This window comes from Palaemon carinicauda, chromosome 3 (genome assembly GCF_036898095.1).
Source record: "Palaemon carinicauda isolate YSFRI2023 chromosome 3, ASM3689809v2, whole genome shotgun sequence".
NCBI classification, from domain to species: domain Eukaryota; kingdom Metazoa; phylum Arthropoda; class Malacostraca; order Decapoda; family Palaemonidae; genus Palaemon; species Palaemon carinicauda.
In genome coordinates, this window is record NC_090727.1 from 76,576,792 (window position 1) to 76,715,259 (window position 138,468).

The 138,468-nt window shown below is 44.0% G+C and overlaps 1 protein-coding gene and 1 long non-coding RNA gene across 3 annotated transcripts; both read right to left on the reverse strand.

The window, feature by feature from the left end:
* Positions 1–40,306: 40,306 nt before the first annotated feature.
* LOC137638347 (uncharacterized) lies at positions 40,307–121,157 on the reverse strand. 2 transcript variants are annotated; one of them, XR_011044086.1, is made up of 5 exons: positions 121,091–121,157; positions 117,851–117,992; positions 87,628–87,887; positions 59,173–59,297; positions 51,990–52,108 (listed from the first exon to the last, which is right to left on the reverse strand). It is a non-coding gene; the product is annotated as an uncharacterized lncRNA (long non-coding RNA). The 2 variants fall into 2 exon arrangements; XR_011044087.1 differs by lacking the exons at positions 51,990–52,108; positions 59,173–59,297 and adding an exon at positions 40,307–41,102.
* On the reverse strand, positions 74,050–75,969 carry LOC137637767 (uncharacterized). The gene is made up of 2 exons (XM_068369893.1): positions 74,367–75,969; positions 74,050–74,230 (listed from the first exon to the last, which is right to left on the reverse strand). Exon 1 carries the CDS (start codon positions 75,945–75,947, stop codon positions 74,757–74,759), a length of 1,191 nt encoding a protein of 396 aa, XP_068225994.1. The 5' UTR covers positions 75,948–75,969; the 3' UTR covers positions 74,050–74,230; positions 74,367–74,756.
* Positions 121,158–138,468: the final 17,311 nt, after the last annotated feature.

Here is a 138,468-nt window from a genome sequence, read left to right on the forward strand (position 1 = left end):
TTGTTGAACGTCCTGAACGTCAACAATCACCTCCGAGCGTCGCTTAACGTCAACGTGCGGCTGGCAACCCACACTGGGTCGCATCGGTGGAGGAACCACCTCAACTGGCAGACGCGAGTAGGTTACCTCAGCGTCAACAGGGCGCACAACCGACCGGTTGGAAGGTTGTTGGCCAGAAGGTTCTTCTCCGCATTTAAGTCCTTTATCAAGGACGCAAGCTTGGACTGCATGTCTTGCAGCAAAGCCCATTTAGGGTCTACGGGAGCAGGTGTGGCAACAGACGGGGTTAGCGACTGAGGCGGAACCGTTTACCATCCCAGAAAGCCTTGTTATGCGTGACATAATAGTACAGCAAAACTTCCAAGGCTCGACAACAGCTGAGAAGTTGACCTGTAAACAACTTGGAGCGTCTCCTGGCTAGGCGCCAGGGAGAGCCTACCAGAATTGAGAAGTCTATCTGGGCAGAGGCATGAACTCCCAAGCCGAGAACTTCTCTCGTGTCATATCAGACTCTCGCTCTATAAACCAGTTTAAAAGAAGGGAAAGCAAAGGCTGTATCCCCCAAACTCCTCCTGGTGAAAAAACCAGTCGCCTAGCCAACGTAACGCTCTCTAGGAGAGCGAGAGAGCACTAGCTTAAAAACAACGGCTTCGAAGTAGCTAGGCCTAGTGTAAGTTCTGACGTTTAGGCGAACGAGGAGCAGCAGTTACAAGATCCGGACGAAGATCCTTAAAAAAATCATCATGATTTAATTAAAGTCCATAGGAGGCTAAGCAGCTTAAGGCTCCTCTCCATCTGACAGAGTCCTCAAGGGAATATCAGTAGGAGGGAGAACAGCAACTTCCTCATCTACAGGAACCTTGTCCGATAAAAGCTGAGTCTCTCACTGGTGCATTAGTAGCGGACCAGAACGCAACGTCATGTAACTGCTTGACAGTCTGTGAACTGTCAACAACTGAACTGTCAACCACAACAGGTGCGTGAGGACGTACAGCGTCCACTCGAGACTGCTTTGACTGCCTAGACTGAGCAGTCAAAACAACTCTAGAATGCGGAGGTTGACGCACCGCGTCAAAACAAAACAACTTAGACTGTTGTTGTACCTCGCGAACGTCAACGGAAGGTTCCGTGCGTCGCTGAACGTCAACATGCGGCTGGCAGGGTACACTGGAACGCATGGGTGGCGGGACTCTCTCAGCTGGAGTGCGGCAGAAGGTCGCCTCAGCGTCCACAGGACGCACAACCGTGGTTGGTTGTAGGCTAGAGGTTGGTGCAGCGTCAACCTTCTCCGCACGAAAGTCCTGCATCAATGACGTTAACTGAGACTGCATGGTCTGCAGCAAAGACCACTAGGGTCTACAGGAGCAGGTGCGGCAACAGACGGTGTGACTGCCTGATGCGGTACCGCTTTGCCTCTCTTAGGAGGTGAGCAGTCGTCGGAAGACTGCTGAGAGTCCGAACTGACCCAGTGGCTACAACTGGGCCGTTGGACTTGCGCGGAAGGGACCGACTTGCGCTTAAGAGGCCGCGAGACCTTGGTCCATGGTTTCTTACGAGAAACCTCTTCCGCAGACGAGGAATAAATGGGCTCTCTCGTCTTTGTGTGGGTGGGGCGATCTTGGGTAGATACGCCCGAAACCACGGAGGGAACGTCTGTTCGCTGATTAAAGCCTCTCGAACCCTTTGGTCGTACGACATTGCTTCTCCCCTGGGCTTGGGAGCTTGCAAGAGGTCCCGGACTGGGAGGACGACAGGCACGAACAGACGAACCCTCGGACGCAACACTGTAACACTCAACACTGTAACACTTTGCGTATATCACTTTATCACTTTATCACTTCGATTTTCTGTTTTGCACTTATTTCTACCTGAAACACGCAATTCTACCCTTCATTAAAAGGTAGTAATTGCGAAATTAGTCGTATAATGCAAGCTCATAATACCAGCAAAAAACAGAAAACATATTTTAAGATAAAAAGAAAAATCAGTGGCTGGGAAAGAGACTAAACACTAGTTCATATAACTACGTTTTCAATCTCTCACCGCACATAGCCTGGGGACGAGAATAAAAACCTAAAAACGTTTTATCCTTCCTCCCCGTACAGAGACTAGGGACGAGAGTAACACGAGAACAACGTTACCCGCTTGAACGGAACGTTTACTCTCCTCTCTCTCCCTCCGTCTCTATCTCTCTCTCTCTTTCTCTCTTGAATTCGCACCGAAGAGAAGAGCCCAATTATATATCGTCAAAAAAACATGTTATTTGACTAAAGGAAAAAACTGAAAGGTTTTTCAAATAAAAAGTTCCTTTAAATTAGAATTTAAAACATTTAAGCTAAGAAAGAATGAACAAAACGTCAGAATCGATTTACTCTTACTGCAAAGTGAAACCGTGATACACTCTCTCTTTATCGTAACGATAGAGCGCATGTTGAACGTCCTGAACGTCAACAACTGCGTAGCATAAAAAACTAAACGTTAGTTCATCTTTGAAAACAGTACGAAGACTATCAAAGAAAATCTTTCATAAAATATTACATTTAAAAAGTTTTAAATCCTTAGCTCTTTAAAAGCTAATTACGATATAAAGGGCTCAACGTTGATTAACTTCGGTTTCCAAGTTAGGACCGCCTACTCTCAGGAAAGTTCTATATAAACAAAACATTAAAATTATTTTTATATGTTTATAATAAATGGAAAGTTAATCGAAGAGGCCTAATAAAGGCGGAGAGATATAAAATATATAGAGGAAAATCTATAACGTGATATAATTACTAAAAGCCTAAACATACTTCCGTCTAAGGGAAGGGTCGGCCATTTAAAAGTGAAAGAAAGTCCATACTATCTTTGTCACCATAATTAAATCTATCCAAAACGAGTTCAAGTTTTGAGATGAAGATAAAACACCTGCATAGCGAAAGCTCAAAACTAGAATAGTGTACTTCACCAATAGTTGTGAAAACAAATCCAGTTAGCACAGCGAATTAGTAGGTCTTGCCGGTAGCCCGACAGAGAGAAAATTGAGTTCTGTGTTTACATTGAGTACTGAGTACCTGCACGACAGATGGCGCTGTTGAAGTACACCCCCTACCTGCATAGCGATCGCTGGCGGATTTTTAACGTAGAGTTTTCTGTCGAGCAACAGAGTTGCAGCTTATATAATCACCGGCTAAGTTTAATATTGAAAAATTAAATGTACTTCAGAAATGCATCCAAAGAAAGAGACAAATATTCAATGGTCACTTTCCCAAACCAAAATCAGTTTCAGAGATCAATTTTCTTGAGATTTTAAAACAATTTCTATCGGGAATGATAAAGAAAGCTTTTTATTCTATGATAATGAAAGTCATTCCACTGAAGTACTAATAAAAGCAACTAAAACCTAAGCTAGACATAGTTGCAACTAATACACATTGGATGTGCGAAGGTACATTAAAAATGGCTCGACAATTATTTCATCAACTATACACGAACCCACGCCATTAAAAGTGGATGCTTGCTTGCATGTGTTTACATCTTGCTGAGAAATAAAACAGAAGGAAACCTATATCAAAAAGCCCTTAGTATTTTGAAGCAAAAGTGCTCAGACTTAAAGCCAAGTAAATTTACCAAAGACTTTGAGAATGTAGTCAAGAATGCTTTCAAACTTGTCTTTGAAAATGTAGAGATTTAAAAATGTTTCTTTCATCTTTCAAAAACCATTTGGAGGAAAATTTAAAGTGCCAGTCAAACAAATAGTTATGTAATTAATACTAACTCTCACCTTTATCGTCCATTCCTACCACCAAAACAAATAACCGGAGCATTTGAAGAAGTGTTGGAAACATTATAAGATGATGACGAAGTGGGAATCTGGAATCTGGAATCCAATAAGAAGCTGCTGCACCACTACTGCTGTAGTTCCAACTGGGAATACATGGCGATGGGCTTGGTTTCCTGTGGGGTTGCCCTTCCGAAGAAAAAGTCAATCAACGAATACTGGCACTACAAACGACATCTCCCTAAATAATAAGGAAAAATAAGTTCATCATGTGAATATTAAAACATGAAATACCAGTAAAAGTAATTTATAATAATACTCAGAGAATTGAATACAAAAGCATAACCCAGGTTTTAGCATTTCTCCCAGTAACTTTGATCAAGTGCTGTACTGTGCAGTATTGTACTCCGCAAGTAATCACGATACAGTGTACTGTACTTTAATTTCACACCAATTACATGAACCACATATATTTCCAACTGGTTATCTTGTGTTTGCTATGCATTTCTCAGCCTTATTCTTTCTTCAAATCACTGATTTTTGGTGTTTCCCTATCCAAAACCCTGTTTCCCACTGGGATCCCCCATAACTGTTATTATATGGATGGTACAAAAACTCATGAACATGAAAAATTTGGAAATAATGTATTTTTCATAATCATACGAAGCTGAAGCTATTTACTGTGGAGATACATTTTAGCGACAGCTGAAACTAGCCATAAAACTTTAAGCGAGGTGGTACTGCAAACGGTAGCCAGTTGGGGCTAGTGGTGGCAGGAGGCGAGGCCTCCCCTCGCTCACACACGCAGTAGCCAACACACTCCAGTTTGCAATTGCGGTAGGACTTCTTTGGGGTAGGTGATGGCGGACCAGTATGTGTAAAGAGCTTCAGGTTTGTATGGTCAAGAAAAATGAAAATGATTTCCAAATCTTCCATTTGTTCCGGCACCAAATACAGACCCTTCATCTATTTACTATGGAGACTCACGTTTAGGTGGGTAGAAGTCCAAGATCAACTGGCTGACCCCTGACCTGAAGTGTGACCCTTATGCTGAGTAAGAGCTTGAGAAAAAAGCCCACCCTATCACCTTGCTAACTCTGCATACAAGTTAACGGCCTGAGCAATTGCACAAAGCTGTGAAAAACATATAATGTGACTCGTCAAGGTATAGACTTCCTTTTAAAGGGGAAAAGGCAAATAAAAAACAAAGGTTTTCCGAAATTGGGAAAAAACGATTCAGAACTACCATAACGTATACTTTTCCCCGAAATGGACTCAATACAAAAAGGCTGGCAAGAAAGCTACCCACCGAGCCACTTACAGATCGACTAAGTAGGATATCCAACACAGCGCTAACAAACCTGAAGGGGATATTTGGTAGAATGATGAAAATGAATAAAAAGATCATGCCAAAATAAGAAATAGATGTCCAAATCATATATCAGGGTTACAAATAGTATAAGGAAAAGTAAATGCAAACCCGATAAACAAAGAGATCACTAGTAAGCGACACAATGGCCATAGCGAACCCCCGAAAGGGAATATACATAAACAAAAGGCCAAACACGATTAAGAATAAAAAGGTGTCGCTACCCAGAAATCCCAAACAGACAAATATAATACTCAACTTGGAAGCAGGGATCTCTAAAACGTCGGACATCTTCCGAAAAAAACACACGAGCAAAACAAAACACTTCTGACCAACGCAAGAGCTGAAGAGGAATGAGGATGGGGGGTGGGGAGATGCAGGGGTAGAGAGAGGGTAGGTTGATGAAGGAGATGTCTAATTGGTGAGGGACTTATGGTCGTGGTTCAATCATGCCCCAGTTTTTTATACCGACACTCAATGAGTGAGCGAGCTAGGTTTATTCCTGGCATTCCATGCATCTCTTTTTTTCTCTGGTATTTTCAGCAATAATTATGCCTTAGATATGGTGCTAGAGGAGCATTTCACGGAGCGACACAGGGCGAGCCCAGAATTTGATTTTTCCTTCGTCAAAATCCCTTTTTACTTGCCTGGACATTACCCGAGTCTCCCTTAGCTTAAAGATTGAGGATGCAACAATATACATGTATACATATCAGGACACACAAGAAACGATGATACTCATCTACAGCCAGTAGAAGCCAGCTAGCAGAGTTCTTTGGCTCGCTCAGGCTCCAAGAGAGGGGAGAATGAAAGATAAAAAGGGACAGTCACACGCACATTCATACTAGATTTACAACTGAGTAACATCTGCCCTCAACTGACTGTTACCTGTCCTAAGAGGGACCTGAGGTGTTACTGATCATGTTTTGTGCCGCCACTACAGAACGTATGGAGATTGTGTCAAGGCCCCTGTGGGTTACGTCGTGCTGGTAATGAGCGGTGATGGTAAGCTGAGGTTTCCACACGCCCACCTGTAGAACCTGCGTCACAATAAAGTTCTTTTGGAATGCCAGGGACGTGCTTACACCCCTAACATCATGAGCTCTAGGCCTACTGTCAAGTGGAGGCAGGTCTGCTTGGAAGGCTCATTCGATGGCTTTCCTGGTTCAGGAAGATATTGAGTTCTTTGTTACCTTCCTCTTGATCCTGCCTGTGTTGACGAACAGTCAATTGATCCGTGGTCGCGCTCCCATAGTTTGTTTAAGGTACTTCCTCCCCGCCCTTACAGGGCATAATAACAGCTGATCAGGATCATCTGTTACAGTATGGAGACTCTCAACCCAGAAGGGCCCAAATCTAGGTTCTGCTACAGCCAATACTTGAGTCTTGCAATAATCTCAGGGACGAAGCTGAGTGTCACTTGCCCCCATCTCCTTGAATGGGTGATGTCGTAGGCAGACCATGTACCTCGCAGACTCTCTTTGCAGAGGCCAAGGCTAGGAGGAACACTGTCTTTAGTGTCAGGAAGTGCTCTTGAGGCTTGACTAAGAGGTTCATAAGGAACTCCTTTCAAGGGTTGTAGTACTTGTACTGCATTCCACGGGGGTGGTCTGACTTCCGACTGAGGGCAAGACAACTCGGCTCTACCTTATGTAGGAGGAGGGATAATTTCATCGAGGGGAATAATTCCATCAAGGAGGAAATGTCAACTTCATTCAGTTGAAAGGTAAGGCTCAAAGCTGAGCGATAGCCTTTCACCGGTGACACTGATTTTTCTATCCCTGAGGTACAACAAGAGTGGAGGGATGCCCCTTTTATGACACCAACCCCAGAAGATATTCCACTTCGCTTGATAGACTGCGATAGATGACTCTCGGAGGTATCCAGACCTCCTGCTTGCGAAAAACCTTGTGAAGTGAGAAGTTGCTGGATAACCTCCAAGCGTGAAGACATAGCGATGCTACTCCCATGGAATATCTTTGTATGTGGTTGTTTAAGTAGCTTGGGAAGTGGAGAGGGTTCCTTCGGTGCCTCTGTGAGCAGGTGTAAAAGGTCCATGAACCATCCTGCATTTTGCCACATTGGAGTTATTAAGGTCATTGATAGGTTGTGTGATACGTCGGACTTTGTTCAGGAGCCTCCTTACCAGGTAGAAGGGGGGGAGGGGGAACACATAGATGTCTAGATTGTCCTTACCAGAATGCTTGGGGATCTGATACTGGAGAACTGCACACCGGAAGTTTCCGGTTGAGGGACATTGGGAATAGGCCTATTTTTGGCGAACCCCATAAAGTCAAGACTTTGTTGGCTATCTTTTGATACAAAGACCACTCGGTGCCAACTATCCAAGTCTTCCGGCTCAGTTTGTCTGCCAAGAAGTTTCTCTTGCCCAGGATGAAACGGGCTGAGAGGGTCACTGAGTTTTCTTCCATCCATCTGATTATCTCTACAGCCAGATGACAGAGGAGCAGTGAAAAAGTACCTCCTTACTTGTTTATGTAAGCCGTAGTGGTCTTGTCACTCATCAACACCACAGTGTCTTGAAAGGAGCTGTTGGAAGTGTTTGAGTGGCAGTGTTGCTCGGCTTTGGACCATAATCCGGAGGTGGTGTGCTGTAATAGATGTGCCCCAACCCTCCTTTTGATGCATCCGTGAAGAGCATCAAATCCAGGGGAGGCGAGAGAAGGTCTATTCCTGTCAGTAGGTTGGTATCTGATATCCACCACTGCAGGTCTCTCTTCTCTGCTCCAAACCTACTGGTACTAGAAGATCTGGAGGGTCTTTGGGCTGAGACCAGAATATTTCATCTGCCACTGGATAATTTGAGTGCAGAGACAACTGCTGGGGATTACAGTAGAGGGAGGCAAAATGTCCCAGGAGTATTTGAATGTTTAAAGACCACTCATGAATGGCAGAGGCAAGGGACAGTGACATTGACCTACAGACTAGATCAGCCAGTTGTCCAAGTAGCGAAGAAGGTGTACGCCGTTCTTGTGCGCCCAAGTCGAACCTAGGGCAAACACTCAAGCGTAAACTTGTGGTGCTGTGGACAGGCCAAAGTACAGCCCTTTAAACTGGTATACTTTGTTGTTGAGGGAGAACATCAGGTACTTTATTGAGGCTGGATGAATGGGATCTGGAAGTACTCATCTTTGAGATCCAGAGTGATTAAGAAGTCTTTTGGTCTGACAGCTTGTCTGACAGTTTAGGTTGTCTCCATCTTCAACAGAGTTTACTGGACAAATGCATCCAAAGCTAAGAGGTCTATGACTAGTTTCCAGCCTCCAGATGTCTTTCCTACAAAAAAAGGTTGACTGTAGAAGCCTGGAGACCCATCCTGGACCTCTTGGAAAGCGTTCTTTTCCAACAAGGTCTGGACTTTGGCCTGAAGAACTGTTGCTTTGCGGAGGAACTTGTGTTTACTGGATGGGAGGTCAGAGGAGGAGAGAAAGTGTGAATGGGACGTGATATCCTGACCTGGGAACGTCCTGACTCGCTGGAGAGCGTTGAAGCACTGGAAAGCGTTGGCATGCTGGACAGCGCTAACGAGATGTTGGTGAGCGCTGGCGCCCAGCCGAGGTCTGGAACGCTGAGAAGGAAGGAGCGTTCTCGAGGGTGAGGGATGTTTTACAACATTACGTGACAGGAACGGTGAAGGCAAGTCAGGAACAGGAATGTGCCTTTTGGAAGGGCGAACATCCACCGTGGGGGATCTAAAGCAATCCACAAAAGAGTCCAAGACCGAAGTCAGAAGATTAGCGGCAGGGTCGTCAGAAGAAGGTCCAGGAACGGGCAAAGGTCGAGGACCAGAAGACGACAGAAGAGGAGGTTCCTCTGTGTGAGAAGGCAGCAAAGATGAGGCTGAATAGCCGAAGAGGTGCATTTTCACCGTGCCGAAGGGAGACCTCTAGGGCGAAGTGGAGAGCAAGCTCTGCGAGATCGCTGATGCCCGCTGGGGAATGGAGGATCAGCAAGCTGACCTTTAGAAGAAGCAGTCCTCCGCAGAGGAGTCTCTATGAGTGAACTCCTCCAAGGAGGAAAAACACTCGCAGGAGAGACAGACGAAAGACTTAGCTTTCCCCTCGAAGGATGATCAGGAACGAGGGGAAGCGCAGTCGGCAGAAACAGCTGAAGTCTGAAGAGGAAGGGCAACGGCAACAGCAGCAGAAGATGCCTCAGACACCACTTCGTCGACGTACGACAGAGGATCCAACTCCAAAGTCTGCACACTAGCACCATGGATGATGAGCTGGAGCAAGGAATACTTGGAGGGCGGACCCGGAAGCCCCAAGGATGACAACACCTGAACAAAAGGAGAAAGACACATGGCCTCACCCGGGGGGAGAGGTGGGGCTGCTTGGCTAGGGGAAGCAACACCATCTCTCGAGGACCGGGATTGACCAACAATTAAAGAGCCTACGCTAGTACTCGACGGTCTCTCGGAAGAGGCCAATCGAGTAGGAGCTTCAGAGGAAGGTCGGGAAACGGAAGAAGCCGCCTAGGATTTTTCCCTTTCGAAAAAATCTTCGAAGGAGAAATATCCCGCATTGACATTTTTCCAGCCGTCACCCAAACCTTCCCCACTGGGAGGCAGACCACTCCCGACACTCACTACACTTGTTATCTCGATCACACCTCTGCAGGCAGGACAAAGAGTGTGACGATCAGTGTGCACGGCCAACATGAAGGCACCACAGGGCCGGCCCTCAAGTGCAAGGCAGGTTCGCATGGTCGGCAGAAGTCAAAACACACACACTAATAAAGAGAAAGCACGAACAAAAAGCAATTACAGTAATGGCAACAAAATAGGCGAAGATGAAGATCGGCAACGACCGTTCACCATCCGAGCCAAAAGCAAAGTGAGCTAACTCACAGGTGTGTAAGCGGGAGCGGTAGCAAGCTAACACCCCCTAACCCCGCTAACTAGCGGAATGGGTAGTTAACCCTCACTAAAATCTTAATGGCTCGATCTCTCACCTTCGCCGAAAGTAATAACCCCTAATAAGTAGCGAAGGTTTGTATTCCAGTTATGGAACAAACAAAGCTTTTATCGAGGGAAAGTAATCCTTCGCCTCATTCCAGTTCACAAATCACTCGCTCAGCAAACCCTGGGTTTATAAAGATAGCATAAGTAAATCTATATTGCGGACTTCTTCATATAGCAAATAGGTTTTATATTTTTCAAAATCAAATTATGTTTTGTTAAAATAGTCACTTAAAGATCCAAGAAAATAAACTGAGGTGGTATGGTCATGTCATGAGAAGAGATGAACAGTATATTGGGAGGAGAGTGACGGAAATGGAGGTACACGGAAGGAGGAGAGAAGGAGAGGGAGACCAAAGCGAAGGTGGATGGACTGTATTAAGGGTGACCTTCGATCAAAGGGATTAACCGGTGATGAAGTGTGGGATGAGAACGCTGGCCAGAAACATCGACCCCACATAAAGATGCAGACAAAGAAAGAAAGAAAGAAAGCTTATGAAATCTTTGTAATGTAACACCTACAATAATGACAGCTATGATGCACAGTCTAAGAGCCCAGCTGGAGAAAGGCTCCTGGCACTCTACTAGGGCAAAAAATGCAACGAAATACAGTACTGTAATGTATTACTAAACAAAATCAAAGTCAAGATAAAGTTTCTCTCATTATTCAAAAGTTTTTAAGCAGATAAAAGTTCTCGTAAATTCACACCATTAAAAAAATTTTTTAAATTCTTAAGCCCTCTGAGAGTGCAGACCTCCGCCACGGCAGCTTATTTTTCGAAACCAGCTTGCCTTTCCCAGAATCAATTAAGACTACAGGCATATTACAAGTCTTTTGTGTGACAACAACCCTGTACGAACTTGCGGTCAAGGTTAGGGTTAATTAAGGCGACCTTTTGCTCGACCTTGACCTTTGACCTATAGGACTTTCAAAATTGAATCCCTTCCATGTCTCAACATAACAATTAATCCTTGAACGTTTCACTACTCTATGAGTAAAATTGTGGCCAGGAAGTTGTTCACAAACGGACAAACAGGGATGAAAACATAACCTCCTCCAAACTTTGCTGGCAGAAGTAATAAACCATCGGTTCCCGTCCCAACAAACAACTTCCACTCAATACCTTATTTAGATTAACTGCGTTACACAAATTAGCAGCGATCACCTTGGCAATCGAAGCAAAATATTGGAACATGTATTTTAGGCTACAAGGAACAGTGTTGGGGTTGAGGAGACCACTCCGCAAACCACAATTGGTTGAACAGTACGGGCAGGAAGGAGAGTAAAGGGAGATAAAGCCGAAGGCTAACAAGGTAGAACATCTAAGCACTGAAAGGACAATAAAGAGTTACAGGATGACTCCCTACCCTTACCAAGTCCCCTCCCTTTTAGCGCGCAGTTGACCAATCACAGCAGATCTCGGAAGAGAATGAACTTCGACGGACTGACTTTGGACACAGAACGTATCTTTGGACGTCATTCTTATCAAATATACACTTTTATAGAAGATTTTCCTTAGCTGATCTATTAAGAGTTAACTTGTATGTTACTGAAGACATAATGTAATAATTTAATTTGAACGGCACCTTCTGTTTGCTTATTTCTAATGACTAAAAACTCATAATTTGTTTTAATTAAAAACAATTCTCGAGTTGTACTTTCCACACATTTACTCTTTAAAGCTTCAACAAATCTCCCTTTACCATTTCTCGGATCTTTTATAGAGCGGAAGGAACCCTTATAGTTGGTTGAGACGGATCACGTGTAGAATTCCAAAAGGGAACCTTTATACAGCCGCATACAATTCCTCCTGCGTGCATGGAAAATGGCAATTTTCTGCCAATTTTCTAGTCGTTCGTAAGACGTGGCCACTGTACGACAAATACTGCGTCAGTTGTTCTGCTAAACCTCCCCACCTGACCTAAACTACAAGATGTGATCTTACCTATTGGGGAGCCTTTGTCTATCAGCGGCCAGTTCCTCCTGTGTCGATTAAAAATGAACATCAACTAACCTAAACTTTCCCCTGTAACCTAACCTACAAGTCATGTCCTTACCGCCTTATCTGGGGGGAGGGGGCGGCTAACATCTCCCCCGTGACCCCCTTTACACTGCTGTATTCTAAGATAGCCGTAATCAAACATACAGGTGGCCGCTATCATACATACATCCCCCTTAAACCTCCTGACCCCTCCCAACAAACTACATGCAACACAAGTGACGAGTTGGTAAGGGTAGCGAGTCGTTCCGTCGCCCACAAATGACTAAGCAATGCTTACAGTGCACCTTTAGAAGAGCACTCACTACTGTCTTTGACCAAGAACAGGGTTATTATCACCCTACGAGAGAGAGGGCACAGGATTTGCAGCACAAGTTTCTTGAATCAACAATGTTAGTTTTTAAACTGTTTATAAAACACTCAATGTTTATTACTAAAAATATAAGGAAATAATTCTAAATACGTTACAAGCATAAATACGCCTTACTTCGTAGTATTTGGGGCCAAATAAGGCATATTTTAATTGAAAATAAGGAGGCAATTTTCGTAGAGACGATGAAGGTAAACAAATCTTGTCTTAATCACTGGACGTCGGACTCGGTCAGGGAGGAGGATCACATCAGCTCCGTCAGAAACGCCCAATAAGAAAACAAGTTTCAGTATTGTATCTCTTTTATTATTATTATTATTATTATTACTAACTGCTAAGCTACAAAACCTAGTTGGAAAAGCAGGATGCTAAAAGCCCAGGGGCTCAAATAAGGAAAATAGCCCAGTGAGGAAAGGAAACAAGGGAAAATAAAATATTTTAAGAAGAGCAACAACATTAAAATAAATATTTCCTAAATAAGCCCCAAAAACATTAACACAAGAAGAAGAGAAATAAAATAAGCTTTAACTCTAGCAGTAGTATCTCAACGTGCGGCTGGTGATGAGAGAGAGAGAGAGAGAGAGAGAGAGAGAGAGAGAGAGAGAGAGAGATTATTTAATAAATTTATTACACCGAAAGACGTCAAACAAAGTTACATACAGTACATCAGAAATCAACGGAAAAGAGAAAAATTACAGCATTGAATCATCAGTATATCAGTTAAAAAAATAACATATAAGAGTTCGTATTCCATTATCATAACAACTGCAACAGACAGTTTAGCAGCCACCGCAGTGTGGATGACGAGTCAAGATTACGTCTAGGTGGTCATCTTTGAGTAAATTTTGTCCTTGGGGAGAGAGAGAGAGAGAGAGAGAGAGAGAGAGAGAGAGAGAGAGAGAGAGAGAGAGAGAGAATATGGGGTGTGCAGGGTTTGGTGATATCTGTGAAGACTGAAAACATTTGCAAAGTAGATATTTTAGAGTAAGTTTGAGCCAAAATGAAGTAATTAGAGGAAATGGACTCCAGGTAGATAGAGTAATTAATGCTAAAATAGATGGAGGAGGGATAGAATCGATTGATTTATGTAAGTATCTTGGTATAAGTACAATGGATGACAGTAAGATGAAAGAGGAGGATAAGTCAAGGAATAGTTGATGTGAGGAAGTGAGCAGGAAGAGTTCAAACAGTTTTGGTAGGATAATCAAGGTTGCACATGGAAGCCAAGGTGGTATTCACGAAGGGAGAGTTGAACCAACTTTCCTTTAGGGAAGTCAAGTGTGGATGTTGAATAGGGGAAAATAAGGTTGAATCCGTCGAGATAGAGTTTGAGTAATAGATGCAATGTAAGAAGAATTGATTGGATGAGAAGTGAGGAAAATAGTTTGAGAATTGTATGAGAAGTTTTAAGGATTTTCTGTGAAGGTGATGGAGCAGAGTTGGTTGTGGGAGAAGGGAATGGATGGTGAATATGGAGAGGGGCCAGGGTTGGATGGTGGCAAAGGAAAGTGATGCTTGGGGGGATGGTGAAAAGGATTGCTCAGAGCATTTTGAAATGGTTGGGTCATGTGGGAAGAATGGATGACAACAAGTTTATTATTATTACCGAGACATTGTTGGAGGCAGAAAGATTTAAGAGTTAACACTGTAGGACTTGAAGGAAAGAATTGAAGGACCCACAGCAGATGTGCAGGAAGTCCTAAAAGATCCCTTGCAAGATGGAGGTGCATAATGGGGCAGTGTCTGTCTCTGTAAGGATTTGATGTGCTATTGGTGAGATTTCGGTGTAGGTGTAGGAAGTGAATAATGGGGAAGGTCTGCTGCACAGGAGTCTCATCCCTGATTTAGAACATGAATGAGGCAGTGACAGTTGTCTTTTCTTGTCCTGAGACAGCCACCACTTGGAAGAAATGACTACTGTACATTCATGTGTGTGATCATAAAACTATGTTCGTACATCTGCTTACCTTTCATTGCCTCTTATTTCTTCATTTCCTTAACTGACATAAAATGTTACTTTCACAATATTTGTCTTATTTTGTCAATTTTATGTTAATTCTTGACATCCTCTCTATCACATATCTGTTCTCTCTTTTATAAAACCTCGAATAACGACAACAAAACACAGAATAATTAAAATACTTCTCAAGTAACTTTCCCAGGGTCTTAAACTCGCTACTAAATTGACGTATATTTTCTATAAAAGAGAAAAATCTCGCCTCCCGTTAAGGCGTTGGCAACGCTGCCACGGAAGGCGCCGGTTTGATGACGTCATAGAAACCAAAGCGTTTATTGACTGAGGTCACGTGATAGAGAAACTCCCATTGCAAGATGACTTCAAGTTTCTTTCAATGTAAACAAACCACCTAAACTCGTCTCCTTCTTCTTCTTGCTAAATTCGGTGTGATTAAAATTAGATTCGTTTCAATGTTTCTGAAATATTTGAATTGTTATTATGAAATTATGTATATTTACTCATGTTTATCCAGAATTATACTAAACTGGAATCTAGCTGTGAAGGCCACTACTTTACTTTAAGTCCTTAGTTAGTTTTCCTTTACGTTCACTTAATATATTTTGGATAAGTAGACAGAGTCTATAAGCCCCTTCTAGGCCCTTTATGTCATTTAATACATTAATCACCAACTGGTCTAATTATCAAGCAATCTTGCTTAACCTTGACTAACTTCTCTAGGTGCCATGTTGCCATCAACCTTAGAGCCATTGTTTAGTTTAAATCGTCTACCTTCACCATTGCTCAAAGTTATTACTGAAATAGTAAATACAATTGAACACAATTCACACTTACCCTTCATTACTGTGTCCTTGGTTTTAGCCTCAGAATCAAGTAGTTTATATCACTAGTATAGGCCATAGAATAAGGTAAGCTTTACCAATAAGAAAGCTTTTAAACTCAAAGGATTTTTCAGGTTTTGGTATTATAGAAAGCCAAATAAAGGAGCCATTTTCCTATAAGTCAGATGTGGGGAACTTAGTCTTTAAGTCATTTGGAGAGAGAGAGAGAGAGAGAGAGAGAGAGAGAGAGAGAGAGAGAGAGAGAGAGAGAGAGAGAGAGAGAGAGAGAGTGTGTGTGTAATGACTATTCCTTCCTTTTTACTCCTTTTCAGGGAGTGGCACTTTCTGGCCCGAGCAACAAAGTTAATTGATGATTTTTTGTTAATAACATGATTAAGAATATATCTGAGCATTATATTGTTATCACCTTACATTTCTTGAAGCATATCACGAATAGGGTTGTCACGCGTCCCGGATTTTATCCTTCGTTCTCTGTCGCGTATTGACCCTTCTCGGATATCATTATTGTCCTGATTTTAGTTCAACATAATGATAATGTTGAGTGTGTATTCTCACTCACTAATGTCCTGTGGACTGACGAGCGGAATAGGTTGAATGTGCCTTCTGTATAAGCTACCTCGAAATGTCCTTGGAACTTTAACTTTCAGCGTAAAGAATCTTGTTGACCGGTGCTAGAGAGGACCTACTGAAAAAAAGTTAAACTTAACTTACTTTGATGGCTGCTTTTCCGGTCCCATACAGCGGGGGAACCCCACTCTCTACAGGACCTCCACTGTCGTTTTACCTTGTTCGTTCAGAGTATTTAACGTTTCTTGTCTCATATTCTTCATTTACTGTTAAATCATCACTGTCAACACCCATGAAATAAGAAAGTCTTCAGGGAAATATAATTAAAGAATAGAGATTTGAGTTAGATTTTTGCTTATGTAAATTCAATTTGTGATAAAATACTCTACATAAAAAGAAAGTTTAGTTAATGTAATGTTTATGTTAATTACTAATTTTCCAAACTATTCATTTTTTATTGTCTGCATTGGATAGGAATTTTTCTAAATTACTTTCCTTTTGTTTTCTTTATTCCCCATTAAATTTCTAGCTCTGTGTTTTTCAATTACAAGTGCCTGATAATTATATCTATGCTCAATAATATATTTGCCTGGCTGTGTATGTCAGTATAAATTCATATATAGGGTGAGGAATTTCAAGTGTCCCGGATTTTTAATCTTGTCGTCTGTCAACCTAAGCAGGAGTAACATTTAAATCATGATGCCTTCTATGTAAGTTCTCGTTGTTGCAAACTGTAAAACTATTTGCAACTTTAATCATTTGCAAACACAAGAGGAAGGAAATGGACATTCACTACGAGAGAATCTTGCCCCTTTTCAATTGTCAAACTTTCCTTCTGCACCAAACGAGAGATTACGCAAAAGGCAACGCCAATTCAGATTAGATATACCAACAAAAACACAATAATTCCTTTTCAGTTAAGGGTTTAAAGGCTGCTCATGAATAACAGAGGCAAGGGACAGTGACATATACATATGATCAGTGTCCAAGCCCTCTCCACCAAAGGTAGGACCAAGGAGAGACAGGCAATGGCTGCTAATGGCTCAGTAGATAGACCTATAGGCTGCCCCAAACGCCTCATCCTTATTTTAAGAGGATGGTGAGGTTACAGTAACCAATGAAACTAACGAGTCAGGGGCATTACCACATCAGCCCCCACAACTGTACTTTTAATCAATTAAACTCTCACGAGGTTGATGCAGGATTTCTATGATATTTACAAAGCTCCAATCTGTGTCCAGACAAACTGGGCTGTCTGTTCAAGAGAAGGTTCAAATGGCTGGGCCATAAAAGCCAACGTTAGGACCGGGGAGACTCTTCAACGACATAGGTGCAAATGGGGAAACCCTCTACAATTAACCTGTTTAGTCAAAAGTAAATAAAAGATGGACAAGGGAATGGAGTAAAGACCTTATGGCAATGTCTACAGTGCAGTGCTTGAGGGGCACAGTCAGCAACCTTTTCTGACTATATCTATAGAATTTGGACCATATGGCTTTGTAGTGGGACCATGGAAGTCATTCAGTTTCCCTAGAGGGAAAATTATGTCAAAGAAAAAACAAGACAACAAGATGGATGAAATGAAGCCAGAATCAAAGTATAAAAAATGCATTAGAAGTAACAGAGACAAGGGTGACCAAGACCCCTTCTATCCAAAAACCCAATCTTGTGACAAAGTCCTTCCTGATGAAACGTGATTCACGAAGCTCCAGCAATTAGAAATGATCTGGGAGAAGGAAGGAAGTAATGTCGCAAAACCTCTTGAGAAGGACAAAAGAGTAAACTGTTCACAAACATAACATTGAGGTCTGATGAAAAGACAAAAGAGTAAACTGTTCACAAACATAACATTGAGGTCTGATGAAGTCATCACCCTCATTGTTTTGTCTAAGAAAGTTTACAGATCTTCAGAGTAACAACAAGAATCCAGGACAGCTGATCTAGGACTTTGAGATTTAAGATTCTAAAAGATTACAATCAATTGTTAAAGGAGACACAGGCGGAAATTATTGGATAATTAATAACAAGGAGACCTCAGAAGGCAATACTGTAGAGGTCCCTTGCAAAGTGAAAATTGTGCTCATTAGATTTTGGCCAAGTGCTCCCTGGGGGGAAATCTCAACTGGTATAACGCACTGAAGTAAAACTTGAAAGATATTGGCCAGTAAGATGAAAATAGGAAATGGGAATGGACGTGAAGTAGAAGGGTATAAAGTGGGTGCAATTCAGGGACAAAGGAATGAAGTAAAGACACTCAAGTGATGCCTACAGTGCACAGCAGGAGGTGCACCAGCCCATAAGGGAACCCCCCAAAAAATGGATGAGAAACCAGGATTAATCCGGACTGCTCTGCGATCATACCTGCTTAATGACAATGTAATCCAGCAGATTTTTGGTCCAGTGCTGTGGATGAGGAGGCCGTGCGACACACAGGTTCAATTTGGGAACCACACAATTGCACAACAGATGTTGGTCTGAAGAATGGAAGGAGGCAGGGACAGATACAAATAGAAAAATAAAAAGCGGATGAAGCCAACAGCAAAAGGGATACTGAGAAGCCCTTTGAGTAGTGGATATATTAGTAAAAACAGATATACGCAACTAAGACCCTATACTTGGGAAAAATAGGATTATGATTGGATATATGAATTTGGGCTATATAACCCAGAACTGGGACCACCAAGCGCATAGTTACAAGTAGGAGGAAAATTCAAGAGGTTGAACAGCAAAATGGTAGAATGGATAAACCAAGTGACACTTGAACATTATTAGGTCATCAACCCTACGGTTACAAAATGATTACGGACAGATAAAGAAATGGCTGACTGTATTTGTAATAATAGTATGCTCACCCTCCGTCAATTGAGCATCAAATGAACTTTACAAAAGAAGACTTCATATAAAAAATACAGAGATTTTGTTTGGTCAATTAGTACAGAGAGGACGATGAAACTCCACTCGGTTGAAACAGACAGACAACACAGGCGAGGAAGTCTGAGCAACGACTTGAACACGACACAAAGAAATAACGAGATCAAATCAGAAGTGGGATTTTAAACACCTTTGCTAAACAATCAATAAAACTGCAAATTATTGTTCCAAGATGTATTGAGCAATCTCTCTCGGGACAATCTACCTTCAAATATTATCTAGTTCAACAAACCTCCCTTCCCTGAAGCAGGACCCAAAAGAGGTGACAAAACAGATTGAAATAAAACCTCATCTTATGTCAAGTGATCATGTTCCTTCTGCAACTCTTCAACACAAAAAGATAATTAAATGAAAGACACAAATAAAGATTGATAGTAAGAAACCACCACAAATAATTTCAGACAAACTTAGAATAACTCAAAATTTGCACCAAATTCTTAACAATCAACATAAGTCTGATTTGCCTCAAAATATTTTAATGTCAAAACTAAAGATTGGAAAATTCCGATTAATATAAACTATCAATGAACCTTTTACAAAACATTTTCCTAAACTTAATTTCCCTATTCATAGATACAGAACTATCTTGATTATTTTTCCTTGAAGCTCAAAAGGCAACTGAAGGAAAACCTCTCGGTCAAACTGTGAAGTCAAAATTGAGAGTTTTCACATCATGACTGAAGTTGAAGAAAATTTTCAAAATATAGAAAAACAAAAGTTATTAGTAAATATGCCCCCTGTGGCCGCGGGGGCATATAAAAATTAGAATAGCGCCAACGTTATCCCTGCGTGTCGTAAGAGGCGACTAAAAGGGACGGGACGAGGGGGCTGGGAACCCCCTCTCTGGTAAAAAATTCCTGCGAGACATCGACAAGGAGATGGAGCTGGGGGGAGAGTGACTGCTCCCCGCACTCTAGTTTTGGGGTGTTTAAATGTGCGTGGATGTAGTACGATAGAGAGTAAAAGATGTGAGATTGGAAGTATGTTTAGAAGTAGAAGGATGGATGTATTGGCCTTGTGTGAGACAAAGATGAAAGGAAAGGGTGAAGTGATGTTTGGTGAAATGTCTGGTAGAGTGTCTGGGATTGAAAGGGGAAGAGCGAGAGAGGGTGTGGCGTTATTGCTGAGTGAATGGATGACAGGTAAAGTAGTGGAATGGAAGGAGATATCATCTAGGTTAATGTGGGTAAGGGTTAGGTTGGGTAGGGAATGTTGGGCGTTTGTCAGTGCGTATGGGCCAGGTAGTGAGAAAAGTGAAGAAGATCGGAATGAGTTCTGGAATGATTTAACTAGGTGTGTAGAAGGACTGGGTAGAAGGAATTATGTAGTTGTTATGGGTGACTTAAATGCTAGAGTGGGCGCTGGAGAGGTAGAAGGTGTCATTGGTAAGTATGGCGTACCAGGTGAAAATGAGAGTGGTGAGAGACTGGTAGACATGTGTGTTGAACAAGAGATGGTAATAGGTGCTAGCTTCTTTAAAAAGAAAGATAAGAATAAGTATACGTGGGTAAGAGTGGCAAATGGAAGAGTAGTAGAAAGGGCATTAATGGATTATGTGTTGGTAACTAAAAGAATGTTTGGAAGATTGAAAGACGTGCACGTGTTTAGGGGTATGGCTAACGGTATGTCTGATCATTTTTTTGGTGGAAGGAAAATTAGTTGTAGCAAAAGAGTGGGGGAATAGAGTAGGTGGATGTAAAAGGGAGGTAGTGAGGATTGAAGAGCTAATAAAACCGGGGGTAAAAAGTAAATATCAGGAAAGGTTGAAAATGGCATATGATGAGGTGAGAGTAAGAGAAACTGGTAATTTAGAGGAGGAATGGAAGTTAGTAAAAGAAAATTTTGTTGGGATTGCAAGTGATGTATGTGGCAAGAAGGTTGTTGGAGGCAGCATGAGGAAGGGCAGTGAATGGTGGAATGAAGGAGTGAAGGTGAAAGTGGAAGAGAAAAAGAGGGCTTTTGAAGAATGGCTGCAGAGTAATAGTATAGAGAAGTATGAAAAATATAGAGAGAAAAAGGTGGAAGTAAAGCGCAAGGTACGTGAGGCAAAGAGGGCAGCTGACCTGAGGTGGGGTCAGGGATTGGGTCAGTCATATGAAGAGAATAAGAAGAAGTTTTGGAAAAAAGTGAAGAGAGTAAGGAAGGCTGGCGCAAGAATTGAAGAGACAGTGAAAGATGGAAATGGAAGGTTGTTAAAAGGAGAGGAGGCAAGGAAAAGGTGGGCGGAATATTTTGAAAGTTTGCTGAATGTTGAGGATAATAGGGAGGCAGATATAATTGCTGTTCCAGGTGTTGAGGTGCCAGTGATGGGAGGTGAGAATGAGAGAGAGATAACAATAGAGGAAGTGAGGAGAGCACTAGATGAAACGAGAGTAGGAAAAGCATCTGGTATGGACGGTGTGAAAGCTGAGATGTTGAAGGAAGGGGGTGTGACTGTACTTGAATGGTTGGTGAGATTGTTTAATATGTGTTTTGTGTTGTCAATGGTACCAGTAGATTGGGTTTGTGCATGTATTGTACCACTATATAAGGGTAAGGGAGATGTGCATGAGTGTTGTAATTCAAGAGGTATTAGTTTGTTGAGTGTAGTTGGAAAAGTGTATGGTAGAGTACTGATTAATAGGATTAAGGATAAAACAGAGAATGCAATCTTGGAAGTACAGGGTGGTTTTAGAAGAGGTAGGGGTTGTATGAATCAGATTTTTACAGTTAGGCAGATATGCGAGAAATATTTAGCAAAAGGTAAGAAGGTGTATGTTGCGTTTATGGATCTGGAGAAAGCATATGATAGAGTTGATAGGGAAGCAATGTGGGATGTGATGAGGTTATATGGAGTTGGTGGAAGGTTGTTGCAAGCAGTGAAAAGTTTATACAAAGGTAGTAAAGCATGTGTTAGAATAGGAAATGAAGTGAGTGATTGGTTTCCGGTGAGAGTGGGGCTGAGACAGGGATGTGTGATGTCGCCGTGGTTGTTTAACTTGTATGTTGATGGAGTGGTGAGAGAGGTGAATGCTCGAGTGCTTGGACGAGGATTAAAACTGGTAGGCGAGAATGACCATGAATGGGAGGTAAATCAGTTGTTGTTTGCGAATGATACTGTACTGGTAGCAGACACAGAAGAGAAGCTTGACCGACTAGTGACAGAATTTGGAAGGGTGTGTGAGAGAAGGAAGTTGAGAGTTAATGTGGGTAAGAGTAAGGTTATGAGATGTACGAGAAGGGAAGGTGGTGCAAGGTTGAATGTCATGTTGAATGGAGAGTTACTTGAGGAGGTGGATCAGTTATTATTATTATTATTATTACTTACTAAGCTAAAACCCTAGTTGGAAAAGCAGTATGCTATAAGCCCAGGGGCTCCAACAGGGAAAATAGCTCAGTGCGGAAAGGAAAAAAGGAAAATAAAATATTCTAAGAAGAGTAACAACAATAAATATCTCCTATATAAACTATAAAAACTTTAACAAAACAAGAGGAAGAGAAATAAGATAGGAGAGTGTGCTCGAGTGTACCCTCAAGCAAGAGAACTCTAACCCAAGACAGTGAAAGGCCATGGTACAGAGGCTATGGCACTACCCAAGACTAGAGAACAGTGGTTTGATTTTGGAGTGTCCTTCTCCTAGAAGAGCTGCTTACCATAGCTAAAGAGTCTCTTCTACCCTTACCAAGAGGAAAGTGGCACTGAACAAGTACAGTGCAGTAACCCCTTGGGTGATGAAGAATTGTTTGGTAATCTGTGTTGTCAGGTGTATGAGGATAGAGGAGAATATGTAAAGAATATGCCAGACTATTCAGTGTGTATGTAGGCAAAGGGAAAATGAACCGTAACCAGAGAGGAGGATCCAATGTAGTACTGTCTGGCCAGTCAAAAGACCCCATAACTCTCTAGCGGTAGTATCTCAACGGGTGGCTGGTGCCCTGGCCAACCTACTTGGGTTCTATTGTTGCAGCAAATAGTGGAGTGGAAGCAGATGTACGTCAGAGAGTGAATGAAGGTTGCAAAGTGTTGGGGGCAGTTAAGGGAGTAGTAAAAAATAGAGGGTTGGGCATGAATGTAAAGAGAGTTCTATATGAGAAAGTGATTGTACCAACTGTGATGTATGGATCGGAGTCGTGGGGAATGAAAGTGATGGAGAGACAGAAATTGAATGTGTTTGAGATGAAGTGTCTGAGGAGTATGGCTGGTGTATCTCGAGTAGATAGGGTTAGGAACGAAGTGGTGAGGGAGAGAATGGGTGTAAGAAATGAGTTAGCGGCTAGAGTGGATATGAATGTGTTGAGGTGGTTTGGCCATGTTGAGAGAATGGAAAATGGTTGTCTGCTAAAGAAGGTGATGAATGCAAGAGTTGATGGGAGAAGTACAAGAGGAAGGCCAAGGTTTGGGTGGATGGATGGTGTGAAGAAAGCTCTGGGTGATAGGAGGATAGATGTGAGAGAGGCAAGAGAGCGTGCTAGAAATAGGAATGAATGGCGAGCGATTGTGACGCAGTTCCAGTAGGCCCTGCTGCTTCCTCCGGGGCCTTAGATGACCGCGGAGGTAGCAGCAGTAGGGGAGTCAGCATTATGAAGCTTCATCTGTGGTGGAAATGTGGGAGGTTGGGCTGTGGCACCCTAGCAGTACCAGCTGAACTCGGTTGGGTCCCTGATTAGGCTGAAGGAACATAGAGAGTAGAGGTCCCCTTTTTGTTTTGTTTCATTGTTGGTGTCGGCTACCCCCCAAAATTGGGGGAAGTGCCTTGGTATATAGATTAGTAAATACTTTGACTAGACCTCTTGGTTAACATTGATCAATGGTAACAAGTATCTCAGAGAAAAAAAAACCTGCAAAAAGTTGTTTTTGAAAAAGCAGTTACATAAATAACTAGAAAAGCACTCAGTAGAGTGCAGACCTCCATCACAGCAGCTTATTTCTCGAAATCAGTTTAACTGCCCTTACCAGAATCAATTTAGACCGTAGGTATATTTGAAGTCTGTGTGACAACCAAGTGTGAACTAGGGGTCAATGTTACGGTTAATTCGGTCGACCTTTTGCTCAGCCTTGACCTTTGACCTAGGACTTCCACGTCTCTACATAACAATTGATTCCTGAAAGATTTCCTGTTACACTTTAAAAAAAAAATGTATTATTCACTGACTCTGTTGATTGTATATATTATGTAATAGTGTTTTAGTGTTGCATTTGAAAAAAAAAATTTTTTAATTCATAACGAATAAAATCTGAGGTACATATAATTTTCAAGATGTGTTAAAATTAAGATATATATTTTTCTAATACAGAGTTGATTCGGGTAATGGAGTGAAGAGGGAGATATTAATGTTATTAGAAACAGATAATGCAATTAATGTTATTGTAGATGAGAAAAGAGATGAATATTAGATTCCTTCAAGGATTTCGATCGAAATGTATTGGAAAATGGTGGGATGAGATGACAGCGAAGTAACAGAAGAAGTGAAGCTGGGAAAGCTTCACTACTCAATGAATAAAACTGTGGAAGTTGTTCACAAACAAACAAACATAAAATGACCTACCAACTTTGTTGGTGGAGGTATTCATGGCTAGGTCATAGTTTGAAGACAATACGAACACACTAACAGACATATCTTCAAGACCAATATGGTTTATACACAAATCAGTGAGGAGTTATTTTAGACATAACAAATATCATGATTTAGTCGAACAACCAGAAGTTATCGAGAGAAATCCTTTCGTGTCTAACCCACATCCAAACACTAATGATAATGTTGAATCATCACAACAGATCAAGCAATGTGGCTACTAACACATTCATTACATCAAATATAATATGTTACTCAACATGTAACAAAAGGACACACTTCTTTGATTCAGTGGAACATCAGACAAAATAGTTCTTTGCAATGTTCTGAATCTTCTTCATCTAATGTAGGCTAAAGAAATTAAAACCAATCTTGAATAACTTTCTATCAACCATTTTCTTATTTGGATTTTTCCTAATTATTCAGCGCAGCTGGGGAGTAGGAGGCCCTGGTGGGTCTGCCCACTCACTGTGACCTTGACCTAAGTCCAGTAGGTGGTTGAGGTGGGCAGTGGAACTTGAAGAAATTGGGTTTTTATTCTCTTTATTAAAAGACTTTTCTTTTGGAGGGAAAAGTCCCTATAACTATCTGGGAAATGTTGAAGTACTCTTGTCCATTATAGGACCAAGAGTCCTGACTTCTGTCAACCTCCTGAGAATGAAGATGTCACAGGAGTTTGGTAGCCTTTAATGGAAGAATCTACATCCCTAAGGATATAGTGTATGAGTGTATGGTCGTCTATGAGGAATGGCTTTACATGGATTTCATCTCCTTCCTTTGGGAGATCCTTCAATACAATACAAACATAGCTGGGAGGGAAAACTACTTGGTTGAGTGGCTCACTTGCATCAAGCGTTCAGTTCAGAGCATTATGGCATGGCGTCTGTACCTCAGGAGAGGGGAATAAAGAAGAAAACAAGCGGCCGGACATTCTCACGTCTCATTCTACTCTTAGACAAGATGCTTTTCATCTCATGAGGTACATAGGCTCATTACACAACCACAAATCCTAAAGATAGTCTGGCTTTTCCTGACTCCAGAACTTGCACTACGGAGTCTTCCTGAAGGAAGGAGAGGAACCGATAGCCATGACTCTGTGAGCTTCTTGCACCTTGGGAGGTCCACCAGATGTATCTCTAGGTGACAAGTACGTGTGCCAGATGGTATTATGAGGACAGAGCAAAACCTTGTTCTTGGATATCCTCTTCTTCACTCTATCGGCGCTGAGATACAGTCTCTGGTACTCTGGTCTGTAAGGCTTTCTTCAGGGAGTGCCATAGCAGCCTCACTATTCTGGACTTGGAGGGAAAAGATGGAGATGGAAGACTTTAACCTGGAATTATGGATGTCTTGGTTCTGTGTCTCGGCGCAAGGAAAGGAAACCTTCCTTCACTCTAAACGACTCATGAGATACCAGATACCAAAATTTCAAAAGCATAAAGAACAAATATATAATAAATCTTATAAAATCCTAAGCCAACATCTCAGCTAGAAGCTCGAATATAATAAGTGCTATGAAAAGTCTTTTGGAAAGAGGTGGCCCTTTGAAGCCTCCGGCACTCAACAGAGGAGATAGATAAGTTACAAGTATTAGAAAACAAAACTTATGAATTAATAATAAGAGCTACAAAGTATACATCAATCATTGTATCAAGTGCAGAAGTTGGGTCCTCCTGTTACTACACCAGAAATATGTACAAAACTCAACCATGTCAAACATATCATGAAAGACAATGAAAAATGTTATTTTCATTAGTAAAATAAATTTTTGAATATACTTACCCGATGATCATGTAGCTGTCAACTCTGTTGCCCGACAGAAATCTACGGTCGGGATACGCCAGCGATCGCTATACAGGTGGGGGTGTACACAACAGCGCCATCTGTGAGTAGGTACTCAAGTACTTCTTGTCAACAAGAACTCAATTGACAGCTACATGATCATCGGGTAAGATTAATATTGAAAATGCATTGGTGCAATATATGTTTCTTGACATGTTTTGAAGAACAACTTATGAGAAATAATATCCTGGGTCTCCTCCTCAACGTAAAGCATATACACACAGTAATGAAAGTGTTGGATTAAAAAATATGGGAGGAATATATAAAAAAGAAAGTCATGCTACAACATAACTACATGGTAACCACACATAGAAGAAAAAAAAATCACTAATGGAAAAGGACAAGATCCACCACTACATTTTAAGGCAAGCACCAACACACTAGATCTGCAATGGAGGAAGAAATGAAAAGAGGCAGATCAAAGAACTCTCATGACGCTCCATTCCCGAGGCCTGAGTTCTCTGGGGGACAAGATTGCTCCAACTCCTCATGAGCACAGACAATTCCTAGGAAGAGGAAAGGTAAGCATTTCCCCGCTGAGACTGATATCAGAAATCAATTGCTGAAATGCTTCGATCGCAGAAATATCCAATCTACAACACCAATGGAAGAAGATGAACCAGTCTCTCCCTGGTATTCAGCTGCAGAGGATATTCACAAATATTCAGACATCCCCTGTGCAGCGCCTCACGAACAGCCTTTTGCTGGCGGATGTTTTGAATAATTGCCACCAGGGAAGAAACAGGAATGCCACAGAGTGCAATACCTCTGCAGGTGGGACTGATAAAGGAGGTTGGGCCATTTGCCTAGTTCTTTCGGCACCTTGACAAGGAAAATCGGCAGATCTGGAAACCATTTGGTTTGTGGCTATTTGGAATGAATGACTTTGAGTTTTCTTGCCTCGTGACAACGTAATTGATGTTGAAAGGGATTTTGACGTAGGAAAAATCTATTTCTGGGCGAAGGACCTGTGCCGCCCAGTGAATAAGCTCCATTTAGCACTTATTCTTAGGTAATTTACTGCTAAATATACCAGAGAAAAAATGTAAAGGAGTGCTAGGTTAACTAGCTCGCTCACCTATTGGTGTCGGTATAAAATTGGGCGTATATTCCAGAGGTCCCGCACTATTTAGATTAATCCACGACAGAAAACCCCAATAGAGGAGAGCCGTTCAACCTCACTCGGTACTACTAACAATGCATCCGCTCAGAACCCAACTCCTTAGCACCCAAAGTTTGGGGACTCCAAGGGAGAGGAGCTGGGAGGGTTCACTGGGCGGCACAGGTCCTTCGCCCAGAAATAGATTTTTCCTACGTCAAAATCCCTTTTCTGGGCTCGAACCTGTGCCGCCCAGTGAATCTATACAAGAGAAAATGTCACCAAACTTGCAAAATAAAGGAAAAAACATAAGCGTAAGGGAAATACAGGATGCTTTAATCAGAGATGAGTACCAAAAAACAATTATAGGTAAAATAATGCCGTGAGTGATAATATATACAGATACTCAGGAGTATATAAAAATTTACAAATATAATAACAGTATTCAGGTGCGAAACCAACGAATACAATAGGGTATAAATGAGGCAGGTAAGAGGGAGAGATAAAGAGACAAGGTCTTAACCTGTGATTTACCTGGGAGTAACTACGCTCCCTGCGGCTACTGTAGAAAATTTTAGGGCTTCCAAATGTTTAAGGTAGTGTTTCTTGAACACTGACGGTGATTTCCACCCTGTAAACCTGGAGAGGTCTGTAAAATTCATGTGGTGAAAGAAGTTCACCGAGGTAGCAACCGCCCTGATATCATGTGCAAGAGGAAAAGAGTCAGGGTTAGCTTGTTTAATAAAATACAAAATTTGTTGCCTGATCCCTTTAATAGTAATGGTACCGCCTTGTTCTCTAACGAATAGAGGCCCCGAGGAGTTAGAGGAGGTCCGGGATAAATAAGACCTAAGAGTAGTGACAGGGCACAGAGACGGATCTTGCGTGAGGGGAACAATTTTCCAGGAGGTCCATCTGTTTTGAGGGTCTTCATTCTTAGCCAAAAAGAATTTGTTAGGAGAAAGAAGGACCTCTCCCGAAGGCAGAAAGTCAATATGACCCGGGTCTCTCGACAAGGCTGCCAATTCAGAAATTCTTGCCCCGGAAGCCAAGCTCACCAGGAAAAGTGTTTTCCTGAGAAGGGGCATGTAATCACAAGAACTGTTAATGGTATCAGAAGCCAATTTGAGTACGTCATTAAGGAACCAGGTCACCGGGGTAGGACGAGTAACCGGTTTCAGTCTGGCACAAGCTTTCGGAATTGAAGCTAACAAAGAGTCGGTTAAGTCTATGTTAAAACCCACTAGGAAGATCTTTTTCAGAGCCGATTTAATAGTGGTGATAGTATTGGCTGCCAGACCTGATTCTAATAAAGATCTAAAGAAAGTGACTGTAAGGTTCAAGTTCATACAGTTCACGTCTGAGTCTATTAAAAATTTTGCCAACTTTTTAACTGCAGAATCATACTGGCGGATGGTGGAATCCCGTTTATCCGATTCTAGGAACAAGGTGTTTTGAGGATCAATATTGGCACCATGCATAGCCGCAAACTTCATAAAGTCCATAAAGTTAGGGCGCTCTGAATGTTTGAGAAAGCGTACACAACGCGTGTTTGTACTATCTGAGACAGAACCGGATTGGGTATCGGGTGAGGGTATAGTCTCAACTCCCGCAGGAGAGGATACCAGTTGCTCTTGGGCCAGTTGGGTGCGACCAAGGCTACTTGTCCCTTGAAGGATCTCAGTTTGTCTAGAACTTTCAGCAAAAGATTCACCGGGGGAAAGAGATAAATCTTTTCCCAGTTGTCCCAATTCTGTGACATGGAGTCTGTGGCGTAAGCCTGAGGGTCTAGATTGGGAGCCACATATACTCTCAATTTGTGGTTGGATTCCGTGGCGAAGAGGTCCACTTGGAGACCGGGAACCTGAGAGAGAATCCACCGAAATGACTTTAGATCGAGTGACCATTCCGATTCTAGAGGGGAGGTCCGGGACAGGGCGTCTGCCACTACATTCCGGACTCCCGCCAGGTGGACAGCTGAAAGATGCCAACGGTTCGAGGCTGCTAGGGAGAATATGGCTACTAGAACATGGTTCAGAGGCCCTGACTTTGACCCGCCTCTGTTGAGGCAGCGGACCACCACTTCGCTGTCGAGGACCAGACGAAGGTGTTGTTTCTTGGGAAGAGCGAGACGTTTCAGGGTTAGAAGAACTGCCATGGCCTCTAGCACATTGATGTGAAAATGGCGGAACAAGGGAGTCCAAAGACCTTGAACTTTCTTGAGCTGAGAATAGCCGCCCCAACCTGATAAGGATGCGTCTGTGTGAATGATTAATTCCGGAGGCGGAAATCGAAGGGGAACTGACTTTGACAGACTGTTTGCTCTTGTCCAAGGAAGAAGTCTTTCCCGTAGAATGGGAGGAAGGCGGACTTTCCTGTCCCGGAGCTTCCGGTTCGCCCTCGAACGCCAGACACGATTGATATCTTTCAATTTTGCCTTCAGAAGAAGATCCGTCACTGAGGCAAACTGAAGGGACCCCAGAATCCTCTCTTGGAGTCGTCTGGAACTTACTTTGTCTTTGAGAAAGCGTTTGGTGTTCCTTGCAATCTCTAACCTCTTGGGTCTGGGAAGACACAGAGTATGAGATATAAGATCCCATTGCAGGCCGAGCCATTGGAACTTCGATTTTGGAAGAAGACGGGACTTCTTGAAGTTGATCTGGAAGCCTAGAGATTGAAGATAATGGATGACTTTGTGAGTGGCTTTTAGGCAATTTTGGGAGGTGTCTGACCAAATGAGCCAGTCGTCCAGATAGGCTACTACTTGAATCCCTTGATTCCTGAGTTCCTGAACAGCGACTTCTGCTAACTTTGTGAAGATCCTTGGGGCGATGTTGAGCCCGAAAGGCATCACCTTGAAGGAGTAACTTTTGTCCCCTAAGCGAAAGCCTAGGTACGGACGGAAGTGTCTCGCTATCGGGACGTGATAGTAGGCGTCTGTAAGATCGATAGAGGTGGTGACGGCCCCACGGGGAAGTAAGGTCCGCACCTGCGAGACGGTAAGCATTCGAAACTTGTCGCATTGAATGGACAAGTTGAGAAGGGATAGATCTAGAATCACTCTTCTCTTGTCTGAATCCTTCTTCGGGACACTGAACAGCCGACCTTGAAACTTCAGATGTTTCGTTTCTTGTATGGCGTTCTTTTGTAAAAGATCCTGGACAAATTCGACCAGGTCCGGAGTGGAATGTTGACGAAATTTGTTCGGAGGAGGAGGTCCTTGAATCCAACTCCACCCCAGTCCCTTGGAGATGATACTGAACGCCCAGGGACTGAACCTCCATTTGTTGCGGAAGGCATAGAGCCTCCCCCCTACCTGCTGCACCTCAGTATTGGTTTGAGGAGTTGCCTCCACGTCCGCCTCGGAAGTTCTTTCCTCTGCGAAAGGCTCTTCCCCTGCCTTTGTTCTGGTTAGAACCATGGTGGTAGCCTCTGCCTCTACCATACCTCTGGGAAGAGCTATGAGCCTCGTAAGACTGGTTAAAGGCAGGAGAAGTGGCGGAGGCACCAGAAAGCTGGCTCTTAGGGAGCAGAACGGTGACATAGTCGTCCGAAGGAGCCTGAGAGGTGGAAGGCTGTGCGGGGACAACAGAAGATGGAGGAAGAGGCAGCCGGAAGTTGGATGAAGCACTCTGCTGTTGCCTGAACTGGGTGGAGGTATATGGTCTAAGCTTCTTCCTACCCCGGGCTTGATAATTTGCGGGGTCATATTTGCGTTTAGGGGTCAAACCCCAACGGGCTTTAAGGCTCTGATTAACCCTAGTGGCCTCCGCCAAGACTTCCTCTACGAGATCCTCGGGGAAGAGATTTGAACCCCAACAGGAGGACCGGATGAGCTTATTAGGTTCATGCCTAATCGTCGCCTCAGCTAGGACATGCTTGCGACATCTGCGTTTAGCAGTAGCGAAGTCATACAAGTCATAATATAAAGACTGTAACGTAGCCTTGTTGAGAGACTTAAAAATACTCTCCGTATCGTAAGTCAAGGCTATCGACTCCGTGGATGTGGCCAAGTTTAGAGTACGGCCCACACGTAGGCGGGAATCATATTCCTGTTTAATGAGGGATTCCGGGAGACGGGGAAGCTTCTCACTAAACAAAACTGAGGCACAGTCTGCTGCAAGCTTGCCGGAGGTAAAGGTGGTATGGACGTTGTCCCAACACTCAATGCCTGAGGGAAGAAGGAGGGAGATTGGATCCACCTCTCGGATGGGAGGCAAGGGCTTCTCCTCCAGAGCATATTGGAAGGCAAGCTCTGCCACCTTATTGACGCATGGAGTCAAGGTGTTCTTGTCCATTAAGAACATCGTAAAGGAGCTTTTATAAGGCGTCAGCATGGTGTTAGTGCAGCCGATGTCGTTCAAAAATCTGGCCCAAACAGATTGGGCTTGCTCCTTCGGGAAGATGACCGTCTCTTTGGGGACCTTGTCTAATCGAACTAAAGCTTCCTCGGTAAGCCTGGCATAACCATGAAATGGAAATGCCAGACCAGGAGGAAAGAATTCAAAGTCCTCTAGAGGACGAGTGCCAAGGCCCTCCAGAGTCAACATTCCGTCTGAGAACAGGGAATGAAGAGCCATACGCCAGGGGTTGTTCTTGGCAAACGGCGGGAGCTTAGAGGCATCCGGGATGAGAGAGCTTTGGACTCTCTCCGGAGCTCCTTGCTCTAAAGCCCCAATTCTCTGACCGAAGTTAGAGAACATCGTGTCCATCCTCGACTGCATCTCCGAAACCAACTTTGCCTGCATCTCCGACACGATGCGAAGCATGGCTGATTCGGAAAGGCCCGGGCTAGCAGCAGGAGGGGCGGAATGAACTCCCGGGTCGTGAGACTTAGAGGAGGAACCAGAGGTCTTTGAAGACGGGTTCGTACAATGTTTAGAGCCATGAGAAGTCTTGTGAGGCTTGCGAGCTTTGGGTAAGGTTCTTGAAGTAGACTTATCCTTAGGGGGAACCGGGTATGATCGTTGAGACGAATCACGGTCCCCAGAAAATCCATGAAAAGAAGAGCGATCAGAAGAAGAAGAAAGAGCGGGGCTGAGGATAGGAATCTCAGCGCCGGACACACCTGCCTCACTTACCACCCTACCTGTATCCGGCTCGTCTAGTAACATTGGTTCGACGTCCAGGTTCATGGAGGCAACATTGTCCTCCAGACCTCCGGGGGCGTCCGATGGATCTTGCTCTGGGTCGATGAGACCCGTTATAGTGGCATCAATGTGGGCAATGATGGGAGCTGCCACATGCCTAGCCACAGCAGCTGAAGACTTGGCGTTGGGGTAAACCATGGTGCAGTAGTCCTCAGATAGGACGTACGGCCGCTTAGACTTCACATTCCGGGCAAACCCACCAACCCACACCTTCAGTGTGGCCCGAGCCGCAGACTTTTGCTCCGGGGATGCCTGAAATAATAGTGGGAATTATAAAAGGGAAGACTCCCAATGGTCCTTCAAGACCATAGATATCTTACTAATGGTAAAATAAATAAGAAGGTAATATAGCCAACGGGACTCACCGAGTCAGATCCAAGGGTAGTGATGAGGTCGAAGCAAATCACACAGTTATCCGGGTGCCATACCACAACGTCTTCCAGTTGAACCCCACAAGGGGCGTGAGATCGGCAGACGGAGTGGCCACAAGGCTGGTGCAGAACAGCTGCACAGGCCGGCGTCAGACAATGCACCATCTATAAAAAGAATAGTATATGAGAAACTGTAATTCTCTTAAGTAGGGGCGGGTCCGGAGGACCCGGGCCTAACATAGGTCTAACACAAGATTAGAGCTTAACTGTACTATTCTTTAAGTAGGGGCGGGTCCGGAGGACCCGGGCCTAACATAGGTCTAACACAAGAATAGAGCTTAACTGTAATATTCTTAGGTAGGGGCGGGTCCGGAGGACCCGGGCCTAACATAGGTCTAACGCAAGGTTAGAGCTTAACTGTAATATTCTTACATAGGGGCGGGACCGGAGGACCCGGGCCTAAACATAAGTCTAACTTGAAACTAAAGTATAGCAATCCATTCCGGTCAAGCCGGGAGCATAAAAAAGGATGCAATAACAAGGAATTAAGACACATGGTGTCTGATTTCCCGGGGCGGGGTAGACCCGGGCCGGGAAATAAAAGTATATCCAATACCAATTCATTTAGGGACTCCGGGGTAGTGATCTGTCATATATAATCATCATAGGAAATGTTATAAAATAATAGGGGGGGCGGAACTGTAGCTAAGAACCGCCAACCGAACCCGGAGGGTTCGTATAACATAAGCCAGAATGAAAAGTGAATATAAAATAGGGTGCACCGGGATCCAACTCTGTTGACCGGTGGCCAACCAGACTAGACAGAGACGAACCCGCCGGGCCACCCGGAGGACAAAGTCCATAAACACTGAACTACCCCCTCTAAAAGGAGGGAAGGCAACGGTCCCTTAGTGGAGGGGGGAGAAGCCTAGTCGCCCACCTAGCTAGAGGGGGAGCGTGGGGGAGGATCACGTGATACGAGGCAGCAGGGCTACCAACTGACGATCCCCAACCAGACAGATCAAACGGAGTAATGGCACAAATATTCATTATAATAATAATAGCGTTAAAAATTATATGAATAAACACATAGAAAATTTTTGGGCAAGGTATGCAACATAATAATTAAATCACAAAAGACACACCTGATGGCTAAAAATAACATTGCCGCCTAGCACGAAGGTCGGCAGCCATAACGATACGTAAATGATATCGGCCCTAAAATTGAACCACGAGGATTCTAAACGCTAAATAATGAATATTCACAATAACAAATAATATTTGATAATAAAAATAATACACATAGTAACACCGCAAGTGAAACTTAAAAGCTCTCAAAAACAGGAGTACCAACTGTAGTGAAATCAAGCAAGATCGAAATGAACGAAGAGAATAAACTCCTATAATATAAATATTAAACGATCTAGGTTGCTCAAAACACAGTAAAACCCAGCTTGGTACTTAACTTAGACGGTGTCTCCTGGGAAACCGACGAAGAAGCCATAATTCAATGGAAAATAAACCAAAATCGAGAGCACAACAAAAATGCGGGTTACTATACTCGTCGTGCTAAAAGGAGTTGGGTTCTGAGCGGATGCATTGTTAGTAGTACCGAGTGAGGTTGAACGGCTCTCCTCTATTGGGGTTTTCTGTCGTGGATTAATCTAAATAGTGCGGGACCTCTGGAATATACGCCCAATTTTATACCGACACCAATAGGTGAGCGAGCTAGTTAACCTAGCACTCCTTTACATTTTTTCTCTGGTATATTTAGCAGTAAATTACCTAAGAATAAGTGCTAAATGGAGCTTATTCACTGGGCGGCACAGGTTCGAGCCCAGAAAATAATTTTTTATGAATAAACTATGAAAGGCTTTTCAATTCAAAACCACAAAAACAAACAGATCAGTATGAAAATGAAATAGCTTTCCAAAAAACTGCTTCTGAAATAAATATGAAAATGCTGCTTATATGATTAAACAGGATCAAATATCGTCAAGATATCTCAGAAGATGAGTCCAGTTCGAATGGATGCAAGATGAGAAGAATGTGAACACATGGAGAACAGTAGGCAATAAGAAGCACAAATCTTTGAGCTGATACACAACTCCAACGAGAACTAAGCAGAGGTGCTTTCTGTCTTCATCCTACAGTCAACTTCTCTACATGAAACAGCTAACTCTAGAATCCTCGAGAACAGGAACATGACTGCAAAAGAGACAAAGATGAAGATCCATTTCTGGTTTTCTATTGTACTGGCCACAATTCAGATCAGGTTTACCAGAGCACAGGACCATGTACGCCCATAGAGTCTCCATCAATAGCCACCAAGAACAATCACTCTGAAAAGAGAAAGAAAAACAAACTGTTTAGGTCAATGGCAGCATAGTAATCCGAATGTACTGATCTGTGGATAAGTCAAAGCGAGAGTTGCTCTACCTGCCAAGTGGGTGGAGCCTAGCCACTATACGATAGGCATTGAATTTAAGCAAAAATGGCTGACACAACCTCTGAAAAACTTGTTAAATTCCGAATCATTTGGCTAAATGTTTTCACAAAATGAATAATCTACGAAGAGTGGTTCTTCAATTTAAAGACTTAAGTTAACAGATTCTTGATGACACAAAGATTAAACCATTCAAAGTTTAAGCAAAAACTCTCAAGTAAAAGGAAAAGCTTTCACTTTTGGCACCATGATCAAGGCTTGCTAGAGTTGTAATACCGTCATGAGGAGGTGAGAGATTGCTTGCATAAAGCAAACTCTCAGGTGAAAGGCTACCTTTCACCTTGAACACCATTGGCCATTGGGACAGCTGCCAGGTTCTCCCAGTGACTCTGAAGAGCCAAAGCGCTCTTGTGTTGGAACGTAAGAATGCTTCTGAGCTACCTGGATACATGAACTACCAGGAAAGGACAGCAGGTTGCGCTAGCGACTGCATCTGCTGAAATCCCCGAAGGGTTAGCACTCAGCAGGCTTAGAGGGAGAAAGAGACAAGTATATATCTCAAGTGAAAGACTAATTTCCACTTTAGTGGCAGAGGGCAAAGCTTAGCGATTCGATCACTGACCAAGTCTGACGATTGGTCGCAAGGCAACTGCTTCCAATAAGTGAGGCTGAAATGTTGAATCAACAACACTCGCTAAGACGCAAGTTGCTCGTGTGCATCCGTCGACACATCAGCAGACATGGAACAGATGGAACAGACTTCCTTTCTAAAGGATTTTTTATCCTAAGACCTCAAAGAAGTCTTACACCATGGCAGTAAAGGTAAGTCCCTGGCAACAGTTATTCACCTTCAACCAATGGAGTCCTGAGTATAATCAACTCAAGGAATAAAATCCTTGAGACGCAATCATCAACGGGAAAGAATCCCAAGAGTTAAGTTTCATTTATCATAACCAATGAAGTAGAAGGAAAATGAATGACAGACTGCTGGAAAAAAAAGCCAAGGGATGTATAGAGTAACAAGATGGAGGAGACCTTTGAGTTTGGATGAGACATATGATACAGAAAGGATGATACAAAAGCAGAAGGTATTTATACAAGAATTTCAGAGAGGAAATGAAGAAATCAAAGTAGATTGAGATGAGGACCAAAGTGTAGGCAGTGAAGTTAAAAGAAGAGCGGGAAGAGATGAGACAGAACATCCCAGGAAAAGACTGAGTAGCAGCACTTGTTTTTAGGGTAATTCAGCCCACAAAATTATATAGATGAAATATCCTTGAGTAAGGAAAATAGGAAGAAAGTATCACTCAACAGGAGGGATGGGTCAAACATATCATTAAAAGAAGAAATGCAAAGATGATGGAACATTTTAGTAACATCATGAATAAGATGCAAGAGGGTAATCTGATAAATATATTCATTAAGATTTCTTTTGCCCTGTGGTAGGAGAGTAAGAATACTACTACTGTATATTGTACGTGTAGAAGAAAGGAATAAAAGGACATCTGCTGTCTTGTAGTCTTGCTTTTTAGCAAAAGATGAGGCCCACTGCCTATAACTGTGGTTAAGGACTGCAAGATCATGCGATCGTAACAACCCTCTGCCAAGTGGAACAGACAATGATGCAGGTGAGCACACTAGGATTATGTTAGTTAAGGCAAACTCAAAACTTATATTAATCCTAAAGAGGAACATCGTTCACTCTTCTCAGTAGTCTGAGCATCAAGATCTCAGGTTGCATCCCGAGATGTACCAGGTCTTGTGCTGGTTGCAGAGAGGACTTCTCATGATTTACTACAGCCTCCAGATCATGGCAAAACTCAAGGAATTTGTCTCAATGAAGGGAAAGGATCTCCATCAAGTCTGCGAGAATCAGCTAATCGTCTAGGTAACGAAGTAGACGACTGCTGTGAGACTACGTTGCCACTAGGGAGAAGACCCTCGTGAATGCCTGGGGGGTTGAGGACAGGCCAAAGCACAACACCTTGAATTGGTACATCTGGTTGTTCAGGATGAATCTTAGGTACTTCCTTAATAGTCCATGAGCCAGACAAGATATCGGTACCACCTCTGGTGGCAAAACGTTTTTAGTACCAATTTGTTGATTGGGTCCCTATAAGTATATTTAAATATGATAACCTCTTCAACGGAGTATCTTTAATATATTTTTAGGCCACTCAAAGTTTTCGCTATTATTTTTCATTTTATTTTATTTATTTTATTTTTACAACCTTTGTAATTTGTTGTGAATGTGGGGGTTTTCCATCAATAAATGGTGTGTGAACCCATGATAATGTTAAAAGATAAGACTACTGTATTAAAAATAAGATTTACCTCAGATCTGCAGCAGTTGAAGGACACCCTCCTTCAAGAATATAGTCCTGGCTAGATGGTCCTAGCAGGACTTGAGACCTAGGAGGTAAGCCACAGTCCTCTGGTCTTATAGAGGCCAATCTGGGATCAGTAATGCCTTTCTTAGAATCTGGGATCTCAGATGTCGAGTGCTAGTTCTTCAGTATGGTCAAGTGTCCTATCTCTCTCCCGAGGAGCAAAGACGACTCCTTCCTCCTAGCCTCCTTAGGTTATACGACCTTCAGTGGTATGGGAGGAGAAACTATTACTTCTGCAGTTAGAGTGAGAGGTTTGGGTTCATCCAAGTCCATCTCTAGCCCCTGCTAGTTCTAGGGTGATGAGAGTTGTCTGTGGTGGATTTGAATGTCATTGTCCTTTTTTTTTCTTCTGAGACGTAAACAGGATAATTCCCCATTCTCTCCCACTCAGGGTAATGGCAGGTGTTGGAGGCCTTCGAGTCCAGGTACCGTTGATACCTGCATGACCAATGAGGGGAAGGAAGGAGAGGGGCCTTCAGAGGAGTTGCCTGTCTTGCAGTACAGTAGTGCTACTGCATCTAGGGTATGAAAGAAGACTATTCTTCCCAGAGGACTCTGATGCCTCAAAAGGAATGTGTAGGGTAACTGGGGGGTTACAACAGAAGGTACTTGGGTCACAAGTTCTGCGAACCAGGGTGTATCCTTCGTAAAGGAAAGGGCACCCATTGGAGAACTGCTCACATGCTTCCCTCCCTTCTCAGGTGTAACAAGGAAGGGGCAAGCACAACCAGCTGACCTGTCATGTTCATCAAGAATGTTCGCTTTCACAGGAAGGCGAGTACGCTCTACATGAGCATTGCAAACAAGCGCACCCTTGCTAATGGAGTAAGTAGGGCGAACAGTAGAGCAGAGATTGTCACCAAAGTGAAGTGAACGTTGGCGAGCAACTGTAGAGGCGTGATCAGGTAAGGTGGCAAGTACCAGTGTTTATTCTCTTGCTGTCGATGTACAGCGCAATGGCGAGCGACTGCGCCCTACTAAGGTAGAGCGTACTTGTGGTATTTTCATTCCTGAAGCCTAACATATTGGCTAGTATGTCTGTACTAATCCACAACTGTTCTCATTCGAGTGATGAGGCAGGACAAACAAAGGGTGGAAGAGCAGAAGCAGAAGTTGCTACAGCTTGGGCCACAAGATGCTCCTTTGGAAAATTACCTTGTCTCAAGGGAGACGACACTGGTCAACCCATGGGGAGGCAGGTGCAGCTGTGTCCCTAAGGGCAGAACCTCTAGCAGCTGTTCCTTAGAGGGGTATCCCTAGTGCCACAAGAAAGGCCGCAGCTGTCACTTTGCTAGGGGAAGTGCTAGTGTTCTCAAAACCATAAGGTTTTTCAGGGTTCAAGCAGCCACCACTCTTACTCAGCCGATCCCCAAAGGAAACCAACTGAACAGAGTCAGCTTGGATGGAACGAGCCAATGGAGTAAGACACTGGAACTTCTTCACCTTCGGGGATGACCCCGAAGGAGAAGAGTCCCTTTTGGCCTTCTGCCGACTACCGAACAGCAACCACTGGGAGGATGGCCACGCCCGACAAACATCCCAAGGAGACTCCTACAAACAGGAGTGACCTCTGCACACAGGACAAAGGGCATGAGGATCCATCTCCGAGACTGACATTTAAGTGCCACAAGGGTGACCTTCCGCGCCAGGACATACCCACTTAGTCGAGCCTCACAATACACTCACTCCTGATAAAGAAAAATAATCTTTATTTTAAAATTTTAAGACAATTTGTATTATTCCTAAGTAATAGGCTCTACTGAGCCAAAATTAAAAGTGACGTTATACCATCGGTGTTTGCGTGAGTAGGGTGGTTAGTGTACCCCTCGCTAACTTGCAGTTGGTGGTTATACTTTGCTAAAAAGTCTTTTGGCTAATTTTCAGCTTTTTCTAAGATACATATCCACTGTAAAGATCAAAGAGGTTTGTATTAGGTATTGGAACAAATCATGAATTAGTTAACTTTTACATTAATAGCTTTATATGTTTCACCCAGCTGAGTCAACCTTTCTCCAAAGTTTGGGAGCCAAATATTGTGTGTATATGAAAACATAAGAATTCCTGTTTATTCAGTTACAGACTGCAGTTTAAATCATTACAGCATACCACTGAAATATAAAGAAACAATTTTGCTGATCATAGGTACAGAGTACAGTAAAGTATTTGCTAAATATTATGAACATGAAGAGGAAAAATTATAGGTTTTAATATTAATATTTTTGTGTATATAATTTTGCTTGACCTCATCAGAGACTAACAAGTTCAAATTTTCAAGATCCATCATCAACAAAATCATGTTACTTTTGTAAACAAAACCAAAATTACGTTAATTTGTTGGAGTAAACATAGTGTTAACTAATGACCTAAATTGTTAGCCAATGTGGAGTAAACAGTGTAGCCATGTCTCCTACATTATTATGAAGGAATTGGAATAAAATCTAACTTTCACCCACTTGCCCCTGTGACTTTAGAGCACCATGGCTTACGTTCTTCTTCTTCTTCTTTGAATATTCATTTGTTAACTGCCAATGTTCAAGATTTAGAAATAAATATCTTAAATCCTAAATACTTTCTGTATAGAGACCTGTGCATTTAATAATACTGAAGTGATAAGGATCTAAAGTCTAAATGAAATATGAAAATTGTTGTGAAAATAATTTATTCAATTATTAAATGCATGTTAAAAATACAATATCTGAAATTAGTAATTATTTGTTACAATAAGAGAATATTACAAAATATGCTTCAATTACATACAAATAAGCAGGCAAAAATTAGGAGAAATATTCAAAGTCAATTTACAACTTTACAGACAAAACATTCCCTTTTCTTTATAGTCCAACTGGCAAATATATTCATTTAGGAAGAACTTCAAAGTAAGGTATCATTTCGTACTTTGGAAGTCTGAACTTTCCTTCAGAATTCGAATTAAAAAGGAACCTTTCTATCAGCTAGGACACCATCAGGTAAGAAAACTTGTGACAAAGTTTGACACATCATCAATGCACTGAAAAGGAACCTTTCTATCAGCTAGGACACCATCAGGTAAAAAAAACGTTGTGTCAATGCACAAGAAGAGGATACAAGATAACTCACTGTGCGTTTTGCACAGTTAGTTTGGGCAAAGTCTATCCCAAGATTGTCTTCCAGTTAAAAATGGTTGAGCTACAAAGATAACTAGTTAGTTTGAAAGGTATTAAATAATGATCATGAGTAGAGTCACACAGAAGAAATACACAATACGTGCATTCAATAGACTAATCTTATCACTGGTCAACATACTGTTAAGAGTATCACAATACTTTGGTGTTTGAGCTCATTCAGTATTGGGAAACACAGGGGATGAATGAGCAGCAAAAGAGGCCAGTGGTGGGGGCTCAAGGACTTACTGTCTTGTCTGATCTTTCTGGAGCTTTGAGGACATAAATCCCCACATGAGTTTCATGAAAGAGTCTGTGGAAGGGGAAAGATGTACTGAGTGGTAATTTCTGACAGGAGCGAAGAGCCAACATTACACATTACAAGAACATTTGGCATAATCAAATGCTATTATGAACTCGCAATCAAGTTAAAGCTATAGAAAACTGATCCTGAATCTTAAGTCATGACCTAGATTGGCACTAATCTCCTTAGAATATTCTAGAAAAAAAAAAATTAATTTTCTTGTAATAATCATGAGATCCAACGTCCTAGAAACCCCATACTGGCAGTGATAGAGGACATATTCCGTGGACTCAAAAATTCCTGAGAAATTAATCAAGTTGTAAATACCATCAAACTTCATTTCCTTAATGATAACTGCTTGACTGCCAAAGCCTAGGGCCAGGGAGGCCGTTTAGCATCAGAATGAAGGGGGAAGAGCTGAATTTGCACCATGAAACTGAAAGCTAAGAGAGGTGGGAAGAAAAAGGTGGAGAGGGAGAGAGAGAGAGAGATACAGCAACAGATGGACACACAAATATTTGTTCTCTTATATCTTATGTTTGCAATACTGTCTATTCTTCCGATGAAGTTTGTCCATTTAACCTAATGGTCTTTCTTTGACTTGTGTTTGGATTTGAGATAAAAATATCAGGAAGAGGAGGAAAAAAGGTTATTACATTTTTCAAGAGACAATACGCATCATTAGGGAATGAAGCAAATGGTACAGGAGGCCAACTGTATGCACGACAAGAGAGAATCATCATAGAAAATGCTGAGGTCTTTACGATATGATGTTCCTTTACCTGGAGAACCTACTCAATGGTGAGTGCTGGCGCATTGGCTAACGCTGGATCTACGAGTGCAAGTGCGAAGGAAAGCGCTGGCACTCTGGAAAGCGTTGGTGCTCAGTAATGCGCTTTACAGGGTGTTGCGCAGTCTCCCTAGAATGCGCAGGTGAGCACGGGCGCGCAGTAAGACGCTGCTCTGTGTGTTGCACAGTCTCCTTAGAATGAGCAGGAGAGCGCAAACGCACAGGAGAGTGTTGGCGCGCAGTTCGGCGCTGCGCAGGAGGTTGCTGGAGAACAACTACTGGTGAATGCAGGTGCACAGGTGAGCGCTGGCGAGATAGAGAGCGCCGGCACTTGCGCCCAGGAGAGTGTTGGCAATCCGGACCCCGAGGTAGAGCAGTAGCACTGTGTGTTTGGTGAGCGCTGTTGCCCCTGGGAGTGTAGGTTGGCTGCTCACTGGAACGGCGAGGCTGCGCTGGAGACCGCTGGGGTATTGGAGGGCGCTGAGGACGAACAGGAGAAGGCTGTAAGTCAAGCGAACACCGAAGCGTTGTAGAACGCTGACGAGCTGGAGAGCGTGGGCGCTCTGGAAAGCATGAAGGAGCAGGCTTTCGCTGACAAGATGTTGGTGAGCGCAGGTGCACTGCAGGGCACTAGCGCGCTGGAGAACATTGGAGTGCAGCTGCATACTTAGGTAGGGCCTCAAGAGGCTGTACCGGAAACAAGAATTGTGACGGCAGGTCGGTAAGTCAGCTGGTAGAACGAACAGAAACATGGATGTGCCATTTAGAAGGGCGAACATCCACCGATGGAGATCGCGAACGATCCACAGAAGGGTCCAGGACCGAAGTCCAAGGACTAGCAGCAGCGTCATCGGGAGAAGGTCCAGGAATGAGGAAGGTCGAGGGCCAGGAGACAACTGAAGCGGAGACTCTTTTGCGGGGGACGGCTGCGATGACAAGGCTGAAGAGCCGAAGAGGCATCTTTTCACCGATGGTGAAGGACGACCTCTTAGGTGAAACAGAGGGAGAGCTCAGCGACAGGGATGCTCTCTAGGGACAGTTGGGTCAGCAAGCGTATCATGAGCAGCTTCAGTCCTCCAAAGAGGAGTCTCTATGAGAGAACTCCACCGAGGGTGAGAAACACTCGTAGGAGAGACAGAAGTAGGACTAAGTTTCCCCCTCAAAGGATGATGAGGAATTGGGGAAACTTGAGTCAGCAGCAGCAGGTAGAGAGTCTGGAGGGGCAGGGGCATCGGTTGAAGCCACAGAAGACACCTCTGACACCAAGACATCGACAAGCCAAGAGGATTCACCACCAAAGTCGACGACAACGGCTGCACACTCACACCACGAAGGATGAGCTGCAGCAAGGAGTCCTTGAAGGGCGGACCCAGAAGCCCAAAGGACGACTACACCTCAAAAAGAGAAGACATAGACAAGGCTTCATCCTGGGGGAAAGGTGGGGCCGCTTTGCTTAAAAGGGTCTTCGGTACTCCTCGACGGTCTCTTGGAAGAGGCCGAACGAGTAGGAGCTCCGGAGGAAGGTCGGGAGATGAGAGAAGAGGTCTTGCTATTTTTCCATTTGAAGGAACATTCGAAGGAGAAATATCCCGCTTAGACTTCTTCTTCCGTCGTCGCACGAACCTCTCCCACTGGGAGGCAGACCTCTCCTGACACTCAATAAACTGATTACCACTATCACACCGTTGATCTCTGCAGGTGGGACAAAGGGTGTTGCAATCAGTTTCCACGGCCGACATGAAGATCCCGCAGGTGCGCATTGTCGCAGAAGTCAACATACACACTAACACAAAGAGAAATCACAAAAGAATTAAAGGCAGTCCAATTATAACAGAGAAGGATGAGGAACGGCAACGACCGTACACCATCCGAGCCAAAAGCAAAGTGAGCTAAATCACTGGTGTGTGAGCAGGAGCAGTAGCAAGCTACACCCCATTACCCCTGCTAACTAGCGGTGTGGGTAGTTAACCCTTGCTAAATTTTAAAGGCTCGTCATTTCAGCTTCGCCGAAAGTAATACCCCTAAATATGACAAATTCGAAGATAATTTGTATTTTTCCTAACCATACAAACCTTAGCTATTTACAAAGGGTTACCTTTTAGCGTAGCTGAAATGGCGAGCTATTAGAATTTAACGAGGGTGTATTACCCCCGCGCTAGTTAGCGGCGGGGGGGGGGGTAGGGGAGTGGTAGCTAGCTACCCCTCCTCCCCCTCACACACAGGTGAATACTCACTTTCACTTAGAGGTAGGACTTGTCTTGGGGGACAGGGCTGGCGAGCAAATATGTGTAAATAGCTAAGGTTTGTATGGTTAGGAAAAATACAAATTATCTTCGAATTTGTCATTTGTTCCGTAACCGAAATACAAACCACGCTATTTACAAAGGATGACTCATCCCTTAGGAAGGGTGGAAAGTCCCAGCCATACTGGCTTTGGCTTTACCCGGGGACTCAGAATCCGAGTGAGTCGCACTCGAGAAAAGGAGTCCCTGCACCTCAAAAGTTCCTTGCTCCGCAAGGAACCATGTGGCCTACGTAAGCTTGTGTGTGAAGGAAGAAGTGTGACCCATCCTAGGCAGTTGACCTGGAGTTCCAGAAGGAACTCTGGGTTAGGACGTTCCCAATACCACCTCGTCAGGGTATGGGGGACGCGACAGTATTGACTCAATACTCGGAACACAAGGAAGCATGGTTTACCTGCAGAGGTTCGAGGTCAGCTATGCAGAGACCAGGATGCTGCTTCCCTGTAGAGGGGATGATGAAGAAAGAAGTAAGGGCCAGACATACTTCTTTCGTTCATGCAGACTAAAACCTGATAACAATGCCCTCAACCTTCTGCTACCTGTCCAAAAAGGAGCCTGAGGTTAGACCAGCTGTTGTGTAGCCACCACAGAGCGATAGAAAACGTATCGAGACTCCTGTGGGTCACGCCCTGCAGGAAGCGGGCTGCGAAGGTCATTAGACGCTTCCAGACTCCAGCTTGTAGCACCTGCGTCACAGAGTAGTATTACTCGAAGGCGAGGGACGTTGCGATGTATCCAACATCGTGCTGTAGGGCGACGTGACGGGGGAGGGTCTGGAGACAGGTCGAGATGAATGTCCTTGAGTCCGGGCTGAAGAGGTATACTGGTGACTCTCCCCCCATGTCCTCCTTGTGCTCCCAAATCGGCTGCAACTGAGGACAAACTGCAGCTGTTCCCAGCGCTAACCTCTCGATTCCTTTACTGGCAAGAAAGAGAAGGTCTTGGGACATCAGATACAGAATGGAGACTCGAAATCTTGAATGAATCGGACCGAAGGGCCGGGATTCTCAGATTCTGAGTCTAGCCAACAACTCAGGAGCGAGCCTGAATGTTGCCTTCCCCTCTTCCTTAGAAAGGGGGGAGTAGTAAGAGATCAAGAAGATTGCTTACACACTGGCCGTGGCCAGAGTGAGCAGAAGACCCAAGGCGGAATACAATCCGAGGCCTGTCGTAAAAGGTCTTGAGAAGATCTCTTAAAGGACTAAAAGTCCGAGCCATGCTCCAAGTTGGAGGTCTTCCTCCGACTAGGGCAGGGACGATCGTAGCTTCGCATGAGCGAGGATAGATCCAGCGGGCAGGAAAAAGTTATTCCTTTAAGCCTGAAGGTCAGGGAAAGGCTGAGCGACAGGCTTCATTGCCGAGAGCGGAAAGGAGTTTCCTCCCGCCGAAAGGCAATAAGACCGTTATGCTGGAGAAGAGGCCTCAAGGGAAGAGGTATATCTCCCACGGCACCAACCACCTTAGACTCTTCACTTTGCCTGGGAGACCCCTGTGGATGACTATCGCAGATGACGCGACCTCCGTACCGCGACTGTAGCGGGTTGTCTCTTCTTGAGGAGGAAGCGTAGTGTCTCCAGGCATGAAGCCGAAGCGACGCCCCGGTTCGGGAGAGATGTCGCAGTGTGGTTGCTTGAGTAGTCTGCGCCGTGGGAGAAGCTCTCCCGGGAGTTCCGTCAGGGGAAGCAGAGGGTCCAGAAACCGTTCTGCGCATAGTCCCAGGGGAGCTCTCCCATTGAAAGGTTGACAGACAACCTGGTCTTGTTGAGACCCATTGTCCACAGACAAAAAGGAGGGAAGACGCAGGCGTCGAAGTTGTCCCACCATCACCGGAATGCATCTTCCCAGAGTCTCGGGGTCTGAGACTGGGGGGAAGAATAGCGGAAGCTTGAGGTTCCAAGCTGTCGCGATCAGGTCCCCCAGACCAGCACTTGCTGGTTACCCAAGGTCAAAGACCCCCAGGTATACTCTCTCTACGAGGCTCTGCTCGGATAGTCTGAGAGAAACATTCCCCTGCCTGGAATGAGAGAGCCGATGGTGGTATTGAGAGAATCTCAATCATCCCGGTATCTCTACTGCAAGATGTGAAGGTGTGAAAATGCGTCCCCTGCTGGTTAGAATGAAGTCGGCGCGCAACGGGGCGACTCGGCAGGAGCTGTAAGATCTGAAGAGGGGCCAGACTAAGGCCCCTAAGCCTGCCTGAATGATGGAGAGGTATCCTTCAGGTCTTGACCATAGGCCTGGACCGGAACATGCCCCCCCCCCCTTTCCTTTGACGAGTCCGAGAACCGCATCAAGAATGTGGGGAAAGGACGAGAATATCCACTACCATCAAGAGGCTCCATAGGTCGACACCCATTGCAAGTCTAATAGTTCCGCTGGTCCCCTAGGGCCAGGGAGTCCGGTTAAACATTGCCTGAAGCCACCGGAACTTGGATCGCCCCACATGGAACTTATCCTGAGGCGACCGTTCGGACTATAGACGGGTCAATGAGGAAAGGAGAACTAGGAAACGTTCCAAGATAGGGCTGAAAGCTCTGCTTGACTGAGAACAGGTACTGCGACTCTCCTCAGTCTTGCCACAGTCAACCGAAAGGAAGGCTCGGAGGATGTGGTAACAGAATCTGGCGTCCCCAGGTGGTCACCCATCCAAGTACCGACGTTGCTTAACCTCGCTGGACGGACGAGAAGCGGGGTTCCCAACGTGGTAAGGCCGTTGACTCAATATCATGGCCAGATACTCCAGATGTTGAGGCAGAGGAAGAGAAGGCTCCAAGCAAAATACCATGAACCCACACTCATGGTAAGCATCCGGAAGCTTGTCCCGGTGCTGAAGAAGGTCGAACCCGAGCCTACCGGAGTTGACCAGCCCTCCAAACAGCAGAGGAGGCGGAAGCCTGCACCTGAGCGGCCAAGAGGAAGGCAGGGAGAGTTCTCTGGGGAAACAAACCTGCTATGCCACGGCGGGATAGCCACACTGCATCATAAGCAGGAATACTTGCAGTCTAGGCTGAATTCGATGAGCACCCTGGAAGATGGATGGAATGGAAACTGAAAGTACCCGTCCTTCCGATCCAGGGTTTAGGGAGTCCTGTCGCCTCGTTACCAGTCTGATCGATTCTGCTGGTCTACGCTGGCCGAAGTTTGTTCGACAAACTTGATCAGGGCTGAGAGGTCGACTACGGACATCCCCTCTCAGATCCCTCCTTACAAGAAAGGATCGACTGAGGGGGCCGGGGGTGAAGCCGTCGTTGATCCTAAGGAAGACCTTCGCCTAAGGTATGGATCATTCTGCCCAACCGGGCAACTCTGCTGCCGCTATGGCATAGAGGTTCAGAGACACTGAATTCGCTGACAGAGACGGCAGGCGCGATATCCTTGGCTAATCACAGAGATTGTGCGGGAATGGGCATCGGGAAGCTGTCATTCGGATGAGTAACCTTAAGCATCCTCCCAGCGAAAAACCTGCAATCCTAGAGTTCGTGAACTCCTTTTAGGACTATGCCCCCCCCGGGGGAGTCTCCCGTGCCATCTGTTCCTGACAGGAGGAAACTGCAATTGGACACCTTGTCCCAGTTGTCGTAGCCGATAACTTAGGCCGACGTGGTTGAAAGAAAAGGGCGCTGGAGCCCTGCCGAGTCTGGAAGAAAGCGCCTTGGAGGAGTGAAACCGGAGGGCGATTTCCTCCGCACAGCAGCTGTCTAAGTCTCTGTCCTTGGGCACAAACAAACTCTTCTCAAGGATGGAAGGGTGTCTGAGGTCGTCGACCTCCACAGATGAGACACCCGAAGGAAGCCCTCAGTCAGCGCGTCCAGATGGTACAACATCGAGCTTGTCCGCAAGTTAGATACTTAACGACGAGAGGCCAAGGTGCCTGAGCTCGAGAGGAGGAAAGTACCCTTGATCTTCCTGTAGCTTCCTTGAACCAAACCTCGGGCCGTAACCGAGGAGGGAAAGAACCTGGTAAGCTCCCAGAGGAAGAGGTAAGCAGTCACCCCTTGTCCGATGGAGAAATCTCGAACGGAAAGCCCCCCCCCGCCAAAAATCCTTCCAGGGAATGACGGGGAAGGGCTAACCCAGGTTCAGGAAAGAGGAGTGTTGCTCAGATCTCCCTTAAGTTTCTCCTATTCTTGCAAGTGCCATGCTCTGCGTTTACGGGGTGAGGCCGTGTTCTGGAAATACGCTCCAGAAGAACTCGCCAGGCTGGTCATGCTGCGAAAACCTCATTGGGAATCGTGGTCGCAATCGCCCTGGAGCTCGCGCGACGGAAAATCAAAGATTTTCGCGTGGGCAAACGTGGAAGCGCCCATGCGCGGTAACGCAAACGAAGGTGAGCGAAGGAGCGCAGAAGGAGGGCGAGCGTGGTAAGAAGGGCAAGAGCTGGTGGTCGGTGAGCGATAACCCATAGACAAGCAATGGATACTGCAAGAAATAAGCCGACATTTGTGCGAAGAAACACTGTAGGTTCGCGCAACGGAACACCATCCGTCTGCGCGATGGAAAAACCGTTGGTTCGCGCGTGGGCGAACATTGGAGAGCATGAGCGTAGACGTGCAGGCACGTGGGCGTGTGGGCGCGCAGGCGAGTGGTCGCGCGGGCGCACGGGCGAGCGGTCGCGCGGTCGCGCGGGCGAGCGGGCGCGCGGGCGAGCGGGCGCGCGGGCGAGCGGGCGCGCGGGCGAGCGGTCGCGCGGGCGAGCGGTCGCGCGGGCGAGCGGTCGCGCGGGCGAGCGGTCGCGCGGGCGAGCGGTCGCGCGGGCGAGCGGTCGCGCGGGCGAGCGGTCGCGCGGGCGAGCGGTCGCGCGGGCGAGCGGTCGCGCGGGCGAGCGGTCGCGCGGGCGAGCGGTCGCGCGGGCGAGCGGTCGCGCGGGCGAGCGGTCGCGCGGGCGAGCGGTCGCGCGGGCGAGCGGTCGCGCGGGCGAGCGGTCGCGCGGGCGAGCGGTCGCGCGGGCGCGAGCGGTCGCGCGGGCGAGCGGTCGCGCGGGCGAGCGGTCGCGCGGGCGAGCGGTCGCGCGGGCGAGCGGTCGCACGGGCGCGCAGGCGAGCGGTCGTGAGGGTGGGCAGGTGGATGAGAGCGAGTCCGAGGCGGCGAACGCAAGGGTTAGCGCGATGGCGAGGAAAAGCGCTGCCGCGTGGGCGAGGAAGACCGCTGGCGATATGGATCAACAAGCGATCGGTGGTGAGCTGGTGAGCGCTAACGCGCAGGTTGGCGATGGCGCGTTGTGTTATGCCGACGCGATGGTCGAGCAGTATGCTCAGGTGAACGATCGTGCGTTGGCGAGCAGTATGCGAAGGTGAGCGATCACGCGATGGTGATCAGCATGCGCCGGGTCGCGCGATGGTGATCAGTATGCGCAGGGTTGCGCGATGGTGATCAGCATGCCAGGGTCGCGCGATGGCGATCAGCATGCGCAGGTCGGCGGTCGCGCGATGGCGAGCAGCATCTGCAGGTGGGCGATCGCGCGATGGCGAACAGCATACGCAGTTGAGGGTCGCGCGATGGCGATCAGCATGCGCAGGGTCGAGCGATGGCGATCAGCATCCGCAGGTGTGCGGTCGCGCGATGGCGATCAGCATCCGCAGTTGAGGGTCGCGCGATGGCGATCAGCATCCGCAGTTGAGGGTCGCGCGATGGCGATCAGCATCCGCAGTTGAGGGTCGCGCGATGGCGATCAGCATCCGCAGTTGAGGGTCGCGCGATGGCGATCAGCATCCGCAGTTGAGGGTCGCGCGATGGCGATCAGCATCCGCAGTTGAGGGTCGCGCGATGGCGATCAGCATCCGCAGTTGAGGGTCGCGCGATGGCGATCAGCATCCGCAGTTGAGGGTCGCGCGATGGCGATCAGCATCCGCAGGTGAGCTAGTAGCTGGCGAACCATGTTCCTTCAGAAGTGTTGGAGAACGTTGGCGTGCCGGCTGTAACACACGTGGGCGATCCGGAGATCGCTGGCGAGCTGATGATCGCTGGCGAGCTGATGATCTCTGGCGAGCTGATGATCGCTGACGAGCTGATGATCGCTGGCGAGCTGATGATCGCTGACGAGCAGAAGGCTACGCGTGGAAGCCTGCGCAAAGAAGAAGGGCGCGCAGGGAAACCCTGACACGCAAGGGAAGAACCCCCGTGGGGGCAACCCTTTGCCCCGAAGGGATCGTTGTCCGCCGGGAGACTGATGTCCGTCGGAAAACCGCTGTCCGTCGGGAAGACCGTTGTCCGTCGGGAAGACCGTTGCCCGTCGGAAGACGAGATCAGACTGCTGTCCATCTGCACCAAGGCGGAAGATCGAGAAAAAGGAGTTGTAGGCTGCAAACGGAGATCCAAAAGGGCGCCTCAAGCACCCTTATAGGGAGATGAGAGGCTCTTACGACGAGGCGGACGGTGGGCCTTACGGCGAGGGAGGCCAACAGCAACAGCAACAGAAGAAACCTCCGAAGAGGAGTCTCTATGAGTGTACTCTCTCGCGAACGAAAGAGAAACACTTCGTAGAAGAGACTGGTCAGCAGTGACCTAAAAGGAGCAATCCTCCGAAGAGGAGCTCCTGCAGTTGCCCAGCCCCTTGAGCGAAACTGCAGGTGTGACCGCTCAGCACCAAGAGCATAGTCGCACGAAAAAAAGGCAAGAGGAGAACCCCCCAAAAGGGGAAAAACTCAAGCCTGGACAGGAGAAAAACTTCCCTCGTAAGGAAAGTTACCCGCCCAAGGAGGCAAGCCTCCTGAGAGTTCTAAAATGAACTGGAGAGCTGTCCGTCGTCACAGGAGTACTTCCAGTAGAAGGAGACACGCCCCTGACGAAAATACAAGGGGGGAGGCAGCAACAGCCGAATCCCCAGGACTCAACCAGACAGCTCCCACCGTTGCCATATTACAGAAACGAACTAGATCGGTAACTGTAAAAAAATAAAATAAAACAAATAATATTAGTACACATTCATTCCCCCGGGAAGGCTCCGAAGAGGAATCCCGAGGGAAAGGAACAAGAATTACACAACAGGCTCGTGCCCTCACAACCACTTACACTCGCGGAAGGAGAGCTGTAACCAAAACAGAATTATAACAATTATAATTATGTAATTTAAAAATGAATGAACACTAAAGAAAGAACGAAAACCCCGAAAGGAATCGTTCTACAAGCTGAAAAACAAAAAACAACTACAATTAGATGCATAACTAATTGAGACAAACGTACGGCGTAGCAACCCCCCACACGGAAAGGAAGCTACAAGGGCGTAGTAACACGTAGTAAAAGGGTGAACGACCTCAGAGAGAGAGAGAGAGAAAGACATAAGTCAAACTCGATCGCCACCCATAAAATTACACACACAAATCTGAAAAGGAAACTTACTTATTCTATACTCAAATATATATACAAACATGAAAACATGTTTACATATATATAGAGTAAATGAAAAGTAACCGATTAAGTAAAGACAAAACAAACAATGGCTGCCAAGAGAGGACAAAGACAGAGACGTCTGTCACAGTCCGAGCCAAAAGTGAAAGTGAGTATTCACCTGTGTCACTGCGTGTGAGGGGGAGGAGGGGTAGCTAGCTACCACTCCCCCCCCCCCCCCGCTAACTAGCGCGGGGGTAATACACCCTCGTTAAATTCTAATGGCTCGCCATTTCAGCTACGCTAAAAGGTAACCCTTTGTAAATAGCGTGGTTTGTATTTCGGTTACGAAACAAAAATAGCTTAGGTTTGTATTCCAGTGACAGAACAATGATGTTGTTGGAGTTATGGTTATCTAGAAGAACCTCTAATAGAGTCCTCGATAGAAGAATACTTTACTGTACGATACTCAACCTATAGCTCACCAGTGGGCTTGTGGGGATTGTCCAATCCACAGGTCGGAGTGAATACCCTCATTCGCTCGACTTCTTTGTATCCAACTTTTCAACATCATGGTTAAGTGTTGTCGAAGAGAATTTCTGAAAAGAAATGGAAAAAATCACATATCATAAAATAAGGGAAAAAAAAAGTTATGAAATAAAGCCATTTTTTATTCTAATTAAACTGTGCATAGAAAGAGGCTCTACATATTTTCTTGCAAGACAATTGGTAATGTGTAAGCTTACTTAACATTCCCTTCCACTAAGACAATTTAGAAAAGTATATTGTCCATAATACCATCACTTGTACCAAGACAAGTTCAAGTTACGTTGTTTCTATGACATCAAAGAAAAAAGAATAAAATGATATTTTAATTATAAAATAAATTTTTGAATATACTTACCCGGTGAATATATAATAGCAGCAACTCTGTTGCTCGACAGACAAAAAAACAGTAAAAACTCGCCAGCGATCGCTATACAGGTTGCGGGTGTGCCCACCAGCGCCAACTGTCGGCCAGATACCACTCTCTCGATGTAAACAAAGACTCAATTTCTTCTCATCCCACTGCGTCTCTATTGGGGAGGAAGGGAGGGTCGTTTAATTTATATATTCACCGGGTAAGTATATTCAAAAATTTATTTTATAATTAAAATATCATTTTTAAATATTTAACTTAGCCGGTGAATATATAATAGCTGATTCACACCCAGGGTGGTGGGTAGAGACCAGTTAAATATGTTTACATCGTATAAGCTAAGAGTTTTTTATTTCATTTTGACAGTTATCAATATAACAAAACCAAAATAAATAGGTACCTGGTAAGGAAGTCGACTTAGACGATTACTCTGCCTTGTAAGTACGTCTTCCTTACGGAGCCCCGCGATCCTCTTAGGATGCTGACAGACCCCCAGGAGCTGAAGTATCAAGGGCTGCAACCCATACAACAGGACCTCATCAAACCCCTAATCTGGGCGCTCTCAAGAAATGACTTTGACCACCCGCCAAATCAACCAGGATGCGAAAGGCTTCTTAGCCTTCCGAACAACCCATAAAAACATTAAAACATTTCAAGAGACAGATTAAAAGGATATGGAATTAGGGAATTGTAGTGGTTGAGCCCTCACCCACTACTGCACTCGCTGCTACGAATGGTCCCAGTGTGTAGCAGTTCTCGTAAAGAGACTGACATCTTTTAAGTAACATGACGCGAACACTGACTTACTTCTCCAATAGGTTGCGTCCATTATACTTTGCAGAGATCTATTTTGCTTAAAGGCCACGGAAGTTGCTACAGCTCTAACCTCGTGCGTCTTAACCTTAAGCAAAGATCGGTCTTCCTCACTCAAGTGTGAATGAGCTTCTCGTATTAACAATCTGATAAAACATGACAAAGCATTCTTTGACATAGGCAAGGATGGTTTCTTAACCGAACACCATAACGCTTCAGATTGGCCTCGTAAAGGTTTAGTACGAGCTAAGTAGAACTTAAGAGCTCTAACAGGGCATAAGACTCTTTCTAGTTCATTGCCTACGATCTCCGATAATCTAGGAATATCGAAAGATTTAGGCCAAGGACGAGAAGGTAGCTCATTTTGGCTAGGAAACCAAGTTGCAGAGAACAAGTAGCTTTTTCTGACAAAAACCCCATGTTCTTGCTGAAGGCATGAAGCTCACTGACTCTTTTAGCCGAGGCTAAGCATACCAGGAAAAGAGTCTTAAGAGTGAGATCTTTCAGGGAGGCTGACTGCAAAGGCTCAAACCTGTCTGACATGAGGAATCTTAGGACCACGTCTAAATTCCATCCAGGAGTAGCCAAACGACGCTCCTTAGAGGTCTCGAAAGACTTAAGGAGGTCTTGCAGATCTTTATTGTTGGAAAGATCTAAGCCTCTATGCCGGAAGACCGAGGTCAACATGCTTCTGTAGCCCTTGATAGTAGGAGCTGAAAGGGATCGTACTTTTCTCAGGTATAAGAGAAAATCAGCTATTTGGGCTACAGAGGTACTGGTCGAGGATACGGAAACTGACTTGCACCAGTCTCAGAAGACTTCCCACTTCGAATGGTAGACTCTAATGGTAGACGCTCTCCTTGCTCTAGCAATCGCACTGGCTGCCTCCTTCGAAAAGCCTCTAGCTCTCGAGAGTCTTTCGATAGTCTGAAGGCAGTCAGACGAAGAGCGTGGAGGCTATGGTGTACCTTCTTTACGTGTGGTTGACGTAGAAGGTCTACTCTTAGAGGAAGACTTCTGGGAACGTCTACTAGCCATCGAAGTACCTCGGTGAACCATTCTCTCGCGGGCCAGAGGGAAGCAACTAACGTCAACCTTGTCCCTTCGTGAGAGGCGAATTTCTGCAGTACCTTGTTGACAATCTTGAATGGTGGGAATGCGTAAAGATCTAGATGTGACCAATCTAGGAGGAAGGCATCTATATGTATTGCTGCTGGGTCCGGGACTGGAGAGCAATAGATTGGAAGCCTCTTGGTCAGCGAGGTTGCAAAGAGATCTATGGTGGGTTGACCCCAAGTCGCCCAAAGTCTCTTGCACACATCCTTGTGGAGGGTCCATTCGATTGGAATTACTTGACCTTTCCGACTGAGACAATCTGCTAGGACGTTCAAGTCGCCCTGGATGAACCTCGTTACTAGGGAGATGCCTCGATCTTTTGACCAGATGAGCAGGTCCCTTGCGATCTCGTACAAAGTCAGTGAGTGGGTACCTCCCTGTTTGGAAATGTACGCCAAGGCCGTGGTGTTGTCCGAGTTTACCTCCACCACCTTGCCTCGAAGGAGATTCTCGAAGCTTATCAAGGCCAGATGAACCGCCAAAAGCTCCTTGCTGTTGATATGCATGCTCCTCTGACTCGAGTTCCACAGACCTGAGCATTCCCGACCGTCCAGCGTCGCACCCCAGCCCAAGTCCGATACGTCCGAGAAGAGAACGTGGTTGGGTATCTGAACTGCCAGGGGAAGACCCTCTCGTAGGCTGATATTGCCCTTCCACCAAGTCAGACAAGACTTTATCTTTTCGGAAATCGGGATCGAGACCGCCTCTAGCGTCTTGTCCTTTTTCCAGTGAAAAGCCAGATGGAATTGAAAAGGACGGAGGTGTAGCCTTCCTAGCGAGACAAATTGCTCCAGGGATGACAGCGTCCCTACCAGACTCATCCACAGCCTGACTGAGCAGCGTTCTTTCTTCAGCATCTTCTGGATGGAGAGCAGGGCTTGATCTATTCTGGGGGCCGACGGAAAAGCCCGAAAAACTTGACTGTGAATCTCCATCCCTAAATACAAGAATAGTTTGGGATGGGACCAGCTGTGACTTTTCCAAATTGACTAGGAGTCCCAATTCCTTGGCCAGATATAGAGTCCAATTGAGGTCCTTCAGACAGCGATGACTGGAAGAGGCTCTGAGAAGCCAGTCGTCCAAGTACAGGGAGGCTCTGATCTCCGATAGCTCGAAACTGGTACCCCACATTCCTGTCAACAAACCTCAGAAACGGTTGGGAATCCGGGTGTATAGGAATGTGGAAGTATGCCTCCTGAAGGTCGAGAGAGACCATCCAGTCGCCTTCCATAAATGCTGTCAAGACAGCCTGGTAGACTTCATCGCGAAGTTTGTCTTGACAATGAACACATTGAGCGCACTTGCCTCTTACGTACTCCTGCAGTGAACATGGCTGCCAAATCATGGAGCCATCCCTGAGGGACTTGTCCCTGCAGAGAACGTGGCTGTCAGATCATTGGAGCCATCCCTGAAAGCCTTGTTTATGCATGACATAATTGTACAGCAAAACTTCAAAGGCTCGAAAACAGCTGTGAAGTTGACCTGTAAAATCTTGGAGCGTCTCCTGGCCAGGCGCCAGGGAGAGACTACGAGATTTGAGAAGTCTATCTGGGCAGAGGCAGGAACTCCCAAGCCGAGAACTTCTCTCGTGTCATATCAGACTCTCGCTCTAAAAGCCAGTTTAAAAGAAGGGAAAGCAAAGGCTGTATCCCCCAAACTCCTCCTGGTGATAAACCAGTCGCCTAGCAAACGTAAAGCTCTCTAGGAGAGCGAGAGAGCACTAGCTTATAAAACAACGGCTTCGAAGTAGCTAGGCCTAGTGTAAGCTCTGACGTTTAGGCGAACGAGGAGCAGCAGTTACAAAAAGATCCGGACAAAGATCCTTAAAAATCAGCATGATTTATTTAAAGTCCATAGGAGGCTAAGCAGCTTTAGGCTCCTCTCCGTCTGACAGAGTCCTCAAGGGAATATCAGTAGGAGGTGGAACAGCAACTTCCTCATCTAAAGGAACCTTGTCCGATAATAGCTGAGTCTCAAGCAAGGGAGAGATCTACCGTGGCGGCAATGCTTTACAAGCAGAGTCCACACGCACTGGTGCATTAGTAGCGGACCAGGACGCAACGTCATGTAACTGCTTGACAGTCTGTGAACTGTCAACAACAACAGGTGCGAGAGACCAGGACGCAACGTCATGTAACTGCTTGACAGTCTGTGAACTGTCAACAACAACAGGTGCGTGAGGACGCACAGCGTCCACTCGAGACTGCTTTGACCGCCTAGATAGAGCAGTCAAAACAACTCTAGAATGCGGAGGTTGACGCACAGCGTCAAAACAAGTCAACTCCGATTGTTAGCGAACGTCCTGAACGTCAACAGGAGCATCAGCAAGTGGCCTAACGTCCAAATGTGGCTGAAAATCCACACGAGACCGCATCGAGTATGGTTCTAAACAACCTGACTGACGTGACTTAGCTACGCCAACGTCAACAGGACGCACAAAGGAACGTTAGGTTGGCTGAAAGCCAGGATCTCGATGAGATAAACGGCTAGGCTCAACGGACTAATCGGCAGAATAGTCTTCCATAAGGGAGACAAGCTTATTCTGCATGTCTTGCCGTACAACCCATTTAGGATCAACGGAAAAGGTTGCGGTAAGAGACGAGGGTAACGTCTGTGACCGCAAAACCTTGCCAACAAAAAAGACTCTCGGAGTCTGTGTTACGCTTTTGTTAGGCGGCGAGCAGTTTTCCGATGACTGCATAGGGTCAGAGCTGTCCTAATGGCTACAACCAGGACGCTGGACCTGTCCTGAAAGGACTGACTTTCGCTTAAGGGCCTCGAAACCTTGTTTCAGGTTTCTTATGCGAAAAGCCTTCGGATGACGAGGAGAAAATTGTCTCTCTCGCCTTATGGTAGGGGAGATCTTGGTAAGATACACCCGATACCATAGAGGGAACGTCTGTTCGCTGATCAAGGCCTCTCGAACCCATAAGTCGTACGACATTACTTCTCCCCTGGGCTTGGGAGCTTGCAAGAGGTCCCGGACTAGGTGAACGACAGGCACGAACAGACGAACCCTCGGTTACGCAACACTGTAACACTTTGCGCAATATCACTTTATCACTACGATTTTCTGTTTTGCACTTATTTCACTGAAATCGAAACTTTTACTGATTTCTACCTGAAGCACGCAATTCTACCCTCATCAAAAGGTAGTAAATGCGAAATCAGTCGTATAATGCAAGCACATTAATACCAGCAAAAAAAAAAACAGTAAACATCTTTTAAGATAAAAAAATTCAGTGGTGGGGAAGAGACTAAACACTAGTACATTCAAAACTACGTTTTCAATCTCTCACCGTACATTGCCTGGGGACGAGAATAAAACTAAAAACGTTTTATCCTTTCTCCCCGTACAGAGACTAGGGACGAGAGTAACTCGAGAACAACGTTACCCGCTTGAACGGAACGTTTTCTCTCCTCTCTCTCCCTCCGTCTCTATCTCTCTCTCTCTCTCTCTCTCTCTTGATTTCGTACCTAAGAGAAGAGCCCAAATACGTTTCGTCAAAAAAACATGTTATTTGACCAAAGGAAAAAACTGAAAGGTTTTTCAATTAAAAAGTTCCTTTAAAATAGAATTTAAAACATTTAAGCTTTGAAAGAAGAATGAACAAAACGTTGGAATCGATTTACTCTTTCTGCAAAGTGAAACCGTGATACTCTCTCTCTCTATCGTAACGATAGAGCGCAAACTGCGTAGCATAAATAAACTAAACGTTAGTTCATCTTTGAAAACAGTACGAAGACTATTCAAAGAAAATCTTTCATAAAATATTTATTAAAAATATTCATTAAAAAAGTTTTAAATCATTAGCTCTTTAAAAGCTATTTACGATTGAAAGGGCTCAACGTTGGTTAACTTCGGTTTCCAAGTAAGGACCGCCTACTCTCAGGAAAGGTCGCATATAAACAAATCATTAAAATTTATTTTTATGTTTATTATAAATGGAAAGTTAATCGAAGAGGCTTAATAAAGGCGGTGAGATATAAAATATATAGAGGAAAATCTATAATTAATTTTTATAACGTGATAAGATAATTGCTAAAAGCCCAAACACACTTCCGTCTAAGGGAAGGGTCGGCCATTTAAAAGTCAAAGAAAGTCCATACTCTCTTTGTCATCAAAAATTAAATCTATCCAAAAACGAGTTCAAGATTTAAGATGAAGATAAAACACCTGTACTGCGAAAGCTCAAACCAAAATGAAGTACTTCACCAAATATGTTGAGAAAACTCCAGGTTCTACAGCGAGTAAAAGTACGTCTTGTCGACACGTCGACAGAGAAGAAATTGAGTCTTTGTTTACATCGAGAGAGTGGTATCTGGCCGACAGTTGGCGCTGGTGGGCACACCCGCAACCTGTATAGCGATCGCTGGCGAGTTTTTACTGTTTTTTTGTCTGTCGAGCAACAGAGTTGCAGCTATTATATATTCACCGGCTAAGTTAAATATTTAAAAACAAAAGATTCTAAAGTTAATGAAAGAAATGAGAAATTGTAAGATACTTAACTCACACAAATAAAGGAAGGATATTAAATAGCAGTTTTATTTCGAACTATTCTTACTATAGGTTCACTTCTTTTACTCTGGGTGAGAATCCAAGACAATAAACTAATGAGGCATCAAGACTAAGACAGGACAGTACTTCCTTGACTGCTTAGGGTAAAAAAACATGATTTACAGAAGTCTTGACTCCTCTATCATTCTAAACCACATTTAGTATTGTTCAGTAGTTGTCAAATTGGCTAAACTGACACCATAAATTCGAAAACTATTTCATAATCAATGCTAATAAGGAAACAGGAGTGAACCTACCTAAATCATCATCATCAGTAACTTGTAAGGTGGCATGAAGAACTCCTCTCATCGTAAAATCACCAACAGGTGACACGGCCGCCTTCCACCTATCGTATTCCGCCAGCAACAACCACTTTCTCAGACTGGAATGATTTCAATGTTTAGTACATTTAATCTAAACGTCAGAGGCTGTACAGTTTTTGATTGTTTTCAATATTACTAGAACTTTGAGTCTTTGAGTCAATCCTTTGGGTTCTGAAATATCCTCAGGAAATCAAAGCTGACAACAAAATCACTTAAAAGGCCAGAAAATCATCTACCTTGGGATTCACCTTTGAAATCCACTATGGCAGAATGAGTTTATGGACACAAAACGCTCACTGAAATGAGGTTAACTAAATAAAAACTTAATTAATCAATCCTTAAACATGAAATCTATATTTCAGCAATTATGGATTAACAAATACACAGCTTGTCAAAATAAACTATAAGAGAGATTACTCGAATGCCATATGTGGATGAGATCATGGTGAGGGGTAGATGGAGATGGTTGGGCATGTTCTTCCCACTCTCCAAGAATTATTAGTTCAAACTTTCAACTGGGCTCTACAAGGCACTAGAAGAGTTGGAAGACCCAGGTCTACATGACTGAGGAGACTGAAGTGTGAAGTAGGAGGTGATGAATGGAGAAGCATTGGTTTAAAAGCTCAAGATAGAGACGACTGGCAAAATCTAACCGAGGCCCATTGCGTCAATAGGCGTAGCAGGAGATGATGATGATGTCAAAGCTTCTAAAGAAAAGACTGGGCTTCCTGTTGGAATTTAGAATAATAATTTCTGCATCACAAAGCACCTCCCTTGGCAGTTCTTTAGAAAGATACTCTCAAAATACTAATATCAAATCAACACATTATTATATATAAGACTAGGAAGGAAAAATGGTAACCATTTTTTTTAGATTCTAATCATGAATCTGTTTTCATTTTAGAGGTGATCCCCATTATTGTCTCAACATTGGGGAGTTTGTCAGCGACTACACAAAAATTTATTAATACATAAAAACAAGATTTCTTAAACATAGCCATTGACAGTAAAATCATTAGCTTTCCTAGAAGGAATTTGGTATTGCATTAGTTTATCAATCATTAAAAATATTCAATATGAAAAGATAATAGGATTACAAAGTGCGCCAGTCCATAACTGAAGTACAATGTGTTGAAAATCATTATTCCAAATATAGAGTTTGAGCAAGTAGGTTGACAGGCTATGAAAAAGTTGAATAGAGAGGGAAAGAGGAGAAATGAGTGAAAGAAATAGAAAAACTATGTGACTGATAGACTGAGATAACTAGTTGGAAGATAATAGAGGAGAGGAGATAGAAGAACCATGTGCAAGAACATGAACTTCATTGGAGGAGCTGGAGAGTTCTCATCAGAAGTCTGACATCATAAAAGAAATACCTGATGAAAATACGAATAATGTTGGTTTTATAAATAATATATATATATATATATATATATATATATATATTTCTGGGCTTGAACCTGTGCCGGCCAGTGAATAAGCTCCTATTAGCACTTATTCTTAGGTAATTTACTGCTACATATACCAGAGAAAAAATGTAAAGGAGTGCTAGGTTAACTAGCTCGCTCACCTATTGGTGTCGGTATAAAATTGGGCGTATAATCCAGAGGTCCCGCACTATTTAGATTCATCCACGACAAAGACCCCAATAGAGGAGAGCCGTTCAACCTCACTCGGCACCAGCAACTCTGCATCCGCTCAGAACCCAACTCCTTTTTAGCACGCCTGTGTTGTAACCCGCTTTTTTTGTGCTCTCGTATTTTGCCTTATTTTCCACTGGATTATGGCTTCTTCATCGGTTTCCCAGGAGACACCGTCTAAGTTAAGTACCAAGCTATGTTTTGCTGTGTTTTGAGCAATCTAGATCGTTTAATATTTAAATATGTTATTTTCATTAGTAAAATAAATTTTTTAATATACTTACCCGATAATCATGTAGCTGTCAACTCCGTTGCCCGACAGAATTCTACGGGAGGGATACGCCAGCTATCACTATACTAGAAGGGGGTGTACTCACCAGCGCCACCTGTGGCCAGGTACTGCAGTACTTCTTGTTGACACCACCTCACTTTTTCCTCGGTCCACTGGTTCTCTATGGGGAGGAAGGGTGGGTCAATTAAATCATGATTATCGGGTAAGTATATTCAAAAATTTATTTTACTAATGAAAATAACATTTTTCAATATTAAACTTACCCGATAATCATGTAGCTGATTCACACCCAGGGGGGTGGGTGAAAACCAGTGTACATGACTAAAGGATAGCTAAGTATCCCGTATTTCATATAATCAGTTATTTCAGAATAATGAAATAATAAGTACCTGGTAAGGAAGTCGACTTGAACCGTTACTCTGCCTTTATTAAGTTCGTCTTCCTTACTGAGCGCAGCGTTCCTCTTAGGAGGCTGAATCAACTCTAAGGTGCTAAAGTATACAGGGCTGCAACCCATACTAAAGGACCTCTACACAACCTCTAACCCAGGCGCTTCTCAAGAATGAATTGACCACCCGCCAAATCAAAAAGGATGCGGAAGGCTTCTTAGCCTACCGTAACAACCCAAAAAAACAACAATAAAAGCATTCAAGAGAAAGGTTAAAAAAGGTTATGGGATTAAGGGAATGTAGTGGCTGAGCCCTCACCTACTACTGCACTCGCTGCTACGAATGGTCCCAGGGTGTAGCAGTTCTCGTAAAGAGACTGGACATCTTTAAGATAAAATGATGCAAACACTGACTTGCTCCTCCAATAAGTTGCATCCATAATGCTCTGCAGAGAACGGTTCTTATTAAAGGCCATCGAAGTGGCTACGGCTCTCACTTCGTGGGTCCTTACCTTCAGCAAAGCAAGGTCTTCATCCTTCATGTGAGAATGGGCTTCTCTAATCAGAAGCCTTATATAATACGAAACTCCGTTTTTGGACATGGGCATCGAAGGTTTCTTGATTGCACACCATAAGGCTTCTGACTGTCCTCGTATAGGTTTTGACCTATTAAGATAATATTTCAGAGCTCTGACAGGGCAAAGAACTCTTTCTAGCTCGTTACCTACCATGTTGGAAAGGCTAGGAATTTCAAACGATCTAGGCCAAGGACGTGAAGGAAGTTCATTCTTAGCTAAAAATCCGAGCTGTAAAGAACATGTTGCAGATTCGGATGTGAACCCAATGTTCTTGCTGAAGGCATGAACCTCACTGACTCTTTTAGCTGTTGCAAGGCAGACGAGGAAAAGAGTCTTGAGGGTAAGGTCCTTGAAGGAAGCTGACTGGAGAGGTTCGAACCTAGGAGACATAAGGAACCTTAAGACTACGTCTAGATTCCAGCCTGGAGTGGGTAAACGACGTTCTTTAGAAGTCTCAAAAGACTTAAGGATGTCTTGAAGGTCCTTGTTGGAAGAAAGGTCCAAACCTCTGTGGCGGAGAACTGAAGCCAACATACTTCTGTACCCTTTAATCGTAGGAGCCGAAAGGGATCTCTCATTCCTTAGATGTAATAGGAAGTCAGCTATTTGGGTTACAGAGGTATTGGTAGAGGAAACTGCATTGGCTCTACACCAGCTTCGGAAGACTTCCCACTTGGATTGGTAGACTCTACGAGTGGATACCCTCCTTGCTCTGGCAATCGCACTGGCTGCCTCCTTCGAAAAGCCTCTAGCTCTAGCGAATCTTTCGACAGTCTGAAGGCAGTCAGACGAAGAGCGTGGAGGTTTGGGTGCACCTTGTCTACGTGAGGTTGACGTAGAAGGTCCACTCTTAGAGGGAGAGTCCTGGGGACGTCGACCAGCCATTGTAGTACCTCTGTGAACCATTCTCTTGCAGGCCAAAGGGGAGCAACCAGCGTCAGCCGTGTCCCTTCGTGCGAGACGAACTTCTGAATGACTCTGTTGATGATCTTGAACGGTGGGAATGCGTAAAGGTCGAGATGGGACCAATTCAGCAGAAAAGCATCCACATGAACTGCTGCTGGGTCTGGAACTGGGGAACAGTACAAAGGAAGCCTCTTGGTCATGGAGGTGGCAAACAGATCTATCGTAGGCTGACCCCACAAGGTCCAAAGTCTGTTGCACACGCTCTTGTGAAGGGTCCATTCCGTGGGGATGACTTGATCTTTTCTGCTTAGGCGATCTGCTGAGACGTTCATGTTGCCCTGAATGAACCTCGTTACTAGAGTGAGGTTTAGACTTCTTGACCAAATGAGGAGGTCCCTTGCTATCTCGTACAGGTTCCTCGAATGGGTCCCTCCCTGCTTGGAGATGTAAGCCAAGGCTGTGGTGTTGTCGGAGTTCACCTCCACCACCTTGCCTAGCAGGAGGGACTTGAAGTTCATTAGGGCCATATGAACTGCCAGTAGCTCCTTGCAGTTGATGTGGAGCGTTTCCTGTTCCCTGTTCCACGTTCCCGAGCATTCCTGTCCGTTCAAGGTCGCGCCCCAGCCCGAGTCTGATGCATCCGAGAAGAGATGAAGATTGGGGGTCTGAATCGCTAACGATAGGCCCTCCTTGAGAAGGAGGTTGGTCTTCCACCACAAGAGAGTGGTCTTCATCTCTTTGGTGACCGGGATAGAGACTGCTTCGAGCGTCAAATCCTTGTCCCAATGAGCTGCTAGATGGAATTGGAGAGGGCGGAGGTGGAGTCTCCCTAACTCGACGAACAGGGCTAATGATGACAGGGTCCCTGTGAGACTCATCCACTGTCTCACCGAGCAACTGTTCCTCTTCAGCATGCTCAGGATGCAATCTAGGGCTTGGCTTATCCTTGGGGCCGATGGAAAAGCCCGAAAATCCTGACTCCGAATCTCCATTCCCAGGTAAACTATGGATTGGGAGGGAATGAGCTGGGACTTTTCTAAGTTGACTAACAGACCCAGTTCCTTGATCAAGTCTAAAGTCCAGTTGAGACTCTCCAGACAGCGACGACTCGTGGAGGCTCTCAACAGCCAGTCGTCTAAATAAAGGGAGGCTCTGATGTCCGATAGGTGGAGGAATTTTGCAATATTCCTCATCAGATGCGTAAACACCATAGGAGCTGTGCTTAGGCCAAAACACAGGGCTTGGAATTGGTACACAACCTTTCCAAAAACGAATCTCAGGAAAGGTTGGGAGTCTGGATGAATAGGAACATGAAAGTAAGCGTCTTTCAGATCCAACGATACCATCCAGTCCTCCTGCCTGACCGCTGCTAGGACCGACTTCGTCGTCTCCATAGTGAACGTCTGCTTGGTGACATAAGCATTGAGCGCGCTGACGTCCAGCACCGGTCTCCAACCTCCTGTCTTCTTGGCCACCAGAAAGAGACGGTTGTAGAAGCCCGGGGATTGATGGTCCCGGACTATAACCACTGCCTTCTTCTGTAACAGGAGCGACACCTCCTGGTGCAACGCTAGCCTCTTGTCCTTTTCCTTGTAGTTGGGAGAGAGGTTGATGGGAGAAGTGGTCAGAGGGGGTTTGCGGCAGAATGGTATCCTGTAACCCTCCCTTAGCCACCTGACAGACTGGGCGTCTGCACCTCTCCTTTCCCAAGCTTGCCAGAAGGTCTTGAGTCTGGCTCCTACTGCTGTCTGGAGAGGAGGAGAGTCAGTGTTTGCCTTTTGAAGTCTTGGGACCTTTCCTAGACCTGCTCCTGGAAGAGTCTGGACGGGAGCTTCCTCGGCTGGGGGCTCTGCCACGAAAGGGCGGAATAAACCTCGTAGCAGGAGTATCAGCCACTGGGGTGCGGTAAGTCCTGGGAACTGAGGGAGCAACCTTAGTCTTACGAGCTGAAGAGGCCACAAGATCATGAGTGTCCTTCTGAATCAGGGCCGCAGACAAATCCTTGATAAGCTCTTCGGGAAACAAGAACTTAGAAAGCGGAGCAAAAAGGAGTTGAGACCTTTGACAAGGTGTGATGCTGGAAGAAAGAAAGGTGCAAAGTTGCTCCCTTTTCTTAAGAACTCCTGACACAAACATTGAAGCAAGCTCGCCAGACCCATCCCGAATTGCTTTATCCATGCAGGACATTAAAAGCATGGCCGAGTCCTTGTCCGCAGGGGAGGTCTTCTTGCTCAGGGCCCCCAGGCACCAGTCTAGAAAATTGAACATCTCAAAGGCACGAAATACACCCTTTAGGAAGTGGTCTAAATCGGAGAAGGTCCAGCAAACCTTAGAGCGCCTCATTGCTGATCTACGAGGAGAGTCGACCAAACTTGAGAAGTCAGCCTGGGCAGAGGCAGGGACTCCCAAGCCTGGTTCCTCTCCTGTGGCATACCATACACCCGCCTTAGAAGTGAGCTTAGTAGGTGGGAACATAAAGGAAGTCTTCCCTAGTTGCTGTTTAGACTGCAACCACTCCCCTAATATTCTTAAAGCTCTCTTAGATGACCTAGCAAAGACGAGCTTAGTATAAGTTGACTTAACAGGTTGCATGCCCAGCGAAAACTCAGATGGAGGAGAGCGGGGGGTAGCAGAAACAAAATGGTCCGGGTATACCTCTCTGAAAAGAGCCAGGACCTTACGAAAGTCAATGGGTAGAGGAGAAGACTTGGGTTCTTCCACGTCTGATGAGGGATCCAGGTGCGCAGCTTCCTCCTCAGAAACCTCATCACCAGAGTGTAGCGAAGTGAGAGGTAATGTAACAGTGGTATGCTGAACAGCAGAATCTGAACAAGCGGGTGCATAAACGCTTGTGGTTTCATCCTCAAGTCTCTGTTGCTGAGTTAAAACCTGAGGTTCAGGCTGCAAAGACTGGTCAAGAAGAGTAGAGGAAGGTAGGCGCATGGGTTGAGGTGGCTGACTCCTAGCATGAGTTTCTTGTCTCAAGAGTTGCGCTTGCTGTAAGTGTTGCGGATGCGCAGTAGCAGGTTCCTGAGGAACGAGTTGAGGTTCCTGAGGTGTGAGCTGCGAGAGTTGAGGTAGCGGCTGCGCAGAACGCAGTTCTTGTCTCGCGAGTTGAGGTTCCTGAGGTGCTAGCCTAAGGAGTTGAGGCTCTCGCCTTGAGGAGGGTTGAGGTCGCTGCAGCGAGTGCTGAGGTGGCTGCCTCATGGATGGAAGAGGTTGTCGTACCTCAAGAGATTGTTGCCTCGCTGGTGGAACCGCAAGCGGAAGCGGAGGAAGTAAGGCATAAGACTCCTGCTCCCATTGCTGAGGTTGCCTTAAGGAAGGCGGAGGTTGCTGCACACCGCTGGTAACTGGCAACTCAGTACGCGGTAAGGTATCCTGAGGAACCTCAACATCGTACGCCTGGCAGACTGGACTGCGGTGAGGCGGAGCGATCGCAGGAGGAGGTGTAACCTTCTCAGCCTGACACTCACGCATTAAGACCGCAAGCTGTGACTGCATGGACTGCAGCAAAGACATCTTGGGGTCGACAGACGCTAAGGTCTGCTGAGGCAAAGCCTTAACAGAAGATGAGGTCTGTTGCGGCATCACCTTACCTCTCTTAGGAGGTGTGCAGTCACCTGATGACTGCGGAGAGTCAGAGCTAATCCAATGACTGCAACCAGGTTGTAGAGCTCTTGAGGTCTGGACTTTGCGTTTGAGAGGTCTTGAGACCTGAGTCCAGCGTTTTCTCCCTGACATTTCTTCTGCAGACGAGTAAAAGACGGGCTCAATCGTCTGCGGGTGGGAGTGACGGTCTCTGTAAGACACGCCCGCAACCACCGAGGATACTTCTGTGCGCCGATCAAGGCCTGCCGAACCCTTTTGCCCTTCGACATTGCTTCTCCCCTGGGCTTGGGAGCTTGCAAGAGGTCCCGGACTGGGAGGACGACTGGCACGCACAGAAGTACCCTCACGCACCACACTGACACTGACACTAGCACTTGGCACCGCACTGACAATAGCACTTGGCACAGCACTGGCACTATCACCTCCCACTGCACTTTTGACCTTAAGTTCTTTGACTTCTGCCATAAGAGACTTATGGTCACTAACCACCGATTCCACTTTGTCACCTAAAGCCTGAATGGCACGCAAAACATCGGACATATCAGGTTGAGCACAAATAGAAGGTTCGGGGGTAGCCACTACAGGGGGAGGAAAAGGTTGAGGATCATGAGGTGAGGAAAAAAGTGAAGAGCGAGAAGAACTCCTCCTAACTCTCTCTCTCTCTAACTTGGTTGAATATTTCAGGAATCGAACAAATTCAAGTTCCGAAAGTCCGGCGCATTCCTCACATCGATCTTCCAACTGACAGGGTCTTTCCCTACAGTCAGAACAAGCGGTGTGAGGATCAACCGAGGCCTTCGGAACACGCCTATTACAAGACCTACATCGTCTATGGGGTGGGGCTTGTGAAAGGTCAGACATCTTGAATCAAAGAGTTAGTCAAGGGGGATTCCAAATCAAGCAAAAAGATCGTTAACCATTAATCAAAACCAAATAAAAGCTATCTAAGCTAATTAGAAAAGTTTCCAGTATAGCGAAAGCTGAATCTTAGAGAAATACTTCACCAAAAACCGTGAACAATACTCCAAAATCATAAGCGTATCCCAGAATGTCTTGCCGGAAGCACGACAGAGGAAAAAGTGAGGTGGTGTCAACAAGAAGTACTGCAGTACCTGGCCACAGGTGGCGCTGGTGAGTACACCCCCTTCTAGTATAGTGATAGCTGGCGTATCCCTCCCGTAGAATTCTGTCGGGCAACGGAGTTGACAGCTACATGATTATCGGGTAAGTTTAATATTGAAAATATAGGAGTTTATTCTCTTCGATCATCTCGGTCTTGCTCGATTCCGCTTACAGTTGGTACTCCTGTTTTGAGAGCTTTTAGTTTCACTCGCGGTGTTACTAAGTGTATTATTTTTATTATTAGTTAAAAGTTTTTTATATGTTATTGTGGATATTCATTATTTAGCGTTTAGAACCCTTGTGGTTCATATTTAGGGCCGATATCAAGTTACGTATCGTATATGGCTTGCCGACCTTCGTTACTAGGCGGCAATTTTATTATATAAGCCATCAGGTGTTGTCCTTTGGGATTTATTTATTATGTTGCATGCCTTGCCCTAAATTCTTTGTGTGTATATTTATATAATTTTCAACGCTATTACTATTATAATGAATATTTGTGCTTATTACTCCGTATGATCTGTCTGGTAGTGTTTGGGGATCGTCAGTTGGTAGCCCTGCTGCTCCGTATCACGTGATCCTCCCCCAAGCTCCCCCTCTCGCTAGGTTGGTGGCTAGGCTTCTCTCCCCCCTCCCCTAGGGGACCGTTGCCTTCCCTCCCTTTAGAGGGGGTAGTTCAGTGTTTATGGACTTTGTCCTCCGGGTGTCCCGGCGGTTTCGTCTCTGTCTAGATGGGTTGGCCACCGGTCAACAGAGTAGGATCCCGGTGCACCCTATTTTATATTCACCTATCACACTTTTATTATGTTATACGAAACCCTCCGGGTTCGGTTGGCGGTTCTTATCTACAGTTCCGCCCCCCTATTAATTTATAACAGTTCCTATGATTATATATGAATATATATGACAGATCACTATCCCGGAGTTCCTATATGTATTGGTTTATGGATATACTTTTATTTCCCGGCCCGGGGCTTAACCTCGCTCCGGGAAATCAGACACCATGTGTCTTAATTCTTTGTTGCATCCTGTTTTATGATCCCGGCTCGACCGGAATGGATAACTATACTCTAGTCTTAAGTTAGACTTATGTTTAGGCCCGGGTCCTCCGGACCCGCCCCTACTTGAGAGTATTACAGTTAAGCTCTAGTCTTAAGTTAGACTTATGTTAGTCCCGGGTCCTCCGGACCCGCCCCTACTTAAGAGAATTACAGTTTCTCATATACTATTCTTTTTATAGATGGTGCATTGTCAGACGACGGCCTGTGCGGCTGTTCTTCATCAGCCTTGTGGCCATACCGTATGTAGGTCTCACGCCCTCTGCGGAGTTCAGCTGGAGGACATCGTGGTCTGGCACCCTGATAACTGTATGGTCTGTTTTGACCTCATCACCACCCTCGGATCTGATTCGGTGAGTCCCGTTGGCTATGTTGCCTTTCTAATTATTTTACCTTTTTTGGTATACATACATCATTTAGTAAGACTTCTATGGTCTTGAAGGACCGCCGGGAATCTTCCTTTTTGTAATTCCCACTATTATTTCAGGCATCCCCGGAGCAGAAGACTGCGGCTCGGGCCACACTGAAAGTGTGGGTTGGGGGATTTGCCCGAAACGTGAAATCCAAACAGCCTTACGTCCTATCTGAAGACTACTGTGCCATGATCTACCCTAACGCCAAGTCTTCAGCCGCTGTGGCTAGGCATGTTGCGGCACCCATCATTGCCGACATTGATGCCACCATAGCGGGATTCATCGACCAGGAACAAGATCCGTTGGATGCCCCCGGAGATCTGGAAGACAATGTGGCTTCCATGAACTTAGACGTTGAACCCATGTTGTTGGACGATCCGGATGCAGGTAGGGTGGTAAGTGAGGCAGGTGTTACCGGCGCTGAGATTCCTATCCTCAGCCCCGCTCTTTCTTCTTCATCTGATCTCTCTTCTTTCCATGGTTTTTCTGGGGACCGTGATTCGTCTCATCGATCACACCCGGTTCCCCCCAAAGATAAGTCTACATCGAGAACTTTGCCAAAAGCTCGTAAGCCCCACAAGGCTTCCCATAGTTCCAAGTCTAATACAAACCCGTCATCTAAGGCTTCCGGCTCCTCCTCTAAGTCTCACGACCCGGGAGTACAACCCGCCACTTCTGCTCCTAGCCCGGGCCTTTCCGAATCAGCCATGCTTCGCATCGTGTCGGAGATGCAATCTAAGATTGTGTCGGAAATGCAGGCCAAGATGGACACGATGTTCTCTAACATTGGTCAGAGACTTGGAGCATTAGAACAAGGTGCTCCGGAGCGAGTTCAAAGCTCTCTCATCCCGGATGCCTCTAAGCTTCCGCCGTTTACCAAGAATAACCCTTGGCGCATGGCTCTTCATTCCCCATTCTCAGATGGGATGTTAACATTGGAAGGTCTTGGTACTCGTCCTCTAGAGGATTTTGAATTCTTTCCTCCTGGTCTCGCATTTCCATTTCATGGTTATGCCAGGCTTACCGAGGATGCTCTGGTTCGGCTGGATAAGGTCCCCAAAGAGACTGTCATTTTCCCGAAAGAACAAGCCCAATCTGTTTGGGCTAGGTTTCTGAATGATATTGGTTGCACCAATACCATGTTGACGCCTTATAAGAGTTCTTTCACAATGTTCTTAATGGACAAGAACACCGTGACTCCATGCATCAATAAGGTTGCAGAGCTTGCTTTCCAATATGCTCTGGAGGAGAAGCCCTTGCCTCCCATCCGAGAGGTGGATCCGATCTCCCTCCTTCTTCCTTCAGGTATTGAGTGTTGGGACAATGTCCATACCACTTTTACTTCTGGCAAGCTAACAGCGGACTGTGCTTCAGTTATGTTTAGTGAACGGCTTCCCCGTCTCCCGGAATCTCTTATTAAACAGGAGTATGATTCCCGCCTACGTGTTGGTCGAACTTTGAACTTGGCCACATCTACGGAGTCGATAGCCTTAACTTATGATACTGAGAGTATCTTTAAGTCTCTCAATAAGGCTACTTTGCAGTCGTTATATTTCGATCTATATGACTTTGCTATTGCCAAACGTAGGTGCCGCAAACACGTCCTGGCTGAGGCGACTATTAGGCACGAGCCTAATAAACTTATCCGGTCCTCTTGCTGGGGTTCAAATCTCTTCCCTGAGGATCTTGTGGAGGAAGTCTTGGCAGAGGCTACTAGAGTCAATCAGAGCCTTAAAGCCCGTTGGGGTTTGACTCCTAAGCGGAAATATGACCCCGCAAATTACCAAGCCCGGGGTAGGAAGAAGCTCCGCCCGTATACCTCCACCCAGTTCCGGCAACAGCAGAGTAGTTCGTCTGTTTTCCGTCAGCCTCTTCCTCCATCTCCTGCTGCTCCTGCACAACCTTCCACCTCTCAGGCTCCTTCATCGGACGACTATGTCACCGTTCTGCTCCCTAAGAGCCAACTTCCCGGTGCCTCCACCACCTCTCCAGCCTTTAACCAGTCTTATGAGGCTCAAGGCTCTTCCCAGAGTTATAACAGAGGTAGAGGCTACCACCGTGGTTCAAACCAGAACAGAGGTAGAGGCAGATTCTTTCGCAAGGGAAAGAACTTCCGAGGCGGACGTGGAGGCAACTCTTCAAGCCAATACTGAGGTGCAGCGGGTAGGGGGGAGGCTTTATGCCTTCCGCAACAAATGGAGGTTCAGTCCCTGGGCTTTCAGTATCATCTCCAGGGGACTGGGGTGGAGTTGGATTCAAGGACCTCCACCTCCGAACAGATTTCATCAACATTCCACTCCGGACCTAGTCAAATTTGTCCAGGACCTGTTACAAAAGAACGCCATACAAGAAACGAAACACCTGAAGTTTCAGGGTCGGCTGTTTAGTGTCCCGAAGAAGGATTCGGACAAGAGAAGAGTGATTCTAGACCTATCCCTTCTCAACTTGTCCATTCAATGCGACAAGTTTCGAATGCTTACCGTCTCGCAGGTGCGGACCTTACTTCCCCGTGGGGCCGTCACCACCTCTATCGATCTTTCAGACGCCTATTATCACGTCCCGATAGCGAGACACTTCCGTCCGTATCTAGGCTTCCGCCTAGGGGACAAAAGTTACTCCTTCAAGGTGATGCCTTTCGGGCTCAACATCGCCCCAAGGATCTTCACAAAGTTGGCAGAAGTCGCTGTTCAGGAACTCAGAAATCAAGGGATTCAAGTAGTAGCCTATCTGGACGACTGGCTCATTTGGTCAGACACCTCCCAAAATTGCCTAAAAGCCACTCACAGAGTCATCCAATACCTTCAATCTCTAGGCTTCCAGATCAACTTCAAGAAGTCCCGTCTTCTTCCGAAATCAAAGTTCCAATGGCTCGGCCTGCAATGGGATCTTATATCTCATACTCTGTGTCTTCCCAAACCCAAGAGGTTAGAGATTGCAAGGAACACCAAACGCTTTCTCAAAGACAAAGTAAGTTCCAGACGACTCCAAGAGAGGATCCTAGGGTCCCTTCAATTTGCCTCAGTGACGGATCTACTTCTGAAGGCAAAATTGAAAGATATCAATCGTGTCTGGCGTTCGAGGGCGAACCGGAAGCTCCGGGACAGGAAAGTCCGCCTTCCTCCCATTCTCCGGGAAAGACTTCTACCTTGGACAAGGGCCATCAATCTGTCAAAGTCAGTTCCCCTTCGATTTCCGCCTCCGAAGTTAATCATTCACACGGACGCATCCCTATCAGGTTGGGGAGGCTATTCTCAGCTCAGGAAAGTTCAAGGTCTTTGGTCTCCCTTATTCCGCCAATTTCACATCAATGTGCTGGAGGCCATGGCAGTTCTTCTAACCCTGAAACGTCTCGCTCCACCCAAGAGACAACACCTTCGTCTGGTTCTCGACAGCGAAGTGGTGGTCCGCTGCCTCAACAGAGGCGGATCAAAATCAGGGCCTCTGAACCATGTTCTAGTAGCCATATTCTCCCTAGCAGCCTCGAACCGTTGGCATCTTTCAGCTGTCCACCTGGCGGGAGTCCGGAACGTAGTGGCAGACGCCTTGTCCCGGACCTCCCCTCTAGAATCGGAATGGTCACTCGACCTAAAGTCATTTCGGTGGATTCTCTCTCGGGTTCCGGGTCTCCAAGTGGACCTCTTCGCCACGGAGTCCAACCACAAATTGAGAGTATATGTGGCTCCCATTCTAGACCCTCAGGCCTATGCCACAGACGCCATGTCACAGAATTGGGACATCTGGGAAAGGATTTATCTCTTTCCCCCGGTGAATCTTTTACTGAAAGTCCTAGACAAACTGAGATCCTTCAAGGGACGAGTAGCCTTGGTCGCACCCAACTGGCCCAAGAGCAATTGGTACCCTCTCCTGCGAGAGTTGAGACTACATCCTCACCCGATACCCAATCCGGTTCTGTCTCAGATAGTACAAACACGCGTTGTGTACGCTTTCTCAAACATTCAGAGCGCCCTAACTTTATGGACTTCATGAAGTTTGCGGCCATGCATGGTGCCAATATCGATCCTCAAAACACCCTGTTCCTAGAATCAGATAAACGGGATTCCACCATCCGCCAATATGATTCTGCGGTTAAAAAGTTGGCTAAATTTTTGATAGACTCAGACGTACACTGTATGAACTTGAACCTTACAGTCACTTTCTTTAGAACTTTATTAGAATCAGGTCTGGCAGCCAATACTATCACCACTATTAAATCTGCTTTGAAAAAGATTTTCCTAGTGGGTTTTAACATAGACTTAACCGACTCTTTGTTAGCTTCAATTCCGAAAGCCTGTGCCAGACTGAAACCGGTTACTCGTTGTGGCGGGATGTTGCAAAAACAACCCCCACACCCTTGAATCACTCTAAACAGGCCAATGTCTCCTCAATACAACCTTTCCCCTTACGTTATCAGCAGCGGGACTCTTGGACAAAAGGACAAAAACAAAACAAAAACATGACCTTAAAACTATATATTTCTTACAAACTATAATAAATCAAACCAAACCATCCAAAAAAAACTTTAAATTAATCAAAACTTAACACTTTAAACTAGAATCACCAGCATCAAAAACTTTACACTATATATACCATAAACCCCATCCAAATAAACGCAAAAAACCCTAACAAACTTAAATCTAAACCGCACACCAACTCAAAATATATGTTTATAAATATTGCGACACCAGCACTGACGCCACACACAAGCCGAACTGTCTTTTATAGGCAACTACCACTATATGGTAAACAGGAGTCTCTCTCTCTATGCCATATCGGCCTCAACTCCTCGTATTCACAGGTGCCAGTATCATCATCATCATCATCATCATCATCGTCATCATCATCATCATCAATCCAAATACACAGGCCAGGTCGTCAACAGTTGAGCAGTCAAATGATCGGTACAAACAAAATCTTAATACAGGCCAGGTCATCAACAATAAATCCACTTTCAAAATTCGGTCACTCCAAAGGAGGAATCGCAGCCTGCCAAAATAAAAAAGAAAAACACTTACGAACACTTCTAGCTAACTGAACTATCGCACTATAATCAAAGATAAATAATAAATTGTTCCTATCATTCACAATCACGACAAGCAAAGATAAACAAAACTGTACTTACTTTGAAAATCAAAAAACACTTCCACGCTGGTCGAAAAAATATATATATAATCCAGCTCTCACACAACTGCCTTATGCTGCAGTCAAATAAAAAAAGCCTTCGCTCCGAAACATTCACCACTGTCGTAACCTAACTAAAACATGTAAACAAACAATCTCATTTATACCAACAGTCTTTCTCACCACAAACGATCGTTAACCTAACTACTTTCGCTCGCTAACACAATCTCTCTCTCTCTCTCTCTCTCTCTCTCTCTCTCTCTCTCTCTCTCTCTCTCTCTCTCTCTCTCTCTCTCTCTCAGGATTTGGCAAAAACAAAAATAAAATAAAGCAAAAATAAATCCTCCACATTCCTCCCCCCTTACTTTGCCAAATCCTTCTCACACAACACTTACATTATTTTTTTCATAACCCAGTCGCAGTCGGGAACGGGACCTCTACTCCGAGTAACTGGGCCTCCATATACTCTCTCATTCACTTCTTCCTTATCACAATCATTAGCTACATTAACACTATTCCTATCTAAATCCCTATCATCTAATATATCATGTACAATCATATCTACCTCGTTCTCATCTGGCCCTATAATTACACTCATTTCTGTAAACAGTTCATCCATTTCATCAAAAACATTCTCAACTTTAGTAAAAGATTCATTCATACTACTAATCATTCTCCTATCTCTCACTCTCGCATTCGTCATCCTTTCTTTTACATCACCTAAGGAAAAGCCACACACACTATAGGTATCATTCATACTCAGCCATGATTCATCTGTATTAACACATTTATCTTCCATACACACTTGCACATTTACACCCTTGTCATACTTATTTCTATTCTCACTTTTACTTATAAAATTTCCCCTTCTTTCATCTTTACTTAAAGCTCTTGTATTCTTCCTTTTCTTATATTCTACTAACACTAACTGTTTACCTTCCAGACCTAAGTCCTCATACATACTAGGTTCACCCTTGTTCCTTTTCAACCATTTACTCATCCCATTCTCTTGGATATACTCAGGTACCTCTTTCCATTTACGCAACTGGTTGTGGTGGGCCCTAATTTTTTCCACAATACCACCCACACACAACTTACCCAAAACGTAACTTAATCCACTTGAACCAACTTCTAACACATCATAGGGACCTTCAAATTTATCACGCACCTTATTTACATTCATTCTACCCTTTTCAATTACTTCTTTCATCACTCTCTCACCAACTTTAAAGCTTTCAAACCTCTTATTTGCTTTCCTCCACACATCTCTATCATCCTCCGACACACCCAACCTCGGTCTTATTATCTTTTCAAAATTTAAAACAAACTTACATGGAGACATACCCGTACTCTTATGCACTGTTGCATTGTAAGCCCACAACGCTCTACCAACATACAAATCCCAATCATTACCACATGTACTCATCATTCGCAAAATTTCAGTTAATGTTCTTACAGTCCTTTCAGCCAACCCATTCGCACTTGGCATATAAGGAGTCGAATACACATGTTCAATACCCCATTCTCTTAGCATCTGCTCAAACTCCCATCCAACAAACTCAGGGCCATTATCACTTAACATTCTCACAGGCTTACACACACACATCGGCAACATCACTTGACCAACCATTCTTGCAACAGTCTCGCTCCGTTTATCCTTGATGGGTATTGCATAGGTAAATTTACTCATGTGATCAACCATAACAATCATTCCCACATGTCTTCTCGCAGTCACAGGCAACGAAACACAATCAATCACAAACATCTCAAATGGTTCTTTCATACGTAATCTCAAAACAGGCGGATTAGCATGCACTCTCTGATACTTCCCTTTCTGGCAATCTTCACACGTAGTCGCTACATCCTTACATATCTGACTCAACCCAGGTGTAAACAATCTCTCACGCATGCATTCCCATAATTTATTCTTACCCATATGCCCATATCTGTCATGCACTAACATACACATACTTACTGCTGCATGCATTGGAAACACAGGAACATATATATCTTCATCCATTCCTTTATGTAGAAAATAAACAATATTCTTACACACAATAAGTCTCTTACTAACTTTCTTATACACCTCTAAATCAGACGACCATTCTTCTACCTCAATACTATTCAACATACATTCACGTAACCTTTTAATTTCCTCACATTCATCTTGCATTTCTTCCACCTCCTCTTTAGTCAGTAGATCATCCTCACTCCTCGTAATATCAACCATGCCAACAAAATTCGCCATAAATACACTATTATCTTCTATCACAACTACTTCACATCCATTTTTCAGAAGCAAACCACTACCAATATCAACTGATAAATCATGCAATCTTAAAAAGTCAATTCCTATCAAAAAACAACTAGGCATCTCATTCTCTCCCATTACAATAAAATTATGTTCCACCTCCATACTTCCCAGTTTTACTTTCAAACGCACTTCTTCCCAAACTAGCAAACTTCCTTTACCTATCCCATGAATTCTCACACTCGTACATTGCCGTTTCACTTCCCAATTGTACCGCTCTATTTCCTTGATAACAGACATATTCACTAATGACACTTGTGCACCTGTATCAATTAAACTACAGTATTCATTCTCATTTATACCCACATACGTCATCATTCTTCCTTTTACACCATGCATACAAATGTTTACTCTCCTATCAATAGGGTCATCCTTATCACACCCATGGTCATCTTCGCTATCTTCTATGCTCATACCACTCTGATTCAAATCACTCGGACAATCCTCCTTCTTACTCAACAACTTGCAACATCTTTCATTACATTGTAACCTCAATATATACTCCCTTTCAGTCTTTTTATTTGCTCGGTACTGCATCGGACGATTCCACCCAAAATACAAATAAACAGTGACACCATATAACATACTTACTACCAACAATACTTTTGATAACAATTCACCCTCAAGCATACTATCCTCCTCCTTATATGCCATTTCTTTTGATACTTCATTCCTAACACTCATTCTAAGCTCATCTATACTAGCAGGTATATCCCTATTCAAACCCTTCAATTTAACCTTATTTAACCCACACAAAATACATTTATACACCATGTCATCCCCTTCAAAACTTTGTACCACCATTAAATCTTCCGGCAACCTTTCAAAATTACTATCATTCTCGCTACTCTCTTCTATCTTACCATGCATTCTTGACATCGCATCTGCTATCACGTTCTTACTCCCAGGTACATATTCTAGCTTAAAGTCAAATTCATTCAAATCCTCTATTGTCCTCGCAACTCTAGCATTCACAGACTCTTTCCTAATCATGTACACTAGGGGCTGATGGTCAGTACGCACAATAAATTTCACACCATACAAAAATACCTTCAACGCTTTCACGCAAAACCTTATCGCAGCCAACTCCCTTTCAATCGTGGAATACTTTCGCTCAGCCTTATTAAATGCTTTACTTACATACGCTATCACTCTCAACTGTTCATCTCCGTTTATTCTTTGCATTTGAACCAAGCAACCGCCCATACTAATCCCACTAGCATCCGTATATAACTCTAGCATACTCGCATGTTCACTATAATCGGGAAAAGCCAAAGTGACGTCTCTCGCAGCCTCTTCTTTCAAGTTTTCAAATGCTTCAATCATACGCTCATCCCATTTCAGTCTCGTACTATTTCTCTTACCTGTCCACTCATTCAAAGGCTTTCCTATTCCCGAACAATCTCTGACAAACTTCCGACCAAATTCAATTAACCCAAGAAACCCTCTCAACTCACGCACCGTATGAGGACGTGGAAACTCTCTCACCTTACTCACAAACTTTTCACTCTTCCTTATACCCGATTCACTCACCACATGCCCAAGAAATTCCACCTCCCCGGCCAACCATGTACACTTTTCAAGCTTAACTTTCACCCCAACTTCTATCAACCGTTCTAATACTGCTTTAAGTAACTGCATGTGTTCCTCAACTGTCTCACTAGCAATCAAAATATCATCAATAAAAACAGTCACCTTCTGTCTATCAAACCCAGCCAAAACTACATTCATCGCCCTCTGGAAGGCAGCAGGCGCATTAGCAAGGCCAAAACTTAATCTTTTAAACTGAAAATGACAACTTCTACTTGAAAATGCCGTAATGGGCCTGCTCCCCTCTGCCAGAGGCATCTGGTAATAGCCCCTAACTAAATCTAACTTTGTAAAAACTTTCATACCATGCATCTTATACACACAGTCAGACACTACATTCATCGGAAAACGTTCTTTAACAGTTACTTCATTCACCTTTCTATAATCAATACACATCCGTAAACTTCCATCCGGCTTTCTTACAGGTACAATAGGGCTATTCCAGGCACTCTCACTCCTTTCTATTACACCCATTTGTTCTAACTCCTGGCACTGCTCTTCTATTTCTCTGGCAATAGGCGGAGAAAAATGTCGGGGACGTTGATATATGGGGGTATCATTACTAAGAACTATCTTGAATTCAGGCAGCTTTGATCCCCCACAATCCTCGTCACCGCGACTCAAAACTCTCCGTCTATCCCATAACATCCTATACAATTGTTCCCTTTCCCCCTCACTTATATTCTCATCTACATTAATTCTTTCTTTCAAACTTTCATAGTCCCAATCGTCATCCGGCTTTATCTTACCCGTCATAACCCGTCTCAATTTAACATACCTTTCATCCTCTACATTGACCAACGTATACATACATCCCATACAATCACCCTCACGTATACCCCGTATTCTCTTCCTCCTTACAGTCGGCAACAAGCTCACATACACCTTCGGCTCCTGCAAATTCAAAATACCATCATACACATGCACACTTGCTTTCACCAAATTACTTGCTTCCGAACCTTCCACTACATATTCACAATTGTCACTATTGGCAATTCCCAGACTATTCGGCCATGCAACTTTTACACTGACAACCTCACTCGCATCTTTAGACAATTTAACACCTTCTTTTGCTATTAACGGCACACCTTTCCATACCTTCGTACATACACTACCATCTTCATTCAAATAAAATTCCCCACAAAATTTACCCTTAACTTTCATCTCTATCATATTTACACTAGGATGTACAATCATACCGCATTTTTTCAAGAAGTTATAACCTAACAACACATCGTATTTGTCATTTACTCCCTCAACCACATAAAAATCATTATCTTCCATCATCAGCCCCCCAATCATAACATTTTCTCGTAACTTTCCTTGCACAGACATACTTAAATTACCGATCCCTTTCACTTCACCTTTACACCCCCTACATTCACACACATCCCTTACCTTATCGTATGCATTCCTAAACATTAAATTGACACCACAACCAGTATCAATCAGACCAACTAGCTCTATTCCATTAAAATTTACTTTTGCACTCATGCAGTCATAAGCTCTTTCGCCCATCACGTCTTCATGTAATAAACCTTCACGAACATGCATCACATTCACTCCGCACACACTCGAGGACTCACCCAGCTGAACCCTCTTACACTCTAGTTTCCCGAACATCCTGGCTGATTTCCTCCCTTCTTCCTACATACCCTAGCTACATGCCCATCTGCACCACATTCAGTACACTTACCCCGTGGCTCCTTGCACATTCTAGCATAATGCCCATCCTTACCACAATTACCGCAAATCACATTTGTACGATTACTCCGACATCCACTCGCTATGTGCCCTGTCATACCACACCGATAACATTTTACCCCTTTCTCTTTCGTGCACTCGCTAATTCTATGCCCTACCTCACCACATCCAAAACAAGCACCAAGAGCCCATCTACATTCATTCTTCTTATGTCCTACTTTCCCACATCTATAACACTTCTCTTCACGGATACAACTACCTGACCTATCTTGCGGCGCACTAGCACTCCTATCCCTCCAAACCTGATTCCCTTGCCTAAACCCTTCATTTGTCCTTACAGGTATTCCCACATTACTCGCCCTAACACTCCTATCTACTACATTATCAGCTACCCTCATTGGTCCTCTCAAAATTGCGTCCTTATAACTACCAAATTCTATTACACTTTCTTCCATTCCAGTTCTTACACTCACAGATTTACTTTCTTTCATGCACCTATCTAACTCATAATCCTCAACTATCTCTAGTATATCATCCCATGTCAATCTCTCTTGCGTCCACCTCATTTTCTCTTTGCGTTTCAAATTAATAAATTCACACACATTCTCAGGTACTGTTGCCAAAAACTTCCTCATTAACTCCTTATTCTCATTTATACCTTCATCCCCATACTTCTTCCTAGCTAAAGTTTCCAACCTACATACGTACATTGATATAGCTTCTCCTGCATTCATCCTTGCCTCATCAAAATCATTTTTACGCTTATACTTAACACTCCCTTTCATACGTTTTACCTGCTCAATTATTCTCGTTTTCACACTTTCATAATCAACGTCCCCTACACTCATTATCACTCCATACATCGTCAACAAATACCCAGTCAAATATTCTCCTAACTCCCTAGCCCAAACTCTTTTACTATCACCATACTTATCCTGACAATACCTCTCATACTCCTTGAAAAAATCATTTACATCCCTACTGCTATGCTCATTGAACCTTTCACACCGAGGTACCTCTCTCATAAACACAGTCTTACACACATCACGTTCATTCTCACTGCTATCATCACTGTCTACTCCCTTGTTACCTTCTTCCTCATTCGAATATAATGAATCCACTTCCACACTTAAATTCCTATCCTTAACCATTCCCTTCTTACCCTTTTTCTTACTTACCACTTTCACCCATTCACGATCGTCCTTGCTATCAGCCTGATACTTTTTCTTCTCTTTCTTCACATCACTTTTACCTTTCCTTTCATCTTTCCTCTCCCCTTTCTGTTCATCCTTACTATGCCTAATTCCCTTATCTTCAATATCACCATCACTATTACTACTATCACTATCACTTCCTTTCCCATTATCACCTACCTTAACCTTCTCTTTCACTACCAACCCATTACCCGAAGCGGAGGACACTCCTCCGACTGCACCTTCACCCATTATAGTTTTCATCATCCCCATGACTTGCCCCATCATATCTTCCATTCGTTTCTCCATTCGTTCTTCATTCTCTCGCATCCTCATCTCAACACATTCTTCCACTCTCTCTACTGTCCCCTTTAACTCCCTAAGCTCCTTCTGCATCGCCGCATTCTCCCAGTTCAACCTCTCATTCTCTATTAGCAACCTCTCCTCACGCTCCTTACTCAGCCGCAATTCCTCCTTCAGTAACTTGTTCTGCTCTTCCATTTTTCATCAACCTTAATCCTAAATTCTTAACCTAATTCCGTCCTTCGTCCAACAGTCCAGCTTCTATCCCACCTCAGCAGTCCCTGTTCGGGCGCCAAAATAATGTGGCGGGATGTTGCAAAAACAACCCCCACACCCTTGAATCACTCTAAACAGGCCAATGTCTCCTCAATACAACCTTTCCCCTTACGTTATCAGCAGCGGGACTCTTGGACAAAAGGACAAAAACAAAACAAAAACATGACCTTAAAACTATATATTTCTTACAAACTATAATAAATCAAACCAAACCATCCAAAAAAAACTTTAAATTAATCAAAACTTAACACTTTAAACTAGAATCACCAGCATCAAAAACTTTACACTATATATACCATAAACCCCATCCAAATAAACGCAAAAAACCCTAACAAACTTAAATCTAAACCGCACACCAACTCAAAATATATGTTTATAAATATTGCGACACCAGCACTGACGCCACACACAAGCCGAACTGTCTTTTATAGGCAACTACCACTATATGGTAAACAGGAGTCTCTCTCTCTATGCCATATCGGCCTCAACTCCTCGTATTCACAGGTGCCAGTATCATCATCATCATCATCATCATCATCGTCATCATCATCATCATCAATCCAAATACACAGGCCAGGTCGTCAACAGTTGAGCAGTCAAATGATCGGTACAAACAAAATCTTAATACAGGCCAGGTCATCAACAATAAATCCACTTTCAAAATTCGGTCACTCCAAAGGAGGAATCGCAGCCTGCCAAAATAAAAAAGAAAAACACTTACGAACACTTCTAGCTAACTGAACTATCGCACTATAATCAAAGATAAATAATAAATTGTTCCTATCATTCACAATCACGACAAGCAAAGATAAACAAAACTGTACTTACTTTGAAAATCAAAAAACACTTCCACGCTGGTCGAAAAAATATATATATAATCCAGCTCTCACACAACTGCCTTATGCTGCAGTCAAATAAAAAAAGCCTTCGCTCCGAAACATTCACCACTGTCGTAACCTAACTAAAACATGTAAACAAACAATCTCATTTATACCAACAGTCTTTCTCACCACAAACGATCGTTAACCTAACTACTTTCGCTCGCTAACACAATCTCTCTCTCTCTCTCTCTCTCTCTCTCTCTCTCTCTCTCTCTCTCTCTCTCTCTCTCTCTCTCTCTCTCTCAGGATTTGGCAAAAACAAAAATAAAATAAAGCAAAAATAAATCCTCCACATCGTCCTACCCCGGTTACCTGGTTCCTTAATGATGTACTCAAATTGGCTTCTGATACCATTAACAGTTCTTGTGATTACATTCCCCTTCTCAGGAAAACACTTTTCCTGGTGAGCTTGGCTTCCGGGGCAAGAATTTCTGAACTGGCAGCTTTGTCAAGAGACCCGGGTCATATTGAGTTCCTTCCTTCGGGAGAGGTCCTTCTTTCACCTAACAAATTCTTTTTAGCTAAGAATGAAGACCCTCAGAACAGATGGTCCTCCTGGAAAATTGTTCCCCTCACGCAAGATCCGTCTCTGTGCCCTGTTACTACTCTTAGGTCTTATTTATCCCGGACCTCCTCTAACTCCTCGGGGCCTCTATTCGTTAGAGAACAAGGCGGTACCATTACCATTAAAGGGATCAGGCAACAAATTTTGTATTTTATTAAACAAGCTAGCCCTGACTCTTTTCCTCTTGCGCATGATATCAGAGCGGTTGCTACTTCGGTGAACTTTTTTCACCACATGAATTTTACGGATCTTTCCAGGTATACAGGGTGGAAGTCACCCTCAGTGTTCAAGAAACACTACCTTAAACATTTGGAAGCCCTTAAATTTTCTACAGTAGCTGCAGGGAGCGTAGTTACCCCCAGGTAACTCATATGTTAATTCCTTGTTATTTTATCTCTCCCCCTTACCTGCCTCATTTATACCCTATTTGTATTCGTTGGTTTCGCACCTGATTACTATTATTATATTTGTAAATTTTTGACTCCTGAGTATCTGTATATATCATCACTCACGGCATTATTATACCTTACCTTTTTTGGTCAATTGTTCTACCAAGTGGATTTATGTTCTTTTTAAGATACCCTTATAGCTGTTTTTGGCACTCATCTCTGATTAAAGCAACTTGTATTTCCCTTATGTTTATGTTTTTCCTTTATTTTGCAAGTTTGGTGACATTTCTCTTGTATATATTCACTGGCCGGCACAGGTTCAAGCCCAGAAAAGGGATTTTGACGTAGGAAAAATCTATTTCTGGGCCAGGGACCTGTGCCGCCCAGTGAACCCTCCCAGCTCCTCTCCCTTGGAGTCCCCAAACTTTGGGTGCTAAGGAGTTGGGTTCTGAGCGGATGCAGAGTTGCTGGTGCCGAGTGAGGTTGAACGGCTCTCCTCTATTGGGGTCTTTGTCGTGGATGAATCTAAATAGTGCGGGACCTCTGGATTATACGCCCAATTTTATACCGACACCAATAGGTGAGCGAGCTAGTTAACCTAGCACTCCTTTACATTTTTTCTCTGGTATATTTAGCAGTAAATTACCTAAGAATAAGTGCTAATAGGAGCTTATTCACTGGGCGGCACAGGTCCCTCGCCCAGAAATAGATTTTTCCTACGTCAAAATCCCTTATATATATATATATATATATATATATATATATATATATATATATATATATATATATATATATATATATATATATATATTTATATATATATATATATATATTATATATATATATATATATATATATATATATATATATATATATATATATATATTTATATATATATATATATATTATATATATATATATATATATATATATATATATATATATATATATATATATATCCTCTTTGAGTTCTATTATGTGAAAATTTATGCTAACAAAAATGTGAATAAAACTTGTCTGACATAATTATAAAACTAGATACAGCTTCTCAATGTGGTTTAAAGAATCCCAGTCTTTTATATCTGCATGTACAGTATATCTAAAAGAATACTTCAAACTGTTAACTTCTTAAATAAAGCTATACACTACAGTATACATATATGTATCTAACCGCAATACGTTACAAATTTAAAAGTAATTTGTAGTTTTCCTAACTACACAAACCTGAGGCCTGTTATTCTTGTGAAGATGGTTTTGAACGTTTATACTTCTAGCGTTTATACTTTTAGCGTTTATACTTTAAGGTGATTATAATTGTTAGCAGTTGGAAGGTAGGACACACACACCCACCTGAGGGAGCAACTCTGACCTTAAGCTAGGACTTGCGGGGCAGTTGAGGCCGGCAATTCAACTTGAAGGGTCCAGGTGTGTATAGTTAAGAAATACAAATGTCTTTTAAATTATGTGATTTGTTCCTACACGAATACAGACCATCGTCTTTTAATGGGAGACTTGTCCTCATGAGGGAGGAAGTCCCTATAACCAAATTGTTTACTAACCCAGGAAATATCATGGCTCTTTGGTCTTGTGCAGGAGGCGAGGAAAAGTGATGACTTCTGTCAACCTGCTGATAACCTGAGTATGAAGATGCCAAAGGTGTTGTGTTAGGCTGGGGTAATACCAGGAGAAAGATAGGCAGTCATGGAAGAACTTATATCCGTAAGGGCACGTTGTCTGAATAAAGGGCATTTATGAGAAATGGGTTTGCATATAATCTGTACATCCTTCCAAACTTGGGAAGATACTTCAATACAAACTTTGCTGTAAAATAAAGTCAGGTCCATCACATAACAGAATGACAGCTGCACCCTAAGGATGGGGAAGCGGGAAGAGGAAAAAGGCCCTAGATTCTTCTCACCTCTCATTCTATTCTTACGTCGCGACCCGTATCTTACACGAGATGCTTCTTGTCCCACGAGGGAGCTAGGTTACCTTACACAGCCTGCTGAGTAGCTACTGCCAGTCCAAGAGTACAGCACTTGAGGGCAGTGAAGGTTACCTGTTATCTTCAGACTTCTGCCTTCAAAACTTGTGGTAACGACAGAATCTTCCTGAATGCTAAGGTGGATCCAATACCCATGACTTAGAGCACTTGTATTCTGGGTCGTCCTCACATTCACTTGCTGGGTTACAGAGAAAAAGTGTTCTTGGATATCTTCACTTTCACCTTTCCGGCAAGAAGGAAGAGTCTCTGGTGACTCGGTCCAAAGCTCTGAGTTCTCTTAAGGTAGGGTCGTAGAGCAATCACAGAACAAAAATACGTGTCACCTCAATCCCTGTTAGTCACTTCTTGTAGAGAAGAGATGGAGGACTCGGACCTGATGTTGTGAATGGTTGGGCTCTGGCTCTTGGTCCCGAAACTCACGACAAAGGCGAGCGAGACCGTCTTCCATCCTTCTGAATGACTAGCGACATACGAAATGCCAGGCAGCTCGTCTGCCCTCTCTGCCGAGGCTAAGCCGAGTAGGAAAACAGTCTTGAGGGTGAGATTCCTATTCGATGCCTTTCTCCAAGCACTTCTACCACGAGTGTGAGCTCTTGTACCAGGCACCAATGCACCTTCCGGGCTGGGTTGGGTCTCTCCCACGTGTACGTGGGGAGGGATTGGTTGAAGTCTTGTGTGGCTTCAGCCAAACAGCCGTCGTGATTTTCATTGCCTACAACTTCTTTTTCTTCAAGGCAACAGACATGACATCCGAAGGCTTAACAGACAGGAAGATAAGAGATACAGGAGTGCTGGGGAGGAAAAGAAAAGCATGTCCATTTCTTTTCCGACTTACTTGACTTTGCAGATGTTGAGGATTTCAGATCCGATGACAACACTACTGCAGCTGGAGAAGACACGGGTTCCTCCCCAGCAACAGAAACTAACCGACTGTAACCATGTCATGGAGTTCCTCTGCCGGTGGAACAGCTGAAGAAGAGGGCGCAGCAAGGGATGATTTCAAAGTCCTGGCATCAGCCAGAACCTCCAGAAGCTTCTTCACTGATGGGATGTCATAGATTCCCAAGGAGGGCAACAACCTCGGCAGGTCCAGGTCCTCAAATGCGTCATCATTAGGCAGCACAACAACAGGTGTACTTTGGGAGAGATACAAAAGAGCATTGTCTTTGCCATGGAAAGGTGATACTTCTGTTCCCTTTGAAGCATGACCTAAGCCTAAGTTGGAGTCTCCAACCTCAATTTGAATTCCTGCAGGGGACCTCCTAGGCCTGAGGAAATCACGAGACACAGCAGGTTTTGTGCTTTCAGAAGAGAAAAAGGAGAAACAGTATTGAGTTTCTTCAGCATCAGCTTAGGAGTTGCCAAATCCAGAGACGGATAATCCCTCTTGGAGTTTTTTCCTTCTTCTTTCTGAACTCCCTCCATTGCAGAGGAGGCCAGGACCTACACTCATCACAAGGGGCCTTCTTGTTAAAATGACTAAATTGATGAGGATCCACAAAAGGCTTATTCTCTATCCCTATGCAAGGATTCCTAAGGCACACTGGCATGTCTATTTACAGTCTCCATTAACAAAGCAAACAGAATCTGATAAGATGAAAAATATCAAAACAACCAAGTTCAGAGGCAGCAGAAAAGTACTGATCTATGGCCAAAGACAAAATGGGGCTCCTCCTGGTGGGGGTGGATGGGGCCTACCCTCCTACTGCCAACCACTGCAATACCCTGGTTAAAATTTTAAACAACTCTTGCTTCCAGCTTTGATGAAATCATGCTTCTGTTAAAGGATCATGGTTTGTATTTATGTAGGAACAAATATATTCTATTACTATAGTATTGAATTATCAAAAACTTTTGCCGATTTAATCTAGATTCATGAAACCAAATCCACTTGAAACACATTTCTGATACAGTAAACTTGATGGATGAGAGAACAGGATTCATAACATAACATCACAAATAACAAACAATTCTTAACAAATATTCAAACCTAAAAAAATCCTACAAGAAGAATAAAACTATCAACATACAGAAGGCATCCTTACAATCTCCTGTGCATTGAATGTTAGCGAGTTCTGAACCAAAGAATCTTCTGTATATTTTCAGAAGAGAGAGTTGGGGGCATGAGCAGACACCGAGTAAGTCCTGCTCGACGGTGTGCTCTGAGCATGAACGTGAGCCAGAAGACAAACGTACTTGTTGCTCGTCGTGCAGAAAGAGAGTAGGAGAGCTCTGGTGTGTGTGCGCAGTGATTAACTCCTCCAACGTTTATTGGGATGACTCCGACTGTCATGTTACTTCTTATCTGGGAATTGAGAGAAAAAAAAAATCATCTCACTTATAGAGTATGTGGCATAATACGGAGATTGCAGCAAGGAGATAATCATCATATAAAACTTTTAATTCATTCAAAATATCAGACAATAAAATCTACCTATGTAGACTATTTAGTTACTGGAATATGACAAATTCGTAAATAATATGACAAATTCGAAGATAATTTGTATTTTTCCTAACCATACAAACCTTAGCTATTTACACAGGGTTTACCTTTTAGCGCAGCTGAAATGGCGAGCCATTAGAATTTAACGAGGGTGTATTACCCCCGCGCTAGTTAGCGGGGGGTAGGGGAGTGGTAGCTAGCTACCCCTCCCCTCCCTCACACACAGATGAATGCTCACTTTCACTTAGAGGTAGGACTTGTCTTGGGGGACAGGGCTGGCGGGCAAATGTGTGTAAATAGCTAAGGTTTGTATGGTTAGGAAAAATGATATTTTGATTATAAAATAAATTTTTGAATATACTTACCCGGTGAATATATAATAGCTGACGTCTCGGACGGCTCGACAGAAACACAAAAACTCGCGAGCGATCGCCATGAAGGTTGCGGGTGTGCCCACCAGCGCCAACTATCGGCCAGATACCGCATATACATGTAAACAGCCTCAGTTCTTCTCATTCCGCTGGGTCTCTATCGGGGAGGAAGGGGGGGCCTATAATTTATATATTCACCGGGTAAGTATATTCAAAAATTTATTTTATAATCAAAATATCATTTTTAAATATTAAACTTAGCCGGTGAATATATAATAGCTGATTCACACCCATGGTGGTGGGTAGAGACCAGTATTAATACAGTTTACGGCGTATATGCTTAGAGTTTTTGACAGTTATATCATAACAAAACCCAAAATAAATATAGGTACCTGGTAAGGAAGCTGACTCTGATGATTACTCTGCCTTGTTAGTCCACTTTCCTCACGAAGCCCAGCCATCCTCTCAGGATGCTGAAAGACTTCCAGGAGCTGAAGTATCCAGGGCGACAACCCATACAACAGGACCTCATCAAAACCCTTAATCTGGGCGCTCTCAAGAAATGACATTTGACCACCCGCCAAATCAACCAGGATGCGAAAGGCTTCTTAGCCTTCCGTACAACCCAAAACAAGATTAAAAACATTTCAAGAGACAGATTAAAAGGATATTGAAATTAAGGGAATGTAGTGGTAGAACCCTCACCCACTACTGCACTCGCTGCAACGAATGGACCCAGTGTGTAGCAGTCCTCATAAAGAGTCTGGACATCTTTTAAGTAAAATGACGCGAATACCGACTTGCTTCTCCAAAAGGTCGCGTCCATAATACTTCGCAGAGATCTGTTTTGCTTAAAGGCCACGGAAGTTGCTATAGCTCTTACTTCGTGCGTCTTAACCTTAAGCAAGCAACGGTCTTTTTCACTCAAGTGAGAATGAGCCTCTCGGATTAAAAATCTAATAAAATACGACAAAGCATTCTTTGACATAGGCAATGATGGCTTCTTAACTGAGCACCACAAGGCCTCAGATCCACCTCATAAGGATTTGGTACGAGCTAAATAAAACTTCAGAGCTCTAACTGGACACAGTACTCTTTCAAGCTCGTTGCCTACGATCTCTGACAGGCAAGGTATATCAAATGACTTAGGCCAAGGACGAGAAGGCAGTTCATTTTTGGCCAAGAAACCAAGCTGAAGTGAACATGTGGCTTTATCTGTGGAAAAGCCGATGTTCCTACTGAAGGCATGGATCTCACTGACCCTTTTAGCCGAAGCCAAGCACACTAAGAAAAGCGTCTTGAGGGTGAGATCCTTCAGGGAGGCTGAATGTAATGGCTCAAACCTGTCGGACATTAGGAACCTTAGGACCACGTCTAAGTTCCATCCAGGAGTTGCCATACGACGCTCCTTAGAGGTCTCGAAAGACTTGAGGAGATCTTGGAGATCTTTATTATTGGAAAGATCTAAGCCTCTATGCCTGAATACAGACGCCAACATGCTCCTGTAGCCCTTAATAGTGGGCGCTGAGAGGGAGCGAACATTTCTCAGATGTAGGAGAAAGTCTGCGATTTGGGCTACAGAGGTACTGGAAGAGGAAATAGATGCTGACTTGCACCAGTCTCTAAAGACTTCCCACTTCGACTGGTATACTTTGATGGTAGAAGCTCTCCTAGCTCTCGCAATCGCTCTGGCTGCCTCCTTCGAAAAGCCTCGAGTTCTTGAGAGTCTTTCGATAGTCTGAAGGCAGTCAGACGAAGAGCGGGGAGGCTTTGATGAAGATCCCTTACGTGGGGCTGCCGTAAGAGATCTATCCTTAGAGGAAGACTCCTTGGAATGTCTACCAGCCATTGAAGTACCTCTGTGAACCACTCTCTCGCGGGCCAGAGGGGAGCAACCAACGTCAACCTTGTCCCTTCGTGAGAGGCGAACTTCTGCAGTACCTTGTTGACGATCTTGAACGGTAGGAATGCGTACGCGTCCAGGTGAGACCAGTCCAGTAGAAACGCATCTATGTGGGTCGCCTCTGGATCTGGGACTGGCGAGCAATAGGTCGGGAGCCTTTTGGTCAACGAGGTGGCAAAGAGGTCTATGGAGGGTTGACCTCGAGTCGCCCAAAGACTCTTGCACACGTCCTTGTGGAGGGTCCATTCCGTGGGGATCACCTGACCTCTTCGACTGAGACAGTCTGCCAAGACGTTCAAGTCTCCCTGGATGAATCTTGGCAACAGGGAGATGCCTCGATTTTTTGACCAGATGAGGAGGTCCCTTGCGATGACGAACAGTGTGTGGGAGTGAGTGCCTCCTTGCTTGGAGATGTACGCCAAAGCTGTGGTGTTGTCTGAATTGACCTCTACCACTTTGTTTCGAAGAATGCTCTCGAAACTCATCAAGGCCAAGTGAACCGCTAATAGCTCCTTGCCGTTGATGTGCATGCTCTTCTGAACCGACGTCCAAAGACCCGAACATTCCCGACCATCCAGAGTCGCTCCCCAACCCAAATCCGACGCGTCTGAGAACAACACGTGGTTTGGGTTCTTGACTGCCAGGGACAGACCCTCTCTCAGACTTATGTTGCTGTCCCACGAGTTCAGGCATGCTTTCACTGGCTCGGAGACCGGGATTGATACAGCTTCTAAAGTCTTGCTCTTGTTCCAGTGTGAGTCTAGATGGAACTGGAGAGGGCGAAGGTGAAGTCTCCCTAGCGAGACAAACTGCTCCAAGGATGACAGAGTCCCTACGAGGCTCATCCAACTTCTTACTGAACAACGGTCTTTTTTCAGCATGAGTCGGACTTTGAGCAGGGCTTGCTCTATTCGGGTGGCAGACGGAAAAGCCCGAAAAACTAGACTGCGAATCTCCATCCCCAAATAGAGAATCGTCTGGGATGGAATCAGTTGAGACTTTTCTAAGTTTACCAACAGTCCCAACTCCTTTGCCAGACCCAACATCCAGTGAAGGTCCTGCAGACAGCGATGACGGGACGATGCTCTGAGAAGCCAGTCGTCCAAGTACAGGGAGGCTCGAATTCCCGATAAATGAAGGAACTTTGCCACATTCCTCATGAGCCTCGTAAACACGAGAGGAGCAGGGCTGAGGCCGAAGCACAGTGCTCGAAACTGGTACACCACATTCCTGTAAACAAACCTCAGATACGGTTGGGAATCCGGGTGTATAGGAATGTGGAAGTACGCATCCTGCAGGTCGAGAGAGACCATCCAGTCTCCCTCTCTGACCGCTGCTAGGACGGACTTCGTGGTCTCCATCGTAAATTTTGTTTTCGTAACAAAAACGTTGAGCGCACTGACGTCCAGCACTGGCCTCCAACCTCCCGTATGCTTTGGGACTAGGAAGAGACGGTTGTAAAATCCCGGTGATTGAAGGTCCGAGACTTTCACCACCGCTCCCTTCTCTAGCAACAGAGACACCTGGTGATGTAGAGCTTGTCTCCTTGACTCCTCTCGATACCTGGGAGAGAGGTCTAGAGGAACTGTTACTAGAGGAGGTCTGCGTACAAAAGGTATTTTGTACCCCTCCTTGAGCAACAACACAGACTCTTGGTCTGCACCCCTCTTCTCCCAGGCCTGCCAGAAGTTGTTCAGTCTGGCCCCTACCGCTGTCTGAGGACGTGGGCAGTCAGACTCTGCCACGGGAGGACTTGGATCCTCTCCTCTTGCCTCTCTTTCCGTCGGCACGAGCGCTTCCCCTGCTGGGAGCTCTGCCACGAAAGGGCGGGATAAACCTAGACGCAGGAGTCTCGATTCTGGGTCTCACAACAAAGGATGAAGAAGGAGCTCCCTTGCGAGCAGAAGCCATCAGGTCATGTGTATCCTTCTGTACAAGCGAAGCAACAATGTCCTTGATCAGCTGTTGAGGAAACAAGGCAGCCGATAAGGGAGCAAAGAGAAGTTCCGATCTTTGACAGGGAGTAACTCCTGCTGAAAGGAAAGAGCAAAGGGTTTCCCTCTTCTTCAGGACTCCAGACGTAAAGGTTGAGGCGAGCTCATTGGAGCCATCGCGGATGGCTTTGTCCATACAAGACATAATAAGCAAGGAAACATCCTGGTCGGCAGACGAGATCTTCCTGCTTAATGCTCCTAGAGACCAATCTAAAAAGTTAAAAACTTCGAAGGCCCTGTAAACCCCTTTAAGGAGATGGTCAAGGTCCGAGGAGGACCAACAAATTTTAGAGCGTCTCATGGCCAGGCGACGGGGAGAGTCTACGAGGCTTGAGAAGTCACCATGGGCAGAGGCAGGGACTCCCAAGCCGAGAACTTCTCCCGTGTCATACCAGACGCTCGCTCTAGAAGCTAGTTTAAAAGGAGGGAAGGCAAAGGCCGTCTTCCCCAAACTCCTCCTGGTAACCAACCAGTCGCCTAGTAGACGTAAAGCCCTCTTAGAAGAGCGAGAAAGCACTAGCTTAGTAAAGGAAGGCTTGGCAGCAGCTAAGCCTAGCGCAAACTCAGACGGAGGCGAACGAGGAGCAGCAGTAACAAAATGATCTGGGAAAAGATCCTTAAAAACCATCATGATTTTCTTAAAATCCATAGAAGGTTGCGCAGCCTTAGGTTCTTCCACGTCTGATAAAACATCCAAAGGATTATCAGTAGGCAGAGGATCAGCAACATCCTCATCTGAAGGAACCTCGTCCGACAATTGATGAGTCTCAAGCAAGGGAGAGATCTGCCGTGGTGGCAATGCTTGACAAGCAAAGTCCACACGCAAAGGAGCATCAGTAGCAGTCAAGGACGCTACGTCATGTAACTGCTTAAAGGACTGACCAGCAACAACAACAGGAGCGGGAGGACGCTCGACGTCAAGTCGAGACTGCCTTGACTGCCTAGATTGAGCAGTCAAAACAACCCTTGACTGCGGTGCTTGACGCTCAACGTCAAAACAAGGCAACTGAGCTGGTTGGCGAACGTCCTGAACGTCAACACGAGCATGCGGCAGCGGCTGAACGTCAACACGAGACTGCGGCAGCAGATGAAAGTCAACACGGGACTGCATCGAGTGAGGCTCTAAGTCACGAGACTGACGTGACTTTGAAACGTCAACAGGACGAGTAAAGGCTCGTTTGGGCGGCTGGCGGCCAGGATCTCGATCAGCGTAACGGTGAGGATCATCGTGAACCTGCTCAACGGTATACTCCTCCATAAGAGAGGCAAGTTTATTCTGCATATCCTGCAGGACAACCCATTTAGGATCAACGGGAGTCGGTACGGGCCGAGACGATGGTAACGTCTGTGACGGCAAAACATTGCCTTTACTGAGACTCTCGGAGCCCGTGTTACGCTTTCGTTTAAGCGGCGAGCAGTCTTCCGATGACTGCACAGGGTCAGAGCTGTCCCAATGGCTACAGCCAGGACGCTGGACCTGTCCTGAAGGGACTGACTTCCGCTTTAAGGGTCTAGAAACTTTGCTCCAAGGTTTCTTTCGCTAGAAGCCTTCGGATGACGAGGAGAAAACCGCCTCGCTCGTCTTATGGTAGGGGCGGTCTTGACGAGACACGCCCGAAACCATAGAGGGAACGTCTGTTCGTTGGTTAGAGCCTCTCGTCCCCATAAGTCCTACGACAATACTTCTCCCTGGTGCATGGGAGCTTGAAAGAGGTCTCGGACTAGGAGAACGACAAGCACAAACAGACGAACCCTCGGTCGCAACACTAAAAACACTTTGCGCACTAATCACTTTATCCCCACGATTTTCTAATGTGGCACTCTGACACTTTAACACATTCACATCCGCCATGAGTTGATTACGGTCCGCTGCCAAAGACTCAACTCTCTCGCCCAACGCTTGAATGGCAAGCAACATATCCCGCATGGATGGTTCATGAGTGCTAGTAGAAGGTTCAGGAACAACTACTACAGGGGAAGGATTAGGTTCAGGGGCATGGGAGGAGGAAAAATCTAATGATCTAGAGGAACTTCTCACCCTATCTCTCTCAAGCTTACGAGAATACTTATCAAACTCTAGCCAGTCGAATTCCGAAAGTACCACGCACTCATCACACCGATCTTCTAATTGGCAGGTTTTACCCCGGCAATTAGAACACACGGTATGTGGGTCGAGAGAGGCCTTTGGAAGACGTTTGTTACAATCCCTAGCATTACATTTACGAAATTTAGGAATCGGAGAAGGGTCAGCCATTTTGAAAAGTCAAAGAAAATCCAAAAACAATCCAAAGTCATCAACAATAAACCCTATCCAAAAAAGGGTTCAAGAGTTTTAATTGAAGATAAAAACACCTGCACTGCGAAAGCTCAAAACCAAAAAGAAGTACTTCACCAAGAATGACGAAAAACTCCAGGTCAACAGCGAGGAACGGAATCAACTTGTCGACAAGACCGACAGAGAAGAACTGAGGCTGTTTACATGTATATGCGGTATCTGGCCGATAGTTGGCGCTGGTGGACACACCCGCAACCTTCATGGCGATCGCTCGCGAGTTTTTGTGTTTCTGTCGAGCCGTCCGAGACGTCAGCTATTATATATTCACCGGCTAAGTTTAATATTTAAAAATACAAATTATCTTCGAATTTGTCATTGGTTCCGTAACCGAAATACAAACCACGCTATTTACACAGGGTGACTTACCCCTTAGGTAGGGTGGAAAGTCCCCAGCCATACTGGCTTTGGCTTTACCCAGGGACTCAGAATCCGAGTGAGTAGCACTCGATAAAAGGAGTCCCTGCACCTCAAAAGTTCCTTGCTTTGCAAGGAACCATGTGGCCTACGTAAGCTTGTGTGTGAAGGAAGAAGTGTGACCCGTCCTAGGCAGTTGACCTGGAGTTCCAGAAGGAACTCTGGGTTAGGACGTTCCCAATACCACCTCGTCAGGGTATGGGGGACGCGACAGTATTGACTCAATACTCGGAACACAAGGAAGCATGGTTTACCTGCAGAGGTTCGAGGTCAGCTATGCAGAGACCAGGATGCTGCTTCCCCGTAGAGGGGATGATGAAGAAAGAAGTAAGGGCCAGACATACTTCTTTCGTTCATGCAGACTAAAACCTGATAACAATGCCCTCAACCTTCTGCTACCTGTCCAAAAAGGAGCCTGAGGTTAGACCAGCTGTTGTGTAGCCACCACAGAGCGATAGAAAACGTATCGAGACTCCTGTGGGTCACGCCCTGCAGGAAGCGGGCTGCGAAGGTCATTAGACGCTTCCAGACTCCAGCTTGTAGCACCTGCGTCACAGAGTAGTATTACTCGAAGGCGAGGGACGTTGCGATGTATCCAACATCGTGCTGTAGGGCGACGTGACGGGGGAGGGTCTGGAGACAGGTCGAGATGAATGTCCTTGAGTCCGGGCTGAAGAGGTATACTGGTGACTCACCCCCATGTCCTCCTTGTGCTCCCAAATCGGCTGCAACTGAGGACAAACTGCAGCTGTTCCCAGCGCTAACCTCTCGATTCCTTTACTGGCAAGAAAGAGAAGGTCTTGGGACATCAGATACAGAATGGAGACTCGAAATCTTGAATGAATCGGACTGAAGGGCCGGGACCCCCAGATTCTGAGTCTAGCCAACAACTCAGGAGCGAGCCTGAATGTTGCCTTCCCCTCTTCCTTAGAAAGGGGGGAGTCGTAAGAGACCAAGAAGATTGCTTACACACTGGCCGTGGCCAGAGTAAGCAGGAGACCCAAGGCGGAATACAATCCGAGGCCTGTCGTAAAGGGTCTTGAGAAGATCTCTTAAAGGACTAAAAGTCCGAGCCATGCTCCAAGTTGGAGGTCTTCCTCCGACTAGGGCAGGGACGATCGTAGATTCGCATGAGCGAGGATAGATCCAGCGGGCAGGAAAAAGTTATTCCTTTAAGCCTGAAGGTCAGGGAAAGGCTGAGCGACAGGCTTCATTGCCGAGAGCGGAAAGGAGTTTCCTCCCGCCGAAAGGCAATAAGACTGTTATTGCTGGAGAAGAGGCCTCAAGGGAAGAGGTATATCTCCCACGGCACCAACCACCTTAGACTCTTCACTTTGCCTGGGAGACCCCTGTGGATGAATATCGCAGATGACGCGACCTCCGTACCGCGACTGTAGCGGGTTGTCTCTTCTTGAGGAGGCGGCGTAGTGTCTCCAAGCATGAAGCCGAAGCGACGCCCCGATTCGGGAGAGATGTCGCAGTGTGGTTGCTTGAGTAGTCTGCGCCGTGGGAGAAGCTCTCCCGGGAGTTCCGTCAGGGGAAGCAGAGGGTCTAGAAACCGTTCTGCGCATAGTCCCAGTGGAGCTCTCCCATTGAAAGGTTGACAGTCAACCTGGTCTTGTTGAGACCCATTGTCCACAGACAAAAGGGAGGGAAGACGCAGGCGTCGAAGTTGTCCCACCATCACCGGAATGCATCTTGCCAGAGTCTCGGAGTCTGAGACTGGGGGGAAGAATAGCGGAAGCTTGAGGTTCCAAGCTGTCGCGATCAGGTCCCCCAGACCAGTACTTGCTGGTTACCCAAGGTCAAAGACCCCCAGGTACACTCTCTCTACGAGGCTCTGCTCGGATAGTCTGAGAGAACATTCCCCTGCCTGGAATGAGAGAATCTCAATCAACCCGGTATCTCTACCGCAAGATGTGGTGTGAAAATGCGTCCCCTGCTGGTTAGAATACGCCAGAATCATGAAGTCGACGCGCACGGGGCGACTCGGCAGGAGCTGTAAGATCTGTAGAGGGGCCAGACTAAGGCCCCAAAGCCTGCCTGAATGATGGAGAGGTATCCTTCAGGTCTTGACCATAGGCCTGGACCGGAACATGCCCCCCCCCCTTTCCTTTGACGAGTCCGAGAACAGCATCAAGAATGTGGGGAAAGGATGAGAATATCCACTACCATCAAGAGGCTCCATAGGTCAACACCCATTGCAGGTCTAATAGTTCCGCTGGTCCCATAGGGGCCAGGAAGTCCGGTTAAACATTGCCTGAAGCCACCGGAACTTGGATCGCCCCACATGGAACTTATCCTGAGGCGACCGTTCGGACTATAGACGGGTCAATGAGGAAAGGAGAACTAGGAAACGTTCCAAGGTAGGGCTGAAAGCTCTGCTTGACTGAGAACAGGTACTGCGACTCTCCTCAGTCTTGCCACAGTCAACCGAAAGGAAGGCTAGGAGGATGTGGTAACAGAATCTGGCGTCCCCAGGTGGTCACCCATCCAAGTACCGACGTTGCTTAACCTCGCTGGACGGACGAGAAGCGGGGTTTCCAACGTGGTAAGGCCGTTGACTCAATATCATGGCCAGATACTCCAGATGTTGAGGCAGAGGAAGAGAAGGCTCCAAGCAAAATACCATGAGCCCACACTCATGGTAAGCATCCGGAAGCTTGTCCCGGCGCTGAAGAAGGTCGAACCCGAGCCTACCGGAGTTGACCAGCCCTCCAAACAGCAGAGGAGGCGGAAGCCTGCACCTGAGCGGCCAAGAGGAAGGCAGGGAGAGTTCTCTGGGGAAACAAACCTGCTATGCCACGGCGGGATAGCCACACTGCATCATAAGCAGGAATACTTGCAGTCTAGGCTGAATTCGACGAGCACCCTGGAAGATAGATGGAATGGAAACTGAAAGTACCCGTCCTTCCGATCCAGGGTTTAAGGAGTCCTGTCGCCTCGTTACCAGTCTGATCGATTCTGCTGGTCTACGCTGGCCGAAGTTTGTTCGACAAACTTGATCAGGGCTGAGAGGTCGACTAAGGACATCCCCTCTCAGATCCTTTCTTACAAGAAAGGATCGACTGAAGAGGCCGGGGGTGAAGCCGTCGATGATCCTAAGGAAGACCTTCGCCTAAGGTATGGATCATTCTGCCCAACCGGGCAACTCTGCTGCCGCTATGGCATAGAGGTTCAGAGACACTGAATTCGCTGACAGAGACGGCAGGCGCGATATCCTTGGCTGATCACAGAGATTGTGCGGGAATGGGCATCGGGAAGCTGTCATTCGGATGAGTAACCTTAAGCATCCTCCCAGAGAAAAACCTGCAATTCTAGGGTTCGTGAACTCCTTTTAGGACTATGCCCCCCCGGGGGAGTCTCCCGTGCCATCTGTTCCTGACAGGAGGAAACTGCAATTGGACACCTTGTCCCAGTTGTCGTAGCCGATAACTTAGGCCGACGTGATTGAAAGAAAAGGGCGCTGGAGCCCTGCAGAGTCTGGAAGAAAGCGCCTTGGAGGAGTGAAAACGGAAGTCGATTTCCTCCGCACAGCCGCTGTCTAAGTCTCTGTCCTTGGGCACAAACAAACTCTTCTCAAGGATGGAAGGGTGTCTGAGGTCGTCAACCTCCAAAGATGAGACACCCGAAGGAAGCCCTCAGTCAGCGCGTCCAGATGGTACAACATCGAGCTTGTCCGCAAGTTAGATACTTAACGACGAAAGGCCAAGGTGCCTGAGCTCGAGAGGAGGAAAGTACCCATGCTCTTCCTGTGGCTTCCTTGAACCAAACCTCGGGCCGTAACCGAGGAGGGAAAGAACCTGGTAAGCTCCCAGAGGAAGGGGTAAGCAGTCACCCCTTGTCCGATGGAGAAATCTCGAACGGAAAGCCCCCCCGCCAAAAATCCTTCCAGGGAATGACGGGGAAGGGCTAACCAGGTTCAGGAAAGAGGAGTGTTGCTCAGATCTCCCTTAAGTTTCTCCTATTCTTGCAAGTGCCATGCTCTGCGTTTACGGGGTGAGGCCGTGTTCTGGAAATATGATATTTTGATTATAAAATAAATTTTTGAATATACTTACCCGGTGAATATATAATAGCTGACGTCTCCGACGGCTCGACAGAATTCAAAAACTCGCGAGCGATCGCCATGAAGGTAGCGGGTGTGCCCACCAGCGCTGACTATCGGCCAGATACCGCATATACATGTAAACAGCTCCAGTTCTTCTCATCCCGCTGGGTCTCTATCGGGGAGGAAGGGGGGGCCTTTAATCTATATATTCACCGGGTAAGTATATTCAAAAATTTATTTTATAATCAAAATATCATTTTTAAATATTAAACTTAGCCGGTGAATATATAATAGCTGATTCACACCCATGGTGGTGGGTAGAGACCAGTATTAATACAGTTTACGGCGTATATGCTTAGAGTTTTTGACAGTTATATCATAACAAAACCCAAATAAATATAGGTACCTGGTAAGGAAGCTGACTCTAACGATTACTCTGCCTTGTTAGTCCACTTTCCTCACGAAGCCCAGCCATCCTCTTAGGATGCTGAAAGACTCCCAGGAGCTGAAGTATCCAGGGCGACAACCCATACAACAGGACCTCATCAAAACCCTTAATCTGGGCGCTCTCAAGAAATGACATTTGACCACCCGCCAAATCAAAAAGGATGCGAAAGGCTTCTTAGCCTTCCGTACAACCCAATTAAAAACATTTCAAGAGAAGATTTAAAGGATATTGGAATTAAGGGAATGTAGTGGTAGAACCCTTACCCAATACTGCACTCGCTGCAACGAATGGACCCAGTGTGTAGCAGTCCTCATAAAGAGTCTGGACATCTTTTAAGTAAAATGACGCGAATACCGACTTGCTTCTCCAAACGGTCGCGTCCATAATACTTCGCAGAGATCTGTTTTGCTTAAAGGCCACGGAAGTTGCTATAGCTTTTACTTCGTGCGTCTTAACCTTAAGCAAGCAACGATCTTTTTCACTCAAGTGAGAATGAGCCTCTCGGATTAAAAATCTAATAAAATATGACAAAGCATTCTTTGACATAGGCAATGAAGGCTTCTTAACTGAGCACCACAAGGCCTCAGATCCACCTCGTAAGGATTTAGTCTGAGCTAAATAAAACTTCAGAGCTCTAACTGGACACAGCACTCTTTCAAGCTCGTTGCCTACGATCTCTGACAGGCAAGATATATCAAATGACTTAGGCCAAGGACGAGAAGGCAGTTCATTTTTGGCCAAGAAAACCAAGCTGAAGTGAACATGTGGCTTTATCTGTAGAAAAGCCGATGTTCCTACTGAAGGCATGGATCTCACTGACCCTTTTAGCCGAAGCCAAGCACACTAAGAAAAGCGTCTTGAGGGTGAGATCCTTCAGGGAGGCTGAATGTAATGGCTCAAACCTGTCGGACATTAGGAACCTTAGGACCACGTCTAAGTTCCATCCAGGAGTTGCCATACGACGCTCCTTAGAGTTCTCGAAGGACTTAAGGAGATCTTGGAGATCTTTATAATTGGACAGATCTAAGCCTCTATGTCTGAACACAGACGCCAACATGCTCCTGTAGCCCTTAATAGTGGGCGCTGAGAGGGAGCGAACATTTCTCAGATGTAGGAGAAAGTCTGCAATTTGGGCTACAGAGGTACTGGAAGAGGAAATGGATGATGACTTGCACCAGTCTCTAAAGACTTCCCACTTCGACTGATAGACCTTGATGGTAGATGCTCTCCTAGCTCTCGCAATCGTTCTGGCTGCCTCCTTCGAAAATCCTCGAGCTCTTGAGAGTCTTTCGATAGTCTGAAGGCAGTCAGACGAAGCGCGGGGAGGCTTTGATGAAGACTCCTTACGTGGGGCTGCCGTAAGAGATCCATCCTTAAAGGTAGACTCCTTGGAACGTCTACCAGCCATTGAAGTACCTCTGTGACCCACTCTCTCGCGGGCCAGAGTGGGGCAACCAATGTCAACCTGGTCCCTTCGTGAGAGGTGAACTTCTGCAGCACCTTGTCTAGGATCTTGAAAGGTGGAAAGGCATAAACGTCCAGGTGAGACCAGTCCAGCAGGAAAGCGTCTATGTGAGCTGCCTCTGGATCTGGAACTGGAAAGCAGTAAGTCGAGAGCCTCTTTGTCAGAGAGAGTAGCAAAAAGATCTATGGTGGGTAGACCCCATGTCATCCATAGCTTCTCGCACACAGTCTTAGGCAACGTCCACTCCATGGAGATGACTTGTCCTCTTCTGCTGAGGCCGTCCGCCAAGACATTCATTTCTGCACAAATCTCGCCAAAGGAGAGATGTTACTGCCTTAAATGGAGTTCCTTCTGATCCGTGGATCAAAGAACCGAGCCTTCCAGACTGTCCAGTGGAGCTCCCTAACCCAAATCCGCTGCATCTGAAAACAACACATGGTTTGGGTTCTCTATCGCAAGAGAAAGACCTTCTCGAAGTCTGATGTTGCTGTCCCACCAAGTCAGACATGTCTAGACTGAGTTGGAGATTGGGAAAGAGATACTCACTAAGCCCTTCTCCTTGTTCCAATATTTTAGGTGAAATAGGAAAGGGCATAGGTTGAGTCTCCCCAGAGAGATAAACTACTCCAGCGATGAAAGAGTTCCCACGAGGCTAGTTCAAACTCTTACAGAGCAACTGTTTTTCTCTTGCAAGTGAAGGACTTTTAACAGAGCTTGTTCCATTCTTGCGGGAGACGAAAAGGGCCGAAAAATCAGACACTGTATCTCCATTCCCCCCAAAAAAATAGTTTGGGATGTGATACTATAAGTTACGACTTCTCTACGTTCACTGAGACCTAGCTCCTTGGTTAGGTCTAATGTCCATTAGGGGCTCTCCAGACAGCGATATAATGACGACGCCTTGATTAGCCAGTCGTCAAAATAAAGGGAGGCTCTGAATCCTCAAAAAATTTAGAAAGCTTGCTACATTTTGCAAGGGCCTTGTAAAAACAAGAGGAGCAGGAATGAGGTCAGAGTACAGTGCTCGACAGTGGTACATTACTTTCCCGTCCACAAACCTCAGATGTAGTTGAAAGTTTGGATGAATCGGGATGTGGAAGTATGCATCCTGAAGGTCGAGAGAGACCATCCAGTCGCCTTCCCTTAATGCTGTCAAGACAGCTTGGTAGTCTTCATCGTGAAGTTTGTCTTGACAATGAACACATTGAGCGCACTTACATCTTAAGTACTCCTGCAGTGAACGTGGCTGCCAGATCATTGGAGCCATCCCTGATAGTCTTGTTCCTGCAGAGAACGTGGCTGTCAGATCATTGGAGCCATCCCTGATAGCCTTGTTTATGCATGACATAATTGTACAGCAAAACTTCAAACGCTCGAAAAACTCCTAACAGGAGATGGTCTAGCTCTGAAGCCAACCATAAAATCTTGGAGCGTCTCATGGCCAGGTGCCGGGGAGAGTCTATGAGGCTTGAGAAGTCTCTCTGGGCAGAGGCAGGAACTCCCAAGCCGAGAACTTCTCCCGTGTCATACCAGACGCTCGCTCTATAAGCCAGTTTAAAAGGAGGGAAAGCAAAGGCTGTCTACCCCAAACTCCTCCTGGTGATCAACCAGTCACCTAGCAAACGTAAAGCTCTCTTAGAAGAGCGAGAGAGCACTAGCTTAGAAAACAACGGCTTCGAAGTAGCTAGGCCTAGTGTAAACTCTGACGTTTAGGCGAACGAGGAGCAGCAGTTACAAAATGGTCTGGACAAAGATCCTTAAAAATCAGCATGATTTATTTAAAGTCCATAGAGGCCTGAGCAGCTTTAGGCTCCTCTCCGTCTGACAAAGTCCCCAAGGGAATATCAGTAGGAGGGGGATCAGCAACTTCCTCATCTGAAGGAACCTCGTCCGACAATTGCCGAGTCTCAAGCAAGGGAGAGACCTGCCGTGGTGGCAATGCTTGACAAGCAGAGTCCACACGCAAAGGAGCATCAGTAGCAGTCAAGGACGCTACGTTATGTAACTGCTTAAAGGACTGACCAGCAACAACAACAGGTGCGGGAGGACGCTCGACGTCAAGTCGAGACTGCCTTGACTGCCTAGATAGAGCAGTTAAAACAACCCTTGACTGCGGTGCTTGACGTTCAACGTCAAAACAAGGCAACTGAGCTGGTTGGCGAACGTCCTGAACGTCAACACGAGACTGCGGCAGCGGCTGAACGTCAACACGAGGCTGCGGCAGCGGCTGAAAGTCAACACGGGACTGCAGCGAGTGAGGATCTAAGTCACGCGACTGACGTGACAAACTACCGACATCACGTTTCATAACGTCAAAAGGACGAGTAAATGCTCATTTGGGCGGCTGACGGCCAGAGTCTCGTTTAGTGTAACGGCGACTCGAAAGCGAAGGTTCATCGTGAACCTGCTCAACGTCATACTTCTCCATAAGGGAGGCAAGCTTAGTCTGCATGTCCTGCAGGACAACCCATTTAGGATCAACAGGAGTCGGAACGGGCCGAGACGACGGTAACGTCTGTGTTGGCAAAACATTGCCTTTACCGCGACCCTCGGACCCCGTGTTACGCTTGCGTTTAATAGGCGAACCGTCTTACGACGACTGCAAAGGGTCAGAGCTGTCACCATGGCTACAGCCAGGACGCTGGACCTGTCCTGAAGGGACTGACTTCCGCTTTAAGGGTCTAGAAACTTTGCTCCAAGGTTTCTTTTGCGAGAAGCCTTCGGATGACGAGGAGAAAAACAGCCTCGCTCGTCTTATGGTAGGGGCGATCTTGCTAGACACGCCCGATACCATAGAGGGAATGTTTGTTCGTTGGTTAAAGCCTCTCGTCCCCATAAGTCCTACGACATTACTTCTCCCTGGTAGCATGGGAGCCTGAAAGAGGTCTCGGACTAGGTGAACGACAAGCACGAACAGACAAACCCTCGGTCGCAACACTAAAAAACACTTTGCGCAATTATCACTTTATCACTACGATTTTCTGTTTTTGCACTTACTTCACTGAAATCGTATTTTTCAATAATTTCACGTTAGGCATGAATAAAACTGATTTCTACCTGAAGCACGCAATTCTCCCCTACATCAAAAGGTTATAATTGCGAAATGAGTCGTATAATGTAAGCACATTAGTACAAGCAAAAATCAGTAAAAATATATATCGAATAAATATAAAGTTAAAAGGATCAGTGACTGGGGAGGAGACTAAACACTAGTTCATTAAAAACTACGTTTTCAATCTCTCACCGTACAGTGCCATGGGACGAGAATAAAAACTAAAAAGGTTTTATCCTTTCTCCCCGTACAGAGACTTGGGACGAGAGTAAAAAACTGAATCGGGAACAACGTTACTCGCTTGGGACGAGAATAAAGATCGGAACGTTCTCTCTTCCTCTCTCTCTCTCCGTCTCTCTCTCTCTCTCTCTTGATTTCACACAGAAGAGAAATGCCCACTCACCCTTCGTCAATAAACAGGTTATTTGACCAAAGGAAAAAACTGAAAGGACTAAGAAATTGAAAATTAACAAGTTCCTTTAAATTAGTATTTAAAACACTTCAGTTTGAAAGAAGAATGAACAAAACGTCAAAATCGATTTACTCTTTCTGCAAAGTGAAACCGTGATTCTCTCTTTCTCTATCGTAACGATAGAGCGCAAACTGCGTAGTGTAAATAAACCAAACGTTAGTTCATCTTTGAAACAGCACGAAGACTATTGAAAGAAAATCTTTCATAAAATATCTACTAAAAAATGTTATTTTCCTTAGTAAAATAAATTTTTGAATATACTTACCCGATGATCATATAGCTGCATCCCTGCTGCCCGACAGAAAAAACCTACGGGCGGAATACGCCAGCGATCGCTATACAGGTGGGGGTGTACATCAACAGCGCCATCTGTCAAGTAGGTACTCAAGTACTCGATGTCAACAAAGAACCAATTTTCTCCTCTGTCCCACTGGTTCTCTATTGGGGAGGAAGGGTGGGTCCTTTAATTTATGATCATCGGGTAAGTATATTCAAAAATTTATTTTACTAAGGAAAATAACATTTTTCAATATCAAACTTACCCGATGATCATATAGCTGATTCACACCCAGGGGGGTGGGTAGAGACCAGCATTACAAGTTGACATTATGAGCTAAGTATTCCGTATTTCATTTTAGCAGTTATTCAAAATAACAAGCATAAAATAAATAAGTACCTGGTAAGGAAGACGACTTGAACAATTACTCTGCCTTTTTAAGTACGTCTTCCTTACTGAGCCTCGCGATCCTCATAGGATGCTGAGCGACTCCTAGGAGCTGAAGTATGAAGGGTTGCAACCCATACTAAAGGTCCTCATCAAAACCTCTAATCTAGGCGCTTCTCAAGAAATGATTTTGACCACCCGCCAAATCAAGTAGGATGCGAAAGGCTTCTTAGCCTTCCGGACAACCCAAAAATATTTCAAGAGAAAGATTAAAAAGGTTCTGGAATTAGGGAATTGTAGTGGTGGAGCCCCCACCACTACTGCATTCGTTGCTACGAATGGTCCCAGAGAGTAGCAGTTCTCGTAAAGAGACTGGACATTCTTAAGATAAAAGACGCGAACACTGATTTGCTTTTCCAATAGGTTGCGTCGAATATATTTTGCAGAGATCTATTTTGTTTAAAGGCCACGGAAGTTGTGACAGCTCTAACTTCGTGTGTCCTTACCTTCAGCCAAGCTTGGTCTTCCTCATTCAGAAGGGAATGAGCTTCTCGTATTAACAGTCTGATAAAATAGGATAAAGAATTCTCTGACATAGGCAAAGATGGATTCTTAACTGAACACCATAAAGCTTCAGACGGGCCTCAAAAGGTTTTTAAAATAGAACTTAAGAGCTCTTACAGGACATAATACTCTTTCTAGTTCATTTCCAACCATACGATAAGTTTGGAATACCGAACGATATTGGTCAAGGCCGAGAAGGCAGCTCGTGTTTGGCTAGAAAACCAAGATGTAGAACATGTAGCCGTTTCGGATGAGAATCCGATGTTCTTGCTGAAGGCATGAATCTCACTGACTCTTTTAGCTGTGGTTAAGCATATCAGGAAAAGAGTCTTAAAGGTGAGATCTTTCAGGGAGGCTGATTGAAGTGGTTCGAACCTGTCTGACATAAGGAATCTTAGAACCACGTCTAAATTCCAACCAGGTGTAACCAAACGACGCTCCTTCGTGGTCTCAAAAGACTTAAGGAGGTCCTGTAGATCTTTATTGTTGGAAAGATCTAAGCCTCTGTGACGGAAGACTGATGCCAACATGCTTCTGTAACCCTTGATAGTGGGAGCTGAAAGAGATCGCTCTTTCCTCAGATATAAGAGGAAGTCAGCTATTTGAGTTACAGAGGTACTGGTCGAGGATACGGATACTGACTTGCACCAGTTTCGGAAGATTTCCCACTTCGATTGGTAGACTCTAAGGGTGGCTGTTCTCCTTGCTCTAGCAATCGCTCTGGTTGCCTCCTTCGAAAAACCTCTAGTTCTCGAGAGTCTTTCGATATTCTGAAGGCAGTCAGACGAAGAGCGTGGAGGCCTTGGAGTACCTTCTTTACGCGTGGCAGACGTAGCAGGTCCACCCTTAGGGGAAGTGTTCTGGGAACGTCTACTAGCCATCGAAGTACCTCGGTAAGTTATTCTCTCGCGGGCCAGAGGGAAGCAACTAGCGTCAACTTTGTCCCTTCGTGAGAGGCGAACTTCTGCAGTACCTTGTTGACAATCTAGAACGGAGGGAATGCATATAGATCTAGATGAGACCAATCTAGTAGAAAGGCATCTATAAGAACTACTGCTGGGTCCGGGATAGGTGAGCAAAGTATTGGGAGCCTCTTGGACATCGAGGTTGCGAAGAGATCTATGGTTGGCTGGCCCAAGGTGACCCAAAGTCTCTTGCATACATCCTTGTGGAGGGTCCAATATGTTGGAATTATTGTCCCTTCCTACTGAGACAATCTGCTAAGACATTCAAGTTGCCTTGGATGAAACTCGTTACTAGTGAAAAGTCTAGACCTGTTGAACAGGAGAGGAGGTCACTTGCGAACTCGTACCATGTCAGAGAGTAGGTCCCTCCTTGCTAGGAGATGTACATCAAAGCAGGGAGTTGACCGTGTTCACCTCCACCACTTTGCCTTGAAGGAGAGACCTGAAGCTTTTCCAGGTCAGACGTACTGCCAGAAGCTTCTTGCAGTTGAAATGCATTGTCCTTTGACTCGAGTTCCATAATCCCGAGCATTCCCTACCGCCTAAGGTCGCACCCCAGCCTACGTCCGATGCGTCTGAGAAGAGAACGTGGTTGGGAGTCTGAACAGTCAGGGGAAGACCCATTCAAAGGTTGATAAAGTCCTTTCATCAAGTCAGACCAGACTTATCTTTCCGGAAACCGGGATCGAGACCGCTTCTAGCGTCTTGTCCTTTCCAGTGAAGAGCTAGATGATACCGAAGAGGACGGAGGTGTAGTCTTCCAAGTGACACCAATTGAACCACGGATGACAGTGTCCTAACCAGACTCATCCACAGCCTGACAGGGCCGTGTTCCTTCTTCAGCATCTTCTGGATGGATCGCCTTGTTCAGCCATGTCCTCATCAGAGGGTTCCTCATCCGAAACTGATGAAGAAACGGCAACGGAGTGGGCAACGTCTGACTCGCTGAATCCGGTCGCACTGGTGGATGCGTGACGGAGCCGGACACAAGATCATGGTACTGCTGCACAGTCTGTGAACTGTCAACCATGGGGACGCGAGGAAGTACAGCGACAACCCGAAACTGTCTAGACTGTCTGGGTTGTGCAGACAACCCCCTACCGGGTTGCTGAGGTTGCCGCACTGCGTCACAACAAGTCACCTCTGCTGGTTGTTGAACGTCTTCCTAGTGACACACTGAACGTCCACAACCACCTCCGAGAGTCGCTTAACGTCAACGTGCGACTGGCAACCCACACTGGGTCGCACCGGTGGAGGAACCATCTCAACTGGCGGACGTGAGTAGGATACCTCAGCGTCAACAGGGCGTACAACCAACCGGTAAGAAGGTTGTTGGCTAGAAGGTTCTTCTCCGTAAAAAATTCTCTATCAAGGACTAAGCTTGGACTGCATGTCTTGCAACAAAGCCCATTAGGGTCTATGGGAGCAGGTGTGGCAACAGACGGGGTTAGCGACTGAAGCGGAACCATTTACCATCCCTGGAAGCATGTGATGCTTTAATTAAAGTCCATAGGAGGCTAAGCAGCTTAAGGCTCCTCTCCAAATGACAGAGTCCTCAAGGGAATATCAGAAGGAGGGAGAACAGCACTTTCTCATCTACAGGAACCATGTCCGAGAAAAGCTAGGTTATCTCAGTGAGGGTTTCACTGGTGCATAAGCAGCAGACCAGAAGGCAACGTTAGTAACTGCTTGACAGTCTGTGAACTGTCAAAAACTGAACTGTCAACCACAACAGGTGCGTGAGGACATACAGCACTGGTGCATTAGTAGCAGACCAGAAGGCAACGTCATGTAACTGCTTGACAGTCTGTGAGCTGGCAACAACCAAAGCTGTGTGGGGAAGCCTCAACTCCTGACTGACTAGTCTGCTGCGGGCGAGTGGCGGTAACCACAGTGGGTTGCGGAGGCTGACACACCGTGTCAAAACACGGCAGCTTGTGGTAGCTCACGCACGGCAACGGAGTGCTCCGTGTGTCTGTGGGAGTCAGCATGCGTCTGGCAGGGTCGACTGCGCATGGGTGGAGGAGCTCTCACAACAAGAGTGTGGGAGCAGGCAGCCATGCTGGGCGCACAAACGTGGCAGGCTGTAGGCCAACGGGTGCATCGTCAACCTTCTCCGAAGTCGGAGTGTGGGAGCAGGCAACAACCAAAGCGGAGTGGTGGTGCGTGGTGGGGACTACCGTGGGTTGCGGAAACTAACACATCGCGTCAAAACACGGCAGCTTGACTCCACCTTCCCACTGCTGATGCGGTAGCTCACGCATGTTAACGGAGGGAGCCGCACGTCGGCTAACGTTAACATGCGTCTGGCAGGGTCGAACGCGCATCGGAGGTGGAGCTCTCCGCAGCCGGAGTGTGGGAGCAGGCAGCCTCAGCGTGAGCTGGGCGCACAACCGTGGCAGGTTGTAGGCTAACGAGAGCAGTGTAAACCTTCTCCGCACGAAACTCCTGCATAACCGCAGCTAACTGAGTCTGCATAGACTGCAGTAAAGACCACTAGGGTCTACAAAAAACGGCAACAAACGGAGCTACTGTCCGTTGTGACTGAGGGTCTAAAACAGCTGGTGCGGCAACAGACGGAGTTACTGCCTGTTGCGGTACCACCTTGCCTCTCTTGGGAGGTGTGCAGTCGTCGGATGACTGCAGCGAGTCCGAACTGACCCAGTGGCTACACCTAGGCCGTTGGACTTGCGCGGAAGGGACCGAATTGCACTTAAAAAGCTGCAAGATTTGGTCCATGGTTTCTACGAGAAACCTCTTCCGCAGACGAGGAATAAATGGGCTCTCTCGTCTTTGTGTGGGTGGGGCGATCACGTCGGCAACGTGTGTAGATACACCCGAAACCACGGAGGGAAACGTCTGTTCGTCGATCAAGGCCTGTGGAACCCATAAGTCGTTCGACATTACTTCTCCCCTGGGCTTGGGAGCTTGTAAGAGGTCCCGGACTAGGTGAACAACTGGCACGAACAGACGAACCCTCGAACGCAACACTGTAACACTTTGCGCATATCACTTTATCACTTTTGATTTTCTGTTTGCACTTATTTTACTGAAATCGAAACTTTAACTGATTTCTACCTGAAACACGCAATCCTATCCTTCATTAAAAGGTAGTAATTGCGAAAACAGTTTTACAATGCAACAGAAAAACATAATAAAGATAAAGAATTCAGTGGCTGGAAAAGAGACTAAACACTAGATCAAAATAAACTACGTTTAAAATCTCTCACCGCATAAAGCCTGGGAACAAGAATAAAACTCTAGAAACGTTTTACCTTCTTCCCCTACAGCGACTAGGGAGAAGAGTAAAAAAAACGAGAACAACGTTACCCGCTTGAACGAAACGTTTATTCTCCTCTCTCTCCCTCCGTCTCTAACTCTCTCTCTCTTCTCTCTTGACTTAGAACCTGAGAGAAGAGCCCAATTATATATCGTTAAAACATATTATTGCTAAAGGAAAAAACTGAAAGGTTTCCCAAATAAAAAGTTCCTTTATTTAGAATTTAAACCATTTAAGCTAAGAAAGAAAGAACGAAACGCTAGAATCGGTTTACTCTTACTGCAACGTGAAACCGTGAAATACTCTCTCTCTATCGTAACGATAGAGCGCATGTTGAACGTTCTGAACGTCAACAACTGCGGAGACTAAACTAAACGTTAGTTCATCTTTGAAAACAGTACGAGACTATCAAAGAAATTCTTTCACAAAACATTAAAATTAAAAAAGTATTAAATTCTTAAAAGGTAAATACGATATGACGGGCTCAATGTTAATTAACTTCGGTTCCAAGTAAGGACCGCCTACTATTAGGAAAGGTCGCATATAAACAAACATAAAATTAATTTTATAAGTTTATAATAAATGGAAAGTTAATCGAAGAGGCCTATAAAGGCGGAGAGATATAAAATAAATAGATCTATAACTTGTTAAGCAAAAATACCAAAAACCTAAACACACTTCCGTCTAAGGGAAGGGTCGGCCATTTAAAAGTGAAAGAGAGTCCATACTCTCTTCGTCACCAACACTTCCATCTAAGGGAAGGGTCGGCCATTTAAAAGTGAAAGAGTCCATACTCTCTTCGTCACCATAATTAAATCTATCCAAAACGAGTTCAAGTTTTGAAATGAAGATAAAACCCCTGCATAGCGAAAGCTCAAAACTGGAATAGTGTACTTCACCAAATCGTTGTGAAAACAAATCCAGTTAGGGACGGCGTATTTAGTAGGTCTTGCCAGTGGCACGACAGAGGGAAAATTGGTTCTTTGTTGACATCGAGTACTTGAGTACCTACTTGACAGATGGCGCTGTTGATGTACACCCCCACCTGTATAGCGATCGCTGGCGTATTCCGCCCGTAGGTTTTTTCTGTCGGGCAGCAGGGATGCAGCTATATGATCATCGGGTAAGTTTGATATTGAAAAATATTCATTTCATAACTCTTACAGAGCAAATGATTTAAACATAACGAAAATAAAAGTTGAATGGGCTCAACGTTGTTTAACTTCGGTTTCCAAGTTAGGACCGCCTACTCTCGGACTAGGGGAGGAATAGGTAAGGCCGCATATAAACAAAAACATAAAATTTATCTTGATGTTTAGTATAAATGGAAAGCTAATCGAAGAGGCCTAATAAAGGCGGGTGAGATATAAAATATATAGAGGAAAATCTATAATTAACAACAACAATTTATAACGTGATAAGATAATTGCTAAAAGCCTAAAACATACTTCCGTACACTAAGGGAAGGGTCGGCCATCTTTACCCTATGGAAAAAACCAGAGATAAAAGAGCAAGGGCAAAACACTTTTACTCTCCTTTCAAAAGCATTTCTTTTGAGGATAGTATTGAATAATCCAACACGGCGAAAGCAATAAAACCAAAACCAAGTACTTCACCAATTCGGTAGAAAACTCGAGGTCATAATAGCGAGTGGAATCGACTTGTCGATGAAACCGACAGAGAAGAACTGGAGCTGTTTACATGTATATGCGGTATCTGGCCGATAGTCGGCACTGGTGGGCACACCCGCTACCTTCATGGCGATCGCTCGCGAGTTTTTGAATTCTGTCGAGCCGTCAGAGACGTCAGCTATTATATATTCACCGGCTAAGTTTAATATTTAAAAACGCTCCAGAAGAACTCGCCAGGCTGGCCATGCTGCGAAAACCCCATTGGGAATCGAGGTCGCAATCGCCCTGGAGCTCGCGCGACGGTAATTCAAAGATTTTCGCGTGGGCGAACGTGGAAGCACCCATGTGCGGTAACGCAAACGAAGGTGAGCGAAGGAGCACAGAAGGAGGGCGAGCGTGGTAGGAAGGGCGAGAGCTGGTGGTCGGCGAGCGATAACCCATAGACGAGCAATGGATACTGCAAGAAATAAGCCGACGTTTGTGCGAAGAAACACTGTAGGTTCGCGCGACGGAACACCATCCGTCCGCGTGATGGAAAACCGTTGGTTCGCGCGTGGGCGAACATTGGAGAGCATGGGCGCGGACGCGCATGAGCGTAGACATGCAGGCACGTGGGCGTGTGGGCGCGCAGGCGAATGGTCGCGCGGACGCACAGGCAAGCGGTCGCGCGGGCGAGCGGTCGTGAGGGTGGGCAGGTGGATGAGCGCGAGTCCGAGGCGGCGAACGCAAGCGTTAGCGCGATGGCGAGGAAACGCGCTGCCGCGTGGGCGAGGAAGACCGCTGCTGGCGATATGGATCAACAAGCGATCGGTGGTGAGCTGGTGAGCGCTAACGCGCAGGTTGGCGATGGCGCGTTGTGTTATGCCGACGCGATGGTCGAGCAGCATGCGCAGGTGAGCGATCGTGCGTTGGCGAGCAATATGCGAAGGTGAGCGATCGCGAGCAGCATGTGCAGGAGGGCGATCGCGCGATGGTGATCAGCATGCGTAGATGGGCGGTCGCGCGATGACGAGCAGCCTCTGCAGGTGGGCGATCGCGCGATGGCGATCAGCATGCGCAGGGTCGCGCGATGGCGATCAGCATCCGCAGGTGTGCGATGGCGATCAGCATCCGCAGTTGAGGGTCGCGCGATGGCGATCAGCATCCGCAGTTGAGGGTCGCGCGATGGCGATCAGCATCCGCAGTTGAGGGTCGCGCGATGGCGATCAGCATCCGCAGTTGAGGGTCGCGCGATGGCGATCAGCATCCGCAGTTGAGGGTCGCGCGATGGCGATCAGCATCCGCAGTTGAGGGTCGCGCGATGGCGATCAGCATCCGCAGTCGAGGGTCGCGCGATGGCGATCAGCATCCGCAGTCGAGGGTCGCGCGATGGCGATCAGCATCCGCAGTCGAGGGTCGCGCGATGGCGATCAGCATCCGCAGTCGAGGGTCGCGAGATGGCGATCAGCATGCGCAGGTGAGCTAGTAGCTGGCGAACCATGTTCCTTCAAAAGAGTTGGAGAACGTTGGCATGCCGGCTGTAACACACGCGGGCGATCCGGAGATCGCCGAGAGACAGGTGATCGCTGGCGGGCTGATGATCGCTGGCGAGCTGATGATCGCTGACGAGCAGAAGGCTACGCGTGGAAGCCTGCGTATAGAAGAAGAGTCCTTGACCCCGACCTGAACCGAAGTTCTAGATCGCGAGGGCGAACGTAGGCGCACAGGGCGCGTAACAGGAACCAACAGGAACAGCAGGGATGATCATCATGAAAGCGCTGACGAACAGGAGAGCGCTGATGAGCAGAAGAGCGCCTGTGCGTTAACACTGAGCAGGAGCAGGAGAGAACACAGCAGAAGGGCGCGCAGGGAAACCCTGACACGCAAGGGAAGAACCCCCGTGGGAGGCAACCCTTTGCCCCAAAGGGATCGTTGTCCGCCGGGAGACTGATGTCCGTCGGAAGACCGCTGTCCGTCGGGAAGACCGTTGCCCGTCGGAAGACGAGATCAGACTGCTGTCCATTTGCACCAAGGCGGAAGATCGAGAAAATGGAGTTGTAGGCTGCAAACGGAGATTCAAAAAGGCGCCCCAAGCACCCTTATAGGGAGATGAGAGGCTCTTACGACGAGGCGGACGGTGGGCCTTACGGCGAGGGAGGCCAACAGCAACAGCAACAGAAGAAACCTCCGAAGAGGAGTCTCTATGAGTGTACTCTCTCGCGAACGAAAGAGAAACACTTCGTAGAAGAGACTGGTCAGCAGTGACCTAAAAGGAGCAATCCTCCGAAGAGGAGCTCCTGCAGTTGCCCAGCCCCTTGAGCGAAACTGCAGGTGTGACCGCTCAGCACCAAGAGCATAGTCGCACGAAAAAAAGGCAAGAGGAGAACCCTCCATAAGTTGAAAAACTCAAGCCTGGACAGGAAAAACTTCCCTCGGAAGGAAAGTTACCTGCCCAAGGAGGCAAGCCTCCTGAGAGTTCTAAAATGAACTGGAGAGCTGTTCGTCGTCACGGGAGTACTTCCAGTAGAAGGAGACACGCCCCTGACGAAAACACAAGGGGGGAGGCAGCAACAGCCGAATCCCCAGGACTCAACAAGACAGCTCACACCGTTGCTATATTACAGAAACGAACTAGATCGGTAACTGTAAAAAAATAAAACAAAAAAACATTAGTACACATTCATTCCCCCGGGAAGGCTCCGAAGAGGAATCCCGAGGGAAAGGAACAAGAATTACACAACAGGCACGTGCCCTCACAACCACTTACACTCACGGAAGGAGAGCTGTAACCAAAACAGAATTATAACAATTATAATTATGTAACTATGTAATTATGTAATTTAAAAATGAATGAACACTAAAGAAAGAACGAAAACCCCGAAAGGAATAGTTCTACAAAGCTGAAAAATCAACAAATACAATTAGATTCATAAACTAATTGAGACAAACGTACGGCGTAGCAACCCCCCCACACGGAAAGGAAGCTACAAGGGCGTAGTAACACGTAGTCAAAGGGTGAACGACCTCAAGAGAGAGAGAGAGAGAGAGAGAAAGACATAAGTCAAACTCGATCGCCACCCATAACGCCGTGGCGGCCAACTGCCAAGGACACCACGTAGATAAGTACACTACACACACAAATCTGAAAAGGAAACTTACTGATTTCTATACTCAAATATGTATACAAACATGAAAACATGTTTACATATATATTGAGTAAATGAAAAGTAAGCGATTAAGTAAAGACAAAACAAACAATGGCTGCCAAGAGAGGACCAAGACAGAGACGTCTGTCACAGTCCGAGCCAAAAGTGAAAGTGAGCATTCATCTGTGTGTGAGGGAGGGGAGGGGTAGCTAGCTACCACTCCCCTACCCCCCCGCTAACTAGCGCGGGGGTAATACACCCTCGTTAAATTCTAATGGCTCGCCATTTCAGCTGCGCTAAAAGGTAAACCCTGTGTAAATAGCGTGGTTTGTATTTCGGTTACGGAACAATTGTATTTTTCCTAACTATAAAAACCTTAGCTATTTAATAGGGGTATTACTTTCGGCATAGCTGAAATGACAAGCCATTAATTTACAACGAGGGTTAACTACCCATACCGCTAGTTAGCGGGGGTTGGGGAGGGTAGCTTGCTACTCCCCCCCACCCCCACACACACACACCTGTGATTGAGCTCACTTCGCGTTTGGCTCGGATGGTGAACGGACATTGCCGCTCTTCATCCTTGCCGTATATTGGCAGCCATTAATGAATTTTTGCTTTTTCTTTTCTCTAGTGTGTGTTTGTGAAGTTGACTTCTGCGACCATGCGCACCAGCCCTGGACTCTCCGGCCGCCCTTGGGGAACGTTTATGTCGGCGGTGGAGAAAGATCCTCACACCCTTTGTCCTATATGCAGAGGACAACGGTGTGATAGGGTAAATAAGTGTAATGAGTGTAGGGAATGGTTTTCCTGCCAGTGGGAGAGGTTTGGGCGATGGCAGATGAAGAAGTCTAGGGTGGAAAACCCAAAGCCTCTTCTTCCGTCTCCCGACCCTCCTCAAAGCTCCTACTCGTTCGGCCCCTTACGAGAGACCGTCAAGTAGTAGTGTAGACCAAGTTAATGTCGGCCAACCCCGGTTCTTGAGAGATGGTGTTCCTTCCCCTAGCAAAGCGGCCCCACCTTGTCCCCTGGGTGAGGCCTTGTCATTAACCCCTTTGTTGCAGATTTGGTCTTCCTTGGGGCTTACGGGTCCGCCCTCCAAGGAAGCTTTGTTGCAGTTCACCCATATGGGTGCTTCTGTTCAGCATTCATCATCACCGTCAGAGGTAGATCCTCAGGCCCTCTTCGACGTTGTAGTGTCAGAGGTGTCACACTTAATGTCATCCAACTACTCTGCCCCTCCAGACTCTCCAGCGGTTGCTGCCGACTTAGTTTCCCCCGTTCCTGAACATCCTTCGAGGGGGAAACTAAGTTCAACGTCTGTCTCTCCTGCGAGTGTTTCTCCCCCTCGGGGGAGTTCACTCAGTAGAGACTCCTCTTGAATTGAAAGTAAAACCGTTATGGTTAACCGAAATACAAAGAAAATAGAATAGAGAAATTAATGGGAGAAACCTTGCAGCCTTTGGGCCAACACTCGGTTCACATAGAACGAGTTTAGGAAGCAGACTACCAAGTGGTGACAAGATCAGCTGTTTGATGTAATGGCGCATGATTTTAAAAATGTCATGGTGCTTCTCAGTTTAGCAGCTGCACACAAGTGAATTTTCATTGTGTCTTGTCTATAAACATCTTGATAGTTTAACAGACGTAGCAGAACCCTAATCAGTAGGAACTGCTGAATCATTCATGGTAGCAAGGAAGATCCATTGGAAAGGGAAGAAGAGTTATGTGATCTGTTCTTCCTACTCCACCTACTCCTCCCTCCCCAAACTATCTTCTCCTTCAGACACTTCTCAGAAGGAAAAACGAGCAGAGTTAGCTGCATTGGAAGCCTCGTCTTATGAAGTTCCATGGGACCAGCGAAGCTTTGAGAGGACCAAAGAGATAGTGTAAGTGAACTGCGGCTACCTGTCCCCATAGACTTCTGCTGATCCTGGAATTGATCGATGGTTTGCTGACATTGCGTCCATCTCGTCAACTTTTGTCTCGGTTGGACTGTAAGTCCCTTCTGTGAGAGAGACTGGGGTAGACCCAAATCAGCCGCTGTCCACTTTTACTAACAGAGAGAGAGAGAGAGAGAGAGAGAGAGAGAGAGAGAGAGAGAGAGAGAGAGAGAGAGAGAGAGAGAGAGAGAGAGAGAGAGAGAGAGAGAGAGAGTCTTGAATAGATTTGTCGTACGAGACTCTCAGAGCTGTTCCACCTCTGTTGCATTTCCAAAGATGGAACCTGGAAGGTTTGGAACCAATTTTGGATGCAATTTGGAGACAGAATTTGTAAGGGAAGGCATCACCCTACAGGCATCCCTGAAATGTAGTGCAGCTGGAGTGGGAGTCGGCATACGGAACAACGAGACAGCTTGCCAAGTCTGGCCGCAGTCCACAAACCACTACGACATCTCTTTCGCAGTTCTAGGTAGTAGGTTGGCCAGGGCACCAGCCACCCGTTGAGATACTACCACTGGAGAGTTATTGGGTCCTTTGACTGGCCAGACAGTGCTACATTGGATCCTTCTCTCTGGTTACGGTTCATTTTCCCTTTGCCTACACATACACCGAATAGTCTGGCCTATTCTTTACATATTCTCCTCTGACCTCATACATCTGCAGTGGTTAATCTCAGTGATATCATATCACTGAGATTAACCACTGCAGTATAATTGTTCTGTGGCCACTTTCTTCTTGGTAAGGTAGAAGAGACTCTTAAGCTAGGTAAGCAGTTCTTCGAGGAGGACACTCCAAAATCAAACTATTGTTCTCTAGTCTTGGGTAGTGCCACAGTCTCAGTACCATGGTCTTCCACTGTCTTGGGTTAGAGTTCTCATGCTTGAGGGTACACTCGGGCACACTATTCTGTCCTATTTCTCTTCCAATTGTTTTGTTAAAGTTTTTATACTTTATATAGAAAATATTTATTTTAGTGTAGTTGCTTTTCTAAAAATATTTTATTTTTCCTGTTTCCTTTCCTCACTAGGCTATTTTCCCTGTTGGAGCCCCCAGGCTTATAGCATCCTGCTTTTCCAACTAAGGTTGTAGCTTAGCAAGTAATAATAATAATAATAATAATAATAATAATAATAATAATACGGAAGTACCTCGGGAAAGAAGAGATTGACACGACACTGCATCGTCCGGGTGAACAGTGATCCTCAATCACTTGGCCCAAGCAAAGACTGGCCTCGTCAACATGCGTAGGTCAGCTCACCTCCGAAGGGTACAGCCACAGAGGCTGCTAGACTGGAACCACAGACTGGGTCAGTGATCTGCACTGGATTAGGTAATGGCGTGCAACCGTAGGTGAGCGCGGAGGAGATCTCCAACTCAATATACAAAATGGCCGTGTGCAACATAATACTTAATCTGGGATGGATGTATTATTGGGACAGGAGGCGGAAACTGTTATTGTCAAGTTGATTTTCTTCTTGGGGAAAATGTGGTTTATCTTGGTCTCAAATACGATGAAATAAAGAAAGTTTTAAGATTTATGAAATAGGATTCAGTGTTACATTGCAAGGAGTGAAGACGGTTTTGGTAAATTTTTACTATGACTTACCAGGGCCTAGGGGCCAGAAAATATGTTTTACCAGTAGATTTTGATGTGTTTTGCACGAATTTCACCTTCATTTTTGGTGGAAATCACCCGTTTTTATCCCACACCCCAAATGGTGTGTGACAAAACTGTGTATTTTCGACAAATATGAAGGTGAAATTCCTGCAAAACACATCAAAATCAACTAGAAAAACATATTTTCTTGCCATTGATAACTAAAGAAACCAACCTAACCTAACCTAACCTAACCTAGGCGGTCACTGCCCCTAACCTAGGCGGTCACTGCCCCTAACCTAGGCGGTCACTGCCCCTAACCTAAGCGGTCACTGTGCCTAACCTAGCTCGTCACAGGAAAAAATTATGTATTTACCTTATGAGTCTGAATCAGAGTCCGATACTGGGTTATCTGCTTCAGGTTGTTCAGCAATGGGTCGTGCACGGTCACCATGTGGTCTGTAAAGCTGACCAACTTGCAGCCAAAAATGATGGTAACACTGATCGTGATTGTAACGTGAAATAAATAAATATCTGGCCAAATATTGTTCCAGATATTCAGATCGATTCCCCGGTCGTTTGGACCACTCCTTGACGTCTCTCCAAAGTCTTTCAATGTTTTGCGTGTGCACACTTGGGTCTGTCCCTTGGACAAACTCCTCACTATGGTTTATCACTTTGTGGGAATATCCCTCATTTCCTACATTTCGATACGCTGCCCAACCATCACTAATTACAATAGAGCCTGGCAAGATATACTTTTTAATTAATGGGATAAGGGTCTCAGCACTTCTGTCTTGCCCTTCGTGATGTAACGGAATGATAAATTTTTTTTTGGACACACGCTCAATTCCTCCAAACAACCACACTTGATTTAATTGTCTACCACGATTATATTTTCTACGTACAATTAGTGTTTCGTCAATTTCCACGACGATGTCTTGACCACCCACCAGGGATTGTTCTGAAAACCACTTTTCGGTTACTTCCGAACAAAAGCTTCGCCAATCCACACTTGTTCTGCTCGACCAATGTAAACAGTCTATGATGGTAGAGTGATCCCAATGTTTGCTTAAAAAATGATTCACAAAAAGAGCCACTTCCCAAGGTTTCACATGTGCATTATCTAAGAATGTACCCTTGAACAAAGAAACGGTGTATGTACACTGAACACTAGCTTTTTTCTTGGGAGCTTTCCTACGACGTCGACAGAAAAACAGGTGCGTATTACTATTATAACTGCAAAGAATATCACAATGGGGGCACTTCACTGCCACAGGTAAAGCACCGTGTCCTTGAAAAAAATTATGATTTCGCTGTTTTTCGAATAAAAGGTATTGATACACTTAAAATAGTCAAGACTACAGCCCGCACAACTGACTTCGACGGTTGCCATCGCAAACTAAAATTTGAACTGTAACGAATGTGCAGAAGATTAATGCGCGCCATACCGGAAATGTGTGTGTCTCGCACCCAAAATGCCTCCAAAAAGGGGAAAAAACTAAAAAAAATTAATATAACGTTTTTCTAGGTGCTTCAACGTAAACTAGTACAGAGAAATACGCTAACCCATTTTGGTACAACAAAATATTAAGTAAAATGTTTAAAATACATGCATACAAACATGAAAAACGAGAAGAGAAAAATAAAATGCCTGAGAGGATGCACGAAAAAAATGCTTTTCAACCGCTAACGCTTGTGTCTCGGACCAAAAATGCCTTAGAAAGGGGGGGGAAAAAAAAACCACAATAACGTTTTTCTAAGTGATTTAACGTAAACTAAATAACAAAATAACAAAATATTAATTACAATATGTAAAAGACATGCATACAAATGAAACAAATAAAAAAAATTGGCTGAGGAAAATATTAGTATATATTGGACTACTTACTTATGGGTATGCGAGGGTGCAAAGAGGCTCAGATGACAATATTTGCTGTGGAGTCAACATGTCGAATGACTTGTCCATTTTTTAACAAATATTAAAAATAAGATATTGAATAACTCGTTAATTATGCATTTCCGCCAAAAAGTGCATAGAAGAAAAAGTGACTGAAATGTGTAGCTGATGTTGTTTGTAATGGCAAATATCGCCTATGGCCTGGTAAGTGCTTGTAAAAATTTACCACGGTTTTAAGTAAACACAGCTGACTGCTGTATCCTTCGCTTACCCTAAGACTAAGTCTCAACTTAGTCTTAGGGTAAGCGAAGGATACAGCAGTCAGCTCTCGGTAGGTAAGGATACGGCTCCTAGGTTACTTTAGGTTAGGTGGGGAACCTTAGGTTAAGTAGTGTTCTTGTGTTTCCCTTTATTAAAATGTGGTTTCATCAGTCCTAGCTTTTTGGGATTTCAGGAGCTGTCTGTCCCAACCAACTACAAAGGCTCCCAGATCATCAAATGTCAATCATTCTCCTTCAGAATCTAAAGTGGACACAATATCATAAATTACGTTAAAATGAATTAATTAATGCTTTCTAATGACAAGGTGTTCTGGGTCAAATAAGAGAAGGGGTCTTTGCCCCATAAGGTCAAACCCTTGCATCCTGGGGCAGGTTAGGTATGGACCTGGATGGTAAGTTAGGAAGTCGGTATTATTATATATATATAAATCCTATGGGGGACCCCTACCTAACATGAAACACGTGGCAGCTAACAACCCACATAAGACATTCAACTGTCAACAAACCTTTTTTTTATAATTTCCATAACAATTTTAAGTGTACCACCTATATAAATAGGTTCCCATAACATTAAATGTATAAACCTTAGGATTACCAAAACGATACTTACTTTATATACACTAAAAACACGATTAAAAAAATCTTTTAGTACAAAAGGTTTGCCAAGTGGATTTCGTCTTGTTTACATAGGATTAGCAACAGCTTGCTCACAGGAAATCCCCAGAATACCCTAAAAAATTCCCCAAAATATGAGGTAATTTTTCCATAGTACTTCTTCAACACGAGCTATTTCAATTGCTACCTATAGTTCATCATCTTCTCAAAGTACGTTATATAATATATTGTCTCTCATAAGATAAATTTTTTCAACCAAAAACGTTGGAATATAATTCACAGCAGCAAACCAAAATATGGTGACTTTCACAAGTTTTTCCCCAGATTCACTAGAAATTTCCCTATTTTGGGACAATTCCTCTGAAAACAAGACCCTTAGATGTTGCCTTTACAACGGCGCCTCTAAAAATCTAGCGATTTAGATAATCTTTCTATTATATTATTTTGCTTTTACTGAAAATCATGTCTAAATATTTACTTCTTTTCTATATTTCTTTCAGTAAATAAAAATTATCATATTATTTGCTTTAGGTCTTCCCTGTAAGGTTTAAAAATAAAATGCTTAAGTCTTCTTATTTTCACAAAAATTACAGTTTATTTAGACTTCCCCGTTTGAGTCTATTTATAATATTCAGTTTTAACGTTTTTATTCCGGTTCTAAAAATAAATATCACAGATGCAGTTGTTAGTTGTCATATTTATTTATTCTTCTTCTTTAATTTCTATCTTCCACTTTCTGTATATTTCTAAGCACACACACACACACACACACACACTCTCGAGTAACATTGAACTAAGGTCAGATCCTTTATCAGATTTAGTCAATTTGAAATATATTACAGATGATAATAAACAAAATCCATAAAAATAAATAAATAAATACACAGTCATTTGTATTGTAAAGTACAACAAGGGAAGAAAAATATTGACACCAAAGAAGCAACATACGAACGAACCGTCATAAGATTTCTCCTCTCGGATATGTTCATTTTGTATTGACGGCGACTTCGTTTTTTATATCTCTAACGACTGTTATAATAAGTAATTTCATCAATCATAGCTTTATATAAAGGAATTTAGGCTTTAAGTGTAGGCCTATAAGTGCTTATGATAACTCTTAAAAGTTCAAATTGACAACTACTTATGCGAAGTCGAAGTTATATAATAAGACATTCGAACACAAAAATTATCTATTTCGCGAATATTGTAAATTAAGAATTTCATTTGTAAAACTAGACCTACGCCATTGTTTTTATGTAAATTTTCTCTCCATATTTGAACAAAATGTACAGATATTTGTAAGATTTCTCTTGACCTGAGAAAATAATTATGTATCTGACAGTTAGTAAACTGTAGTTAGTCGCAGCCAAGGCCAGATAAGACATGTAGGTGTAGCAACCTCATCCCTCGTTCTGTGTCTAAGATTATTATACATATGGCAACAAGTTTCGATGAGGACGAGCTGTGATTGGCTGAATTGAAATGGAGTTCTGTGATTGGTTGATTCAAAATGGGTGGAAGGTATAAATAGGAGGAGCCAACCAGTTGGCACTCAGTAGAGGGGGAGGGGAGGGTGGGGAAACAAGGGGAAGGGAAAGGGGAGGAGGGGATTGGGCTTTGGGGCTGGGGGTGGGATGGGGCAGGGTGGGGTTGGGCTGGGGGAGGGATGAGGGCTAGGGTGGGGGAGGGTTGGGGATTAGGGTAGGGTGGGAATGGGTTGGGGTGGGGGAGGGTTGGGGGTTAGGGTGGGGTGGGCGTGGGGGGTAGGGTGGGAATGGGTGGGGGGTTAGGGTAAGGTGGGACCGGGTTGGGCTGGGGGAGGGTGGGTTAGGGTAGGGTTGAGATTGGGTTGGACTGGGGGAGGGATGAGGGCTAGGGTGGGATTGGGTTAGGCTGGGGGAGGGTTGGGGATAGGCTAGGGTGGGAATGGGTTAAGTTGGGGGTTAGGCTAGGGGAATGGGTTGGGCTTGTGAAGGGTTGTGGGTTAGGCTAGGGGAATGGGTTGAGTTGGGGGTTAGGCTAGGGTGGGAATGGGTTGGGAGTTAGTCTAGGGTGGGAATGGGTTGGGCTTGGGGAGGGTTGTGGGTTAGGCTAGGGGAATGGGTTGAGTTGGGGGTTAGGCTAGGGTGGGAATGGGTTGGGCTGGGGGAGGGATGAGGGTTGGGGGCTAGGATAGATTGGGCTGGGGTAGGGTGGGACAGGTCTGGGGGCTTAGGTAGGGTTAAAGTGGGTGGGGCTAATGTACACTTGGGTAGTGTGTGGTTATGGGCAGGGTTGGTATGTGTTGGGGCTCTGAGGTTAGGGATATGATCAATGGCCCGGGGAAGACCAGGCAATGGCTGCTGATGAGTCAGCAGGTAAACCAACAGGCTCCACCAGACACCATATCCTTACCTCACATGGGTGGTGAGGTTGCAGACACTACAAGAAACGACTAGGCTTGAACATATTCTTCTGCTGTATCACCTGCTTTACATTTACTTAAAGATAAAAACACATTTTAGCAAAGAAATTCATTATTAATGTCACTTAAGACCTAAAAGTTTATCATTTAGTTTATAATAAAACATAATAAACTACGTTTGGGAACTCAATTTATGATTTGACAAATCTCTTTCGTTCGTTTTAGATTGATCTCAGCCTTAAAATAAAGGGGTAACATTGCAACCATTTCTTAAGTATTTGCGTTCGTATGTGTTCAAGTTTGACTTCATTTGGACAAGTATTTATAATACCAGTTGTTCCCGGTACATATATGCTTAAATTCAACAAAAATACATTAATTCTAATCATTAGGAATTGCTAAACTCACTTAATGTTCCAATTGTTTCATATAAATTTAACAAATGAAGACGAAGTCAAATCACTTCGAGTGAGTTAAGATTTGACACCAGTGTAGCAACAATAGTGTTCTATTTGCGTTCGTATGTCCTTAATTTTGACTTCAATTGAACATAAGTGATTCCAAATATGTTATTTGCGATACAACTATCATTGAATTCATAAAAAAAAATTCATAATTTTATTTAAGCATTACAAGCCTTGAGTTATGTTGTGTTATAAATAAATATTATATATGAAGATGAAGTCAAATCCCTTTGAACGTTCGAATCCAACTGCCTTCAATTACAGACTAGGAATCTTCATCTTAATTTCATCATCATTAGTTTTACAACTTTAAAGGAAAATGTCATTAAGAACAACAACATTAGAAACAATATCCCAAGAAAAATAACACTGAAACATCAGGAATTAAGATATCAAGAAAAACAACAGTGAAGGTTTTAATAACACCAAGAAAAACAACATTAGAAACAACATAGAAAACAACAACGATGGAAACAACGACAACATTAAGAGCAATAATTCCAGGAACAAGAACAGTAGCAATAACATCAAGAACAACAACAGTTGCAACAACATAAAAAACAACAACAGTAGCAACATCAACACGGATCAATAAAAACACAGAACAACAACAGTAGCAACAACATAAACGACAACAACACAGAACAACAACAGTAGTAACAACATAAAGAACAACAGCACAGAACAACAACAGTAGCAACGACATAAACGACAACAACACAGAACAACAACAGTTGCAACAACATATAGAACAACAACACAGAACAACAACAGTAGCAACAACATTAAGAACAAAATCACAGAACAACAACAGCAGCAACGACATAAAGAACAACAACACAGAACAACAACAGTAGCAAAGACATAAAGAACAACAACACAGAACAACAACAGTTGCAACAACATAAAGAACAACAACACAGAACAACAACAGTAGCAGTAACATAAAGAACAACAACACAGAACAACAGCAGTAGCAATGACACAAAGAACAACAACACAGAACAACAACAGTAGCAACAGCATAAAGAACAACAACACAGAACAACAACAGTAGCAATGACATAAAAAACAACAACCCAGAACAACAATAGTAGCAACAACATAAAGAAAACCACAACACAGAACAACAACAGTAACACCAACATAAAGAACAACAACACAGAACAACAACAGTAGCAATGACATAAAGAACAACAATAGAGAACAACAACAGTAGCAACAACACAAAAAACAACAAAACAGAACAACAACAGTAGCAACAACAATAGTAGCAACAACATAAAGTACAACACAGAACAACAACATAAAGAACAACAACACAGAACAACAACAGTAGAAACAACATGAAGAACAACAACACAGAACAACAACAGTAGCAACAACACCAAGAACAACAACACAGAACAACAACAGTAGCTACAACATAAAGAACAACACAGAACAACAACAGTAGCAACAACATAAAGAACAACAGTAGCAACAATATCAAGAACAACACCAGTAGCAACAGCATAAAAAACAACCACACAGAACAACAACAGTACCAACAACATAAAGAACAACAACACAGAACAAAAACAGTAGCAACAACATCACAGAACAACAAAAGCAGCAACGACATAAAGAACAACAAAACAGAACAACAACAGTTGCAACAACATAAAGAACAACAACACAGAACAACAACAGTAGCAGCAACATAAATAACAACAACACAAAAAAACAACAGTAGCAACAACATAAAGAACAACAACACAGAACAACAATAGTAGCAGAAACATAAAGAACAACAGTAGCAACAATATCAAGAACAACACCAGTAGCAACAGCATAAAAAACAACAACAGAACAATAACTGTAGCAACAACATAAAGAACAACAACACAGAACAACAACAGTAGCAGCAACATAAAGGACAACAACACAGAACAACAACAGTTGCAACAACATAAAGAACAACAACACAGAACAACAGCAGTAGCAACGACACAAAGAACAACAACACAGAACAGCACCAGTTGCAACAACATAAAGAACAACAACACAGAACAACAACAGTAGCAACAACATAAAGAACAACAACACAGAATAACAACAGTAGCCACAACACAAAGAACAACAACGCAGAACAACAACAGTAGCAACAACATAAAGAACAACAACAGCAGCAGAAACATAAAGAACAACAACAGGAGCAACAATATAAAGAAAAACAACACAGAACAATAACAGTAGCAACAACATCAAGAACAACAGCACAGAACAACAACAGTAGCAGCAGCATAAAGAACAACAGCAGTAGCAGCAACATAAAGAACAACACCACAGAACAACAACAGTAGCAACGACATAAAGAACAACAACACGGAACAACAACAGTAGCAGCAACATAAAGAACAACAACACAGAACAACAACAGTAGCCACAACATAAAGAACAACCACACAGAACAACAATAGTAGCAGAAACATAAAGAACAACAACAGGAGCAACAACATAAAGAAAAACAACTCAGAACAATAACAGTAGCAACAACATCAAGAACAACAACACAGAACAACAACAGTAGCAGCAGCATAAAGAACAACAACAGTAGCAGCAACATAAAGAACAATACAGAACAACAACAGTAGCAACATTAAGAACAACATCACAGAACAACAACAGCAGCAACGACATAAAGAACAACAACACAGAACAACAACAACACAGAACAACAACAGTTGCAACAACATAAAGAACAACAACACAGAACAACAACAGTAGCAGCAAAATCAAGAACAACAACACAGAACAACAACAGTAGCCACAACATAAAGAACAACAACAGTAGCAGAAACATAAAGAACAACAACAGGAGCAACAACATAAAGAAAAACAACACAGAACAATAACAGTAGCAACAACATCAAGAACAACAACACAGTACAACAACAGTAGCAGCAACATAAAGAACAACAACAGTAGCAACAACATAAAGAACAACAGCACAGAACAACAACAGTAGCAACATTAAGAACAACATCACAGAACAACAACAGTTGCCACAACACAAAGAACAACAACACAGAACAACAACAGTAGCCACAACATAAAGAACAACAACACAGAACAACAACAGTAGCAGAAACATAAAGAACAACAACAGGAGCAACAACATAAATAAAAACAACACAGAACAATAGCAGTAGCAACAACATCAAGAACAACAACACAGAACAACAACAGTAGCAGCAGCATAAAGAACAGCAACAGTAGCAGCAACATAAAGAACAACAACACAGAACAACAACATAGAGAACAACAACACAGAACAACAACAGTAGCAACAACATAAAGAACAACAACACAGAACAACAACAGTAGCCACAACATAAAGAACAACAACAGGAGCAACAACATAAAGAAAAACAACACAGAACAATAACAGTAGCAACAACATCAAGAACAACAACACAGAACAACAACAGTAGCAGCAGCATAAAGAACAACAGCAGTAGCAGCAACATAAAGAACAACACCACAGAACAACAACAGTTGCAACGACATAAAGAACAACAACACAGAACAACAACAGTAGCCACAACATAAAGAACAACCACACAGAACAACAATAGTAGCAGAAACATAAAGAACAACAACAGGAGCAACAACATAAAGAAAAACAACTCAGAACAATAACAGTAGCAACAACATCAAGAACAACAACACAGAACAACAACAGTAGCAGCAGCATAAAGAACAACAACAGTAGCAGCAACATAAAGAAAAATACAGAACAACAACAGTAGCAACATTAAGAACAACATCACAGAACAACAACAGCAGCAACGACATAAAGAACAACAACACAGAACAACAACAGCAGCAATGACATAAAGAACAACAACACAGAACAACAACAGTAGCAGCAAAATCAAGAACAATAACACCAAACAACAACAGTAGCCACAACATAAAGAACAACAATAGTAGCAGAAACATAAAGAACAACAACAGGAGCAACAACATAAAGAAAAACAACACAGAACAATAACAGTAGCAACAACATCAAGAACTACAACACAGTGCAACAACAGTAGCAGCAACATAAAGAACAACAACAGTAGCAACAACATAAAGAACAACAGCACAGAACAACAACAGTAGCAACATTAAGAACAACATCACAGAACAGCAACAGCAGCAATGACATAAAGAACAACAACACAGAACAACAACAGTTGCCACAACACAAAGAACAACAACACAGAACAACAACAGTAGCCACAACATAAAGAACAACAACACAGAACAACAACAGTAGCAGAAACATAAAGAACAACAACAGGAGCAACAACATAAAGAAAAACAACACAGAACAATAACAGTAGCAACAACATCAAGAACAACAACACAGAACAACAACAGTAGCAGCAGCATAAAGAACAACAACACAGAACAACAACAGTAGCAACAACATAAAGAACAACAACACAGAACAACAACAGTAGCAGCAACATAAAGAACAACACAGAACAACAACAGTAGAAACAACATAGAGAACAACAACACAGAACAACAACAGTAGCAACAACAAAGAACAACAACACAGAACAACAACAGTAGCAATGACATAAAAAACAACAATAGAAAACAACAACAGTAGGAACAACACAAAGAACAACAACATTAGCAACAACATCTCAAACAACAATCAGCAAATACATCAAGAACAAAAACACAGAACAAAAACAGTACTATCAACATCGTGAATAACAAACACCAGAGAGAGAGAGAGAGAGAGAGAGAGAGAGAGAGAGAGAGAGAGAGAGAGAGAGAGAGAGTTTTCTAAAGGTTTTAAGTAATAGTCTGCGAGATATTGCGGTTTCTTTTGCCAGAATAGGATGGATTGGAAACCTATATAATATTAGGTCCGGTAAAGGTTTAAAAGCCGCTCATGAGTGACAGAGGCAAGGGACAGTGACATTGTCCTATTGAGCAGGACAATGCTCCGAAGACTGACCATATATACATATGATCAGCGCCTAAGCCAACTCTCCACCCAAGCTGGGACCAAGGACGGCCAGAGAATGGCTGCTGATGACTCATCAGATAGACCTATAGGCTCCCCCAAACCCCTCATCCTCAGTTTGCAAGGATGGCGAGATTGCAGCGACCAGATGTGGGGTTAGATAGGAAGGTGGAGAGTGTGGGATAGTTAGTAATTTTTTGCTCTCTCTCTCTCTCTCTCTCTCTCTCTCTCTCTCTCTCTCTCTCTCTCTCTCTCTCTCTCTCTCTCTCTGGGTACGTGTGATGTGGGTATATCAACAATTATTAAATATATCAGTTATTTCTCCCTTTCTCTGTCCTTCCTTATTCCTGATATGTTAAAATGAACTTTTACTACACACGACAAGGGAATCAAGCCCTACTAAAAGGAGAGAGAGAGAGAGAGAGAGAGAGAGAGAGAGAGAGAGAGAGAGAGAGAGAGAGAGAGAGAGTACTGGAATGCATAAGTATTAAACTTTGAAAATGGATACTGATAGAACGAGCCATAATTATTGTTAATCATTTCTTAATGTAAAGTGCCAGAGACTTCAATATAAGGTGGCCGAGCTAAATCTGACCCTTACGCCATGTGACACTAAGGGTGGTTCCTTTTCCCTTACTACGATGGCTTAAGTCATTTTTCATTACTTAAGTAATTTTAGTAGAACTATTATTATTATTATTATTATTATTATTATTATTACCTAAGCTACAACCTTAGTTCGTAAAGCAAGATGCTATAAGCCCAAGGGCTTTAATGGGGGAAAATAGCCCAGTGAGGAAAGGAAATAAAGAAATAAATCAATTATCTAGTTAAAGAGTTCGTTCCTCAACTTGGTAACAGCTGGAATAAAACTCCTAGAATAATATGCGATAGTTAATGGATGAGAGAGAGAGAGAGCCTTATTGCCTTATTGCCTTATTTTTTGTTTGGGTTCCCCCAGGTCCCTCAGTGTGAGGCACCTCGTATATCCACCAGAGAGTTGCTAATGCATCTTCCGGTGTATTTTGCATCTTCCAGTCTTGGATGGTCTGGGATGCATCTTAGGTATTTATCGAGCTTATTCTCAAACACATCTACGCTCACCCAATGATATGTTTCTTAGATGAGCTGGCAGCACATTAAATAGTCGCTGCATTATCGATGCTGGTGTGTAGTGGATTAATGTCCTGTGCGCCTTTCTCAGTTTACCTGGAATATTTTTTGGCACTATTAATCTACCTCGGCTTGCTCTTTCTGATATTTTAAGCTCCATGGTGTTTTCAGTAATTCCTTCTATTTGCTTCCATGCTTGTGTATTATCATGTAGCTTTCTCTTCTCCTTTCTAGACTGTATAGTTTTGAAAATGGTTCATTATTTTCTTTTTTATTACCCTCTCATACACTTTCATAATATATGATGTTAGACTAACAGGTCTATAATTGCTTGCCTCTAGTCTTGATCCACTTTTGAAGATAGGGGTTATATAAGCTAATTTATGTTTAACATATATCTCGCTCATATCTACACTCTGTCTTAGCAGTATTGCAAGCGGCTTCGCGATAGTGTTTGCAGTTTTTTTTTTAACAAAATCGCTGGAACTCCATCTGGTCCGGCTGCCGATCCATTTTTAATTTCGTTTATAGCCGTGACAATATCTGCTTCATTAATATCTATATCCGTTAGATATTCAACATTTTCTTCTCTCATTTCTGTTTCATTATTCTCATTCGCAATTCTTGGCGTGAACTCATTCTTATATTTTTCTGCTAATATGTTGCATATTTCCTTTTTTTCATTCGTTAGCCGTCCTTCAATTCTTAGAGGGCCTATTTCTATTCTCCTTTTATTCATCTTTTTTGCATAGGAGTAAAGTACTTTGGGGTTTCTTTTTATATTTTGAAGTGTCCTTTCTTCTAAGTCCCTTTTTTCATTTTCTTTCGACTGTATAATCTTTTGTTCTGCATTTTCTATCTTACATTTTATTTCCCTCATTTTCCACACATTTTTTTCTTTTGCAAGATTTTTCTTCCACTTTCTAATTTTCTGAAATAAGATCCTTCTGTCTCTTGGTATGCACGTCTTTTGTTTATTGTTTTTTTTTCGGTACATATTTTTCAACAATTTTCTCCAGTATTTTGTACAGTATGTCCGTATTTACCTGTATATTATCACTTATAAATACATTTTTCCATTCTTTATTCAGTTCTTCATTTATTTCTGACCATTTTATATTCTTACTGTAAAAATTATATTTTCCATATCCTTCCCAAAGTTTTGTGCTTTTATTAATTCTGTGATCACTTGCTTTGGAATGAACTATCAATTCTATGACATTGTGGTCTGAAATTCCCGTGTTATACACTATTATTTCTTTAACATAATTCACCTCATTCACAAATACTAGATCTAGGACATTTTCCTTTCTTGTTGGAATGTGGTTTATTTGTTGCATATTATGTTCTAATAGCATATCTTGAAGCTTTTCAAATTGCCTCTTATCTTCTGCGCTACTATTACTCTCTTTTTTATATGTATACGTACAACCACTTTCTTCTATCCGTTCTTTCCAATCCACGAAAGGAAAGTTAAAATCTCCGGATAGGAGTATATTCCGGTCTTTATGGTTTCTACATATATCATCTATTTTTTCTATTATTATGTCAAATTCCTTAGTATTTGGGGGTCTGTAAACTACAATATTCACTAGTTTTTCAAATTCAAATTCTACCGCAATCAATTCACATTCTGTGTTGCTGTATTTTTCACAGACTTTTCCTTGATTTATGTCTCTTCCATATATTGCGGTTCCCCCTTGATTCCTATTTTTTCTGTCTGATCTATAAGTTTGGAAACCCTTTATCTGGTCATCACTGCCAGTCTCTTGGGAATACCATGTTTCACTTATATTTAATATATCTATTTTTTCAATTTGGGTTAGTTCTTCTAGGAACTCTATTTTCCTTTCAGAGTTACTCGTGACTAAACCCTGTGCATTCATCACTATTATGGTTTGTGTTTCATTTCCATTATTTAATATTGGTAATAATATGGATTCTCCCATGCTTCCTTCCTGTTCTGATATGATGTTCTTTTCTTCATTTCTCGGAATTCTGCCATTAAAAAATCCAACTTTTCCATAATATTTGTTCTTTCGCCTTCATACTTATTTGTGTGTGTAAACCTGCAATTATCCCCATATCTGCACCAACCCCTGGCATTATATATGCATTCTTTGTAGTTGGGCTCTATTTGTGGAGATTTAGGTTGAAAGGCCTTTTTTGATGCATAGTGCGGTATATACGCGGCCTGCTTTTTTGTTTCTTTTTTTGTTTCATTTTTGTTTTTCTTTTCAGTTTGCTGAGTTTTCTTACTCTCATTCATAGTTGCAGGATGCATATATCGACATTTTTTGTTGAAACTGCATCCTTTTCCTTCTTTCAGGGTTTTGCATATTTTTGGATGGAGATCTCTGCATTCGTCTCCATATCCGTCTAAATACGCACATTTACCATATATTTCATAATTATGGCATATCTTTGGATGCTTGTAGTAGCATCTTTCGCCAAATTTGCAATTCCCTCTTTTCAGCCTATTACAGACTATATCTTTCTTTTCTTTTTTTTCTTGTTCTTGCTCTTCCCTAAAAGTATGTAGGTCCGGGTAGAGTCTCTTGGGTCTATTATTTGTTTCCATCTGATAATTTATTTCTTCATAAGTATGTTGTTGGATGGCATCATAAGTTATATCAATGATTTCCTCTGCATCCTTACACATATCCTGTTCATTTTTCTCTTCTTCTTCTTCTTCTTCTTCTTCTTCTTCTTCAACTATTTGCAGCTTTAGTCTCGACTTAATTATATTTTCTATCCAGACTAAGCATTTTGAGCAGAATACCTTTGTGTCTCTATTTTTTATTTTTTGCTGTATTTCAGCACATGTGGGGTGTGTTGGAACATTACAGGCATTACATTTTCTAATCAGTTGTTGAGGATTATTAATGGAATACCATATCTTACATGTATTACACCATTTTGGCATTCTTTTTCCCAATGCATCAATCAGCATATTCACCATATTGGACTTGTTATTGTTCTTTGATGGAATGTGTCGATTGATGTAGACTTTCTTTATAAGTCTCTTTAACACTTGGATTTTCTTTGGAATTTCTTCAATTATTTTACTGATGTTTTCCGCAGATTTGTTCCAGTCTATTGGATCATATTGTTTCAATATGTCTGCGAATATTTTTCCGTCACACTGGTTGGAGCTGCTAGTGACATCTGATGTCAATCGGTCGAGCTCCTGTTTCGCCAACTCATGAAATTTGCCTTTGCTGACTCCAGCGATGTCTCTCCACGAGTTGCCTGTGTTATACAATGCCATCTTGATCAGATTTTTATTAATTCACAAGATAACTATCCTATGCCGACGATTTATCTCACTTTTCTGCCCTCAAACTAATCACCGACTATTCACGAAAACTTGTAGCTATATTTACTCGATAGCCTTTTTATTATCCGCGTTAAATCAGGATATTTTTAGGGACGCACAAGTGTTCACTTCACCGGCACACAAATACAACTCAGAGAGAGAGAGAGAGAGAGAGAGCAGGTAACTGGGCTAATCACTTGATCAAGTTCATACGAAGAATATTTAAGTAAACGTTAAAAAAAAAAAACTTATTTAAACGGTTCAGTTACCGCTGATTGCATGAAATCATAGGCCTAATGATAAACCATATTTCTGTTCATTTGAATATGACGGGAAAAGTCAATTTGAAATATCTAATCTAATACGACAATAAACAAAATTCCCTAATAAGGGTAAATGAGTACACAGTCTTTCATATTGTATAATAACACTGGAGCAAACTCTTCTCGCCCTTACAATGTCAGACAGTAAGGGTGATTATTTCCGTTGCCTTTTTACAATAGCATACGTCTCTTAACTTTGTTCTCTCTCTCTCTCTCTCTCTCTCTCTCTCTCTCTCTCTCTCTCTCAATATATATCTCTCTCTCTCTCTCTGAATATCTCTCTCTCTCTCTCTCTCTCTCTCTCTCTCAATATATCTCTCTCTCTCTCTCTCTCTGAATATATATATATATATAGGCTATATATATATATATATATATATATATATACTGTATTCAGAGAGAGAGAGAGAGAGAGAGAGAGAGAGAGAGAGAGAGAGAGAGCACATTCGAACGGAAACGTCATAAGCCTTCTCTTCTCAAAAGTCAAATGTTCGATTTGACTTATCAACATCGGCTTCGTTTTCTAAATTTGGATTTAAAGTTGTGAATCTTGACTTTATATTAGAAATTTCTCGTTTAATTTGGCGGTTGACCAAGTAACTTGATTCACAGATGCCTATTCTATTCTTAAAACTTTAAAACCTTGACAATGTTAACAACTTATGCGAAGTTGAAGTTAGAATTAAAGACATTCGAACACAAGATACGTCTATAAAGTGAATGAATTTGATACGTAAAAGTAGGCCTATGCCAATTGTTTGTTGTGAAGTTTTTTTCTATTGTTTGAATATTTTTGGCTTAATTACCTGAAAAGATGATTATTTTGTCTTGCAGTTTGTCTAGCGAAATGGGATAGTAATAACATCGACGGTCCGTTGCAAGGAGCAGCTTGCTTGGTATGGTAAATGTGTGTGTGCGTGTGTTTGTGCAACCATAATACCTTGAACATTACAGATTTCTAGACGTTGATAAGTCTATTAGAATATATATATATATATATATATATGTGTGTGTGTGTGTGTGTGTGTGTGTGTGTGAAAATTTGCATTTTATAATGTAGGAGAAATGATATAGGTGATATAATGAAAATAACATTAAATGACACATTATAAACAATATAGAACTATTTGATATTTGAAAAAAAAAATAAATGATTCGAGTGACAGATGAGCAGCGTTGCCACATTTCCTCCTAACAACATTATTTCCCTTACTAATATTGATACTGCATTAGACATTCTATTTACATTTGGCACAAGAGAGGCTAATCAAAACTTAGGCCTACGTGTAGCATTATAGGGAATATATACAATATAATAATCTCTCTCTCTCTCTCTCTCTCTCTCTCTCTCTCTCTCTCTCTCTCAATTTGATCTCTCTCTTCCTCTTATTCCTTTGTTCTATAATACCAATATCCATTACCTATGGGTATATATCAAACGTATTTGTATATGTATCTCATCATCATTAAAGATTCTACCCCAGGAACAAATGCAGTGAGTTTGCATGTGTGTGTGTGTGTGTGTGTCAAGGGCGTATATATATATATATATATATATATACTGATAGGCCTACTTGGAGAATATACCAAAAATATACTGACGATGTTGATTCTTTGCTACAAACTCATTGGCAATATCGATCAAGTCAAGGATATCGGTTTTTTCTTACGTAATATTCCGCAACAAATTTGACATATTTGCCATCATGTACTGTTTTAAAATGATGTCAATGACAAAAGTCAGAAATACTCAAATGTGTCTTGGGAATCAATGTATGATTAGTGTATACCTGAAATTGATCATAATATGGTGGAATTTATATGTGTAAGGTAGTCTTTATATAAAGAAATAGCAGTTTTATGAATAAGATTGCGTACCGTCAAACACGGCACATAGACCTAGTGAACTCCCCGTTAAAAACAACAATGGTTCAGGATTATTTTTATTCTCACCAACTAATTGTATATTTTATACAAACAATGGTTGATACATTGTTTCATTTCCGTGAGTTTATTTTCATAACCTGTTTGGTACAATGGATAATACATCATTATGTTATGACAAATGTTGATGACTCAAAGTGGTTAACACGATCACAGTGAACGTAAATATGACGATGTCAAAACTATAACAAAGCAATTCATATTACTCAATGAATAATAACAGGAAGCATCAGACCTTGTGAGAAGAGAATACAGTAAATTTGATTCTTTCATTTGTTTACTTCGTGAATCTGGATAAATGAAAACATTAGGTAAATCAAATCGTTCTACAAGTTTCAATTTGCTTTCCAATATGGCTGTTGTGTTGTACAACATATATTAAAATAACTGAATTTAGTTTTATATATATATATATATATATATATATAGAATTGTAAGTAAGCAAAATTAAGAACAAGCATATTTCTAATATAAACATACATATTTGAAAGTCATGCCTGAGACCAGAAAATATACATATCAAAAGTGTATGAATAATGTATAATTAATACTTCGTGAGGTCTGAAAATATATAAAGGTATACATATTTAAAAAGAATTATGAAGAAATTATATATATATATATATATATATATATATATGAGTTAGCCATGAGCTCACAGGTCGCTCAGAAATGATAAAGCTAACGTAGCTCTTTTTAAAGTCACTTTTCCAAGAGCGACAGTTCTACCCGCCCGGTATGTCGGGGAAAAAAAGGGCCAGGTAAAATAAGCCGAACCGATTAATTCGGCATAAACATCTCTTGGGTCTCCCACTAAAGGGGAAAGATAAGAAAGGGAAGCACCCACTGGAATGGGGAGAAGAGGAAGAGAAGATAAAGCGAGACGAATAAAAAGAGAAATAGAGAGATTTAGGGAAGATATAGTCAACCGAGCTGTACTGGAAGTTGTCTTACATCTGACAACTGAGGCGCTTAAGGTAACCCAAGGAAGGAAACGGTCAAACAGATGCGCCTCAGTTAGTTGATCTGGAACTGTGAGAGTGAGAGGAAAGGGGTTGGCTCTCCCTCTGTAGATAACAGCTTACAATTTCTGCCTTTAATCTAGTCAATAAATTGACATATCTGTGAGAGAAGAAGAAAATTGTATTGAGTTTTTTGAAGCCACGGATATATTGATATCAGCCGGAAGTGGAAAATATGTGATGATTGAGAAAAAACAACTATTTTTTTTTTTAGATATTCAGCTTCAAATGACATAAAATTCATAATTTAAAGTTTTGAAATGTGAAATACAGAATACTCGAGAGATCTTGAAATTCAATGCATGAAATATCTGGGGAAAAAGACAATTATTTCAATGGAAAATAGAATTATTTACATGTAGACAATATATCTGTATCATGAGATTGCATATATCTTAGGAGTCAACTGAAGAATTATTATTATTATTATTATTATTATTATTATTATTATTATTATTATTATCAGCTAAGCTACAGGCCTAGTTGGAAAAGCAAGATGCTATAAGCCCAAGGGCTCCAACAGGGAGAAATAGCCCAGTGAGGGAAGGAAATAAGACAATAAATAAATGAATGTTATGCAATTGAACACATTATTTCTACTTATTTATAAACACCCAAGCAATGTTATTATGTTCAAAGTAATTGTGTGTAGAATACACATACGTTATACTATTGTTATTATTATTATTATTATCATCATCATTATTATATTGTTATTATTATCATTATTATTACAAGCTAGGCTACAACCCTATTTGGAAAAGAAAAATGCTATAAGGTCCTGGACTCCAGCAGGAAAAAATAGCCCAGTGAGGACAAGAAACAAGGAAATAAATAATCAACAAGAGAAGCAAAAAAGAAAATCATAATGAAATATTTCAAGAACTGTAACAACATTACATAAGATCCTTCATATATAAACTATAAAAACTTTAACAAAACAAGAGGAAGAGAAACTAGATAGAACAGCATGGCCGAGAGAACTACACAGAGTAACAAGAGAAACGTCCTAATGTCATTGATATTTTCATAATTAAAAGAAATGTATATACACACACATATATATATATATATATATATATATATATATATATATATATGTATATAAACATATATATATATATATATATATATATATATATATATATATTATATATATATGTATGTATATACATATATATATTTATATATATAATATATACATGTATATATATATATTATATATATATATATATATATATATATATATATGTATATACATATATATATATTTATATATATATATATATATATATGTATATATATATTTATATACATATTTATGTATTATTATTATTATTATTATTATTATTATTATTACTTGCTAGGTTACAACCCTAGTTGGAAAAGCAGGATGCTATAAGCCCAGGGCCTCCAACAAGGAAAATAGCCCAGTGAGGAAAGGAAAAAGGAAAAATAAAATATTTTAAGAATAGCTACAATATTAAAATGAATATCTCCTATATAAACTATAAATTTTTTTAACAAAACAAAAGGAAGAGAAACAATATAGAATAGTGTGCCCGAGAGTACCCTCAAGCAAGATAACTCTAACCCAATACAGTGGAAGACCATCGTACAGAGGCTATGACACTACCTAAGACTAGAGAACAATGGTTTAATTTCAGAGTGTCCTTCTCCTAGAAGAGCTGTTTACTATAGCTAAAGAGTCTCTTCTACCCTTACCAAGAGGAAAGTGGCCACTGAACAATTACAGTGCAGTAGTTA

Coding starts and splice junctions, on each gene's coding strand:
- LOC137637767 (XM_068369893.1), bottom strand. CDS start 75,947: ATGTTAAGTGATAATGGCCCTGAGTTTGTTGGATGGGAGTTTGAGCAG.